We start from the raw sequence: 114,209 nt of genomic DNA, 5'->3' as shown, positions 1-114,209 counted from the left end.
AGTCCCACGATGGGACGAAACGGCTGACCAATGACAAAAGCATTTAAATTGATTTATCAGGATATCCTGTCGTTTTTTTAAGATAAACTAGAAAAAGTTTTAAAAACTAGGTGAGAAGTTTAATGTGGTAAATATATAACCCTTTATTACAGGATAATACAATATCCACATGCATGCACACAGAAAATTTATATGGGATGCATAAATTTTTCTAGCACATTTTGTAAGAAAAACATGAACGATCTAAAAGACTGTCGTCTGTGCTTTTTTATATCTTGGAGATTTTACACTTTCATAATCTATGTCTGAAGTATATCATATTAGAAAATATGACCAGAAAATGAATTGATCTCAAAGTACTGGATAAAAGAATATCACTGTCATACGGAACTTAATGATGACAATATAGATTTCAATAAAGTCAAGTGATATGAATAAAATATTAAAAGTTAAATGAAAACTTATGAAACTTTGAAACCGCCTACAGATCAATACTATAAATTACCATGAAAATTATTGAGAAACGGTAGAACTACTCGGATAATAAAATAAATTTCTTGAAGTGGACTTCAAACATCGAACTGTTTATTTTAAATTCAGGTTCCTATAATAACATGGCATAACTTCGAGATGTAAATTACTGCATGAAGTTCAAATTACAAACCAAGGTTATGATCTATATTTTAGAAAGAGTAGTGTTTATGAACTATGAATCTTCTATTTTGCAGATTAGCGCTCATAACAAAATGTTGAGCTCATTAAAAATCAAACATGTAATTTAAAAAGTGTTTAAGTTTGTATGGGCAGTTACGTAATCACCTCCTGAATCATTCTACGAAAGAGATTTGATACAAAATCGAAGTATGAAAACTTTCAAGGATGGGTTTCTTGTGTTAATACAAGTTGTATTTATTCAAATCAACTACTAAAAACACAATATAAGAGAAAACATGAATTTATTTTGCAATTATATTTCAGAAATAATGCCAATTTCTGGATTTGAACAAAATAATCTAATTAAATAAATGATTACTTTTAGGATTTACTGATAGCTATTTTAGACATATATAATACAATAATGTAGATACCAGATACGAATCCACATTAGTTAAAAGTAATAAGTCAACTTATGCATAAGTCGAATATTATTTTCTTGTTTAATAATATTACTCAAAAAGCCTTCAGATTTTACTTGAGTAACCATTTAACTATTTAGTTATATTTTGAGCAGATTGTAGCAGCCTCGGTTGGCTGGTCGACAAGTTGTCTTTTGGATGAGTGTCATATGGTTATTTGGCGTTTCTTAATCTACCCGGAACATCTGGATAGTGAGACTTTTAAAAAAATATTAAAATTACTAGCATACTGAACAGCAACCCGCTGCGGCAAATTACATCTGGTAGAATTGGTCATTAAAAGCAGATGTATTTATTATACGGATTTGATAACAAGTTTTCAAAGTACTCGCACGTAGTGAAACCAATAAGTGAAAGACAGCAAGGTTAGGTTCAGATGTTTTAGGGAATGAAAATGGGTTGTGAATCCACACATACTGAAGTACCGAATCAACGTCTGAACTAACAATCAATACTAGTTAATGTAGAATCACAATGGGAAAGATCTTGAAGTATTTATATAAAGATGTCGCAACAGTCTGTTAGGTATTTGACCAGTAATACGAGTCACATACGGGAATATAGACTTCCACAGTGGGATCCTCAGAGTAACAAAGTCCAATAGCTAGATATCCCGAACGACATCGCTAAAGACGAATCATAATGAAGATGTATGTCATATCCAATGGGTGCGTACCCTGTTTAGTATATGAAGTGAGGTTTCCTGCCAACCAGAGAGAAGTGGATTATCGATTAGAGTAATGATACACGAAAACCGAATGAGCAGTCTTGAGTACTTATCAGTCCTGCTTTCTGCCTAGTCCAGCCAGTTAAGTACAGAACACTAATAACAGTCACTGCAATATGAATCATTATTCTCAAACATACTGGGTTTATATACCAAAAAAACTGACCACATCGTACCATAAAATAGATTTGGCCAAATGTGGCTGTGAATGGGGGGGTACAGTAATTAATGGACTAGGGATAACCCAAGAATGGTAAATCGTACAGTAATAGTCTATGGGTCAAAATAAAGCTTATAATAAGAGGGACATGAATATGAATAGTTTAGTTACTTAAAAATTATACAATAGGAAATAAACATATCATATTCGTCCATAAATAGTTCTCTAAGTTCATAAATCTCCACGGGATATAACAATGTATTTTTTGTGTATTAGTCCGCAATTTACCTAGTCTCTTAAGATCCGCTTTGCATTAGTAGCATCTTCAAGAGTACTTATTTCGAACTGGAAAATATACAAATTATCAAATTTACTATTTGTAACTTATTTCGGTATCCTGATATACATTCTTGTTGTTTATCTTCGAATGCGTAGATTTTTATAGTTATTAGGCACACTAGGAATATTTATTCTTACTCCATGAGTATAGTAAGGAATTAAAAAGGATATATTTAGAGTACTAATTTTGGAATTAATTTTATACACAAATAATACTGTTCCTCTAGAAAATCAATGAATAAGCAACATACAAGTAGATCTGTTTCAACAGTTTCCCGTTTATTCTGTGTCCTTTGTTGAACGTCTAAACGAACTAAATGTTCTGGATGATCTCGAGAAGGTAGCTGAATGTTTTCAGCTTGTGCTTCATATAATATTGTCACATTTGAAGAATTATTAATCGATTCCAGATGATTGCGAAGTGATTCAATAACTAAATCATTTTCTACTATATATGCCAAGGGATTGCGTTGAAATGTTAAGTAAAGGTTTGACTTTGTTTCCCATACCTAGATGTATGTACAAAATGAATAAGTATATGATAATCAATCGTCTAAAATGAGACGAAATTAATAGTAAGAGTTGATAGATTATTTAAATTATGTGAATTTCGGTCTTTTAGAATGGCAAACAAGATGGCTCATGATAGAAATTGCTGAAGTCACGTAGATTCCGTATGTTTATTAGAAGCTGTTCAACTTAGTCTAATAATATAAAGACATGATAAAAAAAGTCTAATCATCTTTCTAAAGAACGGGGCTGATGGAATTTGGTAGTTTAGAAGATAAGGCCCAATAGTTTGAAATACTAAGCGTTTATTTCAAGTTCATATGAGAGAATGATAAGAGCATTTAAAGGATATTTACAAGTAAAAGATGGACGAGAGTCTTGTACGAAAATTGACAACCATTGATTGGTAAAAGATACGCGTCCAATATTTGGGAAGAATGAGCTACCCATATATTTGAATTGCTACAACAGGTCAGTTTTAATTACTATTTGTCAACATGTCAGGTGAAAATATGTAGTTAAGATAAGGCATGGGAGAAGTCGGAATTTTTCGCTTGCCTCGATATACGATGTACGTACCTTTTGAATAGAGCACACGAATAAGAATAATCCAGAATTCCTTACTGTTTTTCATGAAAATCAATAGCATCTAAGTATGCAAATATTCGAGTTCCAATGTTGTTAACAATCCCCTGCTTAACAGTTATGATAAATATTGTATTTGGGAGTCGGTGTTGGAGACGCAGGATGAGCACTGTTAACAGCAGACAGCTTCAACTAATAAAACCACTGAATGTTCACCCAATCCATGTAGATGCGTAGTGCACCTGGTTAGGGTCTGTAAAATAACTCCGATAGATGGTAAGAGACTTTAGGTAGCATGTATCATATTTGGTACCACTAAAGTAGAGAGATTTCTCTTTGGATCTTCATGCAAAACTTGGAAACCAGCCACGATCTAACTTTATCGAATTATAATACTTTAGTAAAACTTTCTTTTATTTTTGTTAACTTATTTGCGAGGTACATATCAGATTATTTAGCTTCCAGTCACAGACTAATCGTTAGGACTAGTTGCTCAAACTGAAGCAGGTGGAGCAGAGTTCGAATCTACGACTTAGTAGCTAAAGGTCGAAAGCCCTAACCACTAAGTCACATGCTCACTTTTAGTCGAACTGAGAGCATATGATCTCGAGTCCGTCAAATTCAGATCACCTAGTGGATCCAGACGAGATGAACACGTAAAGAACGCTCATGAGGTTTCTAGACCACTTTGTAATAGACACACAGGGTGACATTTGAGTAGTCATCTGTTTCTTAATATTCAAATGAATTTTACGGAGGATATTGGAGATGCTATAGTAGAAGAAGGAATCTATATTTATTGAGAGAATTTATAAAGGATTTAAATAATACGTATACATAGCCTTCAATCATCCATTTGCATCTTTCAGTGTGTTCCGCAATCTAAACTGTCCTCTCGTCTGGTCTTCAAGTATTCTGCCTAAGCTGTGCTTTAGCTGTACTGAAAATCTCCTCATCTGATGACTGTTTCAACGTCAACGCCAGGTCCCACTACGTACTAATTACGAACAATCTTGTGAGTAGAACCCACTATATTATAACTACATATACTCACTACCTTCTCGTGGCGGATGTTGTTTACGAAATTGAGAGAACAAAAAGCGAATGTCCGGCGCTTTAACAGGGTTGATGGGCACGGAAAGTCCACCTAGGGGAGTTGGAAAACCCTGATTCCAAACCAATGGTGCACATGGGCTCCAGACTCTTGAGGGAACAAATGACGTATGAATCAATAGTTGGTGACCGGCTACTATGGGACTGCATCTCCTCACGATGCTACACTGCCTTGTGGATCAGACCTTTAGGTTGAAGGCTCCGGGTGTGGCCCCCCAAGAAAACCACCTGCTTCAGTTTGAACACCTGGGCAGTATTACAGCCCTCACACAAATCAAATGCGATTTGTGCGGCGCATATGTATCTGGTGCTTCCTTGTACCAATATTTATGTGTTTAAATAATAAATAAATAAACATATACCACGTGCAAAAAAGAAAATCAGTTGTAATTTTGCTAATCTATTTAAGGTGATCCTCCTTTAGACTTGAATGCTAAGTAAATCCGTGAGCCTACTTTTTTAAACCCAAAGTGTTGACAAGCCATTGGACTCCAACTTCGTTTTTTATTGTGAAAAAACTGTGCGTGAGTGGTGTGAAAGTTTCTGGATACAGAATTTGATTCTTGTATTCATCACGAATATTTAGGAAGATGTTATTATTTAGTCACGGAGAGAATGCTTTGAAGTGTAGATTTTATCGTTTATAAACCTCACTTGGTCTGATAAAATAAAACCGTTCAAGAGTCGAAAAATATTATGGTAGAAAACTGTGATAATTCACATACTTTCATTTTATTTACAGGCTGAGAACGGAATGACTGAATAAATTCCCAAACACCAATATCTAAAAGGAGTACGATTACGCGAATCCTGAAGCTTGTATATAAAATGTACTTTTCAGCATGTTTACCGAAAGGTCGTTAAGAGCAACGACACGATTTTCATATTCTTCTTTACGTTGATACGTTTTTTTACCAGAACTTTCTAGCAATAAAATATTTTTCTTGCCGAGAAATTTGGAGGCTGCTACATAATACAAATAATATCAATAACGAAATACCCTGATTTACCTGCAACGGCAGCCAAACCAAATCCAACCATCCCACCACCGACAATTACTATATCGTACCTCGGAAGCAGTTTCTTGGCACTGTAACTACGGAAACTCGTAGTTAGGAATTTATGATAGTTGGGGAACATCATTGATTGAATAGCTGGATACGTGCAACATGATAAAAACAAATAATTAGTTATGACAAAGTCAGTGAACTGAGATGACAGGAAAAAACCAAATCACACAAAAGTCAAAAATTCTGTTTCTTGAATAATTTTGGTTATTAGGAATAGAAACTGAGCAAATGGAGTGTGGTAAACGGATAGAGAAGAGTTCCGTATGCATATTTTCACTACTTTTTACTTTCCAAACTGTTATATGAAATAATGATAAGATCAGTGGATAAAACAGAATATTGTAAAGAGTTTACATCTGACTGACGATTGGTAAATGATCAACGTCAGAGGAAAATCAATTTAGGTTTATTAATAACTCTTCCTGTCACAACTTCAATACTCGGGTTTTATGGCTAAATTCCATCATGCTAATACTAATAGATAAGTGCAGGTCATTTATTTAGTTCACAATCAATTTCAAGATGCTCCCATGCCTAGATAAATTTTTTCCACAGTGATATCAATGACAAAGCATAAAATCAGACTGTTAGCCCGACGTGCGTAGAGGGATATAGGGCTTTGATGTCGGGTGGGCTCTGTGGAGTTCGTCTACTCAAGAGTTCCTCAAATTATTCTACCCATCTGTTCCTCTCTTCGTGAATTCCAGTGATTGGCTTTCCTTCCTTGTCCTTGACCGGTCTCTTTGGCTTACTACAATTCCCTGACATTTTCTTCGTTTTGTCATACAGTTGTTCCATATTTCCTTTTCTTGCAGCTTTTTCCGCTGTCGTTGCTAGATCTCCCACATATTTCCGTTTTCAAAATCTCATGCTCTTCTTCACTTGCTTGTTTGCTTCTGTGTATTCAGCTTGCGCCTTGACTTCCTCTGCTCTTGTCAAACTATTGTTAATTGCTAGCTCCCCGTTCTTTCGTCCTTGGATCTTGTCCAGAGTTTTGATAGAGGTCTATTCCTAAAGATGATGCTTCTTGTGGCACAGAACCTCCTGACACGTTGAAGTTAATGCTTCTTTGATCCTTTCCCAATCGACCTCCATATTAGTTTACCCTTTTTTGAGTAGATCTTGTAAGGCTTGGGACCTGTTGTTGAGTTTGTCAGTATGTCGAAGTAAGGCTGTATTGAACCTTTGTACTGCTGTTTCCCCAGATGTCCAGTGTTTTTCTGCTGCATTTTCATCTTCGCCACAACCAAGTGGCGATGTCAAGCTATGACAGCTCTTCTTTCGGTTCTCACGTCTTCCATTGTCCTTCTGAATTTCTCATTGATACAAATATGATCTGTTTGGTTCTCCGTGGTGTGATCCATGTAGCTTTGTGGGAGGATACTGTTCCGCCTATAACCATTTTTTCATAATGGACATACGTTTGGAAATCTTTCCTCATTTTCGTCTCTCTTTCCCAGTTCATGTTGTCTCATGATATCTTCATATCCGGTGTTGCCCATTCCGAATTAGGCGTTTAAGTATCCCATTAGGATGGTGAGGTCCTTTCCCGAGCACGTCACTGGTTTATTGTCGCTTTTCGTAAAACTTATCTTTATCGTCATCATCGGTGGTTGCATAACATTGGATAACATCCATTGTGATTCCCTCCTCTGTTTTGAAAGATGTTTCGATGATCCTGGATCCACGAGATTTCCATTCTATAGATGCTTTACGTACTTCTTTGGATGGAATCAGGAACAGATTTAATGTCACGAGTATATTTGTGCAAAATTTATCAATCATATGACCAAAAAGCGTGAAGATTTTAAAGTTAGGTATCACAATCCTGACCCTAGCATTATTGCTGAGGTCAGTTCATGATGAAAACCTTAATCTTAATTATTAGCTCTAAAACCTAATTCTGAATCTTTATCTTAATTCACAACCCAAACCCCTAACCTTAAACCTCTTCAGTTTACTGTGAGAATACACAAACAAAAAGTTTCGTTATTCATCACAAAACGTATCCCTTCTAATTTTATATTTTTAAGATCGTAACTTAACTCATATCAAAAGACTATTCCGATTAGCTAATATGTCACCTATGGTTGAATGAAATTTCTTAGGTCATCTATATGGTTTACTTCTATCAGCTTATTGTGACTATGTTGATTTGAAAGGTAGAATTTCGAAGTTATATAAAAATACAAGACCTACTTTGTTTATGGTTAGCTTTAATAAAGCAAGCAATCACCTAAATAATCTACCCGATAATTCGGAATATGATGAACTCAAGAGTAAAATCTATTTTGTGATAAGTTAGGTGAGAATGCCATGACGCATAACATGATGATACGACTACTTCGTGTGATCAGACCTTAACTTATTTGGCTATACACTTCAGTTTCTCTCGATCCCCAGTCAACATGAATGGCAAGTTAATGTAAGTCCACCAACTCTTCATGAGGTTGAAAAAGCTATAAGAAATCTAAAGCGAGGGAGAGCCGCAGGCCCTGACAGGTTTACCCCTGAGATTTTTAAGGATGGTGGTCCAGTACTAGCAACGAGATTGACTGAGGTCTTAGGTAGAATCTGGGGACTAGACGTAATTCCATCTGACTGGTCCCAATCACTGATTATGCCAGTCTATAAGAAAGGACAAAAGTCCTCCTGTGACAAACACAGAGGGATCAGTTTGACTAATATAGTGTCTAAAATATTAGCTTCAATAATACTTGGACGCCTAACCAAAGCTCGTGAAGAGCAGACTAGAGAAAACCAGGATGGTTTTCGACCTGGACGTGGTTGCATAGACCAGATATTCACTCTACGTCAGGTCCTAGAACATAGACATACATTCAGACGTCCCACAATCGTAGTATTTCTTGACCTTAAGGCGGCATTTGACTCCATTGATCGTGTTGTTCCATGGCAGTGTTTGTAACTGAAAGGAGTACCAAAGAAGTACATTAACCTCATAAAGGCTCTCTACTCGAACACAACTGGTCGAGTTAGAGCTTATGGCGAACTGTCATCAGAATTAATTACCTCAAGTGGTGTTCGTCAGGGCTGTCCACTCTCGCCATTCTTGTTTAACTTTCTCGTTGACACGCTTTTAGAGATATCACTTTCATCATCTCAATCTCCTGGAGTTGAACTTTTACCGGAAGGCTCACTTATTGACTTAGAATGCGCCGATGACATAGTTCTATTTGGTGAAGACGCTGACAAAATGCAGAGTCTTCTGACCACTATAAGCAACTATGCACGCATGTTCGGGATGCGATTCTCCCCCTCGAAGTGCAAAATGTTACTTCAGGATTGGGTTGCATCGACACCTGAACTAATGATAGGGAGTGAAGTAGTTGAGCGTGTTGACAGCTTCACTTATCTTGGGAGTCTCATCAGCCCTTGTGGTCTGGTGTGTGATGAAACCTCAGCACGGATACAGAAGGCTCGTCTAGCTTTTGCTAACTCGCGTCATTTATGGCGTAGGTGAAATATCCGTCTAGCAACCAAAGGACGGGCTTACTGCGCAACCGTTCGCTCCATCCTACTTTATGGCAGTGAAACATGGCCGATAAGAGTAGAGGATACTGGTGGGCTACTAGTATTCGATCATAGGTGTTTTCGAAGCATTGCTCGTATATCCTGGGACTACCAAGTAAGCAATGTTGTTAGGAAACGGGTACTAGGTAAAGATAGCAAATCGATTAATGAATAAGTGAGATGGCTGGGATACGTGTTACGTATGCCCAACCACCGACTGCTTCGACACGCAATGCTTTATGGCGTAGACGTAGGTTGGAAGTAAGCTAGGGGCGGCCAGACCAAAACGTGGCACAAATCCATGAAGTCACTGACAAGTGGACTGAGTCATATTGGTAGGTGTAGACTACTTGGTTGGGATCCACGAGGTGATAACAATCGATGGTTAGAGACCTTGAATGACATGGCTCAAAATCGTTTTTAATGGTGAAGGTGCATCCACTCTTTGTGTTCTTCCAAATTCTTATCTTCTGAATTCTTCATGTCCCTTTTTTTCTTCCCAAATTAATTTCACTGGATTATACTCCTTGAATAAAATCTTCGAACCGTAATCTTTCGGATTACTGCTTATACTCTTACTACCTCTACCACTATGGGATTTGAATCGACAACTGTATCTCTGTGCTGATGTGGTATGGCGACTCAAATTGATGTACGTACGTACGAAGTTCTAATTTGTGACTGACTGATACAAAGGCATAAAAAACACCATACAATTATGTAAAACGGACATGACTTTCAATTTTTTCTACTCGGTTGTCGAGTATTTTGATATAAGCGATTGACATTTGATTAAATACACAATACAATATGCCAATTGCTTATACTATGGGCCAGCATTAAATGAAGACGTGGTGTTAAAAGCAACAAGGATGTCGCTATCAGGGAAATATGATTATTTTACACTCACGGTCAAGTACTTTAGCTAGTTTCAATCTATCGTTGAAAGTGAAGTACTGGTTTGTTGCTGAGTGTCAGAGGATAACCTTAAGTAAATAAATGGCACAGTTAACAATCACGTGTAAAAAGCGAGTACGTAAAGTCAAGTACCCAAACATGGGACTAGATGTTGCTTGCTTTCCTGGCCCCTACTTTGACTGCTCGGAATTTTACATAAAGTTCGGAGCTGTGTGATTGCTAGCAAGATAAAATAGACACACCATTACATACTTTAGAAATTTTCGAAGGGAAACAAAGCATATTTGATGGGCAGACATTTTACATTAAAGTTATCACAAATAATGCAGAAAATGTGTCTAACATGGAACATGATGTAGCAACTTCGCGTAGTATACTGTGAAGTTTAAAGCATTGAAAGTTCTGGTCGTATGCACCATGAGTGAATGAGAATACTGATTCATTGATTAAGTTGTTGATTTTCTTGTGAGTGGCATTCGGATTCAAACTTCGTTTGCTCAAGTATAATTTCTGACCACATCATGTCAGACTTTTATTGTTGCGAACCGATACCATTGCTTAATCGATGTCTGGGTAAAGGCACACATACGGGTGGAGGTTATCCAATTATTCTCGAAGCTAGAAATGCAAAAAGCCAAAACCCAACGATGAATATTGTTTATGAAAATCGAGATATCAATAATTCAACGGGATTATTCATTATTTCTGGCCAAAAGTCACTCGATAATGACCCATTCTCCCGAATTGAGGGTTTTCCCCAAAGTCCAATGACAATTCGTAGTTTGGCGAAATCAACAAAATTCTGGGAAGCAATGACAATTTCCTCCCAACAAGTCCGAGAATTTTGAATACCTGAGGTAATTTTAGGCTTTTTATTCCTTTAAACTTTCGTCGAAGATTTTCTAGCGGCTTACCCGAAAAGGACAAAATTCTGCCTAAAATGGGGAGATATCTCCCTATAGAGAGATGTTGGGAAGCACCTACTTATTCGGAAGTTAAGGTATCCTCGAACAGACCGAAACTCCGGTCTAAAGAGTCTACGTGTGTGTAAACTTTCATGTACTTGTGTTGAAAATTTCATAGTGAAATAAACATTAATTTGTATAAGAGCACTAATAAAGTGTAGGATCTGTGAGTTTTCACTATTTAGGGGAACACCAACGCCTCATGAAGTATAAGAAGGTTCCTACATACTGAGTTACTGGGAGCGATAATATTAGACATTTCTACAACTAGGACAATACAGCTGGGTACCCGAAATAGACTAACCTTGAAGTACCGTCCCATTCCAAACACTCCGCCTCGAAGAGTTCAAAGAGTTTAAATGGGTCTGTACAGAATAGAAAAAGCTTTCGCTTGTTGGGCTTCCGTGTTTAGTAGCCGTGGATCACTCATGCTTTGAGGTAAGAACCTAGGTATATTAACGATAAAAGAAGGAAAAGAAAAAGTTAGTAAATTATGGTAAGATACTGTGCTTAGTCCTTAAGAATATGTCGAGTTTTCTCTTAAATGACTCGTGGTCAGTCGCTTAGGCTAGCTCAGCCGGTGACGAAGTCCAACATTGGACAACTCTTAAGGAGTGAGAGGCGTACCTACAGCCCGTTCTGCTGTGTTGAGTCATTGATTGGAGGCTATCTTCATAAGACTTGAATTCCAGTCCTCAAACTGATTTCGTAGCTCGCCGTTAGATACGTTCAAGAGTATCCTAATCCTTTTGAAGCGTGGGAGAAAGTACGATGTTTCTACACAGGTAATAGGAACGAATAAAACTGCTGAAAATTGTGTGGAAAGTTCTTCCATCGAACTGGCGGAAAACGTGCTTCGACGTTACCAGGGCAGGATTTTTTCGGAAGACCTTTTTGTCACAGTTGGCGTAAAACTTTGGGTCGTAGGGTACCAACACCCCCAGGTCTTTTCAACTTGGGATACTCCTAGAGAGGAGTTACTTAATTCGAAGTCGTAGTCCGCAACATGTCTCAGTTGGACTACTTTACACTTTGAAGTGTTAAGGGTAAGTCCGTTATTGTGTGCTCAAGTTTGAAGTTAACTCAGATCCTCCTGAAGTGCATGTTTATCCTCTTGTTTTCATACCTCTTATCAGAGTTTCATGTGGGCAAAAAGTGACAAATCCGACGATACTTGTTATGGAAGATCAGTTATACAAATGAAGAAAAGAAGTGGTCCTAGTACTGAACTCTGTGGAATTCCACTAGAACATTCCATCGCATGAGAGAAATCCATGTTAAAAATGACCTTAGAATGTCGTTGTTTTAGATATAAAGCGAGTCAACCAATTAGAGATGATTTAATACCTGTGCAGAATCCCAACAAATGTTTGGCTGAAGAATAACTATCTCCGTAGTTAAGACACTCACTATTACCACTTTGAAATCAGAGCAAGGTGATTGGGTAAATGACGGTTCTAAATTTCATCATAAATACAAATGTACATTATTACCGAAACAAATATTTCCCTCAGTTGTTTAACTAATAATTGATCGCTCTATGATCGATCTAAATTACGATGAATAAACAAATTGATAAGGAATGTACGAAAATTACCGAACGCACCGAAATATAAGTTTCATTCTATCATTTCTGGATAAATAAAGTAAAAATCCGTTCAATAGATAACAATTTGTTGCTTTATAACACAAAGTGTTTCCGATTCTGGAAAAGTGTTTCAATGCACAATTGAAATTCATAATCCCAGTCAACTGAAGCAACGCAGTCAAGGAGGAAACAATCAATATGGTTGCAGCCAAGACTAAGCATCAACTAAAACAACATCGATGCAGTTCAGGAAGAAACATAGAAACTCAGTGAAGGCAAAAATAAAAAATGAGAAGACTACAATGAAATAAAATATTATCATCTCAAACAAGAGTGACCTTTTCTGATAGCGCGCTCTTTCGGTGAATGGAATTTTATGGATAGTATGTGGTCGTTTATATTATCGATTATCCGGGACTCCATGTATTTCTTCGACACGAAAATACTTGCTCATAGTTGAGAAATACAATTCATCATTTAAGATCAGATGTAATTAACGATTCTCAAAATGTGAATTGTAACGATCATGTAAATTGATTTCGCGAGATATCGCTACATTTGCTTTTCTGGGTTGGAATCAATTCCACATGTACTAGAATAAACGCACATTGATGTGAAAAATAGTATGACATAATTACTTCTTCTACATAGTTCAGTAGAATACCTTGGATTTGATAAATACATGGGGTTAAATATAAAATATTGTCTTCTAGCTGATCGATTTCGCTTTTTGCAATATTTCAACTGCGAACAACCAAAAGTTAATACATCACTCATTATATTGCCGGATTTCGAAGCGACCTTAATAAAGATTACGTTCCAGTACATCATCTTCTCTTGCACCGTTTCGGCCGAGCAGATCACAAGGACGATATATCTGTAGTACAGACTAATGATACCTAACTCTTGAACTCATTCGCTGCAGAAACTTCTCATTACGACTTTCGTAACTGTTTGTCACCGGCGAAATAAACATATTTAAGTCTTCTCTCATAATGAATTATATTACCTGTAAATTTTCTGGACTGAAATAATCTACCACAACCTATCCGTACGATAAAATATCTCCCATTGTTTGTTCGCTTCACTGATACTGTTCCTCTGAAAATGCATGAAATGTTCTAGCGTCTGTAAGTGTATCTTACTCCACAAGTGAGATTATAGGTACTTTAAATGTTTAGCCACTTACATTCTGTCACTTTATATTAACAATGACCTTAGCAACCTTAAGTTATTTGAATAATAACTAGAAAGAACAGTGGTAAACCTAACCGACATATTTAGGCTATCATTGCTTTGTTGTTGTGCTCTCTATTTTAATTTTACTTTCTCCAGTTGTAGATAGTTATCATTAATTCGTCCTGGCACTGGAAATAACCTGAAAAACGTCGTTCATAAATCATCAGGCTATTATTTTAAGAAAAAATTGAAGGTTCCCTGCTGATGCCTTTGATCACCGTGATAGTATCATGTCGTACTTAACGATTACTGAACTAGCAAACTTAAGGCAATCTTATATCGCATGTCTGTCCTCCACATCTAACGTTGCTATTTTTATCAAATAGATCATGCTTGCAAAGTGGTGTGAATTATGTAATAATTATTTTTTTCAGAATACATATACTCTTATTAATGACGGAAGTTTGATTTTAAGAAAATCGGGGCTCAATCCGATATGAATACAATCAGCGATGTCATGTACATAACCTCTAAACAGACATTTGTTTAACTTGGGTTATAAACCATTTTGTCGAATGGTCTCTTAAAAACTTCTGGAATACTAAACATGTAAGTGTTCCTAGCACTTTCTACACACTTTCGGTTGTCTTGAAACTCCCTCTGATCAGTAACACTAAAATAAAAGTGATTTATTAGCCAGAGTATATGCGTCTCAATCATCACCATAAAAATTACTTCTAGTTACTGAGAAACAAAATTCGATTATCGGGAGACAATTTTAGAAAATGCTAACAAGTTTGATACCGGTAATATTCAGTGGCGTTGCTTCCTAACCACAATCCTCAGAGCTGAACTATGATAACTTGGAAAATATACTTTAAACATGTATCACTAGGAAAAGTTCATTAACGGTGGCACGGTAACATTAATTCACTCGCAACTCAATTCATCCGACGGCATGGCACAGCCTCGTAGGCGTGGTCATTCTTTTGTGTAGTTCTATCGCTATTGTTTATATGAAATATATTGTTCTATTCCAGGCCTAAATATGTTCTCCATCATATATTTCACGGTGCGATGCGTCAGTATAGTCAATGATGTGACTTCCACGGAAGATCATATCGATTAGGTAGTCACATCATGACAAATCTACAATTTTAAGATTAGATCTATTATAAGAGCAGTACTGATAAAGAATCGACCATAATTCCACAAATACATAGCTGACCACACTGTGGTTTTATGAAATTTAAAATCTGTACTTACATTGTCATTCATGTCGTTGTCGGTGTTTGAGGTTTACCATTTTAGTTTCTTTGATCTCGGATAGTTTACCATAAATGTCTTCTATAACAAAAGGGACCGTTGGGGTATCAAAGTTATTGGTCATGTGTGTTTATACCGAAACTGATTTCTGACTTCCATTAACTCAATTTCTTCCAAAATATAGGAGTCGGATACTGTTGATTAACAGGTTCAAGTATCGTGGTGAGGAATTAGCGAAGGAGGAAACTAAAAGTAATGTCATTGGTACTGTTCTAGATCGTTAGTAACTTTGAGGGATTACAATACAACTTTTATCTACTGAATACGATTGTTTTGTGTAATAGACTGAGTTTAATAGCTGAGGTAGATCATTTTTCTTCAAACTTAGTCGTCTGTTATTACTATTCAAGAGCAATTTACTTGTGTCTAGTTCATTTTTGATTTCATTGGTCGATAGAAAATTTGTTCAAGCTTTATCTTGAACCGGGCTTTAGTGAACAACGACGACAAGAGTAATATGAAGCAGAGTTACTCAAACAGCCAGTTTAGCAATGAACATGGGATTGTCTTAAATTGTTTATCTGTTTGCGGACTTTAAAACATGGCTATAGTAACGAAATTTTTTGAAAACAGATGAACATAGCCAATGTATATTTTCATTTCATCGTACAACTCCTTGATTTAATTCTATCGACAAACTATTCAGTTGAATTGTTTTCTACAACCGCCTTACTATCAAAATTAAATTCTTCATATCTGTCTGGAGAAAAGCTCGTCTGAATTGGTTTGATTATACCAGTTTCTGCTCCATCCAGGAAAATATTATTTTTGTATTTTGGATCAGCAGTGTAAGTTATCTCTGACAACCATCGCTACTTACTCGAGTTAAGCTGTAATGGTTTGAAATTATAGTTTATATTGAAGACACCTTGTGGTTCATTCTAAACGTACACTATGCAATCGTAATAATAAGGCATGTCTACTCAAATTACTGGGTTGTAATAAATACTTTTAACAGACAAGAGCATTTGTTAGTATTTATAGACTGCAGGAGTACAAGGTAAAATCACTGACGTATACGATTGATTGGTTTTGTGTGGCCTTAACCTCGTCGTACATCGGTAATCTTCGATTCTCGTTGACCTCTCCTCTTGACGGTTTCGCGATAGACCACTGACATTCCACTGACCATACAGTATTTATTCACAAGAGCATGTTATTAGATTTATAAATTGACTTAAATACTCAAAAAATGTTATTGTCATCGGTTTTGTTATTTTTTTGGGAGATTGAAATATAGGGAATGACAAGAAATATGTGGGTCAATTTTGAGCTTAGAAATGACCTACAGAAATTATATGAATGACATCGAATTTAGCAGTCACTGATAAATACTTCTGAGTTTATTGCGATGCCTATTGGTCACCAAGGTACAGATACATACACGGTGAGTGACGTTGCTATGTATGTTGTCCAGACACACGGTGATTTTGAAGTTATGTTTAACCACTGTAAACACTGTCAATTGCATTGTGATATCTCCCATAAGTTTATGAATCCCCCGAACAATACATAGAGCCTTCTGCCATGTCAATGTAGGGACTTTTTTACTTTGCATGTAGTGTTTATTCATCCTAAACCAGAGTATTGAATGTGATCAACTAATTCCTACCCAGAAATGACAGTAAGACGTTGGAATGGGCTCAAAGATACGTAACTAATTTGAATTCTGTGTTGATAAAACTGCTGTGCATATAAAAGGTTTCTCAACTCCAGCTATTTCTCTTTGTCATTTAAGGGGACAAGAGGTGTATGAATATCAGATTTTAAGTTACTGACGACTTAGTGTTTGAATAAAATCACTTCTCATTAAAATAACAAACAAGACATTTACGAAGGTACTCCTGAAAAATTACAAGCGTAGAAAGGATTACCTTTAAGATGAATCAATTTATCCTTTATTTGGAACTTTGCAATTTATTTGTTTGACACGTTCAAACACTTACTGTTATCGTCACGACTCCTCCGCGAATTTTCGAACGTGTAGGAACTCACGGATTAAAATCTGTTGTATGACGTTTGAAACCTCACACCCTTAACTTTTTGTTTCGATTATTAGATTGTCTTGATCTCACGCTCGTTTTGTTGCTTATCAGCGTCCGTTTCTTTTGTTATGAATGTAAGTGCATTTAAGCACTTAAATGCAGAATGTCCCCTAAAAGCGGTAGTGTCTTGGTTTGATTGCAGAACGTAAGTGGGTTTCCCCAAAAACGTCGAAAAATCATTGTAAATATCTGGTAAACACGCGAAAGTTTGTGGGAATATTGAGGAACTTCTCACAATATTTGTCATTTTCTTCACATCCAGGGAATTTTCGGGACTTTTGTGGCGTTTTCTCAAATTGTTTATGTCGGCTTCCTCAAAATTTTTCTTAAAAGGGACAATTTTTTCAAATTAGGAGGATTGTGTTGCTAATTTTTCGACTCACGTTTTGTTTTATTTCCTATTTTTACTTCTCCCTCACACTACTCTGTGTGTCTCCTTGATTCATCAGGAACATTCTGGCTTGTCGTCAATATCAATATGAAAACGAACTTGAATTTAAAACTTATTATTTAATTCATTGGTTGCTTTGTTACTTTAATTTATCGAATGCAGTTAGGTGGACGTTGGTGAAGCAACAAATCCATATGCATTTCACCATGTGATTCACTCTTTTGGCAATGTTGAGACTTTGTTCGAGATTCGCGCTGCAAAGACGGTCGGTAGCCATTGAATTGCCTTAAATGTTATTCTGAATTTTCTGATCATATGCTTTAAGGTTGTATTATCTTCGAAGTAGTGCAATTATAGCTATTTCGAAAGGGCTACCTGACTGTCCCTCCATTACGTAATAACATTATGTGAATATTATTATTTATTACCGTCTCACTTTTAGGCACAGGTATTATAAATACCGATTGATCGGAAATTTGAAACATCCAATCATCCACCAGTTTACGTACGTGTGCTCTTGTCGTTCTATAAACGCTTTTTTGGATTACTATTTAGACACTAAACTGTTTACGTCTGAAACTCGTCCTTCAAAATATTGAATGACCCAACATTTTTCAACTTTATTTGAGTGTGCACTCACTAAAGACTTTAGAAGTAAGTATTTCCGTCCCTTTGTGTTTGGTAAGGTTAAATATACAATTAAGTCCATTCATTCTAACCAATTAAGTCTTCAAACCAACACATTTGAATTCACTTTGCTTCATTAATGAAACTAATGTAACTTATAGGTGCGTTATTGATTTATTTGTCAAGAGGATCATGTCCTGATAATAACCATGACATGCGTGTCTGTTTTAATGCACAACTTTAAAGTGTTACACTGAATTCATGTTTGCGTGTCTAGGTACGTACGAAACAACCAATGTTTTTTACGTAAACATCACAATCTGATTTGGTTCTTATAGTTTTTACCGATGATATTGTTACCACTTGTTCATGTAGAGCGTTTTAGTTGCAGACAACTTGATGAGAAAAGTGAAATGTTATCCTTTGTTTAATTGTCGCTTCAATTTTTTATCATAGTCTTAAGGGATATGCTGTTACTGAGTAAATAAAAGGACGGGAATGTTGGCCCAAAATTATTATTTGCAGTACCACAAGCAAGTTTAGGATCGAATCATTTTTAACGAGAGCTCATCGTGTTAGTTAATCTTCTTGGGAATGATAACTTGGTACTTACCTACTAATAATGCTAGATAGTGCTGTTAGGATATAGACTGTTTGACTACATGCTATGTATAAAACGAAATGCCGTAATTTGTGCCTTCATACCAAAAGTATTAAAACATATTTTGTGTCACATGTTTTTAAAAAATCTATTAAACTAAGGAATTGACCTGTGTTTACAGGTAATGATGACGGGTAAAAGATTAAAGATCTATCAGTTCCATGATACAGTTAACGCCTCTGTGTCATTATACTCCCTTGTTTAGCTATGTAGGGTCAAAAAGTCTCTAAAACTTATTTAATTTGTCTGGGTACATTATTTGCACAAACATGATAGTTTAAACAAAATATAAGATACTATGAAACCGACTTCATGTCGAAGTGCATGACAATAAATATATTATGGTTTGCACTACTTGTACAGACAGATGTAAGTAGAATGAGCTTAGAATTAAAGAAGAATTTCTATGGACAGAAGTGGAGAATGAAGAGGAGAAAACGAAAAATAGAAAGCAATTAAAATAACAACAATGATAAAACAAGGAAGGAGGTTAGAGCGGATAATTGAGGGAAGATAGGCAAATAGTGTATTTAATATATTAACTTTATGTTTTACAGATACAGTGAATACAGTTAATTGGTTTGCACAATAAATTCTTCGTTAATTACTACACGATATTTGTCAGACCTTATCTTGTACTTGTGAGAAAAAGCCTTTGTACTTTATTGTACTCACTTGACGAGAAGTGTTGCACGGTATGCCATCCAGTTATTGCTTCTCCCCCCAGACTTATCCGTTCTTTACATCAATAAACAATACTGTTACAAACGATCGACCAGTTGGTTTTTGACAACAGGCATTGAATGTTGCAAAATCCACAATATTTAGCAAATTATGATTGTCTCTAGGGTTTAAAGGACAAAAAAGGTAAAAATTAATGTACAAAAGCCCTGGTCATCACTTTAATTCAGTACGTCTAAAGTTTCAAATATTTAGTAACCCGTAACTAATAAAATATCTAGTGAGCACTTAAGTTTTTACTGACTCATAACTGCTACGTAAAACTAAAAAACCTTTATTTTCCATGATATAACAAACTGACATTATAGTAAAAGAAGACTTGGAGGCGATAACCAGTTTATTTTTCGAAGCACAATTACGGCTTTCTTTGGTAAAATATGAAAACCAGGCATTAAATACATAGTTTGCACATCTTTCATTAGTTGTTATTTACAAACCTCGTGATTCTTTTAATTCTGTTATCAGAATAGCCTTCTGTCTCCATTTCTGTTTTCTTCAATTAAATATTCTCAATCTTCTACTGCCATGCATTCAACTTCCGACTAGTGCTACGTACCTGTCAATATAAGTAGCATACACCACGGTACCACATACAACAAGCAATTATCAATTCAGTTTTTTACTTGTTGTTCTGATCTGTCGAACGATAGCAACATACTTTTAGATCCTAATAAGTCTATATGCATTCTAAGTTTATTTGTTTTAGGCTATTCAAGATTCCACAACCATCGTAGTTTGCTTTACATCATGTTGTACCTAATAGTTTCATGGTTAGTATTTACGGACTTCTGCGGGCATTGTAAAGTTTACAACATAAAATATATTTCTAAGTGCCCAATACATGCGAAAAGTGATCAGGTTGTGTGTGTGGCCCAAAAAAGCTTCATTAAAGACGTCGTCTTAATTATCTTGTATAAAATGAACCATATTAAATCTCAATATAATATCACGTTTCATTTTTCCCAACATTTATAATTTGTGCTGCAGGTTAATCAACTAAATGTGTGCTTTGTTTGCACATTAAAAAAGTTTCTTCTTTTTTCATTATAGGTTCTTGGAATTATTGAGTAGAGATTTATTGGTTCTGTTAACACCTTGTCGACGCAATTCCGTCTAGAGTGTGAACGACAGTTGGTCAAATGTAGATAATAGTAAATAAGTTATGGAGAGTTCTACTGCTTTTTCACTTTGCGTCATTTTGCGCGATGCAGTAAAAGAGTTCAAAATATTAGCAAATGTCGTTGACATTATGCGGAGAAAGGTCAGATAATCGATCAGTTATTAAGTAATCAAATCTAAATTTAGAAACAGAGAGCCAATTTGAATTATTCAGAAGCCGAAGAATTTGTCGTTAAACAAATGAATAAAATACTGGAAAAATACTCGTTTAAATACAGTACTTTGTAGTTAATTATCGAAATGTAGGTGCCAGTTTCCAAGATATGCATGTGGAGGTGCTCAAAGAATTACAGAAAATTCCAAAAATTACGGAGTATCCATCGACTGCGACAGTCATTGAAGACTCATTTTTTTCCACAAAATATATGGAGAAATTAATGAAGGAAATGTAGGTATTCGTCATTTTTTGAATGAACAGATTTTGTTTGATTGATGTTTTTGAAAAATTGGCAGAAGAAATTCAAAATACGGGGTCGTGTGATACATTGCAACAGTCAGTTGACAAAGAAGAATCAGAATTCAAAGAGATAGAACATATCCTGGAAAGGTAGGTCATAAATGTCTCTTAACAAAAATTAAGCATGAATCCGTTTCCATAAAATCTGTAGTCATACGGAAATGCATTTTATTCGTTTAACTATATTATCACGATTTTATTTATCGGTTCACAATTTATAAAACCCACGTCATTTTTTAGGACAGCTTGATTCCTTATCTTAATTGCCAACTCGATTTTATACTGTATAATAAGTTATGTCACCAGGACTAAAATATCATTCTGATCATACGTTAGGAGCTTAAGGTAAGTGTTTTGGGCTGTTGGATCAGTTTACACGGTTAAAATAATAGCCATGAAACAATTCGAAAAATTGAGAAGTACTGTGTGAAATAAAAGGTTTCGTCATAATACGCCTCAATAATAAGTAGTAAATTAGTTGTCAGTCTCTTTTTTAACGATGGATTGGATAATCTGAAGTATCTACTTGGAAATAATTTACATGTTTCCGCATCTTTTAAATTGGAAGTAAAAGTGAGAATATATGAATTTTCGTCTTTCAACAGTAATGCAGTCGTCTTTTCGTGGTTTAAATTTAAAAATCGGTTAGTTGTTTAAACTAACACTGATAATCATACTATTGCGACTGTGATCTACCAACTTGTTCCGCTGCAAAATATGTACGGGAATTAGTCTCTGAACTAGTTAACGGCCCTGGTGTGCCAGGTTACCTAATATGACCTTGATAATGTCTATGCATGAGTTCGACTTGTGACTATTAGCCTTGAGAGCAGAAGACTATCCTATTCGCTGGCTAATGATCTGTTAAGAAAGCACTTATTATTTAACAAGGAAATAGAAGACTGTTGCCACCAATTCTGTATTTAGTTATATCTTATTCAGAAGAGTACACCACTAAATGTGTAAATAATTGAACTAGAACGCGTATTAAGTGGAAAATTTCAGTGTATTTTAAGTAAATAAGTTGAAATCAGCTTTTATAATAGTGTCAGACATTATGAAAAAAGTTAATAAGAGTTAAAAATTCTTGTTGAATGGTTAAATCGACATTTTTATGCCAACCAGTTTGAGGAATATATATATAATATGTGGATTACAATTAAATATTGACACAAAATGTTCAAGTGACCTCGTGTATTCAGTTCAATACTATATTTAGAGGATGAACTAGGTGCAAGATGTCACGTTAGGTGGAAATGCCAAGTTAATTCAGTACAACTATTTTACAAATTCCACGGAATTATAAGTATCGAATCGATCCAATCTCATACAAAATTTACGCATCTATGCCGTTCACTTTTAATTGGTATTTTTTTAGAGTCAGTTACAACAAATCGACATTATAACTAGCCTAATACTGTTTTCTTAATCTTTCAGTCATTACATTAAAATCCACAGATTGCCAAGTAAATTGTGCGTACATAGTGCAGTAACTAGCTGAGATAAAGATAAAACAAATAAAAATGTTCATGTTAACAACATCAACTAGTAAATATGATGATGAGAATATAAAAAGGAGGCACACTGTAATGGTAACATTTGAACTATCAGTCCAATACACACTGATGGGTTGAAAACGATCAAAAGCTTAGATTATTTAAGTTCTGAAAAAGCAGATTCTTCAGTTAATCCATGTTTTTAAATGTTGACAAAATATTTTACCTCTGACGTTATACTTGATGCACATTCTAAAAAAACTAAAGTTGACCACTAAAATTTTAGCTCACTGGTCTAGAATGATGATGCTTTCAATGCTTAAGTGACGTTTCAGGACTCGATTTTAGTCAGGTTTTGTATATGCTCTATGAATGAGTTTTAAGCTAGAATGAAACAACTATCTTGGGTTTCTTAAGGATTCCCAAGGTTATATTGTAGTGTAGGTTACTACATTAAGCCCACATAACTTATTCTAGCTTCTGGACAGGCCAATTTATCCATTCTTCTTGAGTAGTTACGTTTTGACCTTGTTAATTATTCAGTTATCAACCCTGACTGTTTTTATATGAACGTATGTGTGTGTACACTTAGCCTATTCATCATATGTCTGTAACTTATTTTATCTCGCTATAAATGGAGTTGGTCACACGCCTTCTCCACTGCGCGCCATCTCTTTTCGTTCTCTTTTCTTCGCTTCATTCGCTTCATCCCTCTGATTGTCTGTCCAGATCAGTGAGTGTACAAAATATATGTATTGAAAAATCTATTCTCGTATTTGACTTATTTAATTCCGTGATTCACTAGCACGAGTTAAGTCGATTATTTTATACGAGGATAGTCAGGATGTATATTTTAACAATCAATCATACGATCCAAGAGCAGTCAGATTTAGGGTCACTAAAATATTATTATATGATATTCTCTCACTATCTCTCCAGAAAATTTTTCTAATCAAAAGAAAAATACAATTTACATTTACTGTTTAAAATAGAGAACGTAAAGCACGTGAAAAAATCAAGGAACTAAAACATAAGATTCAAGAAAAGAATGAGGAAGGTATAAAAATCATTGAACAAGGCAAAGAAACTATAGCAGATTTAAAAGATCAAGTTCAAGTAAATCTTATCTTTAGTTGTTTTTCTTTTGAGATTTAATTTTGGAGGCATCTGTTTGAAACCTTAATTTAAGACAAAGCATACTTTTTGTAAGAGATTAGAAAATATATAATACTTTTAATTATATACAATTCTATTCGGTTATTAGCTTAAAATAATATTGCTACATTATAATTGATTGAACTGTCACTAAATATTCCACAATGTTAAGATCTAAAAGCTAATTTTGATAATTCCGATTACCTTTATGATAATTTTGTATAGGAAACATAAATTGCAATTTGCCTGCAATGAAATAATAGTCAAATTGTAGTGTGGTCTACTTATATCCATATAAGTAGTATATGGCGATGGTCTGACATAGAATGTATTTTGGCAGAAGACCGATAAGGAAGGAACTGAAATGAAGCGCTATTGGTAATAAATGCATGAAAAATAGAATTAGAGAAGATGAACTGATATTTACAGAAGGAACAGTGAAGATTGAGACAATTGGTTATTTTGCAAATTAACTGTTTGCTGTATGGTTATCAGAATTTAGTGAGACAGTCTCTAATTTGTACTTACATACATTCGATTGTCCCCAACCGGTATTTAGCTCACTAACAAATTACTTGTTATCAGTGCTTCGATAATACTTATAATTTAATAACTTCAACCTACAAATATCCAGTGTTTTTAAAGTCTTTGTTTTATAACGATAAATAGATTTTATGGACTGCTGCTTAATGTAACTTTATTTTGATAGGTGGATAAACATTTTGTGTTCACAATAAGTGATGAAACTTAGGAGGGGTTAAGGGAGGTTTTTCTTTAAGGGTCGAAATTTTGTTAGTTGTCAACGCAATAGGTTTAATAGGACTTTCAAGATAAATGAATTGGTCACTGGGCTTATCTGCTACACTCTGTGTAATTAGACTTGACAGTGACTTATATTATTCTTGAAACAATTTGTGTTTTAAGAGTAGGATAAAAATTTTCTCAAAAACTATAATTTAATGACCAGTATAACTATTTCCTTCTTCCGATCAGCATGTAACGGCTAACATTTAAACAATGGAAATAATCAGGCTTTAGTATCTAAGTCTTTGATAGTGAGAAATTTAGACTTTATAAATAATAGATTCAATCTATTTTATAACCAACTTCTTGCTAATCAATGTTAACAAGTATAAAATATAAGTTCATTGCTATTTAACAATTATTTACATCAGGCTGAAAATTGATTATCGCGTTACTCATTACAGCCATTAAGTAGACAATTTACAAAACAAACTTATTATTATTTCTTTTATCCTATAACTCAAGGAAATGAAAGCTAAAATAATTATGGAAGAAAAATATATAACACGTTATTCTGCCGTAAAATTGGAAGAATTCCAAAGTCAGTGTGATCAAAAAGAAAATGAAATCAAACATCAAATGGATTTGGTTCAATCAAATCGTAGCACAGAAGAACGAGTTCATGCGGAGATTACATCTTACTTAAATGATCGTATATCATACTTAAGAAAGGTATCTATCAATATATATATATATATATATATATATATATAGAAAGATGTTAGGATGAATGGAATGCATTTCGATACAAACAGAAAACTTGGACAGTAAATTCAGCTTACACAACTGTATTCCTCCATTATGTATGACTCGTCTATCGGCAAATTTTTACATTTTTATTGATGAATAGTCAAACTGTCTCTTTCATTTTTGCAGTTGAATGATTTACGATAACATTCTGGAAGGCTATAGTTAGTAGTTATCATATTAAAAGTAAGAGATCACACAATCATAACAGAACGAATAAGTGCTTGCATAATTTACCAACATTGCTCGAGCTAAAACAAATGAACGCTAATAGTATTATGTAACGGATAAGAGTATTTGATAACAACTATTTTCTCATGACAGTGGAAGGCTAATTGGTCTTTCTTTCGTATTCATAGTTCAGATTAGAAATATCAAGTCGTATAAGCCTATACAGAGAGGAGTAAAATTAGTGTTCTTTGTATTGTTAATTACTTTGAATGTTTTAGATATATCTCTATTTCGTCTATTATCTGTCGAGCATCAAGCCATTGTACTTGCGCAAACTTGCTTGTCAGTCAGACATCAGTTTCTAGGAACAAATTCAGGCAGCCTAGTAGAAGCCTTTCTCCCAGTCCTTTCTGAACTACTGGTACCACATGTGTCTGTAAATTTATAAGTTCATTTCAAGATGATATCTGAAGGACATTGACTTATTTTTGAATGGTTCCATAATTACTTGTTATTGTATGATAAAATCAGTTTAGGTTCAAGAAAGCTCTTTTTCAATACCATCACAATTATTCTATCAATGTTTTTTGAAATGTCACCTTTCTTAAGGAGAAACGAATAAAAAACAGGTCCTTTTGCTAACTTTCTTCCTTATTTCATAGTAAATACCTTTGAAACTAGATATTCCATGAAAGAGGTGGTGATTCCAAGTTCTTTTCATTTTATCGCTTGAGGCCGATATTTTAGCTTTATCTATAGTCCTTTCGTCTGGTCAGGATAAATAACTCAAGATAAAAACTATTACATTTTATTTATTAACACTACGAGTTTCTTTTCTCTGCATGGTTTTCATAATAGCTCTATCGTTTCTTTGTCTTACACAAGTCTAAAGTATTGTACTGGTAATCAAATTTCACTGTGAACTTAAAGTTTGAGTGAGGATATTTAGAATGCAGGGTCATGGAAAAGATGAGTGATTTTATTTCAGTGAATAAAGATATTAACATACCTGGATAAGTATTTTTCATCCCCGATTTAGGATTTCAGTTTTGTTTGTTCGAGGTTAGACATAAGGATATAGTCCAAAATTGGCCAAATCAAAGAACATTATCATGAGATTACTGATGTGGGTATTATCTTGTTTATCATAGAAAGGCAGAAAGTTACAATACAAATCGACAAATATATTTAAATATCGTACTTTATTCTCTTTTCATTGATCAATAGACAAGCTGAACTTCGTAACTTACTCAAACACTGCTATATGTAGTTACAAAATATACACGTGCACGATTCTTTAAATCAAACAGATTAGATCAAAACTTACAAACTATTTTATGAGTAATATCAAAATTTCATGATTTGAGAATCTAAAAGTTTTCAAATTAGGCAATATAGAATTCTCAAAGTGTTTGTCTTTGCTAATAGCTCATTCAGTAAAATCTCTTCAATAAATAAGTCATTTTAAGCAAGATTCTCATCTATAAAGTTGGCAGGTGTTTTAAATTTTGTGGTTGGATTGATGAAATTTATACTTATAAGTCTTTACGAGACTTCCAACAGTTCCGAAGATTTTGGGTTTTATCGATGGTGAAGACTTGGATGGACACCACTAAGGAGTCATACACTAGAATGAAAAAGCCATCCAGTATTTGCTGATTGTCAGTGCTTGTCATTCTACGGTCATTCCGTGATGTAAACTATTGAGTTCTACAATACTCATAAAACACGTTTAAGAATATAATATAAACAAACTGCCCTTTAAGTGTCTTAATTTTTGTCATTGAATTCAGTGGCATATTAGTTTACATATTATTAATAAACTGATAAATAACTATTTTTTGACAGCATGAAGAATTCTGGAAAGAGAAGTCTGACAAAGATATTACTCAATTCAAACAAGAGCTAAATCAGCTTAAAGACAAAAAACAAAATAACTTAAGTAAACTTAATGAATTATCTTTATTGGTAAGTTCTAATATAGTTTTATTAATTTAAGTAATGCTTATTGATTAGTATGTCCCATTCATATGTTTGCGAATTTACATAAAGTAGTACTTCATGAACTAATAGTATGAAATAATATAAATTTTTTAAATAAAGTGACAGACTACCATAAGATCCCGATTTACTTTAAGTGGATCTAACACATTTAGAAACAATCTAGCCAGTTCCTTTTTATTAGTTGCTTGGATCTTCTCGTTGATGTTTAGGACTGTAAATAACCAGTCTATTTTTGACATATGTGGATCCTGTGCTGATTGTCCCGATATTACTATTAAGTCATAATGATTGTAGACAGAGATGTATGGTGGATAGCGGTGGAATCCAGGACGCGCGTTTCGTCTTGTTTAAGAATCATTAGCTGGATGTATCTGGATCTCAGCACTGATGTTCACTCCGAAACTTAAACCCTGTACCGTTTGCCTCCAATACCATCGCATTATGCATTTAGTTACTGAGTCCAGATAGCCCGCTTCTAGTCGGTTTTCTAACCAGAGTAACACTTTTATTAATGAAAGGATTTACAACAAGTTCTTGTGATTGAATTATTTTCTAATTCATTTTAATGTCGTTTCGGATTTTCTAGTTTCGGAGTTGACTTATTACTTATTTATCAACAGGCATAGATAATTTTGGTAGGGATCTCTGGAATAGCTAATGACGCGAAATGTCTTTCAAAGGACCAAGACTAAAGTAGATGGATTTTGCGAAAGACTAGCCTTAAACCTTTGATATAAGGGTCTGATCAACAGTAAAATACAGAATAGTCAGTGAATACATTCTTAAGGCAGCCGGTGATCAAAGTATGTTTGTTTGCCATCCACTCAATATTCTAAAGCCAATGTGCCAAATTGATTTGAAGTCAAATTTTACTAGCTCTTCTGCATAGACATTTTAGGTTTACTTACTTGGAGTAAGGTTGGGTGTTCATGAATACTGTTTCACTTTATTGAGAATATGATTGTCTTGCGAATCCGTTGTTATAAATCCTCTTTAAAAGGATGTGAGGACTTCTCTGTATCAGAGGATTTGGGGTAAATGAAATTTTATTGTTATCGGACTACTTAAACATTCAGTCTCAGGAATTATAAGTATTCCTGAAGAAAATATTTTCTCACAGAATCACTTCAGTAAGAATCATTACCATCCTCTATATTCCAGAGCAAAGAGCGTTTTATTTTACGATAAGCTCATTTTGATATTATGATGTGTTAGAACCAACTGATTGACCATGTACATGTCCTCATCTTTGCCTTTTAAGTCCAGCTTGTTTTGTTTTGGGTAGAATTATCGAGATCTGAAAGTAAATTAACTAGTGGAAAATTTGGAATTAACACCAATGCTTCAAAAGCTAGGTGCTAAAGTTTCTGAATCACAGAGTTACAATCCATATTTTACATCACAGAAATTAAAGTCAAGCAATCCATATAACTTTATGTGTAAAAATGTTTCTAGTCATGTTTCAGGTATCCTTGATCTCAATTTTAAATTATTCAACTTTTATGGAATATTTGAATATCCAAGAGTTTACAACTTTCTATGATAATATAGATGGTTCGGTAAAAATCTATGACTACGTTATCTTGACCTTTTTTTATAGTATAAAGAATATGAAGCCGTGGTTCTGTCCGATCGAATTGAAAAAGAGAAAGCTCGTCAAAGAGAAGAACAAGAAGAGTTGGAACTATTTGCAGCTTGTAAAGTAAGTTTAACATCACAGGATCTACTTTATCTAGATACGAATGTAAATTATTGATGATATGGATACAAAGAAATAATATTCATCATTATTAACATTTACACTTTGTTCATCTTTTCTATTAATTAAATTAAAATACCAAATATTATAACTTCACTAATTGCTTATTTCTAAGCATAACTTATGTAATAAAAATCTAGTATATATAGTTTGTACATTAATTTTCAGATAGAAATTAGGGTTGTCTAACATTCAAAAGTATTGAAACAATTTACAATGTCCAAATGTAAGTTAATGCATTGCTGGGTTGGTTGCCTCCATGTTTACCTATCAGATAAAAGCTATTAAGCTGATGGTAACTGGATATACATTTTATCCTATGAACAAAGCTTATAAATTTTAGCATCCTATTTCAAGTTTCTGTTTTATATGACATTTTATCTTCCTTTGTTAATTAAAGTAATTTGATACATCCTCGACGGTAGAAAAATCACTCTTCCGCACAAACTATTTTATATTAATGTTTCTTCATTTGTTGTGTTGGTATGGTAGAAGTAATTTTTATTCAGAAGTACTGCTAAATAATTGGTAGCTTAGTATAACCGACTAAATAAAATCAGATTTCATGACTTAACTATCATTCAGTTACTAAATAATGACTTTTAACACCGATCAATAAGAATCTATGCATTCTCTTCTTTTGTGAATAAACAATTCCATCACTAAATTTTCGAATATTCGACGCTTGGATAATCAACTGATTAGTTATATACTATTTTTATCTGGTGCTTCAAGGATTTTCGTTAAGAAGCATTTACCAGTTTCCTGAGGATCTACATTTTTGATTCCGAAAATTGTCTTAAACAGAAATTATACGTTCACTTAAACAACCAAAAACGTATTAATTATTTCATAAGATAATTTATAAAGATTAATTCAATAAGAAGGTAGTTTACATCACAAGCTAACTTAAACATACTGTTGACAACAGAAGATTGTTAGAAGATCCTTTATTTTTAACTGTCTTCCATCTTATATCGATCCATGAAAAGAACTATCATCAGATAAAGTTTTATTGTTTTTTATTATTGGTTTTAAAGATTTTATTTGATACATCATAAAAATTTTCAAATGAAGATATGAACAATAATGTTATCAAGTTGAATTGTTCACTAACGTTGAAAGTAAACCAAGAATGTGTTTATACCAACACTGAACTGGAATATTAATTAAAAAATATTTTATCGTCGAATATATATGTAAACAATGTAAATTTCATATAATAATAATAATCTCTTGACTTACTTGAATAATTTTTTCTGGTTAGCGCTCTTTTAGCGAGTTGGTTTTCCACGGTATGAGGTCGCTAACCCCATGCCCAACCCTTCTCCTTTATCTGGGCTTGGGACCGTCAGTAGCCTCCGGAGGAGCTATAGGCGGAGTTTACTAATCTCTTGAATGTGATATAAAATAAATTTTCACCATCCTTTATTACTACAAATTGGACTTAATTTAACAATACTATGTAATTCACAGTCTCAAATGTATAAAACTGTATTTTTTATCAAATGATATCACTGAATAATTTATATTGCTTAAATCTTTTTTAATAACAAAATCTTAATCCCAAATAACTTATGTGACACTTATTTAATTATTCCAGATTACGGCTTTATGAAATATATGCCATAATATCTAATAATTGATTCCATTGCTCGAAAAGAATATATATAATACACAGAAATAAAGAGCTAAAAAGGTACTGATGTCTTATCATCTCGATATACTCAAAAGGAGAACAATAGCTTTATTACGGTGACATTTTATTTTAAGTTACGTGCAAAATGTATTTTATTTAGTTACAACAAGAAGCAAATACCATTCTATGGTAAGATTTAACGTTCAAAATATCAAACTTCTTAGGTGTTCCTAAGAATTTATTTGAAAGTAAAGAGAAATTACTTAAAAATAAATCTAGAAGGAAAGCTTTCAAACTTTAGTATACACACTGAAAATAAGTGACAAATTTGCTTGATACTACACATTGGGTGGTTTTCCTAGTGAATAATATGAAACCATTTATATATTTAAGGAATCTGATTAGTTTGTGTTCAAATCTTAAGTAGAGCAACGTATGTTTGCAAAGAATCCAATCAGCGTTTTGCATAAGATAATAATTTGTTTTTATTACATCCATATAAAGTTTTATTTTAACCTTGGAAGTGTTCAGATTATTTCTTATAGTTAAACTAACAATCTTTATTTTGGATTTAGATTCAAAATTGGTGGCGTACTGTTTGCGTTCAGCATAATCTTGGTCCATATGGGAAAAAGAAGAGAAAAGGGAAAGGTTCGAAGACAAAAAAAGGGAAAGGAAAAAAGAAGTAGATCTAAATTTCTTGGGATCAAACGGATTCATAGAATTTATAATTGATGTGAACATGGTTGTTTCAACCGCTACAATAATATGGTAATAAAAAGTAACGTGGCTGTAAAACAATGTGAATTGATTCCATAAATTCGAACGTTACTTTTTTCTATGTAATGCTTTATGTAATGAATACTAATTGATTTCAACAGATGTTCAACATATTTCTTTAAAGTTTAATTTAAAGTTCATTTGTATTGGGTCAAGTAATACAATAAACAGTTCTAACCCTATGGGAATCATATAAAGGGATTGTTCTTCAATTATAAAGCGAATGCGTAGTCTAATGATGCTGTTGGTGTTGTATGATGACATAGGTTTGCCTTCTACCCAATATATAAGATAATTTTATGTGTGTACACCATCTCATGATATCTGTTGACTTCTAAAATAATGAATAAATCTATTTTTTTCATTTCTTGGTACTGATCTAAATGCTCTGATAACATTTGGTATCTGTCTATGCGTCTGTATTTGATGGGAAGAACGAAGGTGTAACTCTCAGTATTTGAAGCATTTTGGATAATTACATAGGATGATAGTAGACTTCAGTATGATAGAATGAAATCAGAATAAATTAGGTCCTTTATACGACTAAATGCGTACTGACTAATGACGTGTAAATTTCAGTTGTAATTCTGAGCTAGAACATCACTAATAAAAATGAAAAAAAAACATTAGATCTATTTGAAAAAGCGTTCAACTTATTGACCAGTTAGAAAAATGCCTGCTAAATATTCACACATCTGAGCCGTAAAATGATCTTGATAGCTCCTCTGTTTCCTAAGTTGACCCATCTTCTTCTTTTATGTTCTGAATTTCTATACTGTATACAAACGTAACATTTCAGATACAACCAGATATCTTAGTGATTGATATCCGGACGCCTAACAGGACTGTGTCAAATCACTTTCGAAAGGAACCAATGAAACGAAACCGTTCTTCACTTTCGTAGATGCTTAGCAGTTGTCTTTCACTTTACTACTGCCTAAGTTTAGCAATATACATTTTGTGGGTAGATTTTTTCTAAACACATTTCACTGTATATTTTGGTGTAATACTATAAGTCAGGGGTTTCGTCCACTTCATACTTTTTTGAACATTTTCTTACAACATTGTTTCTGTCATTGTTTTTTGTTATGTACTTTTCTGAATCAACAATGCATTCAACCAGAACGTTGCAGATCAGATTAATTCACTTGAAATGATAATCTGAGTTTGACTTTTCCAAACACTGAAAGCCTGATAACTTTCAAAGTTAGGAGAGACTGAACATGAGCACTTAGCATAATTCATGATAAATGAAAGTTTTGCCTTGTTGGTATGTATTACTGTTAGGTGTGCATTTGGTGACTTCTCGCTTATGATTGCATAGCTGTCATCAAATGCGATTTCCTTATCTACGCCTTGTCTCTTTATTCAATATTGTCTGACAAATACTAAATCGAGAGAGTAAGTAGATTGAAATTGCCAACGTAGTTAGAATGTCAGGACCACTTGCATTTGTTCGTTCATAACGGAGATGGATTCATTCTGGTTGATTTGTTCAATTTTAGCCCTACTAATCAGGGCAGAAGTTTACTGAGGTTAAATCAAAAGACGATATGAGAATGTCAATCAAAAGTAACAGTGTTCTCTAGTACTGTCATTAGCCTTTTTACTAAAGACATCTATTAATCTGAGCGAGCAGTTGTTGTTCGGGATTATTCACAATAAAATTGTCAACAGGTTAGATAATAAGTTTTCAAGATTGTATTCAGGGACTGATCATAGACCATTATTATGGCAGCAACAACAAGAATATGACGACGATATTTCAGATTCCCACGATACTGGAGTCGTATTTGAAAGTTGGTTGTGCAACATTTGCAAACCTCATCAGTACTGTGAAGCTGGATAATAGAAATATGCAGCTTTCTAGAGGATAATATTCTGAGCTATAACTTTAGGCTGTTAAATATAATGATGTTATAGATATTCAGTGCTTGATAACGCTCTCGTCCGTAACACTATTCTAATCGAAGATCTAAAAGTTAGTCAATCTAGAAGCTAAGGGTGTGGGAGTTCAGAGGTATAATTGGAAGTTGGTAGATGTGTCGAGAAGTCGATGATCTTAGCTGACCGATTGTTATGAGTGGTGCACAGCATTGAATACTCAATAGTGATCTGATTTTTATGCTTGACCGAGCGCCTCCAGCTAGGAATGAATAATCTTTTTCCATGCGTACTTCACGGGATAAACGCTGGTCAATCAGAGGTATAGAATTTGAAACTACAAAAGGTCAATGCACGGTGTTATCAGAAATGTACTTCATGCTTGCACACGAAAAGTATTTTAACAAAGCGAATTAACAACTTAGTACTTACTTACTTACGCCTGTTACCCCTCGTCGAGGAGCATAGGCCGCTCACCAGCATTCTCCATCCAACTCTGTCCTGAGCCTTCCTTTCCAGTTCTTTCCAGTTGCTATTCATCCTTTTCGTATCTGCTTCTATTTCCCGGCGTAGTGTGTTCTTTGGCCTTCCTCTTTTCCGCTTCCCTTCCGGATTCCAAGTTAGGGATTGAGTCGTGATGCACATTGGTGATTTCATTAATGTATGTCCTATCCACTTCCAACGTCTTTTCCTAATTTCCTCTTCAGCTGGAAGCTGGTTTGTCCTCTCCCATAAAACGCTGTTGCTGATAGTATCCGGCCAATTGATGTTGAGTATTTTGCGTAGACAACTGTTTATAAATACTTGTACCCTCCTGATGATGGTCGTAGTAGTTCTCCACGTTTCATCTCCGTACAGTAGGACTGTCTTGACGTTCGTATTGAAGATTCTGACTTTGAAATTAGTTGACAGTTGTTTTGAGTTCCACATGTTCTTCAAGTGTAGAAATGCTGCCCTTGCTTTGCCAATCCTCGCCATTACATCTGCATCCGATCCTCCTTGTTTATCAATGATGCTCCCCAGGTACTTGAATGTTTCCACCTCTTCCAGAGTTTCGCCATCAAGTGTGATTGGGTGGGTGTTCTCTGTGTTGCACTTGAGAATCTTGCTTTTTCCTTTGTGAATGTGGAGGCCTGTCGATGCGGAGGCTGCTGCTACATTTGCTGTCTTCATCTGCATTTGTTCGTGTGTATGAGAGAAGAGGAGGACTAGGTCATCTGCAAAGTCCAAATCATCTAATTGATTCTGAGAAGTCCGTTGTATTCCGTATTTCTACTCAGATGTCGAAGTCTTCATAATCCAGTCAATCACCAGAAGGAAGAGGAATGGGGAGAGTAGACAGCCTTGTCTGACTCCGGTCCTTACTGGAAATGCATCTGTCAGCTGTCCTCCATGCACCACTTTGCACTGTAGTCCATCGTATGAGTTTTGGATAATGTTGACAATCTTTTCAGGAACTCCATAGTGTCGAAGAAGTTTCCATAATGTTCTCCTGTCCACACTGTCAAACACCTTCTCATAGTCAATGAACTTGATGTATAGTGATGAGTTCCACTCAATTGATTGTTCAACGATGGTCCGTGGTGTCGCAATCTGGTCTGTGCACGACCGATCTATACGGAATCCAGCCTGTTGATCTCGAAGTTGGGCGTCTACTGCGTCTTTCATCCGATTCAGTAGCACTCTGTTGAAAACTTTTCCTGGTACTGATAACAAACTGATGCCTCTGTAATTCTCACATTTGCTCAGATCTCCTTTCTTTGGTATCTTGATGCTCGTGTTCGGCTGTTGTTAATTGCTATCTTCTTGTTCTTCCGTTCTTGAATCTTGTTGAGGGTTCCCATAGAGATCCATTCCTTATGATGATGCTTCTTAGAACCGAGAACCTCCTGACACGTTGAAGTTAGTGCTTCTTTGATCCCATTCCAGTTGTCCTCCATCGTAGTTTCTTGTTCATTCAGTAGATCCTGTAAAGCTTGGAACCTGTTGTTGATAGTTATCTTGAGTTCTTTGAGCTTGTCAGTATCTCGAAGGAAGGCTGTATTGAACCTCTGTAGTGCTGTTTGTCCAGTTGTCCAGTGTTTCTTTAGCTTCAGTCTCATCTTGACCACAACCAGGTGGTAATCTGAAGCTATGTCAGCTCTCCGGGTTTTCACATCTTCCATTGACCTTCGGTATATTTTGTTGATACAGATGTGATCTATCTGGTTCTCTGTGGTGTGGCCCTGCGAGGTCCATGTGGCTTTGTGTATGCGCTTGTGTGGGAATATTGTGCCACCTATGACCAGTTTATGGAAGTCACATTGGTTTGCAAATCTCTCACCACTTTCGTTCCTTTCTCCCAGTCCATGTCGTCCCATGACGTCTTCGTATCCAGTGTTGTCCATTCCAACCTTGGCATTGAAATCTCCCATCAGAATGGTCAGGTCTCTGGTTGGGCACTTCTCGAAGATCGATTGCAGCCTATCGTAGAATTGGTCTTTAGTGTCTTCATCGTAGTCGTTGGTAGGCGCATAGCATTGGATGAGGTTCATTTTAATGCTCTCTCTCTTTGTTTTGAAGGAGGCTTTGATGATCCTTGGTCCATGAGATTCCCATCCAACAAGTGCATTTTGTGCTTTTCTGGACAGCATCAATGCAACTCCTTGTGTATGTGGGGCATTTTCTTCTTCATGACCGGAGTATAATAGAAGTTCCCCTGAAGATAGTCGTTGTTGTCCAACCTGCTTCCAATGTGTTTCACTGATTCCAAGCACCTCCAGGTTGTATTTTCTCATTTCTGCAGCAATTTGGAAGGATCTTCTGGTCTCCCGCATTGTCCGGACATCCCATGTACCTATAAAAATTGTCGCTCTAGTTGTGAAAAGGTGCATCGGCCTCATGACTTCCGAAGGAACTCGGCTTTCATCATGAGACGTCATAATTATTCCTTCAACTCCCAGGGCAGAGTTTAAATGGTTTGAATAATTTTTTTTGGTAAGCGTTTTTTAGTGAGTTGGTTTTCTACGGGATGGGGTCGCTAACCCCATGCCCAACCCTTCTCCTTTACCCGGGCTTGGGACCGTCAGTAGCCCTCGTAGGAGCTATAGGCGGAGTTCAAATGGTTCAAATGGTTGAGGACGGAATAGAAGAAGCTTTCGCTTAACGGGCTTCGGTGTCTAGTAGCAGTGGATCACCAATACCTCCAGGCAAAAACTTGTGGTGACAAATGTCCCGACCAACTTAGTAAAAGTGGGTTAAATCATCCCTAATCATTTACAATGCATGAAAGTGTGTAATTAATAACATTAATTTACAATACTCAACATCATGCTACTAAAAGATTGTTTTGCATATTCGCAGTTATTTGCCCTTCTTAGGTCATGTCCTTGAGGAGGTTACTATCACCACTTGATAGTTTCGGTTATTTGGATTTTAACGGTAAGTTGGTGAATGTTCGCATCTCATAAGTGTTGCTTGCTACACATGCCTCTGTTTAGGTGTGTGTAGTTCATTCTTCAGGTAATTAATTTTGTAACAGTAGCATATTTCTGGTTTGATTTTTGTGATCTCAATGTGCAGTATACCACCTAAAGGGTATCCTCAAACAACCAATTAGATAAAGGCGAGCAAGTGGGATGGAAGGGGCATCAAATTGTACAAGGATAATAATGACATTCCCGAGCGACGATCGTTATGTATTTTCATTGTTAGTGCCAAGTCTTAATGTCATTCACGAAGATCTTCAAAAACAAAATACAGGCAATTGGTTATTAATAAGGAATATCGTTATTCATAAGTGGTCGTGAAGTCAAACAGCATTTCGCAACAGGCACTTCATTATTTCTGGAGTTTCACATTCATGTCGGAAATTCTGCACATGGTGGAAAAAAGCTGTAATAATAATTAAATTAAACATAAACAAGACTTCAGTGTTGATGTCTTAATTTAATTGCAATGTTACTATTGCGAAGCAAAGTAATCTCCTTGTGAATTCTAAAGTTTAATGGACACAAAAGCTTGCAACGATAGCAAACGGCTGTAATTTGTTAAATAACTATCGGCCGAAAGTATGGCTTACGGTTTTGTTCTCTAATACTAAACACCCCACCTATAGAACAGCAGTGAACAGTTACAACTTCAAGTTGGTACATACATGATCTTGTTTTCTTCGATGACGCTTTTGTGTTTTGTCTCATGTTGTGAAAACACCCTTGCGTAGCGACGTCATTCAGTTTTGCAAGTTGTTTTTCATTGGCGGATGAGGACAGGAACCGAGTTCTTAATGCGCCTGGATGTTTTGAAAAAAAGTTCTCACTTCGTATGCACCTGTAAAACCTGCACTTCTGAAGTGCTCTTCTAGATGAAGTGTTAATTAGAGTAAGATGGCTGGCAGCTTCAGGTGTCATGACGTACGACTATAAATAGCGCATAGATATTTTAGATTTATCGTCTATTAACCGCGTCAACATGGCCATCTGCGATACGAACAAATAATCCAGTGAATTTTTTTGACTTACAAATTTTTCCCTTATGTCTTCTTGCTGAAGACAAGCGTCCAGCGTTCCCAGTTCCTCTTCATATGACAAAGGGAACGGCGAACTTGACAGTCCGAAATCAAATTGTTGCGGATGTTTACGCCCACCAGACTTCGACATTAGCTGCATAATGTTGACTCTCAAGTCTGAAACAGCAGACCATATGTTCTGCAGTACAGCATACAGTCTATCAAATCTTAAGCACTTTACTCAATCGAACAAGTGACTTACGCTGATGCTAACTCACTGCTCACGCGCCTAGACTTGGACGTTGAGGGTGACGTATCCAACTGTGTCAAACTAGTTTATTAACATCTTTAAAGTAAACACGCCTACTTGGCAATTGGTGAGACAACGGTGTTCAGCAACCAAAATTTAGGATATTGGACGTGGATGTTTCCAGCATGCATCTCGGCCATATCCATGTCAACGGAATTTCACAGAAACCCTTCTTTCCGTTTCAGTGCACCTCTACGAAATGTTGGTAAGATTACTGTACTGACCTCTTCAGCTTCTCATTGTTTAGTGGCAGTGCTTTCGTCCGTAAAACTGTTGATACGTTTAACATCCAATTTGTTGAACGAAGCCGACAACTCCTTTGCGGTCTGGAAACTATCTATGAGAAATGATCGTTTCTATGTTTGTAACTCATCGCGTTCGTGAATGACCTTACACTTCAGAGTTGACCGGTTGTCATCTGATCGGGCGCTGTTTTGTAGGTGCATATCAACGAGGTCATCAAAGTCCTTTCTTCACAATCCACTGTTTTGCTACAATCAGAACCTGCCTCCTGCTTGGTGCGTCGATAAGTACGAACTGTTTATTAGTCGGCTAAACAGTATGCAGAAGGTAAGGAAATGGTGTAGAGTAATACCATCAGCAAGGATTTAAAAAATATATTCACTTAGACGTATACAACAATGGGATAATTACTACATTATTAACGCTTAACAGTAATACATTCACAACCCATATTTGCTAGTGACTAACTACCGAGCACATAAATATTCCTTTATCACTAGAAGGTAATTGTCAGGTGAAATAGTCACGTGGGTCTGTGAATGGTCTAAATTTCAATAATCCGTTTTCCTCTGTATCAGTGACTAACCCAGACTTTCTGTGTACTATTGTTACATTTTCGGGCCTGAATTAAGGTATTTCAGTGTTCCTAAGCGTAATTGTTTTTCGGGGTCAGGCTTATCGAATGTTTGTAAAGTAGTGGCCGATATGCTAGCATGCAGCCTACCACATAAATATATCTCATAATACTGGACTACTTGCTTTGCTGCAGCGTATCCGCTATGCACTGATTTCTCAATCTGCCTTATACAAGACTCATATGGGAAGGCGGAAAAATAATCTAGAGCTCCATGTGTGCGAACGTCATCAGGAAGATGGTTCAACAAATGCACATTATAAACTAAGTTTTCAGGTCCATAACACTATTCATATTCCTTAAGAAAATTAAGTAAATCATTTCTGACCGAATCTGTTGTGCTGATATGTAATCTGGGACTCACTAATGCTAAATGTTTGAAATTCAGGTACAATGGTTGTGGTAAACAATGCTGAAGGATTACGGGGCTTAAATGCAGAAAAAAACAATCGACACTGTCTCTTTCCATACTGAGACAAAGTCTAATGTCCGACATTTACGCTGAAAGTATAAATGAGTGCTTGCAACACAACTTGGTGTTAACTTATTTATGTCCATAATTACAGGTTCGTTCATGTTTCTAAGTCTTTTGTGAGAGGAATCTGTCCACAGATTGATTAGTTTCTTCGTCACACCTAAGTATACCGCGTTTATTGGATCTAAAGGGAATGTTGAAATCATATTAATGACAAATGTTTCGAAATTGAAATGGCCTTGATAGTGAGTTGGTTGAATCTGCTGACGAGAACTATCATCGGTTTGCAATGTATGTTCACCATTTGGAGACGTCATACTTCCGTCAAGGTGCCAACCCACCACAACACACCTATCGCGACCTGCTTTCCGATTGTGATTACCTGTGTATGTAGCATTCGAACGAGCAGGTGCGTCACGGGCTACAGCGACCAGTTTAATGGTTATGCATCTATTGAACTTAACACTATGCAGTTCCACATCGCTCATTTCTTTTAATTCAGAAATGCAGTCCGCAGATATTTCGTTGAATTCGACCGGCTTAGTATTCCTTTCATAAATACTTATTATGAACACATCACTAAACCTAGGAGCAACGATGCGTCCTAGTATACGCCATAATTGTTGACTAGAGCTCCTTGAAATCGAAAGTCCGTGTACATTTATACGCAAGTTCAATGTTTCAAAATCACAAGTACTCTACCCAAGTTCAACATATCTTAGAAGATGGGTTTTTAATCCGAAATGGTAGTAAACACTACACAACACACTTCAAATTCATAAATGCCATATTTATCTGTTGTTCCCGGTTTATGGACTTCTGTAAACGCAAATAAACGTCATTACATTCTACAAGAAATGGATTAACGATTTCACTCCTTTCACGTATCATTATCGTCCATCGTCATTTCATTGTTGTGACTACCGGATGCTATCACAGTTGGTAGGTTTTCATAACAATTAATTTCAGTGTTGACTGCTATTAATGAAACATAAATCACTGTTTATGTCAACTACCGTTGATCGCGTTTTCATCGACAAGTTGACTAAACGAAAGCAAGTTATGTTTTTTTCATGAAATTCGTTCGCATTTTATCCCACTGACAAGTTAACCAATAACCTCGTTCGTCCTATGATGTGAACTTAGTAAAGGTCAGTGAGAATGTTTGTAGACGTAGGGCAACAGTGAACTTGTTAATCATCCTTGGTTGTCATAGATAGACATATAACCGAAGGTGGAATAAAATGCGAATATGGGATTCGCTTACTGTTAATGTGGTAGCATGTCGTGTTTATCTGGCTTTCCAGAGTTAACTGATATATGACTGTCAAAACCTCGATAAGTAAGTCAGGTTTCAAATTTTGAACTTGACGTTTAAAAACTAAAGGCCTTGATGATTCATCCATATTTCTAACACGGGTAAACACCATAGTAATCCCATAGATAGAAAAAAGGATACATAGTCACATATTATTTGGGATATCAAGATTGTTATTGTTATTACTAATGACTATTTATGTTCATTCAGTTTCCTTTCTTCCATGTAGATCAATATTCTCATATGGTATTTTTGGATATTTGTCCCTCAGTGATGGTATAGCCTAAAAACTAATCCATAAAACCCAATGGCCGACATTAATAAACCGCTTGATGACAATGTTGTCATTTCACGTCGTACGTTGAACACATTTGGTGGCGTGTTTTGCTCTGTAACATTATCTCAGTTCAGTAGTGTGATATTTCTACGTTTAGGTACGTCTAGTGTTTTTCTATAAAAAAATTGCTTCTCGCGTAGGGTTTATTATTGCTCATGCTGGTTTGCTGGAAAGTATATTACAACTATTTTTATCTTATTTCATCCTGCTGCTGACCGTATTTTCTATATGCGCAATCAGTACAAATGGAGCAGTTGAAGGAGGAGGTGTATATTGTATCCTTTTCTATTGTAATTAGAAGTGCTCGTGAGAAAATGAGTCGTTCAATGATTTTCATGCTCAATTTTTCATTTAACTTGTCACCTCAGATTGTTTTTAATTGTAGAAAATCTGATTAGATTTTGTCATCGGTATATAAAAGTACTAATCACATACTTTTCACCATTGTGTATACATGTACACGTGTATCGAAGGTGGCTTTAACTGAACTGAATTGTTACCGAAGTATTTTATATTTATCTCAAATTTGTGGTGATACTGCTTGTAGTCTTTTATAATAGGGACAATAGTCTAACTGATTTATTAATTTTTGTGATTACTTCTGGATGAAGTGCCTTCTTAAAAGTTTATCAAGCAAGGTGAACTGTTCGCGTAGGAAGTACTAGTTGTTAACCAATGGATTAAAGTAATTACACTCTAATCAAAGTTCATTTGGTAAAAATTTGTAAAATTATTCATTATGGATCCAAAAGTGCCTACACATAAAGGAGAAAATTAAGTAATTGAATTGAATATGAAACCACTCAGAAGTTTCACTAGTTATGATATATAATGCCGATAATAAATCTGAATTTTTAAAATTAGGTCAAGGGTAACTGCTTCGTTATAACAATACCATACCTGAGACTCGAATAATATTGTCATAACATGTTATAAAAATCTAGTATGTTTCTCCATAATCATATACTCTGGTTGAAATGATTCAGAATGACCACATTAACCGTATTTCCTCTAATCTTTGACTTTGTGAATCATGAGGTTTCTAGACAATAATACATACATACCATATGTTCACCAGTTTAAAACTTTTCGGATACTGTATAATTAACCATAAATGGTGTGTGGCGGCCTGAGTTACCATATTTTATCAATAACAGGTAGAGGAAGAGCAAATAAATCAAGATTTTAATGTAATTTTCATAATTTAGATCACGAACTGATCTTAGTTGAACCACCATTGGAAACCTGGGAGTGCTGGACGGTTTTAGATAGTTCATGAAATAATATTATAAGTTTCAATTTAAACAAAGGTAAAAAATAAATAAGGATATTGCATTGGGACCGAAGGTCGCCAGCCATTGAACACGACTACTGCTCAGGCAACCAGAAAGTTCGCCCCTCCATAAATGCCTCTATCCAATAATGAATTCACAGACTGTTGGGATTTCTTTGTTTAGACACATGTAGCTTTCTACACTGGTCCTACGCCAGCCAGCATTGCTTCGGGGGAGGCTATAACCAAACAATGTCCCAGATAAACTAACTGATTATAGTTTTAGGTTTTATCAACCAATTCACAACCATCATGTCATACTCTACGCCGAAACTGAATGTTGTGTAGAGATGTATTCGTCCAGTTCTTAAGTTCTTATTCAAAGTGAGACAGTTATCACGGTATACATCAATACATTTTTGTGTTTTCTGAAATTGTTTTCACATATTGACTGTAACCGATTTCCTTTATGAAAAAACCAATTAGTCATGCTTAGTAGGACTTTAGGTCCTGAATTCGGTGGAGCTATTGGATCGATATTTTTCTTCGCACAAGTTTGTAGTGCTGCTTTGTATATAGCGGGATTAGTGGAAGCTGTGCTAATAAATTTCGGTCCTGGAGGTTAGTTGGTTTTTGTAAATATAACTACGAGAAATTATACTTAAACAATCTTTGCAAGCGAAATATAAACCTTGTCGGTCGTACTTATTTTTCGCTGATGAGTTTTATGTGATATTTACTCACCGGTTGGTGTTTTTAGGACTTGCAATAAAATACTGCAGCTCAGTAACCACCTTCACAGATATATATTCTTTGGTTGGTCACGCCTGTTATTTGAGCGCTTCAGATTTTACTCACTCGTTATGAACTCTGAAAACAATGTAAGATTTACACTCAGGTTGTTAGAAGTCAGTTATTTTGACCACTAGTTGAAGTCCGTTGTCAGAGACTAGACTCACTAAGGTATACTCCTAATTAGTCGTAAAGCTATTGTTCACCATAATGTTGTTTTCTTCCTAATAGTTCAACTGTAAATGTTTCTTTTTCATTAGGTAGTGCTGTTTTGAAGATGAAAGATTCCTTAAAATTGTGCTCACAGATGAAGGTTAATTTCTGACCCATAGTTTTGTTGTTGGAGGCTCCCAACATTTTCATATAAAATTCCTTTATGCTAGGTTATTTCGTTAATCACAAAAAGTGTTCGTTTTTAGTATATTTTCGTGTCGGTGATATATTCTGACATAATCACGTTACTTGTTACTGTGTTAGCAGCGAAACAAAAATCGTCCATTGTAATAAGCTCTTGTTACTCATCATGTCAGCCTTCACAATGCGTAACTGAGACTGCTCGTTGAGTCACTGAAAAAATAATGATAGACTAGTTTTAAAATACGATTTTGAACTTCAACTATAGGAACTGTATTATATGCGCCCTAATTCTGGGTCAGAAGTATTAATGATACTTCACACTTAACGTCTTAGCTTGTACTAGTTTCATATTTTTGTTTGTATTTATTCTTTTTCTAAGGTATTTTATTCGATGGGGTACTACCTGGTGAAAATCACTGGTGGAGTTACCTGTATGCTATAGTTATTCTTGCACTTTGTATGTCTATCCTATTAATTGGTAGTCAAATGTTTGCTCGTGCTCTGTACTTCATTCTTGCAGTAAGTTTAGTTAAGCTGACATTATGCTTGAAATAACGTGTGGTAATTTGTGTAGAAACCTAAATACATCTAATGCTAAGAACAGTAATCCCCCTTATAACTTTATGAAGTTAGTTATTTGTTTTTTTATGGAATGGTGCAGCGAAGTTCAGGTAATAATATATTGGAAACGTACACATATTTGGTCAAACTAACAGTACCGTACATACCTTTTGCATTTCCAACCACACAACAGTCTTCATTTTAAAGATATTCGTCATTGCAATCTGATATCAACTAAGTAAGCATAAAAAAACACAGGAGGGACTAGACAAATATATCATCCTGGTTTAAAGCTCCCTCCTCATAATGCTCACGCCTACATCCTTCAAATTGTTACTGTACGTATACATTATTTTTTGCCATGAACGAAAATCAGACAAATAACACCATCAAATACTTTCACACCAATGTAATGTTATTTTTTTTCAAGATCTGATAGCAAAATATCACTTAGTTTTTCATCTAGTTGTTGGTTGACTATCCACATATTCATGAACATGTCATATTTTAAATAGAGTTATATTTTAGAAGGACTGATGAAAAGCGTAATAATATTTACAATTTATATCTTCAAGCAATCAATCTTATGAATATATATCTACGAATAAATATTGATGTAAATCACTATTTGATGGTCGATTACAGGTTGACATTTTCCGATCAGTTCTTTCTAAACTTTTATATAGTTAGGTATTTGATGACATTGCTTTCAGTTTTAATAATTTTCTCTCCAAGTGTCTTTATTTTATTGAAGTGACAATTCGGCTATTATGTATGATAACATATGTTGTATAAGGTTATTCACTGAATTTTCTATTCATTTTTATCATGTGTTCACTTTCAGTTATGACGATTTATCCTGTACCTGCAGTTAATCTAGTTGATTTTAGTTTAAACATAGTAAGGTTCTGTAAATCGTGCAAATTTCTCAGTATAACATTGTTTCTCGTTTGTGTGTTGAGGATTATGAAGTTAATACTTGTAAGAAATGTCAGAATATTACGAAATTGTTTTCGATGATTATTCTAATGACATTGACTGTTGATGAGACGAAGCTAAAAATGGATTACTGTCACTGAGTTTTTTTTCATAATTCACAAAATGTAATAATATTAATGCACTAAGTGAAACTATTGTATCTTATAGTTAAAATTTATTAGCTTCATATGCTTTATTGTCCAATTTATATGATATCGTAGTGAACATGAATTCGGATGGGGAAAACCAATTTATTGTTTAATGCAAAATTACAGAGTGCTTTTGTAAAATATGAAAATCATACATTAGGTACATCATTTGCACATCTTCTTTGCGTTGTGTTTTACCTACTCCATTGTTCTTCTAATTCTTTCTTTATTCGGATTGCTCTCTGATTTCCTTTCTATTCTCTTCAATTCAATCGTCTGCTGTCAGGCATTCCACTTACGATCGTGGCTACACACTACTTATATCTGTCAGCATAAGTAGCATACTCTACAATACGATTATCAAATTCATTATTTTCTACTTAAGTTACGGTTTAACATGTTAGTTCACCATAACTTCATTATATGGTGGCTGATATACGATTAACTAGTATTGGTGTCAACTTAACGTATTGACTGGAATATCTATAATTAATTTTTGATTTCTGACTTGTTTAACATATCACATTAATACTATAAAATTCTCAATCATAAATTATTCTGACTTTACTATCAAACTTTTATAAATGTTAAATTCATTAAGCGGAATTGTTTTTTCCCGTCTGTGTTTTATCATGAGAATTTTCTTAAAAGTAGCCTAAGATAAATGCCCTTTGGTTCATTTAATCGCTTATTTAGATATCCCTTTTTCATCTGAGTTCTGGAGGTAGTTTAAGAAAATATCTAGACTATGTAGCACGGTTTGAACTCTAATGTCATTGATTAACAACACCATAATATCTAGAACTCTACGAGTAAGAAACCGTCTCTTTGTAGAAATCTTAAATTTTGGAACTTTTCGACATATTTTTGTAATCTCTTCTTGTCAATCGTATCGATTGTTTGTTTTAGAAAAAAACGAATACCCTAAAGATAAAAGATAGAACTTTAGGTGAAGTTTGATCATAACGTATCTAGTTGTATTTTTTATTACTTTCCACAAGATGAAAATACCTTCTTATGTTAGTTCTATGATTTTAGGTTACTTTCAAATTGTTGTCTTTTAGGACATGAGTTTCAAATGTCGATTTCTTTTTCTAGACAATTCTATGACCGACCTATATAACTCACATGAGATTGTTTCATAGACGCTAAAGTTCTTTTGACTGTTCTTAACATTTACAAACAGCTGTCGAAATGAAATCTAGCGATATTTCGTAATCAAAATATACCTAAGCCAATGTGTTCAAAGTGAACTTAGCTACTGAATAATGAAATTGACTATTCTCACATTCACAATGTTGAATCTCAGCACTAATTGCATACAGTTGCCACTTAATACAAATAATCGTATAAAAATGAACATTATCAACCATGAGAAGTTACCAAAGACATGTGATTTCAAAGGATTCATGTATACGCCTTACAAACTCAACCCTTTATAGCTAATACAAAGAGTTCCTCACGAATATTTCTCCTAAGATAGTGTGATATAGATAGGGTTATAAAGATTGCAAGTGCGATAATTTAATATTGATCACAATGAAATAATTTCATCCTTTTATTTTTCTTAAGTTCTTGAATTATTTTACTACGTTTTATGTCAGTGTAACATTTTCCTCATTTATGAATATGTACCACAATTTCTCAGTTCTTCATTTTACTACCATTTGTGATCAATACCGCTGTATTTTGAAACCACTTAGAGAATCGAATTTACTCAATCGTATTGCAAATATCAGCAAGAATATTTGTGTAGACAAAATTCCAACAGAACAGAATGAATGCAACCTAACAGCTACTTATATACTCGTTAGGTAATCCATTAAACACACTTGATGTGTCCCGGTTTGTAATTCTACATATATGCACAAACCTTTGGTGTTTAAATTTATAGTTCTATAATTTGAACAATTAGTGACCAAATTCTTATAAGTTCATTTCACTGTAAATATTTCTTAATTCTTTGTAAAGCTAGCTGTAGAGTATAATGCAGTGATTAAGTTATATTTGTGTGATATTTCTTGTAAACAGGTACTTATTCCTCTATTCTTAGACGTAGACTATGAATAAAGATTTTTCTGAGGAGAGAAAGGTTGTAATATGAACTTTGTATTATTTCATAAGTACTTGTATATTATTGAGATTACTGTTTTTAGTAATGATAATAATAAGTTATACACTCCATAGTGTTAAATGTTATTTTCCAAATAGTCCATAATTTATTGTTGTTTGGTGTACTGTTTGTGTTTTTTTAAATGGTAATTTACTATTTAAGTTGTTTCATCCTCCCTCTCTCTTCCATAGTGTTGTGAATAATAAGTAGTTAGTTGATAGTGTTTTTCGAACCTGTTAAATTTAGATGGTTTCAAAGGACATTTCTGCAAATACAGATATTATTATTATTGTATTATGAGCATTTTTATTATTTTAGTGATAAAGTAATGTATATTGGTAGTTTTAAGTGTTAACTATCTATCGCCTATTAAACTAGCAGAACAATTAGATTTCAAGTTATTCTGTATGATTTTTTATAATATTGGTATGGCTTCGTATTCATTTACTCCACCAACTGTAGTTGTTTAGTTGTGATGGTCAGATTTGTTTACTACTGCAACCCAGTCTTATTGTACTAGATCGGAAAGTCTATATATATATATATATATATATATATATATATATATATATACATGGATTTTTTGAGTAGTTTTAGAGAAGGTTTTTAGCACTAGCAAAATAACAGGTTTCTGAACTGAGTTACGCGACCATTTTTACCCCGTCACAACCGTTGTCTGTCTGTTAGCAGTCGGAGTTACTACTATATGGTATATGTAGTGTAATATCACATATGTATACCTTTCATCTTCAGGCTAGGAATACTTAACCTTTTTTTCAATAGGAGTCATATTAACGCATAGTCGTATCAGCGAATAGGATTTAGGAAGTAGGAACCATCAAACAATCTGCTGTTTAGATGTTAAGATGAATCATAAAAAGTCTATTCAGCTTTGGAGTTTTATGCAAATCAACTTATGTTTAGTAAAATCAGAAAAATTATGTTTTTATCTTACTGAAAATGTATTAAAGTTGGCACACTAAAATTCTATCATTGTTTTCGTCATTGGTATCCGTTTTCGCTCAAATGTATGTTATTTTTATGTTACTTTATCGTCTGTATCGATTTATTTGTTAGATCGATTTTGTATTTGTTATTGCCATTCTTATTGTTACGTAATTTTTCCGGCTGTAAACTACAGATTACTCAAGGTTTAGTTTTTATAGAACAAAATAGTTGGAATTTAATTTATTCATTAGTTGTCTGACACCAAACCATAGTTTAGTTATATTATGATTGTTTATTTTAAATGATCTGATTGTTTCATTTTGTAAATGTATTTCTTTTGCTTTACCGAGTTCCGTAAAGACGTTATCTGCATACTTTCATATTCTGTTTCTCAATAAAAGTGTTTCAAGACTGACGGATAGTCTTTATTCTCTATACAGATTTCAATCTGTCTAGATCTGGTAGACCAAGTTTCTAAAATACTTCTTTGCTTTAAACACGCTACTTAAAATTATATAGTTTATATCATTTTCTTCACTATGTGATATATTCAATTACTTCGCAAACGATGTTAAGTCATTGTATGTTAGGAAAGATTGGATGTCTGGGATGGGATCTAAATCATTGTGTTAATACTCCTTTTTAAATGAGTGGTATTTATTGTGAGACATACTCATAAATTAACTAATCATTTTAATTCACCATATATAAAACTTTACATAACACTAATTCGGATAATAATAGTAACTCAGATAAATCTTGGAATGTCGACCTAATTTTGCGTTCTAATATATGATAAATTAATTAGTCTTCATCGTATTTATTTTAAAGCCTAATTAAGTTATGTTGTTATGGCAATGAGAGTACACTGAAAACAGGATAAGATTATACGTCAAAAGATGACTTTGTTGATCGCCATTTCTTTTCCCTGATAGGTGATGATCGTTGAGGGAATGTCCTATTTATTTGGTAATGTGAACTACACAATTCTGTTGTTTATGATTTTACTATTAACAAATCGAATAACATTCTTGAACATCTTAAATCAAGTTATAAATAAATAATATATTTGTAATATCCCGATGAGTAGAAAAATCCGATTTTCTGACGTTTCGTGACTTGGTGTAAGCCACTTCTTCAGAGAATAAAAAACCAAATCAAAATTAATCCAAGTTTAAACAGTACAACTTAACAACACGATCATTATGTGATCAATCAAAAAACACGTCTGAATGAATCGATGTCATGCCATTTCGGTTAAGATGATTCATAAGCGACATGTATATAATTTTGTGTGTGTGTATTCTATTAAGGATGAAAATTGTGTGACCTTTATGGTGATAAAGGATAGAGTTTAATTTGTAATATGTGAATTGTGAATAGTATCAAACTAGGTGGCTGGAATGGATAGTCCAAGTAGGTTGTATGGTCAGGCCTTCTTTTCTGTTGAGAGCAGTAGGATTAAGCATTATATGGAACGCTTCAGCTACTCTCCTTTCTTTGTATTTGGAAAACATTTTTGTAGTAAGCAAAGATGTATAGTGGCTAGCAGTGGAATGCAGGAGTCGCTTTTCGTCCTGTTTGGGACTCGTCAGCTAGATGTATCTGCATCTCAGAGTTGATGTTCACTGTGGGACTCGAACCCAGTAACGTTCGCTTCAAACGCCACCATGTTATCCACTCAGCTACTGAGTCCTGATAGCCACTTGCTTGTGCGATGGCGCAAAGTTTAAATTCACTTGGTATTGTTTGTTTGAATCTTCCCATTGATGCTCAGGACTGCAATCGATTGACAGTGAACATCAACTCTGAGATGCGGGTACATCTAGCTGACGAGTCCCAAACAGGATGAAAAACGCGTCCTGCATTCCACTGCTAGCCACTATCTATCTTTGTTTATAATGCCTGTCAATTAAGGCTATATCGAGGCAATACGCACAGTATGCACATATGCCAATAAAAGGCTGATCAATTGCAGTCCGAAATATCAATGGAAAGATTCAAACAAACAATACCAAGTGAATTTGACCTTTTTGTAATATGTTGAAATTTTCGAAATCGGCTTAGTGGTCGGCAGATTTAATTTGAAGTCTATTCAGTTCTACGGGATTATAAGATGGTTTCTTTGTGTATCAAATATGTTCTTTGGCTCGAGTCAAGATGTCACGAGATGACTCTTTAATATAGAAGGCATCACAATCGACACAACCTAATTTATAGACGCAGTTCTGTGTTGACATGAAGGGACTTTTTCTTTTAAGAGAACTAAAGTATTTAGAAGTGTGTTCATTTTTTAATATAATTTTATTCTGTGTTGTTTCAAGATTCTTTGAAGTTCTTCTGTTGTGCCATGACGGTATGGTAAAACTGCAGTACCAATCCATGGTATTTAATTATTATTATTATTACGTAATGAAATGTCTTGTTTTAATATACTTCTAATAATTTTCTTGGGAAAATTATTAAATTGTAAGATGCTGATTATATTCTTTTGTTCTTTTTGTTTATCCTCTTCCGATTTGATAATCTCGTCAGCTTTTCTAAAAAGATTTAGGGCTAGCGAGATCTTTGAACTCAAAGGATGTGATGAATTAAAATCAATGTAACGATTAGAGTGTGTAGGTTTTCTGTAGACGGATAGATTGAAAATTCCATTTAGATTTCTTTTCAGTAAGCAATCTAAAAGTGGTAGCTCACCATGTTCATTTTCGTTCGTGAATTTGATGTACGATGAAAGTGTTTTGATCCGTTTCGGAAAAGATCTTAACTGAGTCTTTTTTATCACAATAAAGGTATCATCTACATATCTAAGTCAAATTCGTCGTTGAATGTTGTTGACGAAAATATTTGATTCTATGTGTAGCATAAACAGGTTGGCTGCAATCGGGAATACGGGGAATCCCATTGCTACACTGTTATTTTGTTTGTATAATGTCCCGTTAAAAGTAAATAGTGTCGAATTTAAGCAGAGTTTTGAGGATTTTATGATTAGACTAATGCTTAGAAGACATCTGTTAGAAAGAGTATTATCGTTCTCTAGTAAACCACTGATGAATTCTAAGCATTTATCAATAAGAATGAAACAACATCAAAGCTTACCTTGACTTCATTCTTTTTGATAACTAATTCCGATATTTTTGATTTAAAGTCATAGGAATTTTTGATCATATTATGTAAGTTAAGTTGTAGTGGCTTAAATATGCTGCTTAGATATTTCGACAATGCATATGTTGGTGTGTTCGTGAAGTCGACTATAGGTCTTAGAGGGATGTCTGGTTTATGAATTTTAGGTAAACCATGAAAACGTGAAGTATTGCATAATCTTAAATCAAGGTAGTTACTTCATTCTCCCCACACAATAAATGGCCTAAATGCCCTGGCATGACCAAGTGTAGAAAGATTCCACTCTCCTTTTCGGGATGCTATCGTCTGGTCTTGCGTTTAAAGCTTCTGTTTGGGAATTCATGCTCACTGTCTTCACGTAGTAGGGGTGCAGGTCGAGCCCTTAGACAGGGTTGATATATATGGAAGATTTTCGTGGAGTTGGAACACTCTCCAAACCAATAGTATACATAGGTTTTAGGATCCTATAACTTATAAAGATATCTTTAGTCACTTGCTACCATGGGGTTGCATTTCTTAATGTTGATCTATTCCCCTGTAGATGTGACGTTCTGGTTAGAGTTTGAGTTTGCCATCTCTCAAAAAACTTCCTGCTTCGGTTTAGACGTTTCAACAGTATCCTGGCTAACATATATTTTATTTTATGTAATACATTCTGTTTTAGTAGTAATTTGTACTAGATTTTGCATGTATTAAAGAAATAATTAAATGCCGTACATACTTGTCTTATATTTCTTTTCTCATAAAATAACTTGCACGTAATCAACAGCATATACTATGCTCAACATTTTGTATTTATTTAAAAAAAAATTTGTTACAGGTTGTGATTATTGTTATTATATGCGTATTTGCTAGTTTCTTTCTACAACCAAAATTAATACCTTTGCCAAGATCTAATTCGCTTACCTATAATTCATCAATACCAAATAATGTAACTATATTTGCCGAGTTTACTGGCCTAAATGGGAATACATTCAAAGAAAATATTTATCGTAAGTGAATTTTATTCTGGTATTGAAGAAACGTGTGAATATTCTTTTGTTGTCGGTTATATTTCTAATTATCACTCTATATTTGTATAATTCTATATTATCAATCAATTTTATTCCAGAGCAATGTTTATTTTGTAATGTATATTGATTAGTTACTTATTCTATTTCACATAAACATTGTTTTCTAATGACTCTACTCATGTATTTGTAACGAAACTGGAAAGAAATCTCAATCTTATCAAAATTGGATACAATTCATTTGATATAATATACTAAGCTAGTAATCTAGGGGTTAATTGTGGTAATCGTGCCACGAGTAAGGTTATTTTTAAGTTTATTTACCATACTTTTATATAGCTCAGTGTTAATTTTCTGAAACCATCTTGATTAATATAGCCTTAGGTTTTAGGAGATGACCGGTTTTCAACTGTGCGTATCGGTAAATAAATAAATGAATTTAAATGTAAGTTGAAAATATTTAGTTCAATCAAGCCTATACTTCATATAATTATCTCTGACACAGTGATTAGAAGCTCAGTGCTATAATCGGTAAGCCACTGTTCCATTTATATCGGTGGACCGTGCTTCATTTTATCTTATTCGAAACACTTGTAGTCACGATTTTATCATATTAACTAGAAGCTTATAAGCACTAAGTGTATTATTTTTCATGAAATCTACACTGATCATTTGCTTAATAATTTTTCCATTTACCTCGAGATTATTGTATGTTACTTATCAATCAAGCTGTAGTCAGCTTAACACATAATAAACATCTGTCTTACCGAAAATAATTTTCTAGAGGGAGCAGAAATAAGATGTAAAAATCCTTGATAATAATTCCTGTAGTCACAGACTACTATTTCATGGATTTTGTAGGTAAATAGAAGTTAAATTCACAAAATGAAAAAATAAATTGACTTTGTTTCATTGGTATCTGATCGATTAGATACAATCTTCCGCTGATAAGAAATCTGTGATATAAAATAAAATCTTTTTTGGCATTGAGTTTTCTTATCTATTACTTTTCGGTTGACACCTTTCAAAACGGTTCTATGGAAATGAGAATATGAATACAGTTTGCATTCTAAGACAACAACTGAAACGTAGTACATGAGTGAAAACATAATTACCTGTACATCTGTCTTCTAGGACGCACATATCACATATATTTGATTTTCTTATGAGACAATTTTATCACTATGTCCATGATGAACAGAAAAATGACTAGTTTGTTTGAATCATTTTCACACTATTAGCTAAGTTTATATGTGTGTTGTTAATTTGTTAGAAATTGGTCTTACTAACACTGCGAACGTTCTTTTTACATCATTGATTCAAAGAAATAGATGTTTAGTATGTGATCTATGTGTTTGGTATTCCTAAAACTACATAGATCGGCAATTAGAGAGTTTATATGGTTATGTTTCACGACGGTGCTACAGATATTCTCACAATTTTTCTACTTTTTCTTATTCTTTGATTTTAAAATTAGTTATTGATGTTCATATGTTATCTAAACTCTTAGATTACTCAGGGTGTACACGATTTTGCTATATAAAAATGAGTTTATATCATTTCGCGTTAACGTTAAAGGAGAAATGTAGATTTATGATTTTGGGGAGAAATCGGCACAATATTTCCTTCATAGAAAATAATTTTTGAAAGTACTCCGGAAATTTTTGATCTCTTTCAAACCTTATTAGATTTTAAATCATTCCGTATAATCTCATTGATCGACCTTTATTTCATTCCTCTTTGATCGATAATGCTCCTCTCTGTTTATTTCATCGATCATGATGCCTTATTACATCATGTTATGTAAATACATTTGAACTACTTAAATCGACTCGTGAACTTTATATCAAACTCTGTTTTAGTTCCATCAGGCTATCTCAAGTTAGGTCCATATAAAAGATCATATGTATTTAACATATTGGAACACAAAGAAACCTATGTTCATTGTGCTTTATGCTTCTGATTTGTTGTTCGATTGATATCTTTTTCTATGCAAACAGTCATCAAAACTGCTAATTCGAATAAGAATTCAGATCGAAACTAGAATCCAGTGGAAGCAATAATTGATATTTTGTGAAATAGTGTAGAATAGACAAACAAGTTCAAGTGCTAACTGCAATAGGATTCGCTTTGTGTGCATCATGACGAATGTCAAATTGTGCTGTATAGTAATCCAATATATATATATATATATATATATATATATATATATGAACACATAAAGATTGGTACAAGTATGGTAAAACAGAGCAAAAGTAAATAGAAATTACTGTATGAGAGCAAAATAATCATAATGATAATGAGAGAAGCCATTCAGTTAAGAGGAATACAACCAGAAGGAATTCCTTCAGTTAAAGAAGTTACTCTCCCTATAATGAAGAAAGTGAATGAAAGTTACGGCAGAATCGCTATTGGCTTCTATTATGAGCCATATCTGATAACGTCTCAAGCCACTGTGTTGCACCATCTTGAGGACCGCAACCCGAGAGTCATGAAGGACTAACAAAAGCCAGTCCTGCACAGCTTTCTTACGACTATACCGTGTCGTACATTGACCAGCTCTCCGTTTTTTCCAACCAGTCCCACCATCGGGAAGTAATGCACGATGTGTGCTTCGTAGGATATGTCCAAACTACCGAAGTCGGTATTTCAAGATGGGGACACCAATTGAATTATCGTCTCTGTACTCGAACATACGTTCCCGAATCTCTGCATTACTGCATGGTGTTGGTACTGGATGTCTGCAATCCTTCCGAGAAAACGACGATTAAACACAAAGAGTTGTCTAACATACTCAATTAGGAGGTTAGGTTTCGCAAGCACACAGCAAAACTGCTCACAACGACGCGACATTCAGCCAGACTAACATCACGAAGGCGCCAAAGATGTCCCAGATTGGCATAAGCCTCTCTGACTTTCGCTATACGTGAATTGATCTCAAACTCACGCCACCACCAGCATTTATGCAGCTACCCATATACACGAACTTCTCGACTACTTCTTAATTCTCATTACCAAGAGTGATTGGAGGTTCAGAGTCCTGCTAGTCTTGTAACAGTACTTTTCATATAGGTGGGTGGGGTTGCAAATCACATGCCATACCTACGGCTACTGGTTGCCAACTGATTAAGTGTGGATTGCATGGCTTGGGCATCGCCTCACAGTAAGGCAATATCATCCGCATACTCAAAGTTGAAAAGTATTTCTCCGAGGGACAGATCCACAAGAACAAACAAACTTAGTGATGTAGGTGTCAACGCAAAGGTTGAAGTGGATAGTTTTAACAAAATGATGACTATAACTAGGAGGGTTATATATGTGTTTATATATTAACCATTGTATTTCTGGATTTTTGTACTTTTTAGCTATGTATTCAATTGATTATACTACTGGTCTATTGACGTCATTCGTCATTGTTTTCTCCGTATTATTTTCTGGGGTAACTGGGATAATGAACGGTGCGAATGTGTCTGGTACGTTGATATTACTTTCTCATTTCATCAGTCTTTTCACATTCAAGCCTTGACTGCTCAATATGCTTTGGTCAAATCTTCATTTCTGCCAAAATTTATTTCTCAATAACATGTGCTCAACATATATATAAGTATATATTTTTTTATAAGATTGTCAATTTTATGCCTAAAATCAAACACTACCAGTTACACCTAAAAGTGTCAAAGTCAAAAGTGGTTGATTTGTCTTGAAATACGTAACTATGCTCCAAATCGTGAATAAGTTTTCAAACTTTGAACCGTAAGATTTACGGACGATTGTTGCACCTCTATAATAAAACGGAATGTACGAAATGTTTTTATGAGTGGAGATATGCTATCTCAGTGTGTTTAACATGAGTAACTTCAGATAAAATCGTATCGCGCATTTTTATGAATCATGGAGTAAGCTAGTTCATCGAAATAAATCGGTAATCAAGTTTGGCAAGTTGCTTGCTGTAACGAGTTACGAGCTTTAACATATGAGTCCTAGAGACAACTGAAGCGTGCTGTCTATTATTTTGGGAATATGTGGTATCATGTAAAGCGTAAGAATAGGTTATTATTATTGTCTTTCATTTAGTCTATGTTAATCTGCTAAGACGGGGTTCGGCCTGTGCAGAGTATTCATTAGTTGATATGATTTGCAGAGTAGATTTGTTGAACAACCAATATTATTAATGTTAAGTCTTTTACTTGATTAACGCAGAATACGATATGTATGCGAATGCACTCAAACGTATAGAACGCCCCAGTGGCAAATCAGAGGACAGAAGAAGCAGAAGTGATTACGGGGTAACAGTCAAAAATGTGCAATAAAACATGTGTATTTATGATTGTTAGCGTTGGCTATAACATCGTTATAATTCAACTATTCCTCAAAGAGGAAAGTTATACTACCGTCAGATCGTAGCATTGCACGTTAATATTCTAGAAAGCCTCATCAGGTTCTGATTGGGTGGAAACTCTTCGTCTTCTTTAGGGCCTATAGAGGCTCCATAGTGCTTCCCGGAAGCCGTTCCAATAAATAGAAATAGTGAATACTTTAATAAAATATATTTCCCCCATAGAGATTAAGAGTAAAGAACGTCTTACAGTTGTAGACGGATAAACGATGAAGATGAAAAATGTGGCGAAATAATAATTCGGTTAACCGATCCTTGTTGAACACGTTTGAATGTTTCCATTTGATTGCATTTAGTCAATATCACTACCTAATTTCGACCTGATAATTTCAAATAAATTGAGCAATGAATGAAGTGTTTAGAATAAAGTGTAATTTAGATTTAGAATAATACTCTGTGAAAGTCTCTAGCACTGAGCCTCATGACTTGAGCTTCATCCGCTACTCAACTAAATCCATCCTCTAATCGTCGTGACCACCGAAACTTTAAACACAATCCACAACATCGATTATTTTTGAAAAGACGACTTACATCAAGTTGTGAAACGTTAAGAACTCACTTCTGTAGTCATTGTTATGTTACAAATAGATCATATTATTATAATTATCATGAATTAAGTGAATACGTCTTGCCACTTATATAATCTCAATTATTATTTTACTTACCTCAGAATGCCTCAATCTTGTTTTCATTTATTGGGACCTACAGATATTTAGCTCAATTTTATAAAAGCATATGAAACCTTTTACCCTAAAGATGTAGAGTCACATCTATTTTGCAAGGATTATGATATTTCTGGTCACTTGATTTCTCCTTGACTCGTTGGAGAACTGAACTGTTTTTATGGTCAAACCTCATTCATCAAGCCGTTATTTTGTAGCAAAATAATTTGATGGTAAGATTAGTTAAATTTTGGAGTGTAATGTGGAAGTGGATGTTAATTAGGGCTTGCGTCAATATCCGTTGGACTAGTAGTCGTTATAGTTTTAAAAGTGAATTGATGTGTTGTTATCCTAGTTTCAGTTATCACGTTTATCCGAGGTTGAATCGATTGAAATAAGGGATGAAGTACGAGGAAGGCTTGAATGCCCCCCAACACTAGAGACTTTAAAAAGCATTGAAATAGATCATACAAGAAGTACTTTTTTACATGTGACTCATAGTCTAGTACCACAATTTTTGAAGGCCGAATTAACTAAATATTTTTTGGAGTTTCAAACCAACTAATTATAGATATATATATATGATTTTTTTAGGTGAGTTAAAGAATCCTTCTCGTTCAATCCCTTTGGGAACTCTATCTGCTTTACTTTGCACATTGTTAATTTATCTCGTTATGATGATATTCTCAGCTGCTTCTAACAGCCGGTAAGCAAATGTCTCATACACTAGCTATCAGTTTTTTTCTTAATTTACTAATATATCTTTATGGATTTCATCGTCACGCACATAGAACTGTATATTAGTACTTAAATTTTAGAAAGCAATGTATGGACTATAAGGCACCTGATCAATACTGTGTTTTTTCTAGACTCTTAAAACATCCTTAAGAAGTGTATCCAGCTAACCACATTTGTATCTTGACAACCGATTGGACTGTATTTTTATACATTAGACGTTTTGTCACAACTCATAATTTCTGGTTATTTAGGTCATTTATTACGTCATAATACAATTTAGAGTCGTGAATAGCACCTTTTTTGAAATCAAAACACTACTTCCTCTTAAAAAAGATTAACTTGTCGAAATAAAGAAAGGGGGTAATGTTACTGTGGTTACTGGCATCAGTTCACACAAAATAAGCAGCTTTGTCGTTGTAAATTGACCATATTTTGGTTTAAAATAAGATTCATTGTGCATTCATCTTAAGTTTTATCGCGTTAGATTTTAAGTTATTAGTTCAATGTAAGTTGCAGTCAACTTACATAACCTTATACGCTTCATGGTGATTACTGGACAGATGTATATATCTATTTATCTACACATATATATTAATGTAAACACGTGTTTCCAATTATAGAATATTTCTATTCAAAGTGTACCTTTCGATATAATTATACTCTGCTCATAATTTTCAGATATAGCACCGCGATTATTTCTGATCTGAAACAACTGACTTCATAGTTAAAAAGTTATATTTTTGCACTATTCCTTTTTTTAAATATTGTGTTGAACTACTAATGAGTAATTACAAGTATAGTGAACGAGAACACAGACTAGGACAACCGTATAGTAAATACTTCAGTTGCAAAATATCCATCATTCGTCTAAGACTTTGTTCCTTCACCTCCATACCAATCGCTCTCTGTTCTCGTTCTCTTCGATATTTTCAACCTTCTGCCTCTAGGTATTCCATTTTCGGTTGGTGATACATACTATTTATATCCGTTGACATCAGTAGCACATACCACACAAGGAATACATGATAATATTTTAGCGAACCAAGATATATGTGAATATTTTCATAAATTTTCGAGTATTATGATTCATTTTGTAAACTGTTGACTTTCTCAATGTGATTCTAATCGATAAAAAAAATCAAGGTTGCGAAATCTGTCTATATAATCAGTAATTTCTGTTATTACTGATCATATATCATGTTGTTGTAACGAAACAAGGACAATAATTTTTTTTACTGACTACAATGAATTCCTTAGATTTTATTGCTTTCTCTTCATCTCCCTAAAAAGGTAGTAAGTATAGTTAGTTTAAATTACTGCTATGTTCATTAATTTGAGAGTTTAAATATTCATTAAGAAAGAATTATATTATTTGTAGTCAGGTGAAAATTAAACTTTTAACAGAGTCTTTTTTCTACAATTTTCCGCCAGTTTACGTAATGATTCTCTATCTCTCTCTCTGCTAAGTACTGCAATGTCATAATATTAGGCAAGAATATTTTGTTTCATCCGTATAAAGTGTATCTAAGTTCGATCAAAGGTAAATGCTATAATTTTTTATACATATTTTCCTAGACAGAAGTGCCGCAAAAATACTATTTGTTTTTCTTTAGATTTAAAGATACAACTTTGATTATTTGAGTGATTTGTGGATTTTTTTCTAGCATTTGTTTTTACTTATTTGATTTTGTTGTGTCTTTTTTTCTATTATGTCATAGATATCTGTTATTGAATAACAATATTTTTATGCAATCAATTAGTTTTTGGCAACCAATCGTTGTAATAGGTGTTTTTGCTACTACATTATCAGCAGCTTTAGGCAATCTTATTGGAGCTTCACGTATATTGGAAGCGATAGCTCGTGATGAATTATTTGGTAATTTTGGCTAATTATTAACGTTTTATATTCTATTATTCAATTAAATATTACTGTATTTGAATAGTATTTTCTTTTGAATAGTTAACGTCAAGAATATTGTGTAATATTTATTTATTCTTCATTAAGAATGTGTTTTTATTTTTATGTATTTGTAATACGAGTATTTTGCATTTGTGGATGTCAAATGTCTACCATTCTTAAGATTCACTTATTCAGGAATTTTTAATTATATTGAGTTGTTTTGCTAGAGACCTTGAAACTAATCGTTCTTTCTTGGTCGTTACAATCATCTGGCTTCATTTTTTAATCTTTATGTTTATATATAAATTCATTTGATTCTAGAATATTATCTTGATATAGGCAATGAGGTGAATTTTCACCTTTTATTTTCCTTGAAATCTGTTTGTTTCCTTTCGATCTTTGAGGAATCATTTTTATTCTCAATAATTTTTGTAGTTAACTTGGAAGATAAGATTAATTAAGTCCTAATGTATATCGAGATGGTGAAAAAATTCCGTTTTAATTGGTAAATAAGTGAAATAGTTTCGTATCTTCAGTAAATTATTTGGTAATTCGTCATTGGCATGTGATAATGTTAAGTTAGCTGATAGATGGAGAGACAGACTAAAAGAGTAAACTGATTAGTCTCACTCAACATTATCTTAGTCCTGTGAAATTAAATGAAAGCTACTAATCGACTGTAATCAAACAGCGGTAGAAAACACTTGTTTTGTTTTTACTAACTTACTTTTCTCTATCATATGAGTTTTCTAATCGTGTATGAGAGTGCAGTGATAGCAGTAACTATAAAAGATTGATGTGTGCTAAAGTATTTCAAAAAACGATTCTCATGTTATGTTCATTTCACACATTATCCCATAGTTTTTCTTCACAGCTATTGATAAATGTTTAGATGGAATGTCGAAATGATTAAATGACTTAATTCTTAACCATAGTGCCATAGGTCGGATCCTCTTTTCGGCAAACTGTGTAATATTTTCCGTTTTTGCATATGGAGCGCAGCTCGAATTCCAGTACACAAATCTGTACAGATGAATAAAACATACGTACTATGTTAGGATCGAAATCCGTCGTGTTCTAAAGCTTTACAAAGATTTTAAACAAAATAGACTTCATAGTTTAATATCTTATATCAATTCATGCTAGCTAATTGTTCTTATCATTAAAAAATTGCCAACAATTCGTATGAAGTTAACCCTATCAACTCAAACAATTGTTTGTGTTTAATTTTTCTCTCTGTAGGAATTTCAACTTTTCTATTTCCTCTTATATATAGTCAGTGAAATCTTAATAAATCGTTGCAAATATTAAATCTTTTCAATAATATATTGTTTTATTACTCGCTTATTTATGTTTTCATTTAACTGCTATCTCTTGAGGTCATGTTCATGTATGTTGTTTCAACTATCTTCATGATTATATATCCCACTCTATATTACTTAGTAACAATAGCCTTTATTTTAATGCCCTTTTTTAAAATATTTTAATATATTTTGAAAATTAATATTTCCTTCAAGATTTCCAAATCCAAATGTCAGTCAGACAATACAATACCACATAATAAATGCTTATTATATAGTATATATAGTATAGTGCTTTTTGCTTTGAATAGGTCGACTTCTTCGTCCAGCTAAATGGACCACAAAACGTGGAAATCCGATAGTTGCAGTCCTTTCTGCTGGGTTTCTTTGTTTAGTGAGTTGGTTGATTATTATGCACTTTATTTACTTAGTAATTGTTGAAAGTGGAAGCTTATTATTATTTGTAATTATAAGGTACTAGTTGTTTTCTTCTGGATTTCTAGAATTTTTTTACTATACTCTGGCTTATATTATTCGTTTACTCTTTCTACAAAGTGTATACTAAATCTGTTTGTCTTTTCTAAGCTTTACAAAACTTTGTAACACATTGGTTAGGTTTCGAAATTTTTTACGATATTACGATTATATCAATAACTCCAAATGGTAGGTAATTGAGATTTATTTTTTCCGGAATCTTAATACTTATTATACTTATAAGAAATAGATATTTTCGTAAATAATGCTCTGTCACCAGTAATTTTATTCATGGAAACCAAGTGTGTACTTTACAGACACTTATTGGAATAATTTCTCTTCAAATGAGTACATAAAAAATGTTAGCTTCCTATATTCCTTTTCTTTCAATCATTGAACCGCACGTAATCTATTGAGTTCTGACTGACGTTTTATTTTGTTCCTGGTAGTTTTTTTCTTGTTTCATATTATTGATTGCCGTTACTTGATTAATTAAGGTTCTCTATTTAGTTTTATTAGAGCCTAGTTGGACATGAATATATTAATAACATACTCTGTATAGAGCCCGGTAACTCTATCTCAAATATGTAAAGAAATATTAGTCTTTAATGGTTGGGACTCTGTTTTGGACTATCTATTCAGAAACAATACTTTTGAATTGGGTATTTGTATAAAAACATTAAAAACAATGAGAGGGCTATGCTGGTAAATGGTATCAGTTGTACATATACAGTATTTTATTGGCAGCCATTTTTAAACATCATTGTAGATTTCGGAAATAATTATTTACTTATTCTTACTGCAAAAATTAAAACTGAAACTAAGCGAATATGATTTTTGTAAAAAAAACTCATCATTACAAGAAATGTACAACAATATGATGTGAATTTCCTATTTATTTTTAATATATTTTTGATGACTTCAAGCCGTAATATTGGTTAAAAATGTTAGGATCACCTTTAAAGTTCCCTTAAACCAATACGGGTGACCATAATGGAAGTTCTAATAAATATATCATACAGGTCATGTTTTGAGCTACTTCAACAAAATGAATAAAGCAATTAGTCCCTTTGATAAATTTGGTTAGTGTAATAAGAAGACAATGATTACCAAAACTATGTGATGTATTAGTGCAATACATTTCCAACAGACTGATCACGCATACATGTTAAGAACATTTTTACATAAAAATAGGTCAGTTAGACTAGAAATGGAAGGTAAGAGGAGACAAAAATAATAGAGAAAATAATATGAAACTACATCACGCTGGTTAATAAACTAATATTACGAGGGTAGTTTTAAGGTGAGAACAAACTGTTTTTGAATAAATAAAGGGTTTTTGAATTTTCGTATGGCAAAGGCTTTAATAAACACTCTTTGACACTTTTGTACAAAAGCCAAGTTAACACCAATCTTATGACCTGTTTCCTGTTATATGTTTGTCGATAGAGTGTGGGATCAAATTGTTCGAAATGTATTGTACTAGTAGATCACATAGTTCTGACAATCCTCATTTTCTTACTACATTATCCAAAAATGATTAGAGCTTCCTATTTAGTACCTTTCATGTTAATTTAACAAATAATTTAAAATAGCTTACTCTCTTAATTGCTCAAACAACACTCAATTTTCCACTTGAGGATGATTTGAAATTTGGTTGCTTATTAATATTCACTTGTTTATTTCTTGTAAATTTTATCAGAAATCAATTATGATATACACTATTTGTTCTTGTTTTTTGTTTGGTGAAAATATAGCTAATTTTACTGATTGGTAGATTAAATGCTATCGCTCCACTTGTATCTGTTCTATTTTTACTGGCTTATGCTTCGGTGAATTTGGCCTGTGCTGGTTTAGATGCTGCCTCACCACCAAACTTCAGGTTAATCTGTTAAAGTATAATGTTCTGTTTGCATCTTATTCTTGGTTTCAACCTCACTTTATGTGAATCGTTGCATTTATGATTTGTAGCTTAGACTTAAACTTTATTTTCTCAACCGATGTAATTAATAGTTTCCCCCGATATTTTATGTTCATTAGATTGACAAGACACCATACAATATACTCTTGGTAGTTTTAGCTCATTTTGCTTGTAACTCTTTTATCAAGTAGAAATTTATATATTCAAGTTTGCAAAAATTCACATATGGCCTAATGGATACTACATGGTTCTCTATAATAAAATAGGATTCTAATCTACGAAGTAAACTCAATTAGTTCCTTGGTCTCGTTGTACACATTTGTCGATAAGTTTTTCTTTTCAGATCGATGGTTGTTGTTAAATTACAAGTTTTTACAACTCATTCACAAAATAAAAGTTGATTTACTTAGAGTCACAATTCAGATGTGAGGGTTAAAGATACTACCCAATTGCCCAAACTAAAGTAGATGAAACCCGACCGTTGCTGCTACCTTGACGTGGTGGTCGGGCTTGCCTGTCGTGATGAACCAATCGAACTATACTGACTGGAACAATCGTTCCTCAAGGTCCTACCATGCCGGACAGGTCGGTTGAAGAGCGGTAAGACTAAAAGCAGCAAACCCAAGGTTCGAAGTTGTACTGCTGACTGTACAGAGGTGTGACAGTAGTAAGGTGTTTCCTCCAGACAACCAACATAACAGCGGTGCTGCCTTCCCACAAGGGGTGGGGTGGGGTTAGTGAATGATAAGAAAATCTAGATATAAATTTGTGTGGTAAATGATTTTATGTTAAGAATAGATCTAACATTCGAAAAAAAAGAAACACTGTTTATCTTTACCCGATTACTTGGCAAAAAGTAGTAAAAGGTTTTCGCTTAAAAATTGTATTTAAATTTCATAAGAAAATGAAATAGATTCATTTCATCATTATGTGTAATTTTCTATACCAATTATCGCATTATCTTTTTTCTTCACATTTCACTTTTTCAGACCAACATTTCGTTATTTTAATTGGATCACTTCAATATTGGGAATGATTGGTTGTATCATTATGTGTTTATTAATTCAACCAATATATACGGTAGTCGCAATTATTGTTTTAGGTCTACTTGTTTTTTCACTATATCAACGGCATTTAGAATCGTCATGGGGTAACATTGGACAAGCTCTTCTATTTCATCAAGTAAATGTTTTTAATGTTAAGAAAAAGATTACTTGACTTTGATTTAGTTGAAATCAAAGTTTTCTCATCTGCATATCTTTCTAAATCTATAAGTATTTTATGAAATGAGTATGTCAATTGAATTTTGTAACCTTTTGATGAACTGTCAGTCAATTTATAGAATATTACAAATTTTCTTCGATTTGTAGTATGATATTTTAAAGATTAGTTCATAGAAATGGTGTTTTTTATTCAGGAAATTCTGTAAAATATGACTACCTCATAAATATTACTTTTTTAGTGTTTTCTCACAATGATTTTCAGCGTTTTGTCCTATTATCAGTATAAGGTTGTGGAGATTATTAAACTTTTATTATGATCATGAACCCGTCAATGTTAGACCACTATGGAAAACCTTGAAACGCTGAACGGTCGTTTCGTTTCAGTATGGAACTGCACAACGGTGTGCATCTACGATCTCATATGCGGGACTTGAACACAAGACCTGTCTCGTGCGAGCGCTTATCCTCTAAACCACTGAGTCGGTATCCAATGGCGTTAATGTTTAGCTTGTTCTTTGATGATTGGTTTGAAAAGCATTTTTTAACTCAGTCTACTTGGTTTCGAGACATTTACAATTTGTGAATATCATATGTTTAAGTGTACTTTTCTAGTAGGTAAAAATGAAACATCAAATTGTCACTAACGCATCAGGGACAGAAGCAAAGTAGGAAAGAAGAATTTACCAAACTGTTTGATGAGAATAACATAAACATCCACCATAAACTAATTTCATATCTGTATTTGTAAAAGCTTATTTACTAGTTTTGTCCAGTTAATCTTATTGTTTCTTCATTGATTTAGTATCAATTAACAGTGGTAAATAATAATAATGATCATAATAATAATAATATGTGTAGTGCATATATATCTGGTGCCCCCTTGCACCAATATTTATGTTTAAATAAATAAACAATTAACAGTTGTGCGATAAGCTTTTCTAGCTGAGATCGGTCAATAAATCATCATATTATCACTACCGCATTTCTTTTACATATTAAATGATGATTTGGTGTATAATACTCATGAAATTTATTTTTATAGATCCGTAAGTATTTATTATTGTTGGATGCCCGTAAAGATCACGTTAAATACTGGCGACTTCAATTACTGTTACTCGTTGCAAATCCACGTTCGTCAGCCTCACTTGTACAGTTTATGAATAGTTTGAAAAAAGGTGGTCTGTATGTAGTTGGTCATGCAATTTGTGGTGATCCAGATGAGTTCGTCGATCAATCGGATCCATGTCTAAATCAGCGTTGGTAAGTGTAAATCTATTTTGCAAGTAGGCTAATAATGAAGCAAGAAAGTGTATTACGTAAATTAAAATAAGTTTCAAAGGTCTTGATTTTAATACAACCTACCTTTGAAATGGTCACACGTATCACTATGTGAAGTTATTACTTACTTACTTCTGTTACCCCTCATGGAGGAACATAGGTCGCCCACCAACAATCTCCATCGAACTCTGTCCTAGGCAATCCTTTCCAGTTGTTTCCAAGTGCCATTTATTCTTTTGATGTCTAATCCCAGTTCCGATTGCATTATGTTCTATGGCCTTCCTCTTTTCCGTTTCCCTTCATAATTCCAAATTAGCCCGTCTCATGATGCAGTTTGGTGATTTACTCAATGTATGTCCTATCCACCTCCAGCATCTTTACCTAACTTTCTCTTCAGATGGAAGCTGGTTTATTCTCTACCACAGTAGGCTGTTGCTGATGGTATCCGGTCAATGGATATTGAATATCTTTCTTAGACAGTTGTTTATAAATACTTGTACTTTTTTGATGATGGTTGTAATAGTTCTCGACGTTTCAGCTCCGTATAGTAGAATTGTCTTGATGTTCGTATTAAAGATGCGAACTTTGTTGTTGGCTGTGAAGTAATTCCTGATAGCATTATCATTATTGAACTAAATAATTCAGTTTGAAATGACTTGAATAATTCTGTTGTTAATATTTTTATCGGAATATAATCCGCATTGGTTGGAATATAGATAGCCTGTGACGATTGCTTCGATGTAGCTATTATGATACAAGTTGATATAGAATTCATGGAATAATGCTTGTAGTGGAATCTAGGACGCACATTTCGTCGTGAAACTGGTCATCTGGGTGTACCTGCATTACACATTTGAATCTCGCTCTGGTACTCGAATATATCTATTATATATTAAGTTGTTTGGTAATGAATATATCGAAGCAGTTCTCACAGGATCCCCATATTGTTGTGACTTGATCAAGGTCGTCGCCAATTTGTTATGACTTTACAAAATAAACAAAGGACGTCTCCTAATTTGTTATTGGTTTTTATGTTCGGCTTTTATTCACGCGAATTATCCACCAATGGAAATACGACTTTTCCGACCTTAACACTGTGACAATGACGTTCGATCAGTATGAGTAATCTAGCGTCCTTATTGGCCCTTTATCCCCCTAGTCCTTCCACTTGAGTCCAGAACACCAATGACAGCTTCTGTTATTCGAATCTATGCGAATCGTTTTTTTCAAGCATACTCTGTTTATATACCAGACAGACAGACCACACCATAAAATAGAAAATAATATTTGTACAAGATCAGGCCAAATGTGGCTGTGAACGTGGGAGACAGTAATCAATAAACTGAGCATAATTTAGGAACAGTAAATCGTATAATAATAATCAATAGGTCAAAATAAAGCTTATAATAAGATGAATATAAATATACATAATCTAGTTACTGAATAGTTAGGCAATAAGAATATATGTAGAATAATCGCCCCCAAATGCCGTGGTACAGCCGAGAGTGGGGAGAGTCCGCTCTCCCTCTCGAAATGCTTTCACATGGTCACGCGTATACAGCCTCTGACAGGGAAGTCCTACTCACTGCTTTCTCGTGGCGGGGGTGTTGTTTACAAAATTAAAAGGACGAAAAGCGAATGTCCGGCGCTTTAACCGTGTTGTCGGACACGGCGAGTCCACCTAGGGGAGTTGGAAAAGCCTGATTCCAAACCAATGGTGCACATGGGCTCCAGTATCCTAATGGAACAAATAGCGTATGAATCAATCGTTGGTAACCGGCTACCATGGGACTGCATCTCCTCACGATGCTCCACTGCCTTGTGGATCAGATCTTTAGGTCAAAGGCTCGGGGTGTGGTCCCCTAAGAAAATCACCTGCTTCAGTTTGGCAACCTGTTCAGTATCGCGGCCCTCACACAAATCGAATGAGATTTGTGCGGCGCATATGTATCTGGTGCTTCCTTGTACCAATATTTATGTGTTTAAATAAATAAATAATACGGTCCTGGGAGTTACCCGTACTTATATCTTCGCTAGGATATAACACATATGCCAACTATTGCAGATCAAATTTTGGTCAAAATATCAATAACGGGTTGATTCAAGTCGTTTCAAATTAAACTAAATCTCATAGCCGTTTCAGGAGTGAGTGGATATCTGAACTCAGTAGCTAAGTGGATAACGCCTTGTTGTTTGAAACGAACATTACTGGTTTCGATTTCTGCAGTGAACATCAACCTTGGAATGCAGGTTCCTCCAGCTAATGAGTCCCAAGTCGAACAAAACGCGCATCTTGTTTTCCACTGCTAACCACATTCCATTTATTATACATTATTCGATTGGATAATTTTGTTTAGTCTTCTGTTAGTGAAACTTTATATAACATACCTTTCTTTTTATTCTTTTTTTATCTAATAGTAGATTATCATAGGGTTTATCGATTAAGTAGTACATGAATTCGTTTGTAATTTAGTGACGTCTTTTTAATACATATGAGCAATTCCACTTATTTATTTAATGTGCTTCCATCTGTATTAATAGCTTATAATTTTAATTCTTGATAAAATTTGAATTAATGCCTAGTGTGTGTAGCTTTGTAATGTATGAAAATTCAGATATGGTAAACCAATTTGTTTTACGCACAATCAAACAGTAGCATTGTAAAGTATGAAAATCATACATTCAATACATCATTCGCATATCTTCCTTCAGTTTTTTTTACATACTTCTTCATTCTTCCGATCCTATTTTTATTCCTGTTGCTCCTTGTTTTCCTTCCTCTTCTCTTTATTTCACTCTTCTGCCCGTAGGCATTCTACTTCCGGCCCCATGTTACATACTGCTTATGTCTTTTCGCATAAGTAGTGCTCACCACAGTTTAATGCTTATTCGATGAATTTTGTTTCTCCATCATGAATATGACTTCTATATTAATCATGAAGTTGTTGAGAATTTTTTCCGAAGACAATATATACTCATGTTTATATTGTTTGAATTTTTTAACCATGATTTAAGGAGTTTGTTAAATTCTATCATTTTTACATATAGGTATTGGACACAATATGTGAAATACTTGAAAACTAAAGCATTTGTAGAAATCACAATTGACCGAAGTGTACGCAGAGCTATATCCCATCTTATTCGAATTTCAGGTTTGGGTGCAATGCGTCCAAATACAGTGTGTTTAGGATTTTATGATGATAAGCCGTCAGTTGTAAGTATCTTTTTTCTGCTTTATTCATTCTTCATATTTCATAACTTACATTATTTATTGATATGTCCCTTTTCACTATATTATTTCAGATAGTTCGACATATTTGTATAAATAAAATGGTATTTGGCATAATTTTTACTAGTTTTATTAATAGTGAGTGGTTTATTAGCAAGCAATTAAATATGTTGATTCATTTCTACTACTAAGAATAATGTTACTACCTTTAGTACCCCGGGATATCTCTCGACGGTTTGATCTAGCTATGAAATCCATCGACTTGGAACAATGTGCGCTTGTATCAGGTTCTACACTGCACATAACTAACTGACCATATTTGGTATGTCTTAGTACTGAAATACTAATCCATCTCAAATTATCGGTTTGGCATCCTTTAGATGACAATTTGTCAACGCCATGATCGATCGAGATACCTTGTGATACTTTTAACTTTTTTTTACTAGATTACTTCGTCAAAAATACTTTACGTCGTGAAGTTAGTTATTAAAATACCTAATCAGTTAGTCAATCACCGGGTTAAAGGTTTAAAACTTATGACACCTGCCTCAACTTCAATGGGCTTCGTAGTTCTCTTTCACAAATACAGTGTAGTTCAGAGCTAAATGAATAAATTTTTACTGTTATGGATGGTCACTTTACTAATAAACCAAAAATTTTCCAATTTATTACTTATTAAAACTGATCACTTTCCTTATTGTGATATTTCATGTCGATTATTGTTCAGTATTTTCTTATACATATAGGATATTTTAGCTAGGATTTGGAAAGAACGTAAAGTAAAAACATTCAGTTCATGGCCAAATCATATCCATTCATACAGTTCCACAGAGTTGATCATTAATAATAATGATGCCCAAACGACAAATGGTGAGATAATACTCTTAAATACCTATTCGCTTCGTTTTATGTTTGTTAGAGAGATAAGGTGTTTCTTTGATTTATGTAGTTGTAGGAAAGTATTTAGTTCTTACATCTTCATTTTCTAAGGAAACCGCTTGAAATTTCAAGTTTTCCATTAAAGTGATGTCATTTAGAGTGAAGTTCACTTCTTTGATACTTATCAGTCGATTAGAATGGATTCCACAAATAACAGTTTGCGTAACTTCTTTTATGAATAAAAGTCCCACAAAGCCTATATTCAGGACCGTGAAACCCTAATACTCTGTGCGCCGTTTTAAAAAATGTCAGTTAAATCCGATTGCTTCTTCAAGCTTTTGAAGTAGTAGTGTGGTGTATGCTACTTATGGTGACAGATATAAATAGTATTTAGCTGCATTTGGAAGTGAAATGCCTTCCAGAATAACTTTGAATTAAAGATAACTGTAGAAGAAACAGAGAGCAATCGTAAGAATCAGGAAGTGTGTAAAGGACAACTGAAAGAAAATGTGAACATTTAATGTATGATTTTCATATTTTGTGTCAAGGCACTATGTAGTTTTGCATAATACCATAAATTGCTTTTTCCCACCAAGTTTTCGCTCACTAAAGTAGTAGTACTAGCGATTTTAAATTTCCCTTTTCTGTTTTGTTGAAGCTTACCTATGTCGCTCCTTTTTAACATTGATTAACATTATGTGTTAACTAAAATACGAGAATTATTGTAAGTGTTAGAAACTTATTTTAAGTCAGTGGTGTGAATGGTTTTCCGGAAATATATCTGAGCTAAGTAATTCATTGGAAAATGGCTTTTTGTCATTTATTTGACTGTATTTAGGCATCAAGAATTGTGGAACTCTGACCACTTATAATCAGCTGGTTTACATGATGTCAGTATAGGGTTGTTGAGATCGTTGCGTTTCATTAGAATCATGAACTGGTCCAAATTAAACCATTATTGAAAACGTGGAAGCGCGGGACAACCATTTCGTCCCCCAAATGCCCTGGTACGGCCGAGAGTGGGGAGAGTCCGCTCTCCCTCTCGAAATGCTCTCACATGGTCACGCGTATATAGCCTCTGACAGGGAAGTCCCACTCACTGTCTTCTCGTGGCGGTGGTGTTGTTTACGAAATTGAAAGGACGAAAAGCGAATGTCCGGCGCTTTAACCGGGTTGTCGGACACGGCGTGTCCACGTAGGTGGGTTGGAAAAGCCTGATTCCAAACCAATGGTGCACATGGGCTCCAGTATCCTAATGGAACAAATGGCGTATGAATCAATCGTTTGTCACCGGTTACCATGGGACTGCATCTCCTCACGATGCTCCACTGCCTTGTGGATCAGATCTTTAGGTCAAAGGCTCGGGGTGTGGTCCCCTAAGAAAATCACCTGCTTCAGTTTGGCAACCTGTTCAGTATCGCGGCCCTCACACAAATCGAATGAGATTTGTGCGGCGCATATGTATCTGGTGCTTCCTTGTACCAATATTTATGTGTTTGAATATAAATATAAATGTAAATGCTCACTAGTGATTAGCTTCAATATTGATTTCCCGGAGTTCTAGTTAGAAGCAGTGATCAGTGAAGTTCAACCCTGTTGGGTGTGAGGGAGTTATCTACCAAAGACAATGGAAAATAGTCGCTTAATATCGTGGATTGATTGCAGCTAGATATTAACACCGTCGGATCCCAGAAAAATGTCTCAGAGTCTGGGCGTTTGCGTCCGGCTTTTAAGACGAAAAGGCTGTCTTGTGCATCCAGGTTTCGATCGGTGATTAAACATTGATAGGTTTATTGTTTAAATGGTTTACATGTTATGAAAGCGATCTTCAAATAATGGTAATCTTCACAATCCTCTAAAGCACGTATATCGGTCTAAAATAATACAAGTGTGCTTTTCACAATTTTTCACTGAGCTATTCATCTTTTACAGAATAAACAGTTGTTATTTTTATGTCTTTCAAATAAAACATTTTTTTAGCTTATTTAAACAGCAGTGAACTATTAGCTAATTTCGGTTCAGTTCCGAATCAGGATTCAAATTCTATTTTTGTCAATCACAATAATGCAGATAATCAATTTTTTACCGACCATCGTTCTGGTCGTCTTACTTCACAAGAATATGTTAGCATTATTCGAGAAATTCTCAATATGGAGGTAACATCTTTTTCTAAATAGTTGTCTTATTTTCTTTTTAAATGAAATCTACACTACTGAATTATTCAAGTAGCTAAACATACCCAACAGTAAACAGCGTTTTCCGGCTTGATATTTTATTTAGTAATAATACCATTTATTAATATATATTGTTTATTTTTACTCCAACCGTGTATTAGATTACTTTTTTGTAGTTGTTTTCATTTTTTAGTTTTCAAATAGTACTGTAAATTGTTCCAGTGAAGTTTCATGCCACTGGTTATAGTATACAAGTATTGAGTTGAATTTAATTTAAGCCTAGTACATGTAAACTAGTGTTAATGTTTTACTGAAATAGTGATTTGAATTGGTAACAGCCTATTTCACTTATCTTTCATCATATGAAACCAAAATAATGTGTAATGTTTATTGGGTAATGATTATTTTTCAATATTTTTCACCTTCATAAATTACTCACTTTCCTTCTCGTAAACTGAGATTAAAATTGCTTTATATCTTTCTTTCTACGAACTAATTCTTTCTTCCTGTACTTTTTTCTTTATACATAATCTTTCTTTTATATATTACTACCATTGAAGTAATTACTTCTACAAATTCAGTGTTCATCTTGTGCTAATGAGGTGTGGCAACGTGGACTGATGCATATATGTGCCTGGTTCTGCGTTGTAGCTGACCGTCCTACTTTCCTAAAATGTTTAGTATATCAATGCACACTGTTACTGGATATTCAGGCAATTTATTTATAAATTCGATTCACGCAACGATTTCATTTTTACGGTTGACATTCATTTCCAATAAGTATTTTAATGAGTGCATATTCTTGAAATTTAGGTAATTTTAAAGATGAATATAGATAATTTTCAATTAACATTTTTTGTTAGCGACTTTTTAGTAGCTGAAGACGCGGTTTATGGTATTTTCTTAGTTTGACATGATAGTGAAAAAAATGACAACCTCGCCTGTTGTTTCTTGACCTTCATTTTCACTGTTCTTTAGAAACTCATCCTTGAATGAATAATTCATACAGTTTTATGGTAAGATCTGATGAGGTATACTTCGGTTAGATACACGACTAGTCTACTTTATGTTATTCACTTATTTAGTTTTAGTATTTATACGCTAGATTTGTAATCTTTTTCAAGTCTATTTTCACATGATTGCTTCGAAAAAATGGTTATTGAAATTATATTTCTAATATACCTAACCTCGAACGATCGTGATTTGTTTTCACATGGAACATTGTAACGAACTGGAATCATTGAGTTTGGTAACAATTATTACTATGTATATGATACTGCAAAAAGTAGATTTTACGTGTTAACATGTTCATATCTTCTATTTTCTTTTTTACAAATTTATTTAGACCAATGTTGTACTTGCTCGAAATTTCGATAGAGTAATTTTTGATGAAGGTATGTCTGGTTGGGATACAACTCGACGTTATTTCCGAAATATTTTTCATACAACTAATCGTTCTCAACGACTAAATTCAAATTATAATAATGGTTATAATGCAGGTACTGTAATGGATACTACTAATTCAATGCATGAAATTAATCCATATATAGTAGACACTTCAAAAGCTATATTCTTTGATATATGGCCAATTAACCTTCTTGAATTTTATGGTGGGACTTTAAATCCACCATCATCTTCATCATCACATGAAGGAATTTACAAACAAGCAATTGATCGTACTGGTCTTTTCCTCTTACAACTTGCCTGTTTAGTCGCTAGATCACCCTATTGGCGTAAACGTCGTCATCCACCAAAACTACGCGCATTTTTTCCACAGTTACGTACAATGAATCAAATGAATCCACCTAATGGGGAAGTTGTTACGGTAATTGACAAAGCACGTTCCCAATTATCGACTTTGTTGAAAAATTTACGAATTCCTGTAAGTCAACAAGTTGTTTTATAAGCAAATATTTGTGAAGTATTTTTAATTCAGTGCAAATAGTTTGTACGTTATAAAGTATTTTGTGCTAATTGCTTCAGTTAGTGTCCTGATGTTATGATTTCTTTGAAAACTGATTCGAGAGGTTTTGTGTTTAACCTTTCGGGTTCATTAATTGATAAGAGATTTATATGACCCGACTAATTTTTTTGTTTTTCTCCTGAAATGGTCGACCGAATTGTTTGTATTTTGATTTGTTTTGCATTTTCTAGTTTTTGATATATTTAACTTGATATAGTGGATGGTTTAAAACATCTCTCTGCCCCTCTCAGTTATATTACGATGATGTGCTAATATAACAATGAAACTATTCGCGTTATATGAGATCCAGGATTCATGACCCAGAATAGAGAACCAGACTAGCACTAGATAATACTTTATTTTACACAGTTACAAGCAGTCACACTCAGTGTGTTCAGAGGAGAAATCAATTAGAGGAAAAGAAATCACTCATATGATCATCAGTAGTTTAAGTGTCTTTTTGTCCACACTCGGTGACCAACTATACTTTATTTTCATTACCATGTATCATGACTCAGAAATGTTATAGTACGTCCATACTTTTATTTTATCGTACAAAATCACCCATTTTTATGATATTTGTTAACTGGCATTCACACACTTGTTCGCTTTAACATTTACAGGTGGATTTCAGTCATAACTTTTCTGGTAACATGATTTCAATGTAGTATCATTAAGTTCTCAAATTCTACTGTTTGGTGAATCGTGATAGGTTTAGGAGCGTTATTTATTGTAATAACAACCATATATGTTTCTTAGAATATTGTTTCAGATAGATTTATCGAGCGTAATACGAGTAGAATGGAAGAAATTTAAGAACTGAACTAATTTTTTGTTCAGTTGCTAATCATAGATAGCATGATTTCTTCTCCAGGATTTATAATAATCTAATATTTTTATTAAAAATTCATTTTATGGTTTTGTATTTTGCATCTTACTACAAAATTTCTATTTTCTTGTAACATTATCTACATCTGTTAAGTTCAATTTGAATGTGAATGAATTTTACATTTAAAAATACCATTTGATCTGTTCATTACATAGAATGAATTTTTTTTTTAAAAAAAACTAATAACAACATATAAGAACTTTCGTCTTAATTAGAGCGAATAGTTTCACAGTATTTGAGCGCCGAGTTAATGTAAGACATTAAATAGGAAGAATATATTTGTAAAATCTCAGCGAATGAATTTGAAGTAAATCCAACGTTTTGCCTGTCAATCTGGTTCAAGATTTTTCAATTAATTTCTTGGACCAGATTGCCAGGTGGAAGGTTGAATTTCCTTCAAATTCATTCGCTGAAATTTCACACATATATATTCCTAATAACAACATAGTTCTAAGAAATGGTCAACACACCATTCTGTATTTAACTGTTGAGTATTTAAGCTGCGCAAATTAAAGTACACATTACAAAGCGACAATTTTTAATCCAATGATTATTTTTTTATCACTTATATAGTAAACAATTAAATTAAAATTTGTAATATTCATCATTTCAACATTAAAGATTAGTAATTAGAGATTGGTAAAGTTTCAATGCAAGAAATGTTTTGTATCTTGTTTAATCTAATAAGCTATTAAATCCATAATTGCATCTTGTTCAAATTTTTAGACTAATTTCTCTCCAAATGTCTATTTATTACCTTAAATTTTTCTGTTTTATATTTAATATGACTAACTAAACATATTTGATAACCGCACATACTAACACACTTTCATAGAATACTTACAGCATATTACAGCCTGTCAATGAAGAACTCTAGAAGTATACCTTCACGGTGGTTCGCATATTTTCCCATATTTCTATCTATTGGAGAGAGAAACGCTAGATGATTACTACTAATATGTATAAGCAGGTTAATAATAAAATCTTTCTGCATTTTAAAAAGTAAAGTAAACAATTAAGATATTTTCGATCTTTGAAACATCTTTAACTGGAATAATCACGGACAGATTTCTAAATGCGTATTCTTTGCCTAGTTACTATTGTTCTTCTAAAGCTGAATTGTTTAAAGCATATAGCTTTTATTATTATTATTATTATTATCATTATTATTATTATTATTCTCCCAAATCAATACATCAACATAATTCCATAAAATAGATGGTTGTTAGTTTCGCGATTTTTCTGCAAATAAATTGAGACTCAATAGTATATTTAATTATAAGTTTTATTTTAAATCATTATTACAACCTGTGTAGAAATTCTTATTCTGATGTTCTCAACTAAGGAGGACAATAAAACCTATACGATTAAAATTAAAAACTTGTGTATGAGTAACCCTAAACTACAGTTTTGTTTTATTCATATTACATTGAAATGATTTAAAATATTGTTTATATTGTTATGGTAACCATGGTAATTGAAAATGTTTTTTTTAAAAAAAACCTATAGAAAGTTTATACTCTTGGAAATATGTTTTTCATTCAATTTAATATTAAAACAATAAATATACAAGTTTGACTGAAATGTAAATAATAGTAATAATAATAATAATAATAATAATAATAATAGGTCAATAAAATCAATAATTTTGTAATAAAATTAATGATAAGATACATAAAAGATTAATAGAATAAATAAAAGTTTAATTTTTTTTATTTGAGAAAAGAAAGAAAGAAAACCGCTTAGTGTATTACAATAAACATTGTATATAACCTAATTTTATTGAATTGTGAATTAAGACTATCTATGTAAACAGTGTTAAAATCAAACACTTACATGAATAATAATAATCATTAAAAATTTGATATAAAATAAACGATCGCTTTCGTCATAATTAGATAAAAATAATAGAATCCATGGTATAGTACGGTCGATGGTCTCTCATCATGAAAACATCACTGTTATTGTTCAATTTTTTAAAACCGATTCAACAAAATTTCAAGTTTCTACTATATACTCATGATATTAGACATGTTTAAATAGTCTATTAACTATTCTTTATTTATTTGAACAGATAAATATTTGTAAGATTGGGCACCAAATACATATGCGCCACACAGTAACAATCAGGCCAGTAGTAGTTATCATTCATTTATGTGAGGGCTGTGATGCTACCTGGGTGCCTAAACTGTAACACATGGTTTTCTTAAGATGCCACACGCCGAGTCTTTGATTCGAAGGTTTAATACACAAGACAGTGGAGCAACGTTAGGAGATGCAGTCCCACGGTTGCCGGTGGCAAACAATCGGTTCATACGCCTTAGGATTCTGGAGCCCATGTGCGCCATTAGTACTGACCATTCAGATTGTTATACGTTTTGTCGCCTAACATAATCGGTAGTTTGTTAGTTGAAAGAGGTCATTTTTCAAGGAAAAAGTGTCTTACGTTAGTTATAAATTGGATACAAAGGATCTATCTTGTGGAGTTGAAAACCCTTGATTCCATACCATTGGCACACATGGGTTCCAGAATCCTTAAAGAACACATTGCGTATGAGCCTATTGTTGGCCAGTGGTTATCATGAAACTGCATCTCTTAACGTTGTTCCATTGTCTTATAGGTTAGATTTCTAAGTCAAATGTCCGGAGAGTGGTCCCCTTAGAAATCCATCTGTCTTGGTTTGGGCAACCGCGAATTATCCTAGAATACGTACAAATTGAGTGATAATTACTTTGTTTTGGTGTACATGTATTTTAGTGACCCTTTGTACCAATGTTTATGTGTTTAAATAAATAAATAAGGTCTCCAGTTATCAACATTCAGTAATTCTAATTTGTAGTATATTTACACTAGTTTTCATACTGAAGAAAGAAAGGACCATTCATATTTTTGCTTAATGGTTGTTATTCTTTGTTTATAGGCGGAAATACATCTGGTTGATATGGATAGTTCAGTAATGAAAAAAAATTCAATGTTGAAAAATATTGATGATAATACTAATGATAACAGAAGAATAATCTATTTGAACCAATTAGTTCTGTCTTATTGTCATCCGAATACAACAGCTTTATTTCTTTATTTGCCTAAACCAAGTTCAGATTTATCATTAGCTGATATTTATTTGAATCAATTGAATATACTAACCGATACGTTACCGCCAACATTGTTAGCTCATGGTTTACATGAAGTTACATCAGCTGAACTGTAACGATTAATTTTGTGTTTTGATATGAGTTTGAAAATGAGTGAGCAACAACATACTTGTATTTTTCGATACGCATTATAACAATAATTTGATCCATTTTTTTACTACTATCTGGTTGTTTTTTCTCTGATTGAATTGATTGTTATCTATTTGTGTGTTTGCGCTTACACATGTATCCCTTTTTGATCAATACAGTTATTTTTACTAAGTGTTCATGCCTTATTCACTAGTTTGTTAACGCAACAAGATTATAGTTGCCTTCCTTCAGTATTTTTTCATGTTCACATTTCTATCTGTGACTAACAGTTCCACAGTAATTTTTATTGTCAGTACTGAGATTCAACCAACTAATCAGTACTTTATTAATAAAGTCATAAAGATCTAAGATTACAATGTGTTTATCATCAGATCAATAGTCAAAGTACTGCTTTTTGTTATTCGTATCTTATTTTACTAATTTAATAATTTCTCACACATTCATTGTTGGTTGTTTGAGGCCTAAATTTGTTAGAATGAGCAATGAATGAGAACAGTTACAATTCTTTTAAAAGAAAAACAGTTTCTTCTAAATGTTCATATTTATCATTACTTCAATACATGCACACACACACGTAAGTCATGATTGTCAACAGTCTGTTCATGTTCTGATCATCAATACAGTGTGTTTCGTTGACCTAATTACTATTTATAAATGAATTTTGATGAACAAGTTTTGATAAATATAATTTCTTCAATTATAAATAATGACGATCAGAGAATTAAAAAAAAAATGGATACAGACACCAATATCTAAATAACATGCTGATTCATGAATTTTATTAATTGTCTTCATGTACTCAACCTATTTACATTTAATCTCGTTTTGTTTTTCACTTCTTTATATCATCACATTTTGTTTTTGTGATTTTAATAAAGTTTATGTATTTTGTGTTTTAATGGACGTGTATTCATTTCATTCTTCTCATCAGAATTTTCTATTTTGGTCAGCTATAATTTCTTTTTTTTATATATATAATTACGATAAATACAAATATAAACGATGACAATTGATTTAAACATTTATTATAACAAAGATGTTTGTTTTGTTTTTGCGTAAGCGGTAGTGTTAGTTATTAACAATAACTGCTGTTCATGATACAAACTATTTACTTGACATATACTCTTGTTAATTTATTTTGTACATAGAACGATTAGACCACTGAATCGGCATCACATGGTTTACATTTCATACTTCAATTAGTTTAGAATAATGCATAAAAGTCGTCCATTAGCGTGGATGATATGTCTCACGCCTGACACGATTGAATTCATTAATCATAGCTCTTTGTATGAACTAAGGGGATCATTGCTCGTAGTTAGTAATTAGCGCGTGGTTTTCTTATCTTAACATAGTCGTTTGAAGGTTAGGCGCTGGCTGCGAGGCTTGAATGGATCTTAAATGCGCATTGTTGGAAAGTCATATATTAAAACATTACAGCTATCTAATACATCCTGGTTTTACATGGTCGTTTACCCAACAAAATACGTCTAGTGAACTTAATTTAACTTTCACATCATTAAATCAGGATTAGAGTCACTCAGAACTTAACTTATGCATTTGTATACTGAATTTACAGATATGTACAGAAGTTTCGACATGTAGCTAGCAACTGCACTCAGTATGAATGTAAACATAATATCAGTGTAAGTTAAACTATCACACCATTAATCGGCATACTTCTTGAAATTTTCTACTTTAGACTAAACTATTCGAGATGCAGTGAACTGTAGTAATCGTATGCTGGAAAGCTAGCTGCCGGACAGTCAAACTACACTGGATTACGTAAGGAAAGTACAGGCCTATTTATTTACCTCAAAAATAACTCCTGAGGGGTTGTGGTGAAATATAAGTAATGATATTCTGGTAAGATTTCATGTGCTGCCAGTACATGTTCACTGAGACTAGTTATTTTTTAATTTTTGGGGAATTCTACTTTTAGATATAAACCTGAACTTTTCGCTTCTGTCTGTACCATTATCATTTTATTCTGTGGTATCACTCGTTATTAGTACACCCGGAATTTTAAAAATGCGTATCGCTGTATTTCAGACTTCAACTGAATATACCTGTTTCTCAGTGTTTGTGCTGACAGTATTACTCGAACCCACAACCTATCACTTGAAATGCCGTGCTATTCACTACTAGACTACTGAGTCTAAAGAACAAATAACTTATTCAAATGATATGGTGCTCATTCTTAATGGTTTCTGTTATCATATTGATATTCAGCACTGAATTTCGGATGCTAGGCTGATAGCCTCAAAAGAAATTTAAGTTACAAGTCCCAGAATATATCTCCACAGTAAATCAATCGTGTAAATACAAGTAAATTACCAGGCTAATTCCAGTCATCGATTTCATATAGAACAAGTCTTAATTGTGGTTTCTTTTCCGAGAGAAATGACGTTTTTTAATCGAATAACACGAAGTGAAGACAATAGACAATTCACAGAAAACAATTTTTATGAAATATAATAGAAAAAAAATCATACAAACAAAATTCAGACTAAATTGGGAAAGCAGATTGAAAGTTAGTTAAACAGGAGTTTTACCGGACTCTAGTAATTTCATATCTTCATCCACCATCAGCTTAACAAGTTCTGTAAAACCACAAGTTGGCTCCCATTTTAATAATTCTTTTGCTCGAGTGCAATCCCCCAATAAGAGATCCTGTGAAAAAATTTACTAATGAGTGCATCATGACTAGACCATTCGTTTAAGAAATGTTTTCTCTACACAAAATCAAACTTCGTACACGTTTTGCTGACAGTATCTTTCCTTTTTGTCAGCTTGTGTTTTTCGGAATATAATAGAAACACAAGAACATCTTTATTTAGAAGATACTGTATATGGAAATAAGTGAGTCCTTTAGTCCAATGTACAGAACAGACATCGAAATCACTACTCATTTTATTATTTGAGCGACTGAATGACCTTACCATTTGCAAATATGTATATAATGAACTAGTGTAGAAATAGATAAATTTACTATGCGATAATAAATTAGCTGAACAAAAGCAATAAACCGATAAAATAAACCTATGAAATACTATACTTACTACTTCTGCAGGACGGAAGTAACGTTCATTGACACGAACAAGAACATTCCCTGTTTCTGAATCAACGCCAACTTCATCAATACCGGTTCCTTTCCATCTGATTTTATTTAGAAACCATTAATTTCATGCATTAAAAATCGCTCTCAAAATGAGTGATTAAACAATAAAAGTAGTTCAACGGAAATGAGCACTATGGCCATTAAAAAACACAAGCTATATGACTATCAAGAACAGTTTTAGAATTCAAATGTCACCAATACACAACTTCAAGGATGTACCTCAAATAATATGATGCAATTTCAATTGTTTGGAGAATCTAAATATCTAAGCAAAAACCTACCATGAGTATCTTACTCATTTGACTCACGATGACCGTATTAAAATAACTAGTTGGTTTATCAAATATTATTAATAAGCAAATAAGTAAAGCACTTCAACCTTTTGAATTTATATCGAGAAAGATGTAATCCAAGGTAATAAGAAATAAAAGCTACATGAAAATGTTAACATTAGGTTGGTAGTCGCCGAAGAAACTGTGTTTTCAAAGCCGAAACTATAGTTTGAACGCTCGAGTTTTAAAATGATGCTATACAATTGCATGCGTGATGAGCTAATAAATATATAAGTCTATAGAATCACATGATAGTGTGTTTGAAGATTACTGAATCTTTTTCTGTTTAGAAATCAAGATTTGTAAAAGTACACTGTAAATTAGTAAAGGGAATTTTGAAAAGATGCTCTTTCTTGTTGATGAGCGTCACTATTTCAACAAACCATAAAATATTCCACACATTAAATTAGAAGTTAAAATAGTTTTCGACCTACCATTTCGCCAATTGGTGGTATTCACTGATACGCTTATATACACTGATTTTAAACTCCTGTCCAACTGATCTGGTTTGGGTACATAAAGCGACTTGAGATAGATTATGTGAACCTTTACTCGTATAATCTGTCATTACTTATCATTTTTTAGAATTATGAATATAAAATTTGTTCAACAAATTAAAGTACTACTATAACTTTACGGGCAATTGGATGACGTGCAGAAATATCGTGTTAGATATTTTTATGGTTATCGCTTAGTTTATAACACGTATTAAACACCTAAAATGAATACATGAGTAGAAATAGAAATTCAGAACATTAAAAGCTTATTAAGATATATACCTAATAAGTATATATGTACTTACGTTAAATGGATTCCAACATGCTCAAAAGCCAAATTGGTAAATTCACGTACAGAATGCTTTTCCCCAGATGCAATAACGAAATCCTCCGGTGTATCACGTTGAAGCATAAGCCACATAGCTTTAACATAATCACCAGCGAATCCCCAATCACGCTCAGAATTTAAATTACCTAATTCCAAAACATTCTAGATAGAAAAAGAAACTATATTAAAAAAAAGTCAAATAACAGAAGCTATCGATACAGAATAAGATGAATTTGGAAAGTACTCAGATATGTAAATAAGTTCTACCAAAGCTTGCAACCTACAAATATGAAGTTTTTTCGATTACTGCAACATCGAAATAAGTAAGGTAATTATCTTGAAATTTAAAACGATGCAGTGCAGCGCTATCTTAGCAATACTTAACATTATTTAAGGGACATAGAGTAGCAAAGCTGCACTGTCAGCGCCTCTAAGAATCAACGCGAAAGATGAAAGGTTTCACAGTGAGTGAAGTGTAAAGATGTATTCAATCTAAAACTGATCGATAATATTGGTAAACCTAGATATAATCCAGAGTTGGGATAGGCACTGTTACTGCAGAAGATTTGTATAACTATGAAACTGGAGAAAAAAATTCCTTAACGATTAAAAATGGTAACTAACAAATATTGTTAAAATTAGATGTTTTATTCACCACAAGCCCAGAATGGTATTAAAAGTTAATCCATTATATTTGACGTATTTACTGAGATAAATAATTTTAGTTGATGGAGTCCACTCATATCTAGAGAAAGATTTCAAATGCAATTACTATTTAGAATATGAATGAACTATGTTGAATTTTCACTCACATATGAATAATGACGAGAATGTAACCAGTTGGTCTACCTTACAACCTTTCCGATAGGCCTATAGTTCCTACCTTAAACCTTTAGTTTGATTTCAGAACCACCAATCTAATCAACTTTAACCTTAAAGGTTTGTATTCAATGAAGTACCGATTATCAGAAAATGCTCTCCATGGCATTTAAAGACCAAGATTCATATACTATTCCCTTTTTCAGAACCCTGGATACCACTTATATCACTGTGTTGTAATCAGGGCATTTTATTACTTCTAAATAGTCATATCGCATTCATACACATTTCAAACACAAAAAACTGGCTTTTGTAGAAGTATAGCTATATTGACACGGTAGGTTCAACTACTATGAAATATGGTAGAAATGTGAAGCCATGAGGCATTATCTTCAACTTCTAGCAAACTTGGTGAACCAATATTTATTTTTCTTCTTATTCATTTTGTTTTTTTCCTATGAATCATAATTAGTTTTTGATACTCTTCTAACAATTATAAACCGCTTGATTTTTGATCATGTTTGGAATGCAACTAAAAGGAGTTATTAGTATTAGAACCGTATATGAGGTATGAATCGGTTATGGCTAATGTCTAAAGCTAGAGTGTTACTTCTTCTTGATGTTGATATACTTCAATGTAATTTGAACTTATTTTCCCGGTTCCATCGAAAAACAGAATTGTTGCAAACCATATACATGCTATTCCCATTAGATGTAAATAATTAAAATATTTAATTACTTGTTGAAAACAAAACTTTTCTAAAATCATTCTGAACACATTTGAGATGACCAATCATATAAAAAGATATTCTAACCTGTAGACCCTTCTTAATTCGTACAACTGCGCGTGTAATTTTCCGAGTAACAAACGTTTCTCCTCGCCGAGGGCTTTCATGATTGAATAGAATCCCGTTGCATGCAAACATTCCATAAGACTCTCGATAATTTACCACAATCCAATACGCGTACAGTTTCGCAACGCCTTTGCCGAACGTACAGAAGAAAAATCAATTATTACGCAAAATAAACCACATGTATATTTCTATCAAATTAATTACTTATATCACCATACCTTTATAAATACTGATAGCTCATTTTCTGTGAACATAAGTCCAGCAAAACCGCAACAAATTCATTCAGTCCTTGATTGTAATTCACAGGAAAACAGTGATCGATTGAACACTTTAGATGATATAGTAAAAATCGGTCAGTGGTGTAAGATGACTAAGTTTCTATCTTTCTTCGAGTTTTAGAAATTTTTTCCTCCACTCGATACATCTCTTTAGGTTTATTTTGAATCGTTTATCACTGTTAATCAACTATTTGTACTTTTTGATGTTTTTTTGCGATTACATTGTGTAAGCCAAGTTGGCTTACGTGAGTAATAGCGAATACATATAGGGTTGTATGAATTTCGAAAAAAAATAGAGCAGGCATAGTACAAAGAGGTAACTAAAGAGCGATACGCAGACAGAACCACTCAAATACGTTTTACATCGCCGTACAAGTACATAATAATCGATAAAAAATGACTCAAGATTTTATGATGATTGTTATCAATCTACTTAAAGTACCACTAGCACACTGTAGTGTCAATAAATGACCAATCTCAGAGCAAAGCTTAAAATGTCAAGATTAGTAAATGAACCAAACGAAAAATCTATCGAGGTCTACAATTATTCCGATAGTTTGCTCATACAATGGGTTTGGAGCTCTTTGTTTTTCTAGCGTACAATTACAACTTAGTGATTACACAAAGGAACGATACGAGCATACAAAGACTGGACTTTTTCAGCTAAAGTTTATCTAGTCTTATGAACGTCTACGGTTATTAAATAAAAAAAGAATGGCCATCTTTTTGAACGAACACAATTTGCAAAAGCTGTTGGATTTTATGAACTCAGAAAGAGATGAGATTTATTTGCCTAACGAAGGCTAATACTAACTTTGTTATTTTACTTTCGTAACCATAGTATTGGGTTCGGAGTTCTTCCGGTCATCAGAAAAACGTAAAGATACAGAATTTACTGGGTTTTGAAGAGAAAGGTTTAATCTTTTATGATGTTTCACAATATAAAAAAACTGACTTCGAAACTTACTGTACGGTGACCTCGGGTAAAAAGGCGTTTTCTCACTTTGTGGAGTTTCCACGACTTTCCCATACAGTTCACTGCTGGAGGCTTGATAAAACTTAACTGTTTTTTCTAATTTACATGTTCTAATAGCATCCAGCAAACGTAAGGTACCAAGAGCAACAACTTCACCAGTATACTCACTAAGGTCAAAAGAGACCTAAAATAGAGTTAAAGTTGAATAAGAATACAGACCTTCACATGGGACTGAGCAGCTAAGTTGTATATTTCATCAGGCATTACTTTACTGATTACTTTGATCAATGAAGAACTATCAGTCATATCACCATAGTGAAGAAAGAATGTCTCTGTTAAGGTTACATGAAATAATTTATTCAGCGTACTTTCGCACGAAAACTTGTTCTTTTCGTAAATATGGTTTACCCTACCAGTATTAAATGTGCTTGATCTTCTTATAATGCCATGAACCTAAAGACGATTCGTGATTTTAAGGATTGTTACTATATAATTCATTGACAGTAAGAACTCGGCCAAATAAGAGCCATCCTGAAATATCTAATTCGAATTTCTTCGAACCAACCTGTCCTGTTATTCCGGTAATCAACGCTACTTTTCTCTTGAGGCCATCACAACTCACACCGTTATTGTTCATTGCCAAGCTATTCAAAGTTTGACTTGACCTTGAATTAGAGTGAAAACAAGTACAATGAAACACTTAAAGAACACTGTAATTGAAAATATTAACTGTTTTTTCACAAATATATCGAACTTTCAAGAGACTAATAACCAGGTTAAGAATGCTCTAAGTGGCTATATTCTACACGAGTGTGGCGGTATCTCAGTTGACCGGATTTTATTTGGAACGCTTCGACAGATAATGCTTCAGACACGTTTTGAGATAAGGAGTTCCAGTCAATGGCAGTTAAAAAGAAAGTCGATGGTCATCTGACAACCAGTTTGTTCTGGACTTGTGAGCAATTTTGTATTGTCCTTGTAAATCCCCTATTTCAGCAAACAACGAAAGAGACTGTATACCAGTTGAGTATCATCAGAAATCTAAAAGCCGTAATAAATTTACTTCAAGTCTTTAACTTTGACAAAGGAAGTATGTTTGGTGAAACTAATCTCTCATCATTTGCAGATTTGTGACACTGTGCATCAACTTAGACGAGATTCTTTGGCTAAAGTTTCTTCATGTCAAGTCTAGAACGTCTTTGTATAGACAAGACTAAAAGCTATAAGTATTGACCAGTGTACTCAGAAAACTTCGTGACTATTTCGCAGTGAGATGAAAAGCTTTTCAATTCTCTAGTATCGACGACTTTTGGGTCATTGTTTGCCTGGTTAACTAATAGCCCACCGTTATTCATCCTGTATGTATCTGCACTACTGTGACTAATATGAATCACAATGCATTTTGAAGCATTTATCGGCAACTGTTGAGTAACGAACCATTCATATAATTCTTGCAGGTCATATTTATTCATTTACATTTAAGACCGATGAACCTAAGATGAACTTCATTTTCAGATCCGTATAAGAAATTTGTATGCACGCTTAGAGGTTGGAATGCTTAGCGATAACGTAAGTCTTCGTATGTTAGCCGAGTGTGATGAATTTCCCACTATTTCTATAGGTACTCAGCATTCTAATGCTTTTGCTGTAGTTTCTCCGTTATTACGTTGGTTTGTGTTTTACGATCACTATATGGAACTGTGGTGTTTGAATGAACCAATGATTCCCTTGTATTGATGACTGTTTTTATTTTGAATTCCAAATACAATACATTCGTTCGCGCTACTCTAATACTTCTTGATTAAATTGTGTTATTGCTGGGATTACTAGTTCATACTATAATTCAAATACTTCAAATCATCACAGGAACATATGAATTGTAGGGTCTTTTATAAGGCCCATGTCTTTCAGTTCATTGTTTAAATGACGGATTTTGGAAAAGTATCCGCACATGTGCAATTTAAGAGTCAAATTTTTCATAAACTTCAAACTTTTTTTAAGTATGGGGTTTTCATACAAATGAATTCCACGTAACTCAGAGAAATCCTTTGAACCTCCAGTATTTTTTTTACTTTTACCGACTGCTTGTTATCCTTATGGAAGCTTTTTTTATAAGTCATGTGTCTTCGCTTATTCCTCACTTCGTGCAATTACTGCTGTGTAAATTTCACCCAAACAATCATTTTTCAGCAAGAAACTTGATAGACGTTATAAATATAGTTGTCTCTTAAGATTCTTTTCCTATCTAATGTAATAAATTGAAATATTTTCGCAATAAAATGGCTGGTGTATTGTTAAATATGATGTTTACAAAAATAAATCAATAATTCATACAGTAAAGAAAACAAATCCTAGTTAGATATTGATTTCAGTTAAAACACGAATCTGGAAGATTATTCATTTGACCCCGTATTGTCAACGGTTTTGTGAATTAAAGACAAACAACTAAAAAAGTACTCATTTTTATGAAGAATTTATAAGAACATTGTATTACTTGTGGTCATAGGAATATGATAATCGAGTCACATTAAAAAATGGACACTGCGTGTAACTCGTAAAATATTTAAGGCTACACCCGATTCGCTGATCACAAACTATATTTAAGTAGCGACACTAGCCATTGACACTATTTGATGACTACAAACAACAAAAGCGTCATCTAAAACTGGCATACAGGAATTTTAAAGGACAGCATGATTTATTGACAGTAAATGTCACTAATTCCTATTAGAATATGCGCAAGCTTAGAGGATTCACACAAAGTCAAGTAAGGATGGGAGGGAAATTCGAAGGTCAGAAGGCCTGCATAGGAACTTTATTGTGACATTACTAATAAACCTTATGAATATAATAGTCCTATGTATCTCTTTTGTTTTTATATCAAGTATGTAATCAAGCCAGTAAGGTAGCATTCACTTTTCGAAAGTTATTACAAAGTAGGTCTACTCACTGCCTTATAAGGATAAACAACGACGTGACTTCGACATAAATCATGGAGAGTTTGCAATAATATTTCAGTCAGACAAATGCATTGAATCCAGTCTTTTCGCTTTATCGAATAGATACACTCATAAACATCATTCAGTAGTATTATATCATGGTGTTGAATCTGATATATTCGTCATTTTTAAAGTAAGACAATCATAAATATGTGACTAGATTGTCCTTCATGACATGCCTAATTCAAATTACACATAGACAACCTGTAGGTCCATCTGCAACATTCCTTTTTACTCGAGTACTGGCCAGTTTATGACTAATATACTATTTATTGGCCGGTCATGATTAAAAATATTTGGAACACTGAACTCAATCTCATTACTTCTACGTGTCTCTGGTAGTAAGATTGATCGCCCAAATCTTCAATTTGCTAGGTGTTTTCAGTTTGGTAAAAGCGGACGTGAGCATTTCAGAATTTGCTGGACTACACTCCGTTTTAAAAGTATGTTAAATGTTATGAAAGTTTTAGCATAAACATGTGTGGTGAACCTTTAGAAGAGGATTAGGGAAAAAATTATCCAGAGACAGTAATTGTCGTGACATGCTACTAATAAATTAGATTGAGTTCTAACTTTTCTAATTTTAAACATATATATAATGTCATTGTGATTATTATTTGAGTCTCGACATGCAAACCAACTATATATCAAATTTAATAAAAATACACAGATTGTAACGTTTATTTTGCAGTAGACACTAAATAGAGCCTACTTAAGGTCTATTAGTGGAAAGGATAGGAATGTTTATTAGTCACTTTTCGAATACAGGCTTACTGAGACATTTCACTGCATTGTAGTTGCATACTAGATGATTTATAGGAACGCTAATAATTTTGTGAAAATGATATATTGCTAGTATAAGTTTTTGTTATGGACATAGCTGCGAATGTATATATGGTATCTGTGCTATACGTTCTAAATTACCCATTCTTGAATACGGTATTTTAGTTCACAGTAATTGCAGGCATAATGATCTGATCGAAATTGAAGGTGTTCAAAGAAGGTTCACTAAAGCTGTTTTGGGGTATTCTGATAACAAAGACTATCACCAAATATGTCAACAACTCAAATTAGAACCTCTCTGGATCAAATTAAACTTTATCTTTATCTACCGGCTTATTCACGGTATTTCCTACTCTTCGGTATCCACCCCTTCATACTCTATGATACCGTCCCATAATCTACACAATAAGGAAAATATTCTAGCGATTGCAAGATCCCACACAAATTTACGCCAGAACTTTTTCGTTATCCGCCACTCAACCATGTGGAACAGACTGCTAGTAAAACTACGTTGCAGTGAAACTATAACCCGGTTCCGGAGTCTCCTTGATGATTTTCTTTCCGAAAGTGGATTGCGTCACCTATTGAATATGAACGTGCTTAATAATGATGTATATAAACAAGGTCCGTCACCTATCTAATTGACTGAAGAGCAAAGTGAAACCTTTAAAACTTTTCACGTCTATTTCCTTTTCTTTTTATTCATCCTAATATATGAAGTTTGTTTATGTTAGTATTTATAGTTATTACTATTATTAATATCGTTATTGGTCCCTCAACACATTAGATATTCTACTCATCTCTTCTTGTCCTTCCAGACAAACTTTACTCTTTAACATCCAAAGTCTATAACTAAAAACCAAAAAAACGCTGTTACACTTAGAAGAATTAACTTCTCAGATTCATTTTATCTTCACCACATATATGAAACACATAGAAATTTATATTTGATTATCCTTTGCAATTAATTGTGACTATCATAGGATCACTCTAAATTATTATTGCACAGATGTTTATACTAATACTCGGTTTCACTATGTATACTGTTACATAAATCTACATGTATTTATTCGAGTGCACTAAAGGATTATTATTACTTTTTTTAATTGTTGGTTTACTTCGGAGGTCTATATTCAATAGACTATTATTATCATTGTTGGACCCTTTCACTAGATGTTCATTTCTTTTCTCTCTCTTTTTTTCTTTCTAAATAAATATTATTCTTAAGATTACGTTACGCTCAAATCAACTTCTCAGACTCACTTTATCTTCACTATGCATATACGACTCATACATATTGATTATCCTTCGCACTTAGTTGGGACTTTCATAGCATCACTCCAACTTATGACTTCATAAACACTTATTCTAACGTCATATCTTACAGCAATAATTAGTTATTTACTTATTAATTTATCTTATTTTATTTTTATTTCTCATTTGGCGATACATACATAGTCGTTTGTTCTTGTTCTGTGTTCATAAACACGCTTATTGAACTATTTACGTATTTCGCGTCTCCTTTATTTCTATTTCCTTAGTTTCTTTCTTTCCTTCTTTAAAATATTTCAATATTCTTCTCCATTACACAGAACCTGATTTATTATTATTTTATTATTAATACTTTATTTTTTGTTTCTTTTCTCTTTTTCAAATATGGCAAGTATAATGCTAACCTTATCGAAATTTGTGTATTATTAATTTAATCCAACATCATTCACGTGCTTGTTCTGAAATCAGTATTTAACAAGGAACGTAAATGGTAATAATGGTCATAATAGCAATAGTTGGAAAGAGTGTGCTCGAAAAATCAGACGTGAGCTATTTTCTATATTCTTAGAGTTACGAAAAGATGCAACATCCAATTTCTAATGTACATTAGCGTGCTCAGGTACTACATTTGTGGATGAATATTTTAAGATAGGCTTTAAAAATCTTGTTACTCACGTGACTACCATTGGGTCTAAAAACAACAAATCACTCATGAACTGCTGTGGGAATTTTTCGGATCTTACAGGGAGATTTCATGACATAGTCGTCCGGTGGCACGGTAACGTGGAACAGTGATTGACATGATCAAACTTAGTAATTCTAAAATGTTGCTTACCATGAAGGGCTTTTTATTAGTCTAAAAATATTCGCCAACCAGGTATCTGGAGACCCAGAGAAAGCCTAGGAATTATCACTCCGACCAGAAGTGGAAAAGTGTTTCCAGAAACACCGAGAAAAATGGGCCATTGTCTCACATCTATAAAATCGAAAGATACCAACCCAGTCAAATCAGAAGTCAGAATTGAAGGAGTTTTTCTAAGGTATATTTGTGAAGCTATCGATACGTTGAGAAGCGTTTCATCTAATTGGTTAGTAGTTGCAACGGATGAGTAGCATAGTGTACCCGCCAACGATCTAGTTCGGATGCGTGACCGAGCGCCTTTAGTTAGAGTGTGTCCCATAAAATTAAGGAGGTCAGAATCAATTTTGAAGACTTACAGAACTACATATTATTAGGATTTATTTTTTTGTTACACATATATGAGGACTAAACGTTTACTATCAGTCTGTAAAATTTAAAATAATCAAGTCATTTTGCGATACCAAACAGGCACTTGTGTGAGAGGAAAGTTTTCTACTTAAGCCACAAAAGAACTTCAAAATATCAAAGAAATTACTTTGAAATTGTAGAAGAAATGATTAAACTACAAACTAATAAATGATTATCCAAGCTTGTTGTCATTCATGTGGCATAGGCCACCGACTCGGGATTTCTATCGCATTCTGTACTAGGCGCTTTTACCCTATTTTTGGCTAAGTCCATTCATTTTTGGATATCTCTGCGATTTTAGGAGCAATGTGTATTTTGGTTTTCCTCTTCACCTCTAATCTTGAAGATTCCAAGTTAGGTCTTGACTTGCGATACAGAATAATGCTTTCCGTAAAATACGTTTCACTCACATTGACTGAATTCTAATTTCGTCCAAATAGATATCTCATGATGAAATACAGGCAACTGATCTGAAGTTTCCTTCATGGATATCTGTTTATAAGTACGAGTAGTTTGGCGATAATGGTCACTATAGTCCTTCAAGTTTTGGCATAGTACGGTAGAACAGACTTGATGTTTGTGATAATGTTCTGAACTTTGGAGCTGGGTAAAAATTGCTTAGAGCTCAAGATATTTTTGGTTGTGAAAATTATCAACTTTCTGGGACCTGTCATCCTCTGAGATCTTTTTTAAAAGCAAAGGTGGAGCATCTTTTTACCTTACTCTCCATCTAATTTCACTGCTCAAGCTTGTCCACCATCTGCTCCTACTACTTTATCCTTCTTTACGTCTAATGACCCAGTTAAATCCTCTTATTGTTAAGGCAGTAACATCTTAGAAATGACTGTAAGTGCTGCTTTGACATCCAGTATGACTTGGAATTAGTTGCTTCAAAGCTGTGAACCTCAGTTCGTGTTCAAAATATGCTCACGGTTTCGGCGACCACAGTCAACTCTTCATATACCTTGACACTATATTTAAAACGGTGTACGGAGGGGACCGCAGCTCTTATCTAGACTATGTAGCCTAAGGTATATGGCATATAGGCTAGGTGTCAAAGGAGTTTCACATATAGGTATCTTCAGTATGTTATTCTTTCTCTCATCCCACTTCCTAATGAATAACAATATTACACAGAAGCGAAGTCACTTTCCAGTCGAACTGACAGCTAAAGCTAAGTCTATTGTTTAGGTCATCTAATTCAGCTATTTTAACGAAGAACATGAAATAAGTTATGTTATAGGACCTACTGCCAGTTAAACGCAAAACGGAATCAATGCTTCTGAAGTCTGTAGTGCCGTGCTTCGATAATCGTTTACCTCGATAACCGTTATAATACATATCTTAACGGTGCATAAAATCAGAAGGCAAACAGAAGAGGCAGCTACAGTTTATTGTCAAATAACGCAGGCCAGAAAGCCATAAGCACATGAGCAAATACCGGCGAGCGACGCTAAAACGACATGCATTGGAGATGGCGGGTAAGCCAACTCGCTTTTATCAAGCGTTAATCAATATTTATAGTCAAATAAAAATAAATTACAGACATGTGATGAGTAGGACAAAAAGTGTACACACACATATGCTCATATAAAAAATAGTCAGAGTTAATAAGTGAATGATTAGCAAGGTCAAACATGACTCATGATGGATAGGTAAATTGGCTTGTCCAGAAACTAGAATAAGCTTTGTACGTGTAACATAGTACACGACGTTACACTATTCACCACAAGTCCACCACCCTAAAGAGCAGGAAGACTCTAACTAGGACATTTACAACGATTATCAATGTAGTACCCGGTTGAGTGCTAATGTTCATCCCCATGTAGCGAATTTAGAATGTCCGAAGCAGTAAACACTTCTCTAGGGATATGGAATTACCAAAAATCTACCCTCCAAGATTCTTGCGAAACCGTGTTTTCGACTATTGTTTGTGATCATGGCAAAAAATAAAGATGCATTAATGGGCGACAGAAATAAGACTTATCAATCTTTATGAGATTTCCGAATTCTTTGACATGAACCAATGAAACTAAATTTTCAACAGACTCAATCTAAGTCTTTTGCATCCAAACTATTCTGGCCTGCAGACATACAGTTGTGGTAGAATAGATTCTTACGAAAAGTAAAGTTGGAGCTGGTTATAATAGCATGAAAACTGTGACACATTACGACCAACCGGAAACACCCATGCCAAGAAGAATCGTAGTTATACCTAGTTGAGGGGATCCTCAATAACCCTACCTATCAGCATAAATTCTTTACCGTCGAAGCGTTTCCTCACTGCCATCGACAATTATACCGTAAACCGAACGGAGTAAGAAAAGAACAGGAACAAATAGGACGTTAATCTGTATATTTCTCACAATAAGGCTAAAGGGTTTCTAGCTAAGCTTTTCTAGCAAGGCATAATTGTGCTCGCTGATAGCTTACCTAGCATTTAGGTATGAGAATCTGAAAATTGAAAAGACTTTATGGGACTTAATTGCAAGCATCTCTGAAGTATGAGGGGAAGTCGAGCTACCTGGAAGGTAACTTGAATTAAGTTTTGTTTATCTTTCCGATTATTTAAACGCGATTCCCCCCCCCAGTTAAACCGCTGAAATGATTGGATTTTAAGGGAAACGTTAAATAAAAGCTAGGTTCTGGTAGTAAATCTATCAGCAATGAAATCTTCGAAATTGATTCTTAGTGAGATTGTCTTTCCGACTTTGTGATTTAAAATAACAGTGTGTTCATCATCATAACGTTTGGTAAAGGTGGGAATCGACGCCTTGTTAGAATGAACTAATAAATAAAATCTCCATGACTGAAGAATAAAACTAAACATTTGGAGACCACAACAAACCATTGTGGTTATATGGGATACCTCAAAGATCGAGATGACTATATATTGATCGTAAGATGCATTTTGAAGGTTTTATGAGTGAAAATCCATCTGTGTATACATTTGCAACTTGTTCTTATTGATTCCTTCAGTTGTACATTTTGTTAGTCTTTCTGATTTCATATCTTTATTTTTCTTTCGCATTCACTAAGCTTCTTCCTGAACTGCATTTATGTTGTTTTGGAGGCAGCCATATTGATTTGTTTCTCCTTTGATTGTGTTGCTTTCATTGATTGGAATTGTGCATTTTTTATTGTGAATTGAAGCACTCTTTCAGAATTGGAAATACTCCGCGTTACAAAGCAACTAAATATTCTCTTTCGAACGAATCTGGTCTATCCAGAAAAGATGGATTAACATTTATTTGTTGCTATTGGTAATTTTCTTACATCCTTTATCAACTTCTTTATTTTTTATAATTTAGATTTGATTAACTGAACAATTATTGGTGGAATAACTGAGTGGTATTTGTTTAGGTAATGATGTACATTTATATTTATGATGAATATTAGAACCGTTATTTAAGCAATCACCTCGTTTTGGTTTCAACTGGGTCAGCGCGTATCTAAACTAACTAGACAGTTATTCTCCAGTCCAAACCTTAGTTTGGATTCTACAGTTCTAAACAAATATCGATTGACCAAAGTTGTTTGACTAACGTTTCGTGGATTTCAATAATCGTTTCTGAAGATATTTTGTCGCTTCGCCTTTGGTGCCGAACACTCGTCAAAGGAAGTCAAGCTCAAGGCTCGTTGGTCTTAATGGAGCCAAACTAAATGATGGATCCCCTTTTACAAAGCAATTGCATTTTGATGTCCTTAAGTGTCATGGTTCAGACTCAAATAAGGTCAGGGATATTCTAAAACATTTTTTTGGACAGTCGCATGTAATCGCCCGAGAAACTTTAGAAGACTTATTCAATACTGTAAATTTTTATCGTAATGATGAGGAACAGCTATCGAACCTGACTATAAGAATGGAAAATTGTGCTATGGTCTTGGAACAGATGAATTATACTGCGAATCTAAATTCTTTAGTTACTGTAGAGAGAATAGTAACTGTTAACCTAAAGTTGAGAGATAAATAGCACTTTAAGACAGAATCAACCAATTTATTTCGATTCACGAACAAAATTGAAAAAAGTAACATTAAGACATGCAAAACGAAAACGAAGAGGCAGGAGGTAGGAAGTACATCTTAATTTAAAATGTGAAGACTAATTAATTACGGAATAAATGACAAAAGCACAATTATAGTATTGTTACATATATGACGATTTTAAAAGAGGAGTAATTTCTATAAGAATATGCACACATTAAAAATCACTGAAGACAAATATGCCATTTGAGTGAATATCACCAGACTGAATAGATCACTGTGAACAGGATGAAGAAATCCTACTTTTTTGGTGAACCACGAAGCTTTTCAATTTTAGTTTCAACACTGAAAATTTAAGTAGAACAATTCATAATGAATTAGACGTATGATAAATCTATTTTAAATCATGTTTGAATTTGTTATCCAAGTACACTATTAAAGATAAGACGAATAAGTACTTGTTACTAGTTCGATCTTGCTTAAGAAATTCTGAACTTAGAAGAGACAATTCGATTGCTAAACCGTAAAGCTTTTTCAGTGCATCAATAGCATGAAAATACATTGAATGAGTGTTGTTATAATTCTTATCAAAAAGTTTACAAAATTCCACAAACATTCACAGTTATTTTTGTAGTAGAAGATTTTGTTTTTAATATAGTTTTTACCTTTTAAATAATAACTCAGTCAGTGAGTTGAGAAGGTTCAACTTCATAGACATATATTCAATTGGGATCTATCTTTATATTCAGTAAGTGTTCGACTCTACGATTACAACTAATCAAGTTTTAAAAAGTTAACAATGTATGTTCCAAACGATATCGTTAAAGTAGCATTTATGTGGTTTGTTTTTTGAAGATCATTGATGTTATCCCTCCGCCTGAGTCTCAAATACAAAATCAAGTGATAAAGCAATATTACACAAAGAAAAGAAACAAAGTCAAAATGATTTGTGATACGATAAGAGCACTGATTAAAATCGTGTCGTGGACTAGGTTTTCTTTTGTCATTCCAATGCTTTCGTCTTTATATTAAGTAGAAAAACTAAGGATATAAAATTTAAGAGAACTTCGAGTAGAATTAAGTTTATACACTTACATTTTAAGTATGTCTGTCACTTTTGTTCTGACCATTTTGAATGCTTCATCACATTGAGGCTGAACAGAAAAAAAATAAAGAACACAACATATATAATATATCCAGTACTTTCAAATTATTATACAAATAAGTTAGTATGGATAAACACAAAACAGGGCCTGACTTGGCATTACCATTTTTACACATTTTATTTTTCCATATCTGTCAAGTGGATATTTATCTCTCATCTTTCTGGCTTGTAAATTATTTTCATCTTCCTATTATTCTCTGACCTCTAGGTTAAGCGATATCGTTGAAAAAGAATTTTTGGCCAAATTATCTTTATTCAAGTATGATAATTTTGCATGTATAAATAGCTAATAAATACAAGGTTTGAAAATATTTGTATAAAGTAAATAGTCTGTGAGTGAAGTAAGTTCAAAGAATAAACTACAGTCGTTTCTGATTTTAAGTTATGTAGTGTTGTGCTAATGAGGTATGGTAACTTGGAGCGATGTATGTGTTCGATCCTACGTTGTAGATAACTGATTGAAAACTTATATGTATAACGTGTATGACTAAATAGAATAAGTGTATATGCGAATAATAAATGATGGGACGTATTTTGTTTCAAATTCAAGTTTGTTGGTATTTGTACTCTCTGTAAAATTCTGTAAGCCAATATAATCCACTGTTTGAAAACGGTGTTCAAACTATTTCAAATGACCTTTTGTAGTCATTAGATCAGTGTAAACTAATAATGTATGCTTTAGAAAACATCTTTAATGAATAAAGTTTAAACTGGTTAAATACAGAAAAAAAACAATGAGTTAAACTGTAAAACAAAGTAGTTTGAGCACATATATCGCCAGGAATTTAGAGAGAGATAATACAAGTTTATCATACACCTTAGTTATTTGTATCAATAACTTTGAAACTATGATTCTAAAGTTATATTTGTGAGTTATTAAGAGCCTTTTAAAGTAAAGACCAAATGGAATAAATATTTAACATGAACAAACAAACAGACAAACAAATTCACGTACTTTATTAAACGAAAGAGAAAGCAATTGTAAATATGGAAAAAAAAAATATGTACAAAATAGCAATGAATCGATACAATCAGTGAAGAAAAGGACTGCGGGTCTTAACCAGTCACCAACAATGATAAAATTATGATTAAAAACTGGTCAATTGAATAAAGACTTTGCATAGTAAATATTTCACGAGATATTTTATTTTAGAAAAACTTTTACCTTGAGCAAGAGAAATTTCAAAAACAGACATTGACTTAAAGCGTTTTAGGCTAAAAATTGCTATTTATATATGCAAGCTTTATAAGTGATTCGGAAAAAATCAAAACGACTTCGTAGATGTATATATTAATATCATGAGGGGATGAATGTTAGACCACCATTGAAAACCTGGAAGCGTTGGACGTTCGTTTCGTCCTAGTCTGGGGGTCCTCACAAGGGCACATCCACAAGCACACATGTGGGACGCTTAACCTCTACACCAATGAGTCGAAGGTCCTTGATTCGAGTTCCACGCGCGGGATCGTGGATGCGCCCTGTTGAGGAGCCCCATACTATAACGAAACGGCCTTCCAATGCTTTCGGGTTTTTAATAGTGGTCCAACATTCATCATATCAATTCAAACTCAACAATCTCCCCAATTACGTACTGAGAACTACATATATCAAGAGTTTTGGGATGATAAATTCCGAAATACTACGAATTCAGTATAAATTATGGCATTTACTTCAGATGTGCTATTCTAAGCTGTCAAATTTAGTAACAGAGAAAGTCGGCAAGACAATAATATTGTAATAGGTGAAAATGTAATAGTACAGATAACACATACAAAAAACTCAAGTAAAGACATGATGTGAATAAGCCACTAGAACTGATGCCCACGTTCACAAATCTACAGTTTCACATAGGGTTAGGATTGGTGAACAATGACTTTGCGAACTAAAAAACGGAGCTTTTTCAATTACACTGTTACTTTGATTAACAATATAAGATGGAAATAGTGATGACTAGGACTTGGTGAAAAGAATACTTAATTTTAACATTACTTAGTCGAAAATTTAATTTCATATAAACAATTAGACACATCATTAACAACGCGATGGGTAATTTTTTTCATCATGAATATTTTCAATGACTAGATTAAAAAACTATAAGGTTATTCTAAAGAACAGATACCAGAGAACAATAAGATTTTTAAAAAAAACAGTTATGACTGTAAATAGGAATAATATATTTGTATTGAATTATTGATTCCTTGAAAAAGCTTGGACCAGATTGCCAGGCGAAACTTTGGATTTACTACAAATTCATTCGCTGAGATTTTACAAATATATTATTCCTATTTAATGTCTTACATCAACTCGGCGCTCAAATACTGTGAAACTATTTGTTCTAATTTAGACGAGAGTTCTTATATAGTTATGACTGTGTTTAGTAAAACATTTATTGTGATAACACTAACACTTTAAAGGGCTGTGCTTTAAAATACCAGTAGAACTAATCAAGTATTTCGATGATTATTAATTTATTCTGTTTGTAATTATTAAGGCAAGATCGTAGTCATTTAGTGAAACATTTTATTTAACTTGTTCTATCCACTCTAGACAAGATTATAGCTCGATGGGCTAGTAGTCAAGCATCCATTAGATCTATTAATTATAGTGGGTAGATTTTTATTTTCAGTTTTTACAAAGACAATTGTTTCTGTACTATACTAAAATTATTCACCTTTAATTAGCAATAAACATTGAACTTTTATCACGTTGAATATTGTTTCCCAGTAGTTAAATTATATTCTAAGTGTACTACTATTAAATTCACAAATTTCATATTATTTTATTCTTATTAGATTGGATTTACTCGAGGAGATAATTTTAAACAATATAGAGTTTTGACTGATTGTGATTGGCAAAAGCACAGTGTATTTGATCCTCAATCAGTCGATTACAAATGAAAACCTTATTACATTTTGATAAATTCACTGGTTTATGCAAAAAATTCTGTACATGGTTACCAGTTTGTCCCTCTACGTAAGACGTGGCTTATAGTCCCTATAGAACCAGGAATTCATTTATACATCTGTTGTCGTTGAAGCACAACAAACGCATTCGAAAAGGTTTGAAAATATAGATAACATGATTATATTCCTAAACATTTTAACGTACTCATAGATGAAAAGTGCAAAACTGAAGCTAACAATGAAGGTATTAAATGAGTCAAGAGTTTATAAATACTTTGAAGTATTTTATATTTCGTTCGAAAAATGGAAGATATATTTAAAATATAAGGAATAGTCAGATCCATTTATAACTCGTTAATAATTAGCCCAATGGTCATACTTAAAAAGAAATTGACGTACAAAATAAAAGGACTGTTTAAGAAAAGTGCATCCTAGATAAATGCACTATATATATATATATATATATATATATATATATATATATATATATATATATAATCAATAAAAACCCTTAAGTTTATTGTCGTAATTCGATGGATTTGCGCAATTACAAACTAGACCTAATAGATTAGCTAAACAAGAACAGAATGTGTTCATTTATTTGGCACAGATTTCTGTTATAATTAACAAGATCAGTTATTTTCTATAATTAATAAATAAGTATTTATCTGATAGGACGATAGTTATGTGATGAAATATTATTTCGTTAGCCTATAATAATCGGTTGGACCTACTATAATCTCACTTATATACATATTTATGTGGTTATTGAATTTAAACAAATCGTGATACCTAGTTAAAATGCTCTGCTCCTATTGAGAAGTAGCTGTCCTTATTTCCACTCTGGTTCATAACACAAGCCAAAATGCACTAGTAGAAATTTACGAATTCTTCAAATGTTGAGAATTAGTTAGTAATCATTCAGTCATAAACCACGTATAGCCCGATACAAATATACGTTAACCCAGTTTGCCAACCACACCAGCACGATATGATGAATTCAACATAATAAATATTGAACTAGTCAGAATAACTGGGATAGCAATGATAGTAAGACGGAATAAACATTGAGAATACGGAGTTGAAAAGATATGTATGAGGGAATACTGAGAATCAAGATTTAGACGAATATAAGAAGCAAATTAGTGGTAGATGTAAAGCAATCAATTCACAAAAAGCTATCAACTTTATTAGTAATTCATTAAATAAGCTGGAAAAACACAGTAAAAGAAAAGCTTCAAGTTTCAAAACTATAGTCAGTAAATAATTACACAGATGTAGTATCACCCAGAACAGACTAAACTTCAAATTATATACTAATTTCAATAAAGACGTCTGGACTTAAGAGTTGGTCAAACAAAGCTGATATGTTGCTGATAGTAATTTAATTTTCAAAACAATCGGAGCAAGATAGGTGCTGAACATCATTGCTCAATCGGATCGCATACAGCAAAGCAACAAAAAAGACAGTTTACACTGGAATGGTACAGATTACCAATTAGTTTTGATAAAATATGTTTGAGGTTTTTGTTCCTAGGTAGTAAAGTATGGCAATGGTATAATATTAGCTGCAACTCACTAACCAAGTAAAATTTTATTCACTATAGTAAAACATGCCTAGTGAGCGGGAGGGTTGATGAACACCTACCTACACAAATAGATGGCTGAGCACGGGTTATGAATATGATTATTTTTACATGTGCAAGAATACAAAAGTGAGGAAATAGAAAAAGAATTACAGTTTGGTAAGTTATAGTAAAGAAAATACACTTGCTTATTGGATGTCAGTAAGTATAACTCGTAGTTACTCGAACATAGGAATAATTACAACTTCGAGAATCCTTTCAGAAAGCAAAACAGGCTTCAAGATGAAAGTCACAGTCGTAATCAGTTTATTGACTGCTGATTTAGTGATTTCGTTATGAAAAGAAAAGAATTCTGAATCTCTACGTTTTAATTTAAAGTGTGAAAATTGTAACGTAAAATTTGTGATACTTGTGTAAGTTTTTTTACACACATCATTTGCTTTGAAGACAGTACTATAGAAACTTCTGATATTGATTGAAGACTATGAACCCCAGTAAGAAGGAACCAAATAAAAATAAAAACTAATATTACAAATAATATTTTCATTATCACACTTTAGGTGGAAAAACAAATATCACTAACCTGGTATAATAAATAAAGTCTGGGACACGTCAATCCCAAAACAAATACTAAAAAGTGTAAGAAAAATCACTGCTTAACGTACGTGACAACAGACAGTAAATTATCAGACATCGAATTTTTATATGGGTTAAGGAATATTCACGTTTCAAAGAAAAATAGGAATCTATATCATCGTGGAGGGTTATGAACCGCACAACGAAGTGCTTGGATTGGTGACATAGATATAGTTGGTTCTCTTTTTAATAGAAATAGTATACATAGAACTAGTCAATCTTATCAGTTTTTCCTCACTTTAATGTCTTCTATTACTGACAGTAATATTAGTCTTCATACTTTGCTTTTATTTCATTAATTTCTTGTTGCTGTACAGTAATTAACAAATAGTCCGCGCTGATCCTATGTTGTTTACGTCTATCATGAAAGTGGAATTATGCTTTAGGTACGCGAAATGTCAAAAATCTAAAGTATTAAAAATAAAGTCTTTCATTCTGGTTATTTATACCTCGGGAATTGAAAACTTGATACATTATAGCAAGTTCAGAAAAGTAGAATACACCTTTTAATTCCAAAAATTTAGCTCATTTTTCAATGAGATTCACAATAGTGTGACCGAACTTTTGATGGTCAAGAATACGACTCGATGATTGGAGTAACGGAAATGTTGTGTCCCGATAAGGATAATGAATGGTAACTTTGGTATCCATTTATGACCAATACCGTGCATATATTTTTATCGTATAATTGCTAAGTAACTAAGCTATTCATATTCATATACCCCTTATTATGAGTTTTATTTTGACCTATGAATTATTGTTATACGATTTACCGTTCTTGAATTGTGCCCTGTCTATCATTTAATATCTCCCTTATTCACAATCATATTTGGCTGAATCTTGTACAAATGTTATTTTCTATTTTATAGTACGATGTGGTCTGTTTATTTTGTATAAAAACCCAGTATGCTTGAAACAAACGATTTATACCGAAGAGGCTGGGATTGGTGTTTTTGATTTGACTGGCTGTGCTAGGCAGACGCAGGACCGATAAGTACTCTAGACTGCTCGTACGGGTTTTGTGTATCAGTGGTCCGATCGATAATTCGCTGTTTTCTAATTGGTGGTCTTATCACGTCATACATTAACAGGGAAATCCACTCGACTACAAGATATAACACGAAACAACCCTGTTTTGTTGATAGTGAGGAATGATACAGTATGAATAGTCAATAACTACTTATAAGGCTAGATCTGCTAACTTATTTAACTAAAGGTTGGTCTTCGATTAAAATATAACCAGTAAAAGGAAGATTGGTTATATATACTTGGACGTTTTATCCGTTGATTAAACAGGACAAAACACTATGCTGTATACAACAGTATATTACAGAATAGAAAATTAACGTTGCTCATTTACTTAATACAAGTTTTAATACTTGATTTCGAGAGACACTGCTAGTGTGAGGGCCAATGATACTATTCAGCTATCGAAACCAAAATTGGTAAGAAAAAAGGGTCTAAAACGTGAAACTTCACAATTGAAAGTCATGCGTTAACCACCAAACCGCCACTACTCACAAAGCAAAATAAAAATAAATCCGATGCGATGAAACAATGTCCGACGTTTATTAAATATCCAATAAATTTAAAACTTCGGATGTGGGTCAGGTTTCGATCCATTATGAAGTAAAAATAACCAAGTTCTAAACACTAAGAGGCACTATATTCACCATGCCTTTCAAGATTTAAAATGTTAACTTTTTCCTAGAGCATATGTCACAATCCTATGTCGTAAACGCTTTTGGTTTCTAATGTACTCCATAAAGATCAATGAAACTTTCACGATTCACGTGATATGACGTTATGACAGAATTATCCCGAAACGTTAGTTGTCTGCCATGAAAAGAGAGTAGTCCGCTAGGTCATGATGCAATAAAAGCCCCATATGCAACCGCCTTACAATTATTTAATTCTATAAGTTCCATGTTTTCGCTGAGTAACTATAATCATCAAAAAGATTAATTTATATGAAAATCATTTGCGATTATAACATAAAACTCACGTATAATTATCAATGTAAGTAAATTAAACCATCCACCTACAATTGATAGTATGTACAAGCCGATTGCAAGCTAGAAAATAGCAAATATATATAAAAGTGATATAATAGCTGTTGGAATTGAACAAATTATACTAGTATGGTAGAAATCTGGTATAAATTACTCGAACGAAAATATTGAGAAGAAATTGCCATCAAGACCTTTCAGCACTTATAATGATTATTTTACACACTTTAGAGCTTATTACTACTTCTTATCACTAAAACAGAATATACGAATTCCGGTTCAATAACAATCCTATTGTTTAAAGACGGGCTTCCCGTAGAATATCCACTTTCTCTACTCAACTAAAAACTTGGGAAGTCACGCGGCAATAAAGACTCAGATATAAAACTCCTCTTAAGCGTGAAGTGTTATTTGATGATCACACCTAAGAAGTGTTATTTTGATACTTAAATTATCAAAGTGCTGAGCGTTATGCAGGTCACATTTATAAATGATGGTATTCGAATAAAATCCATCGTAAAAAATACACTAGTCACTCCAATAACGGTAGCAGAAACAAATCGAACTGTTGTTTCGTGGTTTAGGGAATAGATAAAGTTAGTTACATTTCAGAAACCTGTTCCATATAGCGAGGGCTGTTGAAACAGGTCTATTAACCTACCCGTGAAATAAGTATAGTTCGCAGTCTAGTAAATAAGCCTATCTAGGGTTGAATTGACGTAGTGTTTGATAAGTTGATATATATTCATGTATTTCACATGGGTTTGATGACCTTCAGCTGTTAACTTTTGGTCTTCCTTCAATACAAACGAACCAAACTGTATACAGTGAAAGACGGGTAAAACGTGTCTTTATAAACTACTTTGTACAGTTACAAAAAGTCCTATCGATAAAATAATAAAACAGTTAAAATATGTAGGTTTCGAAATATCACTAATAAGACAGTATGACTAGCTATGCTCCCAGTCTATGCCCAAGCAATGAATGTTGCTTAGAAAATTAACAAGAACAGTACGAATAAAACCACAAGTCATAATATGAAAGTGAGTAATAGTGATTATAATAATAATAGTCGAGGAGTTCGTGTATCTAGGTAGCTGCATAAGTTCTGGTGGTGGCGTGGGTGATGACATCAATTCACGTATAATGAAAGACAGAGCAGCTAATGCCAATCTGGGCCATTTTTGGCGCCTTCGTGATGTTAGTCTGGCTGTAAAAGGTCGGATCTATAACGCGTCGGTAAGAGCATCTTTGCTCTATGCTTGTGAAACCTGGGCTCTCTGAGTTGAGAATGTTAGACGACTCTCTATGTTTGATCATCGTTGTCTCCGAAGTATTGCTGACATCCAGCGGCAACACCGTGTTAGTAATGCAGAGGTTCGGCATTGTGAGTTCGGGCGCAGGGACGATAATTCAATTGGTTTCATTATCTTGAAACATCGAGCGGGGTGGCTTGGATATGTTCTACGAATGTCGTCCCAGAGAATCCCACGTCGTGCATTATTTGCCAACGCTGGGACTGGTCGGAAAAAGCAGAGAGGTGGTCAGTGTATGACATGGTGTTGTGGTATGGAAGAAAACTGTACAGGACTGGGTTCTGTTGGTCCTTCCCGACTCAGTGGTTGTGGTCCTAGAGATAGTGCAACACAGTGGCTAGAGACGTTATCAGATATGGTTCAGAATAGAAACCAGTGGTGATCCTGTTGTAACTATATTTTACCTTCTTCATAAAAAATGGACGTATCTTCTTTAACTGGAAGTCAGTCAGTCAGTCAGTTACAACGTAGAACTTCGTACGTACGTACATCAGTTCGAGTTGCCATACCACATTAGCACAGAGATGCAGTTGTCGATTCAAATCCCATAGTGGTAGAAGTAGTAAGAGTATAAGCATTATGTGAAAGATTAAGGTTTGAAGATGTTATTGAAGGAGTATAATACAGTGAAATAAATTTGGAAAGAGAAAAAAGAATTCAGAAGATTAGAATTTGGTAGAATTCTTCTTTAACTGGAAGAATTCTTTCTGATTGTACCTCTGCCAATTGAACTGCTTCTCCCATTATTATTATTTCACTATCATACACTAATTTCTGTCCGTTATTGTTCTCCCTTTCCTTATACGCACTTTGCATTCTCTATCTCTTCACATTCTCATTGTTATTGTGTTACGCATATATATCTGGTACCCCTTTGTACCAATATTTATGTGTTCAAATAAATAAGAATAGTAATGATGGAAAAAATTTGAGGATATAACAGTTCGGACCATTGGAAAAAAGGTTAACCTTTATGTTGCGGTGGCATTATGAAGATAAACAGTAAAACAAATTTACCTTGGCAGTTTCAAAATAATCTTGCATCAATAACATACGACGTAATTGATTCAACTTATCAGATAACTGTTCAGATGCAGCTCCAACACGCTGGGCAATTTTATCTTCAGATAATAGAATATCATATTCAAGCCATGAACTGAAAGTAGATATGTCAAAAAAGGGAATTGTTAGAGTAGGGTTGTGTTGTGTATAAAAGTTGCAAATAATGGATGAAAGTTCAAGTAAACATAAACCACGAATGGTCGAAACAGAACTATGTTCATATTTTAACGGGTATAATGGGAGCTTGGGGAATAAAGCGCCCCAGATAAATCCTCAAAAACATGTGATTGTTGTATAATCATGAATCTATATAATTAGAGCACTTAACATAGGTTTCGGTTCGAGAAATAGAAATTTCCTTGGCAAATTTAATGAAAGTTTCTATGGTTGTATTAATCAGCCATCGTTTACCCTGTTTCTTGTTGACCAACTTGGAATCCTAGACATTTAAGAACAACTCAGGTTTCTAACAGCGACTAGCGAAATGTCTAACACTTGAGAGTTTGACACTAGATCCCTAGATTTTCAAAATACCTCTAGACTCGAGCTCTAAATAATAAAGAAAAAGAGATTTGTGGATGTATATTGTTTATTAACATAATATGTGACCATATAACCAAGTTGTGACAAATAATCCTTGGTATTTTTTTTACATATTTTTAGATAGTTGCTACTGAGTGCTGGTCGACGGGGATATTTTCTTTTGTATTTCGCGTACTTTATGGAAGAATTTTTGGGACTCCAACAGTAAAATTGTACACAAATAATAGAACAACATCACGGAGCTTTATCTACATTTCCCCTTTTACGAAAGTTTTCAGTGTAACCAGGTGGATGTAATATATATATCAATAAAAATGCACTGAAATATTAGACAGTCTATGGCTAAAAGGATTGTGAACATACTGAAATGAATTATTTGAATTGTTTGGCGTTTCCCGTTTACTTGAACCAATAACGACATTATACAGTTTGCAAGCTGCTGTGCAGCAAAATAAGGCAAGTCCAGCGTAAGCAACGACGGAAATGAATGACATGCAGGATAAACTTAACAAAAATGTCAACCCAACAGCTGAAACAATACCCGACTTGATTGGTTCACTCCAATAAATAATATCTCTAACTACATTAAAAGAAAATTTCAAAAAAGTTACCAAGTGGTGCATGCAGTAACAATTTATATAAAGAGCACAGGGAATAGTATGAGCCATCAAGATGGCATGAACGTCACCTGGTAACTAACCAGAATGACATACCAAGTCAATGGTACTAAATTTAAATTTATGGTCTACTGGCTGAGAGTGGAATAATTAAACTACGTTGCATAATGCAATAAGTAAAGTCATACCTTACACAAATATTATTTAATGCTAAGATTGTTACGCAACAGACACAGTGAAGCGTTTCGATACTACCAATAATGTTAATTCATGGAGGTACAATGAGTAACTTCGGACTTTAAGTGGGACAATTTCACCAGTTTTACTGATAAATAATGTTTAGACAAAATAACCAAGATGGAGTAGTTATGAAAGTCACCACATTTGAAAACATTCTCGTCCATTACAATGTTGGTGATCACTGGTAATTTAAGTGTAACCCTTGATTTGCAGTATATCGCGTGAATGATATTAACCTGAACACAAAATGATTGAAGTGAAAGCTGGACAACAACACTCAAATGGTGTTTATAAGATGACTGGACACACAGTCAATCAACTGCGAGTTGAGGATGAATCGTTGTATAGAACAGAAGGCTAGATGTCTGTATTATTCTATCTTTAGTAACCTATAGCAGTCTAGTCGTCTCTTGGAAGGATCAAGGTGAGATGTAGATACCCTTTAGGTATCAGGAATTTAGGAATTGACTAATCACTTAGAAAAGTTGCACTTCAAGGGGACTCGGGTCATTCTTGGCTTTACAACCCACTTAATTTGTGATTTCAGTTATTCCAACACGGTCGGAAGAATAAACTATGATCCACAGTGACATGTCACTGTCCAAAACATTGCAAATAAGCCACCTCTTCACCAACGGTATATAAATATGAAGACATTTAGCGTTCCCAGTTGTTCACTGTAAGGAATCCAGAGGATTTCCTCGACATCCATACTGATATAAAACTTGTAGTAATGAGTCATGTTTATCAAGCTACGGCGTGTTATGACTCCTAGTTGAGAGACAACACGAGTAACGTTTCACAGACCGTCAGATGGCGTAATTTGAGTGTCCATAGGGCATAAATACATGTTTAGTTTTATTGATAATTAACGATTGGATCAGAAAGGAATTAAACATGTGACTTACACGTATCCATTTGCCACTGATCAGTTCTTACTGGCTTGAAAGATGGGTCAGGACGAAGAGAATGTACAGGAATGTGTTGACGTTTATAAGCAGAAATTTAGAATCTTAGTGGGGTCTACTAGAAGATCAAAGTAAATGTAAACACGTTATCCAACAAATTATTAGGGATATAATAACCAATTGTGCGAGTGCAAGTAGTTTAATACAGTCTAAGATATAGAAACATGCATAACAACAACGTTTAAAGCGAAGCCAAATACAAAGATGGTCACGGAGTTCGTACTTCAGTGTAACGGTACTATTTAAAATCTGTGCCAAAGGTTAATGGTTGAAACTAACAATATAAACTGAATAGTTATCATAGATTATATACGGCACTGTGTTCTTACTTTTTTACTTATTTGAATATATTCCTCAATACAAAGATGTATCGAAATATAGGTTTGTGCCATAAAATGAAAATGATATTGTAAGGAGATAGAGAAAAAAAAGCGAGAATGTTTGAAAACGGGGAAGAATAGTTTAAGACAGTGAAAAAGCACGAAGACGTAAAAGAATTTCGGTCAAGAAAATATAAAACCAGAAAAAAATCTTTCAGTAAAAGAGGTTCTTCATATTTATGAGAAGAAAGTAAACGAAAATCACAGTGGGAACGCAGATGAATTTCGTTCTGACACTTGCCTGAAAACGTCTCTAGGACTCCGACCAGTAAGTCGTAAGGGACCAAAAGAATCTTGACCCGTACAGTTTTCCTTCTAAGTACGACATTATGTCATACATTGAGTAGCTCTTCATTTTATCCAATCAGTCTGAGGGTCGGTACATAATTCACGATATACAACTCAATGGGGCAACATTTGTAGGACATCCGACAAATACGTTAGTCGGTTTATGTAGATGGTGATAACGGTTGAACTGTCGTCTTCGTACCTTAACACACGTTGTCGAACCTAAGCACACACCAATGAGTTGTGAACAGAGGGTTTTACGGCCAGGTTAACAACACTATGACTTTGCAGATGCCTTCAGGTTGGGATAAGCAACTCTGGCTTGTACTTCATGGGTGATGAAACTATCACTGAAGACGCCACACAAACAGGTACACGAACTGGTCAGTCGCTTTAAATGCTCACCATCAGGATTGAGTGCAAACAAAGATCCTGTTAGTCTTGTCAATGTACCTGACACTTGGAGGATGCAAAGCACATGCCAATATGTACATGTGGTGATTCTCAACTGGCTAAATGAAGAATGAATGTCCTTTATATCACCGCACATTGATATAATATTATTATTATTATTGTCATTAGTATACTACTTGAACGGCGTCATAAAAATTTGTGGTTTTGAAAAACTTCTCTGAACATGATGTAACTGGGATAATGAACGGTGCGAATGTGTCTGGTACGTTGATATTACTTTCTCATTTCATCAGTCTTTTCACATTCAAGCCTTGACTGCTCAATATGCTTTGGTCAAATCTTCATTTCTGCCAAAATTTATTTCTCAATAACATGTGCTCAACATATATAAGTATATATTTTTTTATAAGATTGTCAATTTTATGCCTAAAATCAAACACTACCAGTTACACCTAAAAGTGTCAAAGTCAAAAGTGGTTGATTTGTCTTGAAATACGTAACTATGCTCCAAATCGTGAATAAGTTTTCAAACTTTGAACCGTAAGATTTACGGACGATTGTTGCACCTCTATAATAAAACGGAATGTACGAAATGTTTTTATGAGTGGAGATATGCTATCTCAGTGTGTTTAACATGAGTAACTTCAGATAAAATCGTATCGCGCATTTTTATGAATCATGGAGTAAGCTAGTTCATCGAAATAAATCGGTAATCAAGTTTGGCAAGTTGCTTGCTGTAACGAGTTACGAGCTTTAACATATGAGTCCTAGAGACAACTGAAGCGTGCTGTCTATTATTTTGGGAATATGTGGTATCATGTAAAGTGTAAGAACAGACTATCATTATTGCCTTTCTTTCAGTCTTTGCTAATTAATAAACCTTATCACACTTTTCGAATAAATCAGCGGTGAGACGTGGTTGTTTTCTCTCACTTTACTCCAGGCGTTATCATATAAAGCTTTATTATGTTGTTGAACTTCACGTGGTCAATCTTCTTCGATAGAAATTCCTATTGAACAGTTTTGTCCAATTAATTGGAGGGACTTTGATTTTAAGGAGCACTTCACGATTGCTGGCCTGCAACAGTTGTAGTACTTCTCTAGCTTCTGGTAGAGGGTGAATATGTGATAAAAACTCTTACGACCAGAATGGAGACCAGCCTGCTCTTCGCAAGTTAATCTTTCTTGTGTTTTGACTATTATATGATGTTTGATGAAAGTCAATAATTCGGACACAAACAGCTGCAGTCATATCTCTATATAATTATTGTTCAGGTGAAGTACATCTATTTTAACGTAGAGACGAATATCGAATCAATATATCGGAACTCTTTCTCATTCCCAAGCTTTTGGAAACAGCTCAGTCCCTTCATTAACCAGAAAGTCATCGTTACCCTTCAAAAGTGATGAGAGTGTGTAGCATGTGCCTGGTGATTCGTGGCGCTTCAAGAGTTAAAAAAGAGACTACATTATATTAACAAACCATTCGGATTAAAATGGCAGGTCTTGGACTTTTATTCGAAATTCAGGCATCCATATGTCTGAATAGCATTTCGTCCTTAGCATTTTGTTCTTAGTAAAAACGTTAGCTATAATTCTAAACATGGACGTCTGGCATTCTTAATTTAGCAACTGGATCGAACTAGTTAGCGCTCTCCGACCATGAAAACGTCTGGTTTTGACTGGAACTGGAGAACTGAACTACTTTACTGTTTCCGTTTGTGGTGTGGTGGACCAGACAATATATAAAAGCAAAAGATATCAACAAAGTTAATAACAACCAATAGTAATATTAATATATACAAGTTAAATGTTACAAATACAATAAATAATGGGACTTTACTTAAGTTCACCCAAAATGATGCGTGTTCGGCTTTGATCTGGTACAATAAATCCACAATTATAGATGCTTAGTAATTCCAAACGTATCGATGTTCTCCCCAGTATTGTAATCCAAAGTAAGATGTGATGTATTCACTTTCTCAGTCTATGAATGTAAATAATATTTGCTTTAGAACTAAGTTAACTCAATCTCGAATGAAAACAGAACGAGGGATGTGTGAGTATTAATGTATTTGTTAGCCAGAAAGAAGATGTCACGCTATGTTGGAATCACAACGGAAAGTGTCTTCAAGGTCATTGACTAAAACAACATGTACAATCATTTAATGATGAATGTACATGCAGTGAAAAATTGACAAAACAAATACAAATAATATTAAAAACTATTTACAAAATAAGCTTGTCGGTCATATCTCCACAGTGGTCAAACAAGCAGTCATCCTGAATAGTCAGACGTGTTTTGGCGACTTGTAAGGGGCTCGTAGAAAGTCGATGCATATTGGCCCAACGTTTAGTGAATCTGCGAGTTCGACCGAGCCTTACCGCTTGGTCTGACACCAAAACCAGCAAAATCAAGTGGAAATGCAAAAAGGTCCATGGATAAATTCGTGTGAAACAAGCTTCTCAAGGCAACAGATGGAGAGTGAATTTGTAGTAATTCATTAGTCTTGAATACCGGTACTAGTTATGTAACATACAGCGATGTCAATGCTTTCGAAAAACATAGACAATCTAACGTGTTGTTCGATCTGAATAACTGTGTGGACGTTGAAGGCCAGATTGAATTGCACACCTGATCTCGAAAAGAAGTCTTAAAAGTTGGTGTTCTATGACAGCATTCGACTTTTAATCATTTAGTGACTTGAAATTGCTCAGTTAGGACGGGATTTTACACTTAGGCGACCTGTTTTATGAGTTGAAGTATTAAGGAATAAACAACATGCTAACAAGCGCGTGAAGCAGTGTAAAACATAAACAAATTTTATCGAATGATTATAAATATGACCTGTGAGGATGCGAAAACGTTTGACTGAATTATTCCATCCAACGACTAAGCTCCCATTTTGAGATTTTCAGATAGGGATAAAGAGACATTGCCCTAGAGCTATAGATTCTTCTCTTTGGTTTTCCGAAATTCAAGGTTCCAAAGAAATTATTTGGTTTACACAATTTGTTTACTGAAGGATGTGTTTCAACAGTTATTTTGTGTTCTGGTATTCAAAGATTGTTTACAAAGTACTTTCAAAAAATCTGTCAAATAAATTGCATACATCACGTTTATAAGTATACACACAAGCACTCCTATACACCAGTCACGAAGTGGCTACGTTCTGTTTGTGATTAGAAGCGAACAAAAATAAACGCCAACATATGTTTAAACGATAACAATAGTGAGATCTTTGTTGTATATATACGTGGAAAACCCCCATACGTTCATTTATTTGGTTCCCTCTGCACACAAAGCTACTTCCATCGCTCGCTGTATTCACCTACATCATACTCATTTATTCTGGTTTGTTTGTGGTTATATTGTTTACAAATTCTTAAAATGACCAAATGTACAGTGTCGTAGAGATTTTTAATGACTGTTTCATCCGTGTTTTGCCTAACATTACCTTTTTTGTTTAGCGTATTGAATTACTATCCTCTGATTGCTCTCA

General features: G+C 33.8%; 6 protein-coding genes across 6 annotated transcripts in view; 3 read left to right on the top strand and 3 right to left on the bottom strand.

Annotated features, from left to right (window-relative positions):
• Smp_153460 (putative monoxygenase) overlaps positions 1-11,379 on the bottom strand; it is a gene marked incomplete at its 3' end in the record, with an annotated part of 27,220 nt that extends 15,841 nt beyond the window's left edge. Inside the window, exons 1-5 of the mRNA XM_018789373.1 lie at positions 11,359-11,379; positions 5,581-5,724; positions 5,405-5,536; positions 5,296-5,354; positions 2,614-2,871 (exon numbers count right to left, since the gene is read on the bottom strand). Coding sequence (XP_018654823.1) covers positions 2,614-2,871; positions 5,296-5,354; positions 5,405-5,536; positions 5,581-5,713 — 582 coding nt within the window. The 5' untranslated portion in view covers positions 5,714-5,724; positions 11,359-11,379. The remainder of the gene's footprint in view (positions 1-2,613; positions 2,872-5,295; positions 5,355-5,404; positions 5,537-5,580; positions 5,725-11,358) is intronic.
• Positions 10,611-10,937, top strand: Smp_153470 (hypothetical protein; the record flags this gene model as incomplete). The annotated part of the gene is made up of 1 exon (XM_018789372.1): positions 10,611-10,937. The coding sequence occupies one exon, from the start codon at positions 10,611-10,613 to the stop codon at positions 10,935-10,937; it is 327 nt and encodes a 108-aa protein (XP_018654822.1).
• Positions 11,380-20,774: 9,395 nt separating the features above from the next.
• Smp_058190 (putative dna double-strand break repair rad50 ATPase) lies at positions 20,775-31,712 on the top strand (the record flags this gene model as incomplete). Its single annotated transcript, XM_018789371.1, has 9 exons — positions 20,775-20,873; positions 20,918-21,008; positions 21,038-21,179; positions 21,210-21,338; positions 23,737-23,860; positions 25,169-25,375; positions 27,470-27,589; positions 29,226-29,327; positions 31,599-31,712. The coding sequence occupies 9 exons, from the start codon at positions 20,775-20,777 to the stop codon at positions 31,710-31,712; spliced, it is 1,128 nt and encodes a 375-aa protein (XP_018654821.1).
• A 5,345-nt stretch (positions 31,713-37,057) lies between these two features.
• Smp_153480 (putative cation chloride cotransporter) lies at positions 37,058-80,096 on the top strand. Its single transcript, XM_018789370.1, has 17 exons — positions 37,058-37,107; positions 41,383-41,587; positions 41,631-41,765; positions 43,250-43,384; positions 44,292-44,431; positions 52,605-52,776; positions 56,160-56,297; positions 60,233-60,466; positions 62,103-62,185; positions 64,023-64,147; positions 65,176-65,368; positions 66,452-66,669; positions 69,736-69,901; positions 70,663-70,786; positions 72,776-72,951; positions 74,315-74,851; positions 78,743-80,096. The coding sequence occupies exons 2-17, from the start codon at positions 41,461-41,463 to the stop codon at positions 79,028-79,030; spliced, it is 2,991 nt and encodes a 996-aa protein (XP_018654820.1). The 5' UTR covers positions 37,058-37,107; positions 41,383-41,460; the 3' UTR covers positions 79,031-80,096.
• Positions 80,097-81,602: 1,506 nt separating this feature from the next.
• Smp_153490 (GDP-mannose 4,6-dehydratase) lies at positions 81,603-86,906 on the bottom strand (the record flags this gene model as incomplete). Its single annotated transcript, XM_018789369.1, has 9 exons — positions 81,603-81,737; positions 82,127-82,223; positions 83,320-83,437; positions 84,901-85,143; positions 86,261-86,453; positions 86,489-86,601; positions 86,638-86,722; positions 86,756-86,800; positions 86,835-86,906. The coding sequence occupies 9 exons, from the start codon at positions 86,904-86,906 to the stop codon at positions 81,603-81,605; spliced, it is 1,101 nt and encodes a 366-aa protein (XP_018654819.1).
• A 9,952-nt stretch (positions 86,907-96,858) lies between these two features.
• On the bottom strand, positions 96,859-109,574 carry Smp_058240 (putative reticulon/nogo; the record flags this gene model as incomplete). The annotated part of the gene is made up of 7 exons (XM_018789368.1): positions 96,859-96,923; positions 97,674-97,732; positions 102,817-102,863; positions 104,875-104,944; positions 107,212-107,350; positions 108,163-108,379; positions 109,565-109,574. The coding sequence occupies 7 exons, from the start codon at positions 109,572-109,574 to the stop codon at positions 96,878-96,880; spliced, it is 588 nt and encodes a 195-aa protein (XP_018654818.1). The 3' UTR covers positions 96,859-96,877.
• Between the last annotated feature and the right edge of the window lie 4,635 nt (positions 109,575-114,209).

This window comes from Schistosoma mansoni, chromosome W, assembly GCF_000237925.1.
Source record: "Schistosoma mansoni strain Puerto Rico chromosome W, complete genome".
Classification (NCBI taxonomy): Eukaryota; Metazoa; Platyhelminthes; class Trematoda; order Strigeidida; family Schistosomatidae; genus Schistosoma; species Schistosoma mansoni.
This window is presented reverse-complemented; position numbering and strand designations above follow the sequence as displayed.

Excerpts from the sequence above, each read along its gene's own strand:
- Smp_153480 (XM_018789370.1), top strand. The coding sequence starts at position 41,461 with ATGGCCGACATTAATAAACCGCTTGATGACAATGTTGTCATTTCACGT. Across the intron at positions 56,298-60,232 it reads ATTACTTTCTCATTTCATCA|TGATTTGTGGATTTTTTTCT; the intron begins GTCTTTTCACAT and ends TGATTATTTGAG. Across the intron at positions 69,902-70,662 it reads ATGATGATAAGCCGTCAGTT|GATATTTTAGCTAGGATTTG; the intron begins GTAAGTATCTTT and ends TTATACATATAG.